Raw genomic sequence first — 120429 nt, 5'->3', positions numbered from 1 at the left:
AGACATTTTTTCCCAAAAAGCTTTTTTGTTGCAACTTCCATACTTTCTTAGCAGCAGTCCATCTATCATTAGTGAAATTATCGGAGCTAGTTCCCACTGAGCTGAAACTTTTATGGTCTATCTGGAAGAAGTAGCAAGATTTTTTTTTCACTCACATTTAAAATGAGGTTTTTCTCACTCTGTATTCATTTGAAGCAGGTGTAAATGATTATTGAAAAAACAAATCATGGAAAATCAGCTGTTACTGAAAATGTAACTTCAGTTGTGATTCCGTTTGTACTGTTATACTCTAAGAGCGGCTATGATAAGAAAATCCTGTTTTCTGATACACTTTATTATCTGTATGTTATTATATGGTATCCTTAAAAAAATTAGTTTTCCACTGATTTATAATGTAAAATTGAATTACCTATATCACCTATTTAGGACAAAAAAACCAGCAAAAGGCTTAACTCCACACAATAAAAATAACTTTTTATATGTGGATACTTTGTAACTAAGCATATTTGAGCGGGAATAAATGAAATACAAAATAAATTTCAATTATAATTTCCCCATTTAATGCGATTTTCTGTCTTACAATTCTACTCTTATTTTTTATACTTTGGTTCAACTGCTTCGGCTTGCTACTTCAGGTCGAACTGCTGGACCAAAGAACTGTACACAGTACGATGAAAGGTCCACAGAGACCACTAAACGCATAAAGGGGTAAAGGGGTGATCCAGCCCAAATGTCAGAAATTTTCAAATGAATGTAGAAGAGTTAAGATTAAATTTAGTTTAGTTCACTGAAACAACAGTGCGTTGCCAGGTTCCAGTCCACAGTGTACTAAACTGCTACATTTTATTATTTAGTAGTATATATAAAACTCAAATACCAGAAATCAACACAATGTCCTCTATATATTCCCAGGATTGCCTTTGCTAACACAAGAATACATAGGGTAAGATAATACTAATAATTGAGTTCACAGAGTAAATTCTTTTGTAGAAAAATGAGATTGATAGCATCTGATACATGTCACATGGAAGGGACACTTCTATATTAACTTATACCGATGCAAATACAAGTAAGCATATACCACAATAAGTGAATGTGCTATTAATAAAACATTACCATATGTTATATATGTATGATAGACTCTTTAAAAAGCATACTCTCTTTCAGTTCTGCTCTGCTAATAGTGAGGACTCAAAGCCATAACCAGGAATCACAAGTGCTATTACAATACAAATAATAAAGATTTCATTCTGAAAAACCATTCACAAAAGGTGTTAGTTGCATATCAACTAGTTACAATCTGAGAGAACAAAGTCTCAGCACTGTGGAAATATTCTTAATTAGTATTTGAAGCATATTAAAGCCATCAACCAACAACACCCCCTAAAACTGCCTTTTTTTAATCAATTACATTTTGTAACAAAGAATTTTTTAGCAGTGAGTATTTATATCCTAAATTAGAAATACAAGGTTTCTGGCTTCTTTGTGTTTTGTTCCTGACCCAATGTTATTTTTCCTCCATTTCTGATCCAACCAGCTATTTAAATTCACCAGGATGTTTGCACATGTTTCCTAATTCACTTTATATGCTAGCTAGCACATTCTTTTTTTTTTTTTTTTTTTTTTTTTTGGCATTCAACACTTCATATTAGAAAGCATATTCTATACTGTAAATGTTGAATCATCAGTGCTCAGCAGAAATCCTGTTGCCATTCTATAGAATGGCAAAGAATCTTCACAGAAGCTATCACATGTCCTGCCATGAGAGACTACAATATGACAAAAATGAGCGAGAGCTTCTGTATTGATAATGAAGGGTTTCAAGCACACAGTGGGCAGAAGTCCTAACATACTTGAAAAATATTTAACTGAACAATAATGGAGCAATGCCAAATACTAAAAGTTACCAAAGATAATTTTAATTGTTGTAGATATAATAGTGTTCAATGACAGCTGTTTTGGAACAAAAAGGTTATTTCCTGCAAATTATTGTAATATTTTTCTCCCAAAATAGCCACTGATTCACTGCTAAAGTTACCTGGCATCCTCTAACAGTCAGCACAGACTAGAAACCCGTTATTAACTTTATTTTTTAAGAGTCTTAATATCTTAAATGAAAATAATGGTTTATTTAAAAGGCTAACAAGAGTCAGTTCAGAAGAGCAGCTGACAAACCAGTGGAACTACATGAATGAAACATGACGACTTTAATACAACAGCTATTTCAAGCTGTATTTCCTGACCATATATTTTATTCTTGCATTTCCGCAAAACAAAATTCAACTATCAGTAAGGATTAGTTACTGCCTCTCTGCCCAGCAAAATTCCATGCATGTTGGCAGCACATTTTTATGATGAAGATTTAATCACAGAGTAAGCAGATATTGTTTATGCAGTAGAAACCATCATCTGAGGCCTTTGAGTTTAGCATCTGTGTACACTTACACAAAGCAACATTTGAAAAATATTATGCCCTGACACTACAAATATTTACGTACTTTTTCACTACGCTGCTATCAGTAGTCTCACACTACTGCCTGTGAATCCATGTGTAGAAGCCAGAAGTCAGAGTTTTGTGTGTATTTGCTTGGAGTATACCTCAGTGGTCACAACTTCTGTGGAAAAAGAAGCCACTGCAATACAATTGGTGAGATGTAAGAAAAGGATTCTTCCATTTTACTGTTATGCCACTCCTCCTGATTCTTTCAGAAATAACGTTGCTAAAATGACACAATTTTAGAAAGTTTAGCATTATAATAATATATATTAATTACAAAGACAAACAAAAACCTGCTTTATTTAGTCTTTGGTCTTGTTATTGAAAGCCGTGCAACCCATTTGCTGCAAAGACTAACACAGGTATTTCAGTTAACACGATTAAATCTACAGGATTGTCTGAATGCCAGCTAATTCTTCTTTACTTTTTACTGTCTGTATCTGTCTTACAGAATTACAAAATGTTCAAAATGTTTGTAAGTATCTAAGCATACTAACCTAATTTGCCAGACATTTGAAAGACACAACAATCTCCTTGGTTTAAAACCCTCCAGAGTTTCTTTCTGCTATAGAAATAGAAGTTGTGGTAACACAAACGTGAAATCCATGCCACTGTGTCTGAAACGCTGAGAAACTAATCCTTAAGGCTAGGCAGCATACCAGAAGATGCTCTTGATTCCATGACTTTTGCCAGGATTTAGTAGCTGCAGTGTAGAATGTTTTTCTACAGAATTGTCATTTAATTGACTGACAGTATTTCCTACATCTATGTGGAGCACCCTGGAGATTAGGGTGAAATATGTAAAATGCAGGGATTTTAAAAATAGTATTTCAAATTAATTCCATCACAACAATGTATAAAAACTATAAAACAGGACAAAGGTTATAGGAAATGGAAGTACCAAGAGATCTTCACACAATCCTCCAAAAGAAACAATGGGAGGGGGGGTGGGGGTTTGGTATTTATTCTTTCTTAACAGTTATGAGGGAGTAAATACCACAAAACTACCTTTCTCACACCCTTAAAAAGAAAACTCGATTCTCTTCATGAACAGATTTTAACCGGAACCTGGAAGCAAAGTTCTCTAGATGCTTTAAGTTAAAATCTGCACTTTTGAGTTTTTAGTCTTCTTTGCTGGAATCAGTGAGTTGTTGTGTGGCAAAGACGAAGCAAATTACATGAAAACAATTACATTAGGGATATAGGTTTTGACCTGCTGATACAGTTATACACAAAGTCCTTTTATAAGCATAAAATAATTGAATAAACATTAATGACTTCAGACTCTACAGTGCTTTAGCAATGTAAGTATTATTTCCATTTTATATAGGAGTGAAATAATACACAGCTAAGTAACTTGGTGACCCACAGGAAGCAAGTGACACAACCAGGAATAGAACCCAGACCTCTCAGCAGCTAGTCCCATGCTTTAACCACAGAAGTAGCCACCTCCTTCCCATCTTATATTAGCACAACTCTGAGTCTTGGTTGCATCAGCTACTAATTTAAGATGTCTAAGCATGGCTAATTGTAGAAATCTGAATTTCTGAAGTTGAATAAGTTGCATTCATAAATCTGTCTAAACTTAATCACCCGAGAAATTAGGATAAACTATTTTTAATTTAGATTCAAAATGAACCTAAACTTTTGGTTGCTTTGAAATGATTCCTTCAGATATAAATTTCTGATGGATTAAAAAATCTGACAGATAGCTGTATATGCTTGAGATCTTTATTTGTATATATTACTTTTCCTGCTATCTCTGTGTGATATGCAATTTGGACCCATTCGATCTGAATGGGACTAGAACATGCAGGTAATATCCGATTACAGAAGAACCAGACAGTCCTAGAAAGGAAGTTATTCTCTTCAAGAGAGAATGAAATCAGAGAAGTCAAGAGTTGGGGAGAGACCAAGGATCCTGAAAAAAACATTATAATTAGAAGTAGGCAGCCTGGTGTGATCTTGGCTTTACTGATTTAAAGAAGGCGTGATTTGGATTTTGTTCTCTCTTTATCTAAGCCTCAAAGTTCAGGAAAAGGAGGATCATTTTTAGTTTAAAGGGTTCTTGTTTTGACCCGCTCTACAGTTATCTATGAAAAATCTGCATTATGCTTAGTCCTATCACTTTTGCTGGATCCGAGGCACAGCATGCTAAATGCAGTATAACAATACTAAAGTACAATCTCCAAAGAGCTTGGAATGATACCAAGGGATAGTCCTCTGCCATCACTTAAAGAAATGCGGTTTATACCACAGGTTTTGCCATATACCCGTATAAAACATCACTGAGAACAGTTGAAACTTCTGATTTCCTTCAAGTAAAATTACGTATATATAGAACGTGAAAACTGAAGACAGGAGCGTGGTGCAATATTATGAAATACTTTTTACAAGCCTGTCTTCCCAGACAAAAAGCTGCCAATAAAGACAGAATGGGATATGCCAAGACAAAGTTCTTGTTATCAATACAGATCATGAGATATATAAATTTAAACATTATATAACACAAGTACACAGGGTAACTTTTAAAAAGGCAGCAATACAATAGTTTTTTAGCTTAAACTCCAATACTTTAAACCAACGCAATCCCCACAATCTGAACTTATTCTTCTGACTGCTAGATTTATAGTCACACTGCTAGTGTATGAGATTGCCCTCTAGATGTTAAAAAGTTTGGCTAGATAATTTTTCATTTTATCCAGAACACTGAGATGGGACACACTGCATGATTTGTGATTTTAAACTTCTGTAATGCACCTAGAGACTTGAAGCATAGACACAATGGAAACATCACAATAATTAAGTAAAAGTTGGAACTAGTGTGTTTGCAGAGAGAGGAAGAGGTATAAATCTTTCACCTCTATATCCTTACAAGATTTCTACCCTTTTCAAGCCAATTGTACAAATCACAGTATCATAGACAGAGTCTCTAATGTATTCATTATTCTAACTTCAGACCAAACCGTAAAACCCTACCTGGCTTACCTGAGAACCTGTTGCACCAAAATTCATTCATTAAGATGAAAAAGAGAAATAAAAATGTTTAAGAGAGGCTATTATCCTTATCCGTCTCGAGATTCCATGTAGTACTCTTTTTCATTTCAATGAGACTGTTTTTGCCAATTGATTCAATTTAATCTGCTTCACATTTTCTTAATAATTGAATTAATAGTAATAAGTGTATGCAGAAATATGGGTTTTTTCAGCTGCAACAAACTTCAGAAAGACTTACCATGAAAAATTCCATGATTGAAAATAATATAAAATGCAATTCCTTTACATGAAAACAACAAACTAATGTTTTTATATGCAACAAGAAAAGCAAAGTATAATTGATCTTTCTTTTAGATAACTTATCATCTAATTTTAAAGCTAGAACTGATGCTGAGAGGCCCTTTTCAGCTTCTCTTTGAACTTAGGAAAAATCTCCCATGATTCAGGAAGGCCCGAGCCTGACATTTCATTCGTATTTCATAACGTTTAAAGGTTCCAGCCAAACTTAGGAATTCTCTCAGATAAGTAGGGGACAAAGTCCACATAATCAAAAACTGTGCAGTCAAATAATGCAAACAAAAGCTGTGTGAGAAATTGATAATTTCTTTGTTATGGCCATTTCATTACTGTATAAAGAAACTAGAATTAATTCTAGAATAAATAATAAACTTGTACCCTATTTTATTTCTTTACCAATATGAAAATTATTGGCTTTCTATGTTACGCGTGTAAAAAACCCCACTCTTTGTTGATAAAGAAAAACTGATTAATTGAAATTATAAGGCATATTTTTAAGTACCAAAGAGAATTTATGGGTTCTTCATCTCTTGATTCTTCAAATCAAGATTAGCTGTCTTTCTAAAAGAAACATTTAATGAAATACAAATGCTACCTAAACATCTATGTTAAGCAGGAAATCAGACTAATTCTTTTCCTTTCCTGTCTCAATCTGTTAAAATGTATATTTACAAAACCTAATTTGTACATAGATCAACATTACTGTTTCTGCTTTATATTTTATGAGTTCTGTTCAAAGGATGAACTTGCTAAAAGAATACAATGCTTATAACAGAAATAAAATGACATGGTATTTTGTAATACTTCCCTGGAAGCTCTGTTTGGCTGGTTTCTCTGGACTGAGTTAGGTATGCCTGTTTCGCCCATGCAATTTAATTAAAATCTAAACTATGCTTTGTATTTCTGCTTTACTTATGAGCTTACTAGAAGTCTAGCCTCAAAGTATGAGTTTATAGTCACAATCAGATGTTCACTAATACCTGCCAGTTTTTGGAATGCTCCCAGTTTCACAGGGTTTTAAAAAATTTGCATGTTAAAGCCCAGATTTTTGGGAGGGATCCTCTGTTATTCAGAGACTTAAGCTAAATGGGTATATTCTCCAGCAGTTTGCACAGAGAGCAGCCTTGTTTCTGTTCACAGCAGAGCTAAATCTGAGCTCTGTGGAGTTGTCCAGCTAAGATCCTTCTTTTAACTTTCCATTGAAACTTTGCCTGAGATATTGCTGTAAAATGATCAGAAACATTAATAATTTGGGTATTTAAGTCTCGGTAATTGTTAGATTATTTCACGCATATTTGCCTGTTTATTCATGCATGGCACCTTGAGTTAATTCTGAGGTTTTGTTTTACTTGTTTTCAGTACCTGGCTCCTAATTCTGAGTATTGCTGAATAGATATTACTGCAGCATGGGGTGGGGTGGGGGGGGACACACAACCCAAACACTAAAACAAACAAAAAAACAGAAGAAGAAAACAAACAAAAAAAAATCCCCAAAAACCGCTCCACCTTATAAAGAAAAGATTTCCACATTTCTAGGGCTAAAACATTCAGATGGAGGGAAAAGTAAATTCCTTGATATGTCAAGGCATAAGTAACACTTCGAGCCTATACAAACAGACAGATAATTCTCATAAAGATTAACACAAGGCTTCAAGCCTCTACAGACAGGAAGATTGGGCTCATAAAAAAAGCTGTAGGCGATGTTGGTGTCTATAAGTAGACCAGGTATTTTGACGTATTCAACTCTAATCTATAAATTGCCTCAGTATACAAGTACAAAAGCAGATGTAAGCTTTCTGTCAAAATGCTTGATGACTAAAAACCCATCATGAGGCAAATTCGGGATCTTCTGAATTTTCTAATGATGTCCAAGAGATCCAGAGATTTTAAAGGTAAACTGTTGTGTCCTGGGGCATCTTGACTTACAAGATGACTCTCCAAAGCCTGTTGATCTTACAACTTTTTTTTTTTTTTACACCTAACTTATTCTTAAAAGAATCGGAGGGTGAAGCAGAAGGAGGTGACATGCTTGTTTGAACTTGCTCTCTCTTGAGACTTACCGAGCACAGCCTATACCGTTCCTCTCCGCATTCCTTGGGGGGTGGGGGGGGGGGTGGGGGTGGGGGAGAGAGAATCCGTAGCTAAGATCAGTGAGGGGAAAAAAGAATTTCATTTACCTCCGTTAACTGCTAAGAATCTTTTCAGAAAAGCCTTTACCCCTGTCACAGCAGGATGCAAACGGAGGTGAGGCGACCAGCTACCCGCGGCGCAGAGGGGTGAGCTGGAGAGCGGGAATGCAAAGAGAAAGCGGTTAGCAGCGGGGGAGCGGCGCTGGCCGCCGCGGGAGTGCGCAGCGCGCAGGGATCAAATTCCAGCCCCGCTCCGGGCCCGCGGCCTGCCCGCAGGTACGCGCTTGCGATCGCACCCAGCGGGCACGGGCACCACGGGCACGGGCACGGGCACGGGCCGGGGGGGAGCGGGCTGGGGTGGCCGGACGGGGTCTCCGGGGCCAAGCAGGCGGCCCGGCGCCGGCCCCTCAGCGCCCCGCTCCCGCGCCGCGGCCGGCTGTGCCCCCGCCGAGCCCCGCACCTCAGCGCCGGGGCCGCCGCGACGCCCCCACCCCGCCCCGCCCCGCCCCTCCGCCCGCCGCGGCGCGAGCCCCGCGCCCCGCGCCCGCTCGCCCCTCAGCCCCGGCGTGTGGGCCGGCGGGGAGGCGGTGCCCGGCCGGGGGAGGCGGCGCCTGGGCGGTAGGACGGGCCGAGCGGGGGAGTTTATCCCACTAGAAGGGAACAGTTTCTCCCGCTGAGACTTGACAGCGCCAGGTCAGTGCGGGCTGCGGGGGACCTTCCCCCGAGGTGAGGGGACCGGCGGAGGCGCGGGGAGAGCCGCGGGCGGGGGAGGCGCGGCCGTGCGGGCGCCGCTGCGGGGAGCGGGGCCGGCGGGGCTGACGGGGCGCGGGCGGGAGCGACGCCCCGGGCTGGGGAGAGGGCAGAGCCCCGGGCCGCGGCGGGAGGAGGCCGGGGATGCTCGGGGAGGCGGGGCTGGAGGGAGCCGAGGGGCGAAGCGGGGAGCCCGGGCAGCGCGGGGCACGGCCCTGAGGGGAGCCGGGCTGCCGGTGCCCGCGGGGGCTGTGTGGGCGGGGAGAGGGGCCGCGGCCGCTCGGCGGCGGGCGGGGAGGCGCGGCGCGGCGGGGCGGGAGGGGCGCGGCGGCGGGGGGACCCCCGGGCCGGGGCTCCAGGTGCGCGGCCGCCCCGGCAGCGGCTCAGCCCCGGCGCGCTGGCGGGGGGAGCGTGGGCGCTGTGTCCATGGTGCTGTACTCGGGCAGCGGCCGGGAGGCGGGCCGGGCAGCCGGGACTCACGCCCGGAGAGGAGGGTGCTGAGGAGAGCGGCCGCCCGCGGGGGGTGTCCCCCTGCAGCGGGGGGAGATGTGCCCAGCGGCCGCCCGGGCTCGGCGGCGGGGTGCCCCTTCCTACCGTCAGGAGCGGGCGGGGAAGTGTCGCTGCTCACCTGGCTAACGCGCTCAATGAATGAACAGACTTTTTTTTTTTTTTTTTTTTTTTTTCTCAACCGCAAGAAAGTCGGGGAGCCTTTCTGAGCCTTCAGCAACTGAGATACTATGTTGAAATATGTTATGTCTTGGTGGCATGCCTCAGGTTTGCAGGAGCCTTTTGTAATCTCCCCGGTGTCATTTCTCTCCAGGGTATTCTACAACTGGAGAGTGCAAGTTCCTGTGTGTTGTAACTTTGTGGCACTGCGTACACACGACAATACAATGCTGACTTAACAGTGATGCATTTATTAATATCGGTGATGTAAGACTGGTATTTATTCTGATGGAAAGCTCAGGAAATTACCCATTTCTTCAGGTAGTGGAAACTTTACGGTAAAATCAGTAAAATCCTGTAAATCAGAAAGACCAGTAGAGTTGTGGGCTAGCCTTGTACTTGTGACCTGCTGCCCCATATCTGAACAAGTTTTTGCTGTGAAACGTCATTGTAATGTTCCATCTAAAAACGAGCATTTGAAACAACTAAAAGAATTTTTTTCTGGTACCAATTAGACCATAATTTAATCAGTAATTTACCTTTTAAAAGGTTACTATGATTTGTTACTAGTTAACTAAAAATTCCCAGTGTACACCAAGTAGCTATGACATCTGATACTCAGTGCTCTCCTTTGAAAAGAAGTTTTGTATGTTGTGCTCCTGTTAATATCAGAATTTGGTGCATGAAGTCATGTGTTTAACATCATTATTCTTGGCTGTCACAAAAAAAATGCTGCAAAAATTACTTAGAGATTTAATTACGAGATTATAGGAAATCACTCTTAGCAGGGTGTTAAGGCGTGTGGTACAACATAAGTGTGGGCTTGTCAAAGAGAGTTGGAAAAATAGTTGGCATGGACTTTGAATGATAACCTATCAGAAATATAGTTTAATGGTATTTTTACGCAGGCAGCTTTTGAATGTGAAGGTTCTCAGGCATCAGTTTTGCAAAACATCTCATTAACTGTTAGTGGTTCAGTGATTATATATCTGTACACATCCTTAAGATAGTATGTATTTCTTTAAAATGCCTCAATGTCAAATTCCTGGATAATACCATTTATTAAACATCAGCATTCAATAAAGCTTCCATTACGATACAGAATATACAAATAATTCTTTCTCTTCTGATAAAAATTTATATTCCATAAAATAATCACCACAAAATGAAGGTGGCTAAATACCAGAATCTAGTTGAAAAATACTGAAGCTATGCCCTTTAACCTTCCTTATGATACTGATTAAAACACCCACTATCAACACTGCTTCTAAATCTGTCTCTTCTGTGAACTTTTCTAAATAACCATAAGTGCATTTCTAAGTCAATAAAATAAATTTAGGCCCAGCTTCAATTACTGCCAGTATAATTTTCCACTTATAGCAATGACTAATAAAATTAATTTTTCAAAAAGTTATATTGGGAAAAGAAGGAAAAGTTTAGAAGTAGAACAAAACGTCTGTCTTGTATGAAGCTGGACTAAATAATGGAAAGTATACTTAGTTATATTTTTCATCTTGATTGTAGAGGTTATCCTTTGGGTTTTTTTGGTTTGTGGTTTTTTTTACATATAATCTGCTCAGAATGGTGTTAAATATATTTACTAGCCATTTTTTTGTAGCCTAATCGTGAATTGCTAGTTTTGCATATTTGATATTCATAATTTGAGTTTCTTTTACTAGCTTTTTTCACAATGATTATTCCTGTATCTTCCTCTGGCATACAGTAAAACAGTTTCCACTGCAGTTGCTCAAGAGAAATTAAAATACAATTATAAATTCTACATGCTAGGTTCTTTTGAAGTCATGGATATAATACTTCCCATTAGTTATTGCTACTAGTTTCATTTTTTAGTCGCTGACAGACTTATTGAATTTAGCATGATATTAGATGATGAGTGCTAATTATTCCATGCTGTATTGCCATAATGATGTATATTTTCTTTAACAGCAGGGATTTATTCTTCGGGTTAACTTTTTGCAAACTAACACAAGAAAAAGTTAGAAATAATCCAAAGCAAGAGAACATTGATATACTCTAGTCCTACCTACCCATGCCACAAACAGAAGTTGGGGTTTCCCATTAACAGGTCAGTTCTTAAGGATTTCATTTAACGGTTACAGAGAAGTTTGGAAAAAATCTCCCCCTCACCACCCTCTTTTTTTTTTTTTTTTTTTCCCCCTGTGGAGGCATTTCCAAGGAAGAATGAAAAATGAGAAACTCATAAGAATTCAGATACAAGATGCAAATTGATTCCTACAGTAAAGGATAAACCTCTTACATTTCTTTGGTCTGTTCCCCCTGACCCCCTGCTTTTTTTTTTTGCTTTTTTTTTTTTTTTTTTTAATGAAGGATATTGTCTTTTTTCAGTCATACTTTCTTTCAGGTTCCAGTGACAAAATACATAGAAACTGCAGGTGCTAAGCAAATTGTCACCCTAGTACTAGCACCTGTGGTGAGTGAGCCTTGGGATACTTGGCAGATCTTGCGGGTGTAAGTAGATATGAAGGCAAAATTACATTGGCAACCATAGGAAAGACTAAGTTTCTACTTCAGCATCAGGTCTTCTACTGCAGCATGGACTTCCCCTTTGACTGTTGCTACAAAGTTGTCACCTCTTGTTACACCACTAGGCAGATATGCAACTAAAACAACTAAAACTTTCACAGGCTTTTATTTATCTAATTTAGACCAAAAGAAAAACCAACAAAAAAACCCAAAAAAACCCCAACCAAGGTCTACTCTACAGTCTTCATATCTGAAAACTTTCACAGAACTTAATTCAATTTGATGAGGTTCACATTTTTCTCCCACTCCACCCACACTCTCCATTATATTATTTGGCCTGTTTGTCCTCTCCTAAACCACTCCATAGAATTGAACTGAACAATTACATCATTCTCCAATTAAAATTCATGATACATGAACTACATAGATATTTTTAATTACCTGTGTTGCATTACTACCTAGCAGCCTAGTCAAGATTGGGACCTCTTGTTACTCAAATTTAATCAAGATTGTCCCTATCCTTAATACTGTATGGTCTATGATATAAGAATGCAAATAGTTACAGATTTATAATGGAGCATAAGGTAGTAGAGAGATTGATGTAAAAACCGTAATTTATGATTTCAGTGTGTTGATTTATGTTTACAACAGTAATAGATTCTTACAACAGTAATAGATTTTCATTTGTGTCATGACAAACACAAAAAAAATTAGTTATGTGTGATAACAAATCCCCAAATTTACAGGAGAAAAAAAAACCCAAACCAAAAAAACCCCTCAGCTTCTAAGCAGCACACTATTCTCTAAATACAGCTGTTTTTACTTTGCAGTTTCAGTAGATTTCACTCTAAATAGAAAAAATACTCTGCTCAGAAAGGGGAAGACAAGTACCTACCTCAAAAGCCAGGTAGTAAATTTCTGGAATCAACTAGCAGATGATGCTTTGTGGACTTGCATAAGCCACCCCCTTCCCTCATGACTAAGCAGATCACCTCCATGCCATGCAGTCTGCACATTCAGGACAAAGTCTATGGATTCAAGTCTATGAATCCCAAAGTCTACTCTACTAGTTGATAATTAGCAATTAAAAAAAACCAAAGCTTATGTAGCTTTGTGAATGTATGTTCAGGCACAAGTATGCTTGACGACTGCCAAGATGAACATGCGTGTATGGTTATGTACATACTTGTAGGGGATATGTGTGTGTAGGTAATGTATTAGCCCTGTGTGATAGAATGACATCTTACTTATCTCAGTAATGTTGAAAGGCTATCTATAACATCTGATAACACAGCATAATAAATCTTGGATTATATCCCAAGAGAGAAATATACAGAACTTTCCACAGTATCAAAAAAAGGTGATGTTGGTTTATTGGAAGATGCATAGAATCTAAAAAATATATCCCAGCTTCATGCAGGTTAGTGGCAGTTCTGCTGTTTCAGTAGGGTCAGGTCTGCAATCTACATGCAGCGTTAGAAATTTTGTCGGCTTGCTTCTGTGCAATTACTCCTGAAGCCAGTCTGTGGTTTGGGTATACTGAATATTTAGGGTCCGACTCTCAATAAATCGCTGTTTGCTCAGTAAGACTAAAATGCCTGAAATTGAATAACCATGAATATATATTATAGCAAAAGTCCTACATATTTTTCTTTCCATTATATAAGAAATGCCAGTGTAACAGGAGTAGTGTATTTTCTGCCTTTTGTTCTGGAATTTATGCGTTCAATTTCTTAATGTGTTTTATCTCTAAATGAAATACTAACATTTTGATACAGGCATTGCAGTTGGTATCCCTTTATTCTAGACCTTCAAATCAGATGTGAGTGCTAGCTTTGCTCTTATAACAGCTATTATGGGAGGAAAATATTATACTTCATACTGGTTTACGGGTTATTGGAATTTCATGAGCTCCATGGGGACTCTTGTCTTTCCTTGTTATCACAAATCTGATTGTGACATATTTTAGATTCCCTTTTGCCAGAATCCTATACCTTTTAATAGGAGACTCCAGCTACGATTCCTCTAACTTATCTGCATGTATACAATTCTAAATATGTTATTTTCATACAAACACTTTTAGCCCCCATGGAATAGGTGAGAGTGATGGAAGCTTTTTTATTGTATCTTGTGTTTTTCCACTGAGTTTAAGCAAATGACTTTAAGACAAGATGATAATTATCTGAAAACCTTTTACAAAATATGTGATTATGCTGCATTGCATAAAATAATATTTTATGTTATAATATTGCATTATATGTCCATAGTATTTGTGTGTTTGTTTTGATTTATTGAACAGGAAAGTTGTGTAACTGCTGTAACTATTCACGGTTGTGTAGCAGCAATTTGGAACTTTGAGAGATTTTGAACTTAGGTTGTTGCCTGTATATGAATAGAATTATGTACACTTTCAATATTTATGCTAGGGAAATATTTTAATATTGCTGTGAAATAAGTTCCCAACCATGGTGGTTTGAAACATGTGTCAGACTACCAAAACAGTCACTCTGTTACACCAAAAAAAGGAACTATGAAAAGAAAAATGTTAATTACAGGCTTTAACACTCGCACCAAGATCTTCTAGTAGGGGTGGTCAGAAAAACAGGTTTTACTACCTAGACTTGGTGCTTTGTGGTGCTATCTAATATGGGGGCTTGTGGAAAAATGTGGCCACTTCTATTTACTGCCTTTCATAATGTACATATTTCCTCGTGATAGGTTTAGGTACTGACTTTTTATGTCTACAGGAAATAAAACTGAAGAGCTGATCCTTTCGTCTTGAATATGCTTTACTTGGAGTTACTGTTCACTTTTTCACTTTTCCCTACAGTAGTATTTCAGCTGCAAAATTTTGTTCTGAATCTCAGATTTTAAGCTTAGTAGAGGCATGTTATTATGTGGTATGTTCCTAAACCAATTTTTAATCCTACCTTACCTATCTTAACATTAAGAATCCTTACATTCTTAATATAAAAAAAAAAAAAGAAAAAAAAGCCAAATTATTATTTTCAGTTACACCCAGAGAAATCTATAGATGAGGAAGCACAGAAGTATGTGAGGGCAAAAGGTTGCTTGATTTACACAGAATATTGTGTATTCTCTAACCATATTCAGGACCATATGTAATGGAACTGTGAGAAATTTTGAAGAGGCCACAGGCTGAGGTTCTCATTCCCTCTAGGATGAGGAAAATGATTTTATCTATTTGCTTTCTAGCTTGTAGTATGTCAGTTCTTGTGCTGACCTAGTGATGTAGCTATTCTTCCGATTCTGCTAAAGTTAACCAGTGATGGTGGATAGACTTACTTCATTGAGTCACTAAAGTTCTGTAAGGATTTTACTGTATTTCTTCTGTCATCACTCCTGGATGCCATGATTTGCATTTAAACTGCATGTCTGAGATGCCTTCTTTGTACATGAAGGCATGTTAGTGTATTTGATTTTTAAAATTATTAGAAATTTTAAGAAAAGCAGACTAGTATTTTATTTATTATTTTAAATATCCCATAGTAATTGTCAACATCAAAAGAGTTTGACAAATGACTGCATATTGCAAGACACTCATGTAAAGATGTAGATATTTTTCATTTTTGCTTAGAACATGATTTAAGTGTGTGGAAGCAAAAGTTCTGCAAATATGCTTTCACTTTCAGAACTTCCAGCTGTTGCTGGAGATGTTTTGAGATGATAAACAAGATGAAAATTTAAGCTTTATTTAGAACAAAAGGATTTCACATTAAGTCAGTTCTCTGAATGAAACAAGCACCATTAAAAAGGTTTATTTTTACCGGATTTTTCTTTTTTCTATTTTTTTTTTTTAATTTACAGTAGACCTATTGGCGGAATTGCTAAATTGGCCTGAAGTAAAGATCTCAGCTAAGTATGAGTTGTTATAGTCAACTAGAGAATACGTTTCAAAATTAGTATTGCAAAAGTTTATTATGGCAGGTCCTGAACTTAAAATAGGAAATAAGCAAAGACTGAAAAACTACTTTGAAGGTTTCAGGTTTTTAACAATTATTTTAAAGTGGTTTTCATTATCAAAACAATGCAAAATAATTTCCAAAAAACCTATGGAAACCTAATTACTAGTTCCTAGCTTGCTGCTTTTTTTTTTTTTTTTTAATTATTTGGATGTTCACACTGAAGAAATGCTATTGCAAGCAAATTCCATACTTGGTTTCCATGATCAGCTTGCCAATTGATCTTGTTCTGTTTTGAAAGCTTCTTGGAGTATTAGCTATGATGTGAGCTTGCCAATTGTCTTGAACTGGTTAATTGTTTTTGCGATACAGGGAAGAACATTATGGCATGATGAATAAGAGACCCAAGAGGTTTCCTTACACAGTTTCCTTTGGGCACTGCCCAAAGACTTGTTCTTTGGGTCTGCCTCGTGATCAGGCTGGCTAACTTTACCCAGTTAAATTGGGTGCAGCGGATATTATGTTCACATTATCTTGTTTAGTTTGGTTTTTTTTCCAGTAATCCAATACCTTGTATAAAATATACACTTGCAATTATAGCACTGGTTTAGGTTTTACTTGGGTTTGCATGTTACTTTCTGACATAGGTAATGACATTTGAGGAATTATTTTCTTAGACCAGGATCACTAATTTATTAAGTAATAGTTATTACAGCACAGTTGGCATAGGCAGGAATTCTTGACAGAAGTACTTGAAGTTCTTCTTGAAGGAGTACTGGAAAACCCTTCAGTAATCAAGAACCCAATTTTCCTCCCACAAAGACATTTTCTTGTAGACATGTCTTCATGAAAATTTTTGGCAATGAAAATCTTAATCTAAAAATAGAATATTAAAAATATTTTTTCCCACAAACTTACCTTCATGTTTTAATTTATATTAAAAAAACACTTAGCATGCTAATGTCAGAGTTCATGGTAAGTGATCCCATTATGAAATGAGTTTTTGTCTAATGGTCTATCATTGTTTTCATTGTTCCGTATGTTGGAATACGGTATCTGTCAAATTTTTAATGAGTCACTGTTTTGTTAAGAAAGGCATATTTTTATGCAACAAAAAAGTTACATACAGTACAGAGGCCCTGTGAGCCGTACCCAATATGCTGTTTCATCCTTCATGATGTAATACTGAGGATGTGGAAGTCATGCGCATTTCTTTCCATTCTTTTTTTGGGTCACCAGGGTGCCAATTTTAAGTATGTGAGAGATCAAATGAAAACCCAGAAAACTGCTTTCTGTATATTTTATCAATTCTGTTTTTAAAAGATCAAAAATTTATCAACAGTGTTCTTCTCCTTTACAAGCAAAAATGTCCATAAAACAAATTTATGTAGAATCGATGGAGTAATGTGCCATTTTAAGATAGGCTCTGGCTTAAAAATATTGTGAAATAGCTGGAGTATCTTTAATCTTAATAGAGGCTACTGGTGTCCAGTATGACTAGATTAACTGCAGTCATGGATTAAGACAGGGATCTAAGGGCAGTGTGGGACTTCAGAGGCCCAGCAGAGAAGAGAGTTGGGGAAAAGTGAAAAAGCTGTCCATGAAGAGTATCAGGAAAAGAAAATAATTAAATAATTAAAGGAAATTTTGAAGGCAGACAGTAGGAAGACTGGCTAAGACTGTTGGTTTTTCTTTATTTATTTAGCCCTTTTTATGATTGCCAAATAAGGTATTAAAAAACAGGGAAATTCTTTAAAAATACAGATGTTTGAATTTCTTTCCCGAAGAGTAAAGTTTATTGTTGGAACCTTTTTGATTTTGAATTCTTCTCTCTGGTCTCTTATGAGATTTTTCAGCTTTTCTTGGTTTAAGATATGCTGACGATGCCATAACACGGTCTTTCACTGCATTTTGGCATTCCTACTCATTGTTCTTTTTCTGCCCAAGTTTGCTCTGTTTTTTAAATCTAGCCTTATTTATTACTCCTTTGAGAACAGGAACTGTCTGATATGCTAACAACAAGTGACAGCTTTCCTGTCACTAAGGACAGGAGAACAGGCAGTGAATATTGCTGAAGTCTGAGGTAAGTTTAGAATAACAATAACTTGTACATACTCTCAGTTTGATATACTGTAGTGTGACTACATTCTCTGACGCAGGCTGTGCAACAGATTCCTGTCTCCTCCCCCATCCACTAACAGGAAGGCACAGCACAATGTTATACAGCATGTGGCAATTTTAAATTTCTGCTAAAGTATGACCCTTAGACAGGAGGGTAACTGTTTTGCTGTCACTGATGAAATAACTGTACTATGAATCTCTATATAATGTCAGAATGAATGGATTTAAATTAAAAAACAAACCCACAACAAATCAGTAGACATGAAAACAGTGAGGGATGGTAGGACCACCCCTCCCTTTCCTCCTCCCTTTACTTTTACCTTTAAAATGTAGATTTGGGGAAGAGGACTGAGGTGACTAAGGTGAGAGACCCAGTGTGAGGAAGACAAAGTGGAGATAAACTCTAATTTTCCTGAAAGGAAAGCAGAAAAAAAGCAAAGAGGAAGAAGAAATTGATGCAGGTATGGTTGCCACTTTCCTGACAATTACTCCAGGAAGGGCTAATGAATATAGTAATTATACCTGGCAGTTACTCTGTGGGAGAAGAGTTCTTTGGAGTTCAAAATGGTAAGAGTGATAGCGTGCTCATTTAGCTATGACTATGGAAATTAAATAAAAACAGTGTAGGTTAAATACTAAATAACACTTTTTTTCTGATTCCAATATGTCAAATAAACTGTTGTATGGCTCCTCAAGGAAAGCGTCTCCTGAATAATGATTTATGAAATTAAATCAGAGAAAAAAATCGGAAAAGCTACTGCAGAGATAAGCATTGCATTGGGAAGAGGTACTGACAGACTCCATAGGATTTTCCTCCCTTCATCTTCTATGAGCCATTATTCATAACAGGTTTCCTTATGACCTTTGCTGTATCCAGCTGAAGAATAGTCAAGTTTTCTTCTACAACCACAGCCACAGGGCACGTGGATTATTTTAGCTTCTAGAAGCCAGGGGTGATTTTGAGGTGCTGACTGTATCCAATATGTTGTTACCCATTCTCAGAGCAGAAGATGAGATCAATAGTAAGCAGTTTCCAGTATTGCTCTTTTTATATTGTGGACTTTTGAAGTAGCAAAATATTTCTTCTATTTTTATGTGACATGAAGATAGGTAGATAAATGCCTCTTTTAGATGTCAGTTACAGGGAATTTTATAATTTTGCTGTCTGTCTGAGTATCAAGAATATAACTTATATCTTAGTTTTCTATCTCTACAGTTTCTTTTTGCACAGACGTATTATTTCACTGAAATCAAGTGCACATTTGGGAAAAACAGTTCAGTACAATTTGTATTAGTTCTCAATAAAAAGTTGTACCAAAGGAAATGCATCTTTGGTGAGATTCATGAGAGTTCTAGAGTCTTATTCACATTCACGCTGATGGTGAACACCTTCAGAATTGCATGCTCCCCCTTCCTGAAAGCTAAGGGTACCTACTACATTTGTTGTCAGCCTGCAGGCAGAAAGTGGGATCATGTTTAGGAAAAAAAGCTAATACACAATTAAGTAATTTGGTGGATTTGAGGAAAAACAAAACAAAATCCCAAAGCAATTATATTCCCTAGTCTCAGAGAAGTCTAGTTGAACTCAAAGGCTAGTAAATTAAAAAGGGCTGTGTCTCGGGCACAGGCTTAGAACTGGATTGTTAAATTGTTACATTCACAGAATTGTCCATGGTCCATTTTTAGCTCAGCCAACTAACAGCCATTCAAGCGCTTTCCAGAAATACTTTGGGAGTTAGCATGGGCCATGGACCATTTGCCACAGGCCATGTAAGTATTGCCACCCAGTTTTGACAACAAAGAGAGTTTGATTATGTGAGTCAAACAAGTATGGCCAGAGTGAGAGTCCTGGTACTCTTTAGTCTGTTAGTATAGCTGAAACTGAATTAGCTTAAATGCCTCTCAGATTTGTTGTAATTTCCTTCTAAGTTTCTTCCAAGAGGAGCTGTGCTTAATGTTCTGTTTGTAGATTTTTAGCTCTAAAAAATTAATCACTTATAACTGGGAGATCTTTGTAAGTTTGAAAGCACACAAGAAAGAAATAGAAGCTGTATGTCTGGCAAAGTAGAGACTGTAGATTGTTGCCATTGTATCAAAAGAAAAATTTGTGTATGTCATTTTATATTGTCTGTTCATTTGGCTGTCAAATACATAAATTAAAAAACATATAACATAAAGCTCAAAATCTTTAAAAATACTCTTAAAATGTTTTTCTAACTCCTGGTGAAGGATCAAGTTGTTACCATACTTGTGTTGCATGATGGCAAAATTCTCTATTTATACATCTGTCCTGAGCAGATGTTAGTAAAATACTTGTATATGACATAGTCATCACTCTGAACAATATGAAAAATATTTTGAAACTGTTACTGTCCTACTGTCTGGTCCAAGAACTATAGACAGCTAACATTGTAACTCACCTTTACAGAATACATTACAACTTGTTTGCTCTGAAAATTCCTTTTGGCTCAAGTGAAAGTACACAGTGCAAACAAAGTTATGAAATGTGTACACAAGGTGTGAGAGTAGATGGTTATACTTGTGTAGAACTTTATGGTTCTGATCCTTCAAGGTAGTCCATGCAATCTGACCTTTACGCTCATCATCTTGATTTGAATGAGATTACAAATGAATAATAGGACCAAATCAGACTGATTTTCCACAACTAGTGTCAACAAATAAGTCATGGATTTTAAAATTTTTAATTAAATAGAAAGCATAGAATTGTAAAATCTAAACAGATAAATATGTATTGTAAGCCTTGAAGATTTGAGAGCTAAAATATTTGACAATGTGGCCATTATTTTAAACCTCATTTTTGTTGTGAAAGTTGATAAATATTTTGACTGTTAAAAATCCTTTCAGCTGTATTGCTATTGATTCAATTAAAGGAGCAGAAAATGCCGTGTTTTGTTAAGACAACAAAGATAAAGCAAGAACCTTCTACAGGTACTTAAACAGATGAAGCATTTAAGAAGAAATACAGACTAAGTTAACATATTTTTCCAGAGGATGAGGCACTAACTTGCTAATAGAAATATGAAAATCAGAGACCCAAAGCACAATGTAAGATGAAAATTTTACCTTCAAATAACTGACTGGAAATCTCAGAAACAGCATGTAGGGAAGGAAGTTCTGCTTACCTTTGCAAGAAGGACATTGTATTGAATATAGGAAACTGGAGATGGAGGAAAGCACGACCTACAAATTATTTATATAGGTAAAATACCTCTGGGATCTCCAATCCTTTTTGATATTCTTAATTAAAGAGTAATTTTTAAAGTAATTTTAAAAAACAAACAGTGTCATTTTTAACCCACCCCACACTGGATTAAGTCAGCACCTTGTTACACGTGGTGCACGCAGCAGCGTGACCACAGCCAGTCTAAACTGGATCAGGAAGAATAATCCTGAAATGCAAAGTTCTGTAAGATCATTTCCTGTTTTCTGAATCATGAAGGCTGCTTTTTTTTTTTTTTCCCCCAAATCGTTCCACCTTGGAAAATCTTAGCTAAAACAGGAGTTAAAGCATTAAAAAATGGATATTTAGTATGTCAAATCAAATCACATTTTTCAAACTTCAGTGTTTTGTAATGATACTGAAAGTAGCACAGAAGGATAAATAAATAGTGTGTATATTATCCTGGCTGTTACAAAATATTATTCTGTCCTTATACAAACTCTTCTTTGAACAGTGGAACCAATCAAGTTAGTCTCTTATGGAAATATCTTCTAGGAATTTTTCATTTGCGTTTTCTGATACCTACTACAGGGTGAGCTCAAACTTGTTCTTTCAGTGGTGACACTAACAACAATTTAGGTTTATGGTGTTACACCTCCTCTATGTTGTAGTCAGTTCTAGCTAAAACAAGCCAAAGTTTTCCAAAGCTATTGGGCGTGAAGAGAAAGACACCCACAAAAGACACACAATAGGAAACAGCAAATATTATAAGCCCTGTTTCTTTAGGCTTACATTTATCAAATAAAAAGTCTTGTAATGGTCATTACTTGAATCTTTTAAACAAATATTGATGTTTTTATAACATGGTTCAAATTGCACTTGAGTTGAATTTTTTAAAGTATTCTGCATACCTTTGGGATGTACTGGCCATCTTTAGGAGCTGTCAAAATATGGAATATGGACCTTTCAGAATGAGGCTGTATCTCAGTTAATATTACTACAAGGAACCGGAAGCACCAGAAATCCCACAGGCAAATACGTTCTCTTTCGGTGAATTAATCGCGGCTTCCAGAGCAGAAGGCACAGAAAAGCCACTGAACGTTTTCAGTTAATTCTTAATGGCTTTGTTAATCTTTCAAAATTTTCCTTCCTTTCTATTTGAACCACCAACTGTTATTCGAAATTGTTCCAAATCATAAATTCATATAGCCTGAAACTTTTTCAAGAGAATAGAAAAGCAGTTTGTGGCCTCTGGGAGAGTAAATTCCAGGGTTAATTTATAACTAAAGCAAATGTATCTATAAAAAGAAGAAAAGCTCCATAAGAAATATGTTAACAAATGACAAGAAAAAAGAGGCTTGATAAAAGATATCAGAACTTGTTTGGCACCAGTGATTTTATGACTGAGGAATTCAATTATAGGTGTGTTGGGAGTACCAAATCACAATTATTTAAATTACTAATAGGAGACAAAGCTCTTTATCATGCTCTGAATGTGTTCACATGAAATGTTCAGGTCCTGCCCTCTGTAAATAAACTTTTAGTGCTTACACTAATGAATCTGCATTGAGAGTCCATGTCACCAGAGTAGAAAAAGATACATGGTTTCTGTTGAATCACTTTTCAAACATGCCTGCTGATACACTCTTCGGGTAGAAATGATGCTAGCCAACAGATTTCTTCCTGTACATTTGTAGTATTCAGCTTGTAATTTTTTCCTTCTCTATTATTAGCACATTCCTAGATTTGTTTGCTGAAAAGTCACAAATATGTGACATCAGTGCACTCTACAACAATATGTAGTAAATCATATCAGTCTGGATTTGTTTACTCCTTTGTTAGATACATATGTTTCACAGAGGTCTTTAACTGGTGATGTAGATAATTACTTTGTACTTACCCAAGAGAGATTAGCCTCAGATCAATTGCAAATTAACTCCTACAGTCTGCTATAATCTAAATTGGTTTTAAGGCTGTCTTCTACTTGCTTGTTAGAGTAATAAGCCCATATCTCTTGTCAGTCATGGAAAGAGGAAGGGCTGTTTCTGGAAATGCAAATTTAATCAATGGGGGCACCCCCTCTTAACAGATGTTGCAGGAAAATTTAAAGGACTACATTTTGTTTGCATGGCCAAATTACATCAGGCAATATGCATCACTCCTATGAGAAGAATTGCAGACTGATGAAATTCATAAAGTTAGCTGAAGTTTTAGGTATCAGTTGAATCTTTGTATGGTTTTGTCAGATACATCATTACTATGACATTCAAATATGACTAGGATGAATTTATATTATACTGTATAACATATATACTTTATGTTATAATGTGGCATCATTATAAGAACATTATATGCACAATGCCAACCCAAAGTACTAAGTCAGCAGACTACTTGGAAAAGTTAAAAAATAATTTATTTCATTTCATTATCGGTTCATTTTCTTCTTTTGGTATCTGTAGTTGAGCAAAAATGTTGTTTGCATAGCAAAAGTTTAACACCTTTGTAAAGCTTTTACCCACAATATACAAAAATCAAAATATTGAATTCTTTTTCGTGATCTCTTTATTGACCGACTGATTTTACTTTTAGTGAGGAAAATTATTTTCTCCTGAATAAAAACTGATGAAAAGCTGTTAGTTTTTGCAATCTTGACCATCTGAAAGTTTTCAAATATAAACAATGTTGTTCAGCTTCTAATTATTTAACTGTCTCTCTCTGGGCTTCATTGACATAGAGAGATAAGGGCTGAAAAATGTTGACTATGCCTGTCTTAAACTATTAAAAAGTATTTACTTTATATAAGTATTTAAACACTGTTGGTAATCAGCCTATATTACAGAGAGAGATCTCTCCTCTGGAGAATAATTTAGAGCAAGAAACTACTTTAACTGTTCCGAATCAGGCTCTAGAGGAACCTCTTGCACTGACCACCGAGATATAACTTGAGATATTCTTATTAGCCTTTTTGAATACCTGCCACATAGGAAAGTTTTGAGAACTGACTTTTCAGCCTCCTGCTTTTAGATCAGCTTCAGGAGATCCCAGGAAAAATTATGCTAATCTAATAAGCATAGAAATGCTGAAGTGTGTGAATTTGTGAGACAAGATCTGTATCGTGAAGAAAGAGAGTGCTGTATAGGTAGTAATTGCTCACCCAAAGGAGTATGAATGTGTTCCAGCAACAAGCCATTATCTCACACCAGTGCTACCCCTGATTCTCTGAATGCAAGGAGTCCATAGGCCTTAAAATTCCCCAAAGCTTAATCTCAAATGACGCTGGGGGGGGGGGGGGTGGGTGGGGGGGGGTGTAGATTCAGGGAAATACCTTTGTTATGTTCCTGGGTTGGTGTTTTTTTTAGTTAACATACCGCATGACTTTCCTCTCAACCTCTAGGAATGCATTGGATGTCTGTCAAGCCCACAAAGTTGTCCGTATTGTAGAAATGTATGAAAGTTGTCTCTATACGGAGTTGCCATTGCTCTTTTCCTTATCTGTGAAGGAAACACAGCAACTCCCACTGGGGAAATTTCATGTTAACTTGATCTTAAAATAAAAAATCAAGGGAAAGGTCATATCCTAATAAGCTGTGCAAATCTAAATTCCCAGGGAGCTTCAAAATGACATTGTATGACTAGGGCATTAACAATTTTCCAGCAATGTATTTTTGAACTGCTTCCAATAGTGTTTTTAACATCCGAGAACAAATAGTAAAATAAAGATACAACTGGCAAGATACAAGATCCAGTTGAGCTCTGTGATCCACAGTCCATAGCCCATTGATAATCTGGGGGCTTTGCATCTGACAAACATAATGGAATTGGCAACTTTTTCTGCTTTCATTGAAATCTAAATCTTGTGAGGAAGCTATTTATTCATCAGTTTATGTATTACTGTGATCTCAGTATCAATAATTTTGACTATTTTCCCTAACCGAGGATTATAGACCAAAGATTTCCTCAGAATGTCTGAGGAAGGAGGAGGTTCAGTTTGAGAGCCAGTTTGGTATGATACGTATGTTTGTGCTGGCAGAGGTTTTGGATATGTTAGGTTCAGATATTGACCAAGAGGTGCAGAATTCCTGTTCAAAATCACATGCCTTCATCATTGTCTCACAAAAGGTAAATTAAATAAACTGATAGAAATCTTAGAGTTAATTTTAAAGGAGCCAGTGTTTGACCCCAAATTATCTTGTCTGACTCAAAAGAGCATGTTATGTAGAGTTGTACAAAATCTTGCATAGTTTCAAACAATGAGCCAAGTCCGGTACCAGTTTACATCTGAAACAGTTTAGGAATTCTTGAAATACAGGGGAGACCATTGTCTAATAGTATTTGTTTTATACAGTATGCCACACACATTTTAGAAGCCCCTCCTTTACATTGGAAAGGTATGCCTGTATAAAGCTTTGAGGTGAACACTGTATTCTTATAAACCAATGAAAACCAGTTTCTGCTCTGCAGAAGTTTGGTGTTTAACCTATTTTTTTATGATATATTGATAGTAGAAAATGAAAGTGAGAGATCAAACCCAGGTTCTAAATTCCCAAACACTCTCAGTTTAGATGGGTGTAATGGAATTATAGCCCTTCTTTTCATCCTTGTCATATCCCTCTAGTATATCACTGTTGGCAAAGAGTCACCTAAGCTGCTGTAAAATAATTTCTTATTTTTTTACAGAGTATAGTAATAAGATTTAAAAAAGATGTTCATACCTTGTTGCACAAGGAAGTATAGGGTGTGGGAAGCAGTCTGCTACTGAAGACCCCTTCTGGTCTTTGAATTAGAGGTAGTTCAGAAAGTTCCAGTGAGTGTTTTGCATGCACCGTGAATGCAAGGAGTGTCTTATCCTGATACTCAGCTCTACGTTACATATAATGCACTGGATGTAATCCAGATGTCCCTTAAGAATTTATTTTTTTGTGATAATCTCAATGGTATTTCAATGTGATTCCTTTTAAGTATAACTGAATCATTGAAGAGATTGACCATCTGTCTTGTGATCATGCTTCAAACTCAGCATATAGACATTTGCAAACAATTGATTTTTGTTTAGCAGTTAAAAAAAAAAACCTGGAACAGTAAAAAGTCACAGTAACTTATCCTCGTTATATATCAGAGCCACGTGATATTTAGTTGTTCACAAGCCTGCTTGAGGGGTTACAAAAAGTCACAGCAATAACTTTTAGTTCCTCACACTAAACTTGCTTGTCTAGAAAATGAATCTCCTTACAGGAATAATAGGGTATGACGATATAATTTATTGCAAGGTTAACTACTGGTAGTCTGTCCAAATTGAAGACGAATAGCTGATTTCAAAATAAACCAATCAAGTTATCAAGTATCCCAGAGTATACGGGCAAAATTCCAGTGTATAATTTGTGGTTTGTATGTGAAAATCACACGCATATTTACATTAAAGAAATACAGTTGCATGTAATTATTCAAAATAACACTTTCCAGAAAGTTAGTTAATGTGGTTTTTTTCAGTATTCCAAATTACTTTATAAATATTCTAGAAAAATAAGCAAGCAGTTAGCTATAAATGGAATTAAAGATGCATTTTTGTCTTGAATTGTGGTGTATAAATCTATATATCATGACGTGAAACTAACAGATTTGCTGTTAGCTGTCCTCTTAGATCACTGCAGAAGGAATTCTTAAAGTATTTTAAATATAGACAAAAAAAGATGATGACAAGAACACATGACAGAGAAGGGAACTGAAATTTTCTCAATCTCTTTCTTCCCCTCTTTTTAATGCTGTTAAATTTTAACATAGCTGCTTTGCTTGTACCAGTATTGTTAATGTTGCATAACCCTATAATTATTAATCTTACTGAAACAGCATTAGAACTTGATTATACATTTTTCTCCTCAATTGAAACTAGCAAATGCTGTCAAATATAGAAATGGAATGGCAGTTCACATTTTTAAAGAAAGCAGGCAAGTTTACATAAACTGGGATCTCTACAGGCAACTGTCAGTCTCATATACAGAGCTTCACAGAATCTGAAATCCATATGAACATATGTGATGGGGGCATACAGAGATTTTTTAACTTACAGCTGACAGTCACTTTATGCTCTCCACAATATATATGTGCAAAATATAAAGTGCAGTCGGTGTCTTTACTGATTTAGTCAAGTATTGGCAGATTCTTTACAGCTGGAAGCAAAGAAATTTACAGAAGTGACTGTTCAGCCTTAGTTATTAAAGCATTTTTTTTAGCATTAGCTGTTAAAAATAACAAAATTCTGAAAGTATACACGAATAAATTTTTCCTAAATTTAAATTGTTCTTAGCTATGGATACTATCTGTTTGGTGTCCTAAAATGATGTCATTTTAACTCTTGATAATTTCTTGTCAAAAATAGCAACACCAGTTTCCATCTTCCTTTAATAGAACAATTTGTACAGTCTGTGTCAGTCACTGTGCAGGTCAAAACTTTGCTGACTTTGAGTGACGAGAGTGATGTTTGCTTTGTATGAACACTCTAGGTTAAAGATCACCAATATTAATAACTGAAGAATAACATAAACCACAATTTTTAAAATTACAGTTTATTGCAGAAGCAAAGAACAGTAGCAAAAGCCCTGAAGCTGCTAACTAAATGGGTGCTGTTCATTGCCAGACATATATGTTTAAACGTTAATATAACTATACCCTGCTTTCTGGATGAACTACACTTACAGAAAGTGCAGGAGTGACATACAGTTCACATAAAGGAACAAATGAGTTCTGTGAAGTAATTTTCCTTACCTTGGCAGGTAGAAATATTTATTCCTTCACGGGGAAAGCAAGGCAATTTCAATGGATGAATTGGAAAAACTTTTGCTTCAAAATAGAAAGGTTGACAAAAGTAGGGCCAAGTCATAGCAGACATATTCTTAGGATATTAACAACATAGGGGAAGAATAACCTAACAGAAAATAAGGTCAAAGAAATTCCTTCCTTTTAGTTTTCATGCACATTGTAAAATCCAAACCTTGCTAGATCTCTTATTAGAAAACACAGTGAGTTTATGCATCAGTAACAAAGTCAGGAGTTTGTATAATTTTGCATTAATGTATCATCATCCAGGTTATATATAAGTTCTTTTTGAAGTCTATCAATGATTTTGAAACTAAATAGAAGATGAAATCATGTTCTTGCCCAACAAATTTTGTCTATTTCTTCTTATCAAAGGGCTGCAGGGAGAATATTCATCTTTTCATTCAGGTTCAAGCAACACTTACTTATTGTGTATTTAGTAAGTTACTTCTATGTCCTTAAGATAAAGTTATCTTGGGGTTTTTTTTCCTTGAAAAGTACATTTGGAAATAAGTAAAATATCTTCATCAAATTCTGTGTCACTCCCAAAGACTCATGTCAAATTTTCAGAAAAGCTTGTGATGCGGGGGGGGCCTTTTCTCAGAAAACTACTGAGGAATAGGCGATAGGTTTAAATAACCTTGTATAACAACTGAGCATGTACCCTTTTCTGAATTATTATGTAGTGTTGCACTGATAATCCATTTTCTGAATGCATGTATTGTGATTCTTTTTAAGGGCTAAAGGGAATTTTGTTTATTAGTATTAGATGGTAGGAACAGAAATGAAATAATTGAAAATAGTTCGATTTGTCTGATGGATAGACTGACATCCAGGACTACTTAGTTTGCTAGGGAAATTGTTAGCCCATAAACTTAGAAGTTGCAGTCATTATATTTAGTTTAAAACTCAAGATAACAGTTCTGTTTTAGGGCTTCTTAGTGTCATCTATTTCATAGTAACTCTGATCCAGGGCTCTGTTTGTTTGGGTTAGCTTTGTGGGTTTTTTTTCTCTGTTCAATACTTCCTATAGTCTTAAGTTCCAGTCTGCAAGAAGCTTTTCTGAAGTATATCAAATAGAAAATTCCTAATTAAATGCCTATAATTTCTGTTGAAAGTAAGAAATACAATGACATGAAAGGAGGTAAGTTGGTGCTAATTTAATGCTGAGGTTTTATAGTTGATACTTTAGTATTCTTTTTCTCAGATCACTATTATAGTCATACACAGACTTTAAAATTAATATTTTATATCTAGATCTTACGATAGTCAGTTTTCAGTGCTAAAATTCCTTCAGAAAGTTTTCACCTATTTTTCTTCTGGAATAAAATACCGAGTGCAATGTTATATTATGTTGTATTTTATACTGACCCCCAAAAAAGCCCAAAATGGGGAAGATTCTCTTAATACTTTTGTCCTGTAGTCCAATAGAAGATTCCGAAATGGAACTGTTCAAGGTAACTTAAATTCAGAGCACAATTCATAACTAATTTACTTGTGTTCATTAAATACTTCTCACAGCGTTGCACAATGTCGCAATTTCAGTTACAAAAGCAAGCTTGCCCTATTTACGACCTGATTCTACGCTCCTGTGTAGGCAGCCTGAAGACACCTTGATGGGGTAGTTTTAAAGCTATCTGGGAAAATTAATATTTAGAAAGATGGAGTACGTGAGATGCAAAGAACATTGATCTAAATATGTGATAAATATCCTACACTATTGAGAACAATAATTATTGAAACACATGTACAAACACGTCAACATATTTTAGTTGGGAATATTTTGGCGGGTCAAAAGTACAGTAGTCAGATGACAAAAGGTTGCTCTATTACTGAAAAGTGGCTGAGCAGGTTATATGTTTCTTAGTTTGTACAGTGGAGAAGGTTGATTTTTTTTTTTTCCTAATTTAAAAGATGAAAGAGATACATTTGTGCAACAGATGATAGGTGTACAAAAGTTCATGTGTCTTTATTATGAAATGATTTCAGTTGAGTATTCTCACTGTAGGCTGGTACAAAGCCTGCTCTTAGATGTAGCCAAAGTGGGGTACCCATTTCTCTTTTGCCTGGTGTTTCTCTTGTCAGAGGAATGGCAACAATTATGATGGAGTAAAGAGTAGGGTCCTCCAGCTCTTGTTGGGCAGCATTGTGCCTCGAAGTGGTATGCCTGTCACTGGTAGTACCCTTCCAAGTTTAGAAATGTCTGATAGAAGAGTTTCAGTAGCTAGTGAAAATACACTTCGCTAACAGTCTGTAAATAATGTATTCCACACAAAATCTGAACATATTTTTCTGCTTGTTAATTTGGGGAGCATCTAGAAGAGGAGAATGCTAAATGTTAAGCCCTCTTTGGTACTATCTATCTACTTTCTCAAGCTTTAATGTATTTGAACTAGCTTGACATCACAGAGAGTAGTGACTGTACACACATATATAGAGTATTATCTTATAATGGTATATATCAGAAATTATAATTCTTCTTTATATAATTTTATATAGCTAGGAAAGTATGGTCCCTGTTATGCTGAGGTATTTTCTGTATTTAATGCACAAATAGTGCTAAGCACGTTTACATTAATGAATGAGTTTTGCAACATGGTGCTTTTCAACTTTTTGGACTTAGTGATTGTCCAACAGGTTAAAATATTTAAAGTGATACTGAATAAAAAACAGTGCTCAATCAAATTATATGGGCCCTACATATAGTCTTACCATACTAAATTACATTTTACATTTTTAGTATTTTAGAAGGTAACAGCTTTGTGATGAAAACAGCTCATCCCGATATGAGAAGCATTTTTATGGATAATTTGCAATGTATTTGACTGCCAGGAAAAACTTTAAAAGTGGGATTTAATTCAAGGAATGAGTTTAAACTCATGTTGCATTTGTTCCTCCTCCTCCTCTTCCTGTGGGAGTATTCAGTATTCTGCCATGGCAGAGAACTGCATTTAGGATATTAATGAGTATATTTTACCCTATTACAGTCGTATGCCTTATTAGCTCATCTCTTGGAAACAATGCTTAAGTTTACTGTCTTGTGAACATTAAAAAGCACTGACATGACAGTCTGAGGAAAGAAAAAAATCCCAGGCTTCTTACCAACAGTATTATGCCTCCATAAAAAGTTCTCAATAAATTCTCCCCTACTACTAAGTGGATTGCGAAAGCTTCTTGTGGTTATTTAAGTATTAATATAATAAAAATTCTTCAGAGTTAGTATAAAATTTATTGCACCTAAGATGACTTAGAAAAAAAAATCAACTGGATATTGTGCACAAAATATACAACTTTTGCTATTAAAGTTATTAATGTTTCAAAAAGAAATACAAACTTTGTATTCAGATTTGAATCCCATAATGAAGTACATCAGTTTTAAAATGTCTTGCTAAATTGGTACCTTAGTTGATAATCATTGACTAAACACCATTTTTGAAGAATACAGTCCATGATTAGTATATTAAAATACATTAAAAGACACAATGACAATGACTTCATGAAACCAAATAAACAATGTAGCATGATTGTCTTGTAAATTGCTGCAGTGCTTACACATCTGTGGTGTATTTTGCTATATTACACGCTTAAATCTTTGATAATCTCACAAAGGCTCATGAAGCCACAGAGGAATTTGCAAATTTTCATATAATGAGTCATGTGTGAGCACAGTATAAATTTGCTAGGTGGCATTTCTACTGTATTGGGACAGTGCTGTTTCCTGTTTAAACATACAGCAGGCACCTGGCTTAACATTGCAACTAGTGTTTCATGGTAGCTGTGAGTTACTTTTATTAATTCTGGGCACAGTGTTTTCACTGTGGCTAGTGAGAAACAGTAATTTTACATAGAAAATATGGCATTTTATGAAGACCCAACTCCTTATGGATCTGTATTACAACATACACTGATTTATTCGTCTGTATACATGTGTATGATATTTGATTTAATAATATACCCTAGCTAAAGAAGTCCTTCCTTAGCCAGGAACTGAGGTTTTAAAAGTACTTAACTTTAAGCAGGTGTTTACATACCACTAGCAATAATACAATATTAAGTATATACATTAGTGTTTTTCTTACCTGTGGCCTAAACAATGAATTTCTATTGAAGCTATAAAACCTTCTATTGACTTTGAAACAAGTTTGACATCCGAAAGCACAGTCACAGGTTATGCATAAGTCTGCATGTAAACTTCTGAATACAGAATTTTCTCTTAAAATACTTCTAATGGCATGCACTGAACCTATAAATCTAACTGAAAACTCAGACAATGAAAAGTTTTCTTAACTCCTTGGCAATTTCTATTTTTGTTACTGATAATAAAAGAGGTTATATCTATTACATGATATGAGACCTTATTTTTAAATTAATTAAGAATTATATTATCTTACTGTACATCTTTGGGATGCAGGGAAAGATTTCTGGAACACTGTCTTAGTCACCTTATTTAGCACAGCAAGAATGCAGTTTCAAAGAATCTCGAAGCAGATTGTTCTCTCACATTGAGTCAGTGGCAAAAAAAAATAATAATAAAAAATTATGGTGTAGATTAAGATGCACAAATATGATGTCTTTGAATTATATGAATTTCCTGTAGTTAGTAAAACTTTCACTAAACCTAAGCAATACAAAGTCTGCCCAGTACGAATAAATTCCAGTTGTAAAAGGTACACTGAGTGTTGGAGCCAAGCGCAGTTCTGAGAACATTAACACTCTGGTCAATTGAGCTGTGTTGTGACTTTCTAGTTAATAAAGCTTTGCTATCTTCTTTACAGCACAGCATTTTTTTGTATATTTTAAAATCAATTACTTCCTTCAGTCTTACGAGGCCACTCAGCTGACAAGGGAAGGCCTACTCCTTAGTAGCTTGGCACATTCAGTTATGACGCTTTGCCAAAGGGGGCAAAGGTCTCTCTTAAGAAGCCAGCTTTTTCTGATTACAAAATTGAATGTGATTCATTGCCTATCTATCAGGATCCTTTTTTAAATCACAATGATTCATAGAGAGTTACGCCTACATTTTATATCATGAGGTAGTTTTACAATATTGCCAGTGCAAGTTAGAGACGTGTTAGTTTCTGGTTTCCTCAAATCCCTCAAAACCAAAGGGATCCAGACTTGAGCTCCACTAAGGCAAGTAGGCATACTGTAAATAGTGATACATGATCTTTGCCCATTAGAATTCTGTAGATGTTTATTCTGATTTTTATATTAGCAATGAGATGATATCTTATTTTTCAGATTTTTATACTCCTGGGGCTGTTCGGTTATTTATTTATTTTTTTTTGTTCAACAGAATGAACTACCAGTAATTTCTATTTTGAAGAGTGGGAGGTATTTTTAAGATATTTTTTGAACAAAAAGCATTGGAAGATAAGTCTTTTCATCAGGATTAATTTTAGTTTCAATACATGGTGCTTCACAAGGCATGGATTGCAGCTGCCTATAACTAGAAAACTGTGCAGTTTTGCCACTCAAGTATTTCTAAGAACATTGTATTTCCCACACACTTTGAATCTGAGAGAACAGAAATTATCTCTACAGCTCAGTGTTCTGTCAGTCTTGTGACAGCAGTAGAACACTTCCATTTCTATTGTAGTCAGCCTTTCATCACTGGGAGCCCAATGCCGGGTCACCTCTAGAATTTTGTAGTTGTGTTCTCCATGATTTTCAAGTGCTGTTCCTCTTAAATCTGAGCTATCTGTCTATAAAGTTTTTCAGATATATTAATCAGTATTTCTTACACAGCTATCTTCCATTGTCCAATATTCTCAATTTCTATTTAAGTTGTTATTTGACATAGCCTTGCAATCAATTTCTTTTATATCCTGAAATAACTTAAAGTTTCATCGATATCTATCCAGTATCAGAATGCAACAAATTCTGCACTAAAAACTTAAAATAGTATGGTAGAATTTGTACTATATCCGAGTAGCCTGTGGCATTTTTGAGCTTGTTTCTCATTTGCATTTATATTTACAGTGGTTTATGTTGCTCCAAGGGTATAAAATGCTGCTGTTTCAAATAAGAACCCAGGCCACTTACCATTTTGTGTGAATTCCACAGGCATAGAATAGAAAATATATTTTAAATTAAAGAGCTCTATTATTCCCTGAATGGGCTTTTTTTTATTATTATTTTTCTTGTGCTTCTATTAGCAGCTAGCTCCTAAACTGTGTAGTAAATTTATGGACTGAGCTTTTAGTGATCACAGCTTGTAGTTATAATTCAGTTATAGGAACAGAATACATTTCCTACTGATTCATGAGTTGCTTGCCTTTGGCCTTTTCAAGTGTTTGGATTTACACCGTTTCTCAAGTTTCTTCTGATGTTTTACCATGCAGCCTTACTGAGAGGATGAATGGGTTTACTCCCCTCTTACATTTTATTCAGTTTTTTGAAGGATCTCGGTGTCACTATTCCCTGAAGCCCGTGCACAGCGCACCATTTGGGTATCTCAGCCTGGTTCTTAAGCCATCCAATCTTCAACTCTAGCCCATGATTTACATTGTGGAGATGTGACAGAAACCTGCACCTGGTGGTTCCTGGGAGTATCTGGTTTGTTGTCACACCTTTAACATTCCACTCAGCCCCAGCTTATTGCTTTTCTTTTTGCTATCAGAATTTTTGTCCTGTGCTGGTTCTGCAGGTTAGTACAGCAGACTCTGAAAGGAGACTTTCATAACCTTATACTCATCCCACTCTGTGATTAACCCTTCAGGTGTGCTTGTTGGCTGCACCCTGCCACAGTGGTGATACATCCCTCCTCCTCTGCTTAAAGATGTAACAAAACCATTTTGTCTAGAACTACCAGGCTTGGTTTTATATGCAATGTTTATTCCCATTCTTTCCAAAGTATATTTTCTATGTGGCATCTTTTTCGTATTGTCAGGCATATTCCCTAATGGACCTGTTCATTTCTGGGCCACATTTAGATAGCTTGAGGGCTGGAGCTGAGGAACAGAGAAGAAATGTCCTCCATTGTCTTGGTTTTGTGCTTGGAGTCAGGGCTGATGTTAAAAGCAATGCACCAAATTATCTATGAACTTACTTCTTCACTAAGTCAGTTACTGTGGAGCTGGTTTTGACACTCAACATTTGCTAAAGGACGCTAGGTATTTTCTTTGTTTTTACAGGTAAACTGAGGGGGACAGGGAGCTTTAGTTTAGAGTTCTCAAATTGAAACAAACCCATAAAAGTTTTGTTCTTCTGTTATGCAGTGAGCTCCATTTTCATTCCTGTAAAATTTTTGATAAATTCATAAATGAAAAGAAAAAGAGCAGGTCCGCTAAGACTGTGGTACAAGCAGGCGTCTGCTTGACACCAGGGTGCATGCAGAAGTACTTTTGTTCTTGCTATAATGACAATTCTAGGGTAGGAATGCTGAAAGGCAATACTGAGTTTTCAAAAACAGTTTGAATTTACAATAAAAAACTTTGTCAATACTTCTTCTATCAATTGCCTAAGTAAGCCTGAGTCCTTTTCCCAAAATCACAGTTGTTTCTAATGTGTAATTTCCTTGGAAAAAGACTGCTTTGGATAAGTATTTTAAGTCCTATCAATATATTGCTGTTCAGTATATATGTCACCACATAATAATAATAATACCAATGTCTTGAATATGTGCACAGACAAAAAGAAAAAAACTCCTTTCTATCTCTGTTTCTTGGTAATGCAAACGTAACAGTACAAACTTCTGTAACACAATTTTTAAAGCAAGTCTTTATAGATTTTTGCTATTATTTTATTTTTCTTGCTGCAGTTTGAAGCTTTCTGAATTTGTCCAAATACTGAACTGGGTGTATCAGCCAACAAGGCTCTTTTTATGTACTGTTTTGCTTGTTTGTTTGTTTAAGAGCATCATTGATTGTGTCAGCAGAGTTCTTGGAAAGAGTTGGGTTTTTTTTTTAGTTACGTTGTGCTCCCTCTGCTGACTCTGCAGCAACAGAACACAAAATAGTACAGGTCCTATGTTATGGAGTGGTTGTTAAATTTAAGAACCTGCAGACGACACAGTAGTTGTTTTAATGTATTAAATGGGCTGTGTCCAAGAGCTTTGAGTCATTGTTTGAAATACAGAAAAAAATCACATACTTCGCTTTATCCAAAGCCAAACTACCTCTATTTTATGCAAATGTTGTCTATTAGATAAAGTCTGTTATAATGACATGTACTATGCATGAAAAATATATTATTTTCATGATTGAAGAAGGTATCTCCTAAAGGCTTTTAAACTAAGCTTAAAGCTTCATTCTACTCAGACATAATCAGGAATATGTAGAGTAATACCATCCCTGCTGCAGAAGGCTGCCTTATTAATGACAACACAGAGAATAGGGGGGAAAATAGATAATATTATTTCACTGGACAAGTGGAGAACTGAGGCAAAAGTCTAAACAGTAGTTTGGGGTTTTTTTATTTTCTCTGGGAAAAGTAAATGCAGTTGGATGGTGCAATTTTCTCTAAGTAACCAGAAGAACAATGAATAGGACAAAGTGATACCATTTTCCCAAGTTTTACTAGAAGTGATGACGAATTCCACCATCCAGAGACATTGGTTAATCACTTTCTGAACACAATGTATCACCAGACCCTATGCCTCACATCTAGGACCTGAAAACAGCACTGATGAAAATGTTGGCTTGAACTACTTGCCCATTGCCACACAGAATTTCTGTGTCAGAGGCAACAATAGAACGGAGTTATTGAAAGGGGAATGCGATTGTTCTATCACAAGACTGTCCTTTCTCTTCTTATTGTCCTTTTGCAGCATTTTCTTCTAAAAGATCATTGAAGGTCTTTAATTCAGTGGATTTGGTGCTGTCATTTAGGGTAGATGTGGTTTTGCAAGGCACACATAAAACATTTTATTGTTCCTCCTAAGTAGATAAATAAAATATATGGGGATATCAAGCTGACCCTTCACCATCTCTAAATTTTTCTTTAAAGCTAGGAATGGTTCTGTGATCTTAACTAACATAGATGACATTATTTTGGAGATGGTCTGAGTCTGCCTTAATTAAAATAATTGGTAAAAGTTCCCATTAAGTTCTGCAGCACTTGCATATGAGTTTACTCGACAGATTCTGACACATTTATACATGAGATGAAATTCAAACTTGTCTATGAATTATGTTTTAATAAAAAAAAAAATTACATAATGTATATATTTGTCCTTATTTATACCTGTCCATGTAGTATAATTGTATCATTGCCTAGATTTTAATGTTTCAAGGCTGAGAGGCTTTAATCGCGCTTTTTTTTTTTTTCTGATTTTCTGTAACTCATATGAGGCTAGGATGTTCTGGTTGCTTTGTTAAATACCTCTAGGGTCATATTTTGGTAGTTTTGTCTGGAAAGAGCGTGTCTAGAATGTAGTGTAACAGGCCTTTCAGGTTAACTGAGCACAGGTAGTGTTTATGGTAAAGAGTAGCCTGTGATCCAAGATGTTTTTCATACCACGGTAATCTCTTTTGTTATATTTTATGTTTTCCTAATACAAAAAATACCCTGAATAACTTTCTTAGGAATCGGAAATCAATTCAATTTGCAACTGCTACTGAATGAATTAACTTAATGGTATGATAGTTTTCACGGTCAGTGCCTGATTAGCTAACTGTATGCTGTCACTATGGTTGATAGTCAATACAGACGTGTTTCATGGGTTTGGGCGCCTTTTTTTACTTCCTTGTAGATAACAGTTAGCAGTTGGCTACATGAGATTAAATGCAAGCAAACGGAGTTAAAACAACTAGTTTCATTTCTCAGTGTTTAATGTTATCTCCGCACCATTCTCTCTTTCACTTCTCGTCTTTTTGATGATTAAATGTTAAAGCGTATTCATCTGACTTTGTGAAAAACATCTCTGCTGCTATTCAGTGTAGTCTTTTGCTGACTGAGAATGATTTTTGCACGTGAAAATCTTTTTAACCATTAGTTACATTTTTATTACCTGGATCTCACATGAGCATGTGTGAGTTTTATGAAAGAATTCTGGAATTGTCTGTTGATTGGACTTTGCTTTGGATGTTTTGGTGGTTTGTTTTTTAAAAAAAGCCAAGAGAAGAATACAACTAAACTTCTTCCACCACCACCAAAAAAGAAAGAAAAAAAAAAAAAGATATATTAGCATTTCTTTTTTACGTGGAGGGAAAAAAGACAAAATACACAGCAGAAATAAAGTTATATGCAAAATAGAAATATTTGTAAACTAACTATTAAACATAGGAACGTTTTTCATATTTTAGTTTTCAATGCCACAAGAATAAAACTAGCACATGAAAGGTTTTCTTCATTCTAGTATTTATAATATAAATTAGTCTATACAGTAAATTTCATTTTTCCAGCATAATAGCAAATTTTATTAAATTGAACAGGATATCCATAATTTGACCAAGACACAGCAGTCATATTTGAAGATTCAATCTAAAACTGTATCTAAATGCTCTGATTTTTATGTCCAAAACCTGAGCAAACCTAAAAATTCTCATAATTCAGAAAGGTTGATGAATAATTTTACTGTGGGATCACTAATGCCTAGCTATTTTGTTGGATAAAATAATGCTATAATAAGCATCTTGTTATCCAGAAATGGAAAAAGTAGCACAAAACAGCTCTTGTTTTTAGTTTGACCTTAGATATTCTTGCAGTACAGAATCTATTGCACTGACATCTTTAAGATTCTTTTACCAACTTTGAATTTACTGGCATCTTTGAAAAATACCTATTGATCTGTATATCTATATACCAGTTCACATTGCTGATTTTTTCCTTTTTTTCTTTTTTTTTTTTTTTTTAAACCAAACAAATCAGAAATATGTGCATAATGAGAGAAAGTCAAATGCTTTAGTCCTTTTGTTGTGTATAGTTAATGCAGTAAGAAAATAATCCCTTGCCGCCTCTTTGCACAGATGTCATAGTAAGTAGTAGAAATATAGTCCCTACAGCTGGGAAATCACAGAATTTGCTTTATTTTATATAGTAATGGTTCCCCATCGCCAAATATATAAATGGATATATATATATATTTATATATATATATCCATTTCTCCACACGTAGACACACGTGCATGTAAACACCCATCTTGTCCTGTCTTGTGGTGCTGCTGTTGGAGAACGTTACATCCCTCAGAAGAGATGTACGTTCCTTAACTGTGAGGCCTGAGAGGCAAAATGTTTCTCAGCTGTGGTTAGATTAAATGTTCTGTGTTCATGAGCCCTCCTAGGTTCATGCTAGACTGGCAGTGGATGTTAAATTCCTGTAAATGGTACAGAACTCAGGCCTTGTCAGTTCAGATTTACAGTATGGCCAAAATTACCTGTTTTTAAGGGAAGGAAAGCAATGAAAAATGTACATGCAAACCTTTTTTTTTTTTGTGTTGAGTAAAACCTACCTACTTAAGGCATTTTACCACGTCAGAATCTTACACTTTAAGAAATACTTCAGATACACACACCTATGTGTATGTGTATAATACCATTGATAGGTACCTTTGTAGTATTAGATGAAATTACAGGCAACATAATAATTTTTGAAAACTAAAAGGAGACTTTTTTGTAGTGGAACAATGTAGCAAAGCCTTTTTAGTTGCCTGAAGATCAGAAGAACTGTTATTACTAGTCATGGGATGTTAGGGATGTTAACCTCTGGAAGGGGTGGAGTTTATAGGCTTTTGCTCGAAAAAAATTGTAAATGGCTGCTGAGTCCAGATTTTATTACCTTAGAGCAGAACTATGAGTAGCATAAAATGGAATTACTTTGTGACCTGTCACAGCTGATAGGTGCACCCACAATTCCCTGTTTTTCTCTTCAGTTTAATTTTGGCTTTTTTATATCCTTTATTCCCAGCACACAGATCATGTGTATAATGTGAACAGATGCACAGAAAAAAAAACAACTAGTAAGGAAAAAACAACATGCATGAAACGCTATCCCTTGTATTACGTGATGACAGGTCACTATTTGTTTATTTTTATTTTGCTTCTTCTAAAGCTTAATAAAAACCTAAAACATCACAGTTCTAGGCTAGAAATATTTTCACCATGAAACTGCTCTGGAAATCATTGGTAGACTGCTGAAAAAAGTTAGCTGTGCTGTCTGTGAAAACAGAAAATTCCTGCTAAGGAATTACTATACCCTCTCAGCTGTTGTAGTTTGTGCCCAGCAAGCCAGACATCTGGTCTCGCACCCTTATCTGAGGCTCTTTCTAAGCTGTAGTATATCTGTGCCTATGAATTTCGTGCACACACTCTGCCGTAATGATTCAGGAGTTTCATAGAATTCATCATGTTATGCGTAACCAAATTCTCCAAAACACCACAGCAATTCCCTGTGTTCTAAAGTGAAATATAGCCTAGCTTTAACTGGCTGTTTAGCTCTCAGTCATTTGCAAACTGGAGCCCTTTAAACCGAAACTACAAAGCGATAATGCCTCAAGATTGTGAGAATATTTTTGTAGAGCTTTTATGGATTTTGGAGGAAAACAGCACAATTTTAACATCTGGTCTGTGTGTGTAATACAAAAACTGAGATCCGTGGTGAGGGATTAAGCATATCCCTATTCAGAGAGTGACTTAAGCTGGCACTTGCCTTTAAGCGTGGACCCCAGCCTCCTCAGCTGCCTCCCTAGTGCAAGGGCAGCTGTCACTATGAGTCCTCCTGCCTGCTGGGGACGTGGCTGCCTGCAGTTGTTTCTTGGCCACACAGTAACCTCGTGAGTGCACCTGCGCATATAGAGTCCTCTGGACCTCGCAGGATGAAGCTGGACCATAACCAGAACCATGCCTACGGGCATCCTTCTTCACCCTTGAGGCAGCCCTCCTCTGTGGATACAAGGTGGACATAACACTCCATGTCACTTGCTTAAAGGATATAATAAGCCAATGTTTAAATTTTAGAGGTCTGTTGATTCTATTTAATTTCTTTTAAAGATGTGGCTGAGCAATTACAAAAATGGACTCTTAAGAAGGAGTGTATTCTATTTTACTGCTTTCTTTGGAGATCTGTTCAAGACAAACAGTTTTCAGTGTTGATGGGCCAGGGATTTACACTTCACGTTAACAGAAAAATTTACTATTTTGAAGCTACTGTATGACACTGAGGCACTCTGACAGCCTATCATGCACTTCCACCAGATAATTCACTTGTGGCAGTTAGAAATTCTGTTGTTTGCTTGTAGGTGGATCTTACTTCCATTAAGGCTAATATGAGACTGTATGCCCCATCCAGTGGCTGAAGCCTTTGGGAAGGTAGGCAGCTAGCTGACTGTTAGGCTAAACGTGCCAACATCACCCTTCAACACCGTTTGCTTTGCAGGACTCTATCAGTCACGTAGGAATACGAGTGGCAGTATGAAGGAGCTATAGGTTCCCCTTCTGTTCTACTAGAGGCAACATGTATGTTGCGCAGCACGGGATACAGTAGCATCTCTTTTGTCCCCACTGCAGCGAGAATTTCTTATCTGAAATTTAAGAATAAGAAAGCTATCTTACAAGCTTTGTTGCCAGTGTTCAAGGTAGAAGAGCTAAAGGGTTGTGCTGCGAGTCCTAAAAGGTGGCAGAATGACGGTGACTCTCCTGAGGAAAGGTTTCCTCTAACCATTCCTAGCCATTCCTACCTGAGCCCTTCAGCACAGTTGATGGGGAGGACAGGCACTGTTTTACTTACCTGCAGGCCTGTCAAATCAAAGGATGATCTCAAAATTACAGAGCAGGTCTGTTCTATTATATTCATTTTGCAACATTTTTGGCAGTGTGACGGAGTAGTTTTGATTCAAAGTGGATCAAATCAAAGTTCATGTTATCTAGAGGTTAAAGGCTACTTACTTGATTGGGTCTAAAGTCCAAACTAAACAGCCAAAGTGACCAAGCTATTTTAGTTCCATAACATCTATTCTATTTTTAGATTAGAATGTTCTTTTTATAAATCATGGAAAATTAAAGTCAGACCCTAGCTATAAACCAGTGTTTTACACTTGCTGTTACTTACAGGGTTTTTCATAGTTGAAATACATCTAAATTAAGGCTTTTGGTTCAGCTGTCAGAAGAAGACTCAATTTGCATCTCTGTCTAAATTCACTGAGTTTTTTGAAGACTGAAGGTTTTTATTTGTTTACTACTGTAAAGATCTGTATAAATACATATGGGATTTGGAAGTCCTAAATTAAATTTCCTTGATCCTTGTGTTTAAGACTCTGTGATAAAACTTTTGACATACTTGAATGAGTAAAGACTTCCAATATTTCTGGTTATTTGGAGGAAAAACACCATTTATTTAACACCAACTACTGGTGTTTTTTTTCTTCTTAATATAAAAATCCTTAAGATTTTCAGGCACTGGCGAAGTGGATGACAATTAGGATTTGCAAAACTGAAAAATGAATTGTGGAATACTTCTAATTCTATTCATATGCATGCTGTTGAGAGATGGAATTAAAGTCAGTGTTATCTGTCTGTTAAAAAAGTGAAATGTTTTTTTCCAGTTATGCTGATTTAAGTTAACATCACTGGGAGGGGTGGGGGTGGCTGGGTATTGGTGTATTTGGGTTTTTTGAAATTACTTGCATGCTTACTAAAGTACATAGATGCTCTGTAAAATATAATATTAAAACACCATTGTGTTTCATCTGGCCATTCATAATTATTTAGGTGGTTATTTTTTCCATATATATTTTTGTCAATTTTTCGTCTAACCATTGTTCTGTGAGCCTACAAGTTGCCTCTGCTGCCTTTTGAAGTACAGACCAGATCAGTTCAGTCTAGTAGCATACCGAAGACAACCACTCTGTTCTAAGCTTAGCCTGAGCCCTGGATGCCAGCAAACCTCGTTTGCTCTTAAGATGTGAGATGTCAGAGCCTTCCTAAGAAGAACCTCAAAGCCGGGTTAACTGCCTGGCATTAGCCATGCGATGTTACTATACAGCCTAACACATTACATGGTGACAACTCAAGCCAAATGACAGAGGGAGCCTAAATGTTCCCCTAAAACCTATACCTGATTGTGAGCTTGCACCTCAGCCCTTTGGACATGAGACAATTGGATCTCAGCTTGGGCCTGAACTCATTACAGAGAAAACTAGCTTCTTTTGAAATTTCTGTTTCTTTTGTTTGTTTTGTTTTCAGGGATTACAATGGTTGACACAGAAATGCCGTTTTGGCCCATTAATTTTGGAATTAGTCCAGTGGATCTGTCTGCGATGGATGATCATGCACATTCCTTTGACATAAAGCCATTTACCACTGTTGATTTTTCAAGCATTTCTTCACCGCACTACGAAGATATTCCTCTTGCAAGAACTGATCAGACAAGCATTGATTATAAATACGATATCAAGCTCCAGGATTGCCAAAGTATGCTTTTAATTTCTTTAAATACTTCTTTCCTGTTCATATTGATTCATTCTCTGGGAAGTGTAATATCAGCCAAAGTGTTTAGAAGTATTCAGATGTCTAAATGCTGGTATCTTGTATCATCAGAGATGTCCACAAGATATTCTTGCAGGGCAGACAGAAAAGATCAAGTACATATAGCAGACCTTCAGCCTTTGAGAACAGCAGCTGGAGATCAGGCAAGGCATCATAAAGTATCTAAAATGACATTAAACACTTTTTATTTGACACATGAACCCCACCACTTGTTCCTGAAACCTCCAGCCTCCCATTCACATATCTTGTGTGTAAATTGTCCTTTGAAGCTCTATGCACACAATGCAGAATAAATATCCTGGATGTTAAAAAAGTGCCCCAGAGTACATAGCATATGAATTATTAATATGTGTAGCTTTTACATTCCAAGTGGCCTAAGAAACTGATGGAGTAGAAATATTTTCTGCATCTGAGTCACCACGTTGGTATAACTCTTATCAGTGCTCCTAATGCAGGCATAACCTTGGAGTTTCATGGGCTACTACTATTTATTCTCTATGAAAAATGTTTTTTCACTAGCTACAGTAAAAAAAATTTACACGGCACTCTCCTTTTAAGAAAGGAAGTGACAATTCTTAAACAAGTTGTTACTGCACGTCTGCTCAAAGTAGGTATGTAAGGTTGCTGTGCCTGGAACTTTTTAAAAGATTCCCTCAGCGTACTTAGATCTGACATCACATTTGCTTGTAGCAATCTGTACAGGAATTCTTACAGGGAATTCTTGCTAAGAAAATCGTGGTATTTAATTTTGGTCGTACAGCAAAGCAGGTGCTGTGTACCACTGGGTTACTTATGTCATAAATTAAAAGGCATTTTTCCAGCTACTAATTTGTTTTTATTTTCTTTAATTAGAAATGTCCATAACACTTTAATAACAAGCTAGAGAGTGCAGTAGAGTTTAGGTAGGATAAATCCTCTTCGTCTTTACTTAAATAATTTTCCACTTCTCTTTTTTTCTTCCTGTTTTTTTTCTTCCTGTTTTATACAGGAATATACATATATGTTTTGTATAGTGTAGCCAGTCTGGAAAACAAAAACAGTCTGGAAAACAAAAACATTCACCTTATCCTGATACATGATCTGATGTAATGTTATAATGTCAAATGTCACAGCTTTCTTCTATGACCAGTAATGACTGATTTAAAGATATCCTATTTCATTGTTTGAGCTGGTTCAATATTATCAATTGCTCTCTTAATAAGAAACTTTCAGAAGATAAAATGTGTCTCTAAACTGCATCCAAAGTTGAACAGTGTTATCCAGGAGAAAACTACATTTCTTTAAATATTCAATATTATATTATCCAGTATATGTATTATCTAACAATATGTTATTCAATGTATAGGCCTATTAGATACTTAAATATTTTTTTAAGACTACGTTATAAACTCTGGTCCATCTCGCTGCAGTATTTCTGAACACCTTAAAGTAATACAACCAGATTAGAAACTGAGAAAAGTAAGGCCTTTCAAGTATGAGGTCTCCATATATAAATTTTTAATATCCTTGTCTTCAAATCATTCCACACTACAGAGCTGCAAACTGAATCTGTAATACACTTTCTACATCAGAATCTGGTTTTTCAGGCTATATGCTACCACTGAAATAGTGGCTTATAGCTTACATCCCTTTACATTCTTTGTTTACTGCTTGTTTTGGATTATGAAGCAGACCTATGAATCTGGCAATGTTTACTGTGATTGCTTGTGATTATTCCTTGCATGTTCTTTTATATATTCAATTAAACTTCAACTTTATCATTTAAATCTTTTCTACACAGGTGCAATCAAAATGGAGCCTCCTTCCCCACCCTATTTTTCAGAAAAAGTTCAGTTGTACAATAAACCTCACGAGGAGTCCTCCAACTCCCTGATGGCTATTGAATGTCGTGTGTGTGGGGACAAGGCCTCCGGATTTCACTATGGTGTGCATGCATGTGAGGGCTGCAAGGTAAGTCATCACAAACATATTTTTTTCAGTAAGTAAAATTTGATACTATTTTAATCTGAATAATCACTTTGTAAAATCAGAGATCCATGCTTTAAAAAAAAGTTTTAGGTCTTTAAGTAAATCATTCCACATATACCACATATACTTTATGACTTAATAAGCAGGAATTTTTGAAAATATAATTTGCTTTTGTATTATTTATGTTACTGATCCATTCAACTTTTTTTGTGCGTTTCTTCTACTTTTGTCAATTATGCAATTATATTTCATTCCTGCTGTCTTGGAGGTCACTTGCAGCATCTGAATTCATAGAACACAGCAAAAGCAGGCTCCTGCCCAGCTCCAAAGCTCAATACTCAGCAATTTAAAATTCCAACTCCATTAGAGTTTCTTTACCTAATTTACACATTGCTAGGTGACTGTGGAAAAGTCTAATGGTGTTAAAGAATGTAGCCTTCTGCTTTAAAACTCCACCATCTCTTTTTTTTATGTCAATGATATTTAGTGTCTATAGCATATAAAGGACAAATGAATAGTGTAAAAATTGATCATCCTCAAGACTGAGAAAAGAAATGCAAGAGAAAGAAATAAATAATAATTCATTGAGTTCAAAGAAAAATATTACAGAGTTTAACATGACATTCCCATCTTCTCTGTTTTCAATATCTTGAGGAGAGTAACTAATGGGAAAGACCCAATGCAGAGCTTAAATAAAATTTGTAGCACTGAATTAAGGAACACACATAAAGCAATAAGTATGCTGTTGGTTATTTAGGTTCCAGTGAATTGCATAAATAAGAGTTGGCATTATGCTTTTGTTGTTATTTGCTGTGAGGAAAAATCAATTGTTACAAGGAACAAATGATGAAAATTTGGATAAACTTTATTAATTGATTGAGTGATCTGAGAAAGCATCTTTAAACTGTGGATAGACAGAAGTGTGAATTTCCATAATTGATTTCTCTCTTTGTAAGACTTCATAAGGCTTGTGTGCAATAATTTCCATAAGTTTGGCACCAAGTTTTGTGATTTTTCATGTGCCGATGTACTTTGAAAATTTGTAATATCCAAACAATCAAGGTAAACTAGAAAATTAAAAAAAACTAGAAAACATAATCCAGAAATAAATATTGCAAAATTAGTTCAGCACTGTGCAAAAACAAAGTAAAATATATTAAAATATAAATTCTCTTTAAGTACTGAGGCTCAAAAAGGAAAATAAATGTTTGAAATAGAATTTAAAAAATACTCGGTTAGCAAAGAAAATTTTTTAAAAAACAGCTAATATAACCTTTTTTATTTACTTGAGAACAAACTGCTGTTGGCAGAATTTCTGGTTTGTTTTTATTTATAAAAAAATTATATTGCTAATGAGCTTTACATTTTGAAAATGTCACGTTCTCTTTATAACAAATTGTCCCATGAGCAGTGGAACAAATAGAGCTTTGCTTCCTTGGACATTATGTTCTTCGTGGTCAGCATGGCTCTGCAAAGCTCTCAGCTTATGTTGTTCCTAGTGTCCTTTAAACCCGGTTGATTCCCATAGGCTTCCCACCTGTTTGAGATTTTTACCCCTCTATCAAACTAGCTTGAAAATGGCTAATAAGATCAGAACAGGAGCACACTGGTAAGCAGAGAGTATGATCACATGAGCCTTGCTTCCTTTGGAAATCTGTCTGAAACAAAGTTAGGTTCAGCGTGTGTGCAGAAGGGTGCTTTGTATGTATAAAGAAGTGAGACACTGATACTGACAGTTTCTTGCATCCTTTTATGTTTACTCCAGGGCTTTTTTCGAAGAACAATTAGATTAAAGCTAATTTATGACAGGTGTGATCTTAATTGCCGCATCCATAAGAAAAGCAGAAATAAATGTCAATACTGCAGATTTCAGAAATGCCTTGCTGTTGGAATGTCACATAATGGTAAGCGCACATAGCATATTTTAAAACAATAATCTTTCATCTGAAAAATGACATGAAACATTAATATGATTACTGAATGTGCTGCTTTAACATCTAGTCTTCTGTTCCTTTACACTAGGCAGTTTAGAAATACATGTCAGAATGATTGCCTCTGAGTATAGGACACTGTATATCATTGGAAATTGCTTTCAATATAAAGATCAGATAGGTAGAGATCTGTACTTAGCAATATAATCTGTAGCGCAACATATGAGTTGGTTTTATTCTCCATCATTCTTGCTCATTACACTGTTGGTTGTTCTTCCTGAACATATTCCTAGTGTAATTGTTATTTTTCAGTTCATTGTCTTATTTTTTGACGAGACTCTTCTGCATACTGTAGCTCAGTGTCTTTCCTGTAAGCAGAAAACTTAATTTAATTATGAAAAAGGGACTAGAGAGTTTACTGAAACTGTGAATAATAACTTGAATTTGAGGCATAGGACACCTACTGAGGACCATTAGCATCACTAAGTTAACACTTTTTTGCACTGGAACGCAACATACTTCAGATGAATGGGGCAGACCCTGTACCATTTTAAAAAAAAACTGTCCTCCTCCTTCCTAGGATACCCACATCTGGGCATAGATTCCAATGTGTGGTAAGTAGGAGCGTAGTGTTTCTTAGCATGCCCGTTCAGCTGTTGGCCTTTCATCATATGGTGTGCAGAGCTGTGACTGCTGTGTTATATGCACTGTCTGATCTCTCCACCGTCCAGAGGTGACTATTCCCTCCCATCTGTGAACTGTAAGGAGCATTTCCATTCTGAATAAATTGCAGTCTTAGATAGCAAAGGTGTTTGCAATTGTGTATGGTTCTGTGGTTCCTTTCTTTGCAGTAGGTAAGCATGAGACTGCTCTCTTGCATAGAATTGAGAAGAAAGTCCCTCTGAACTTTAAAATTCACATATCAATTCATGTGGAAATACTTATGAATGTTTGGACAGAAAGACATAATGAAGATTCTTTGCTGCCTTGCTTTGGCAAAGTTGAGTAAAAACAGGAATTAAATGTCATAACATAGAGACTTATGTAATTCTAAGGGTAAAGAATTGCAAACATGACTGGGAAAATAATTTCTCTGTGGTTTTTTTAGAACTTTCATTATTTTCAATATAAAAAAATGAGTGTACTGTCCCCAAGAGGAAAGCTTAACTGTGGTTTGAGAAGTTAATACATGCACTGAATGTAAATTGGTATGGGAAATGTTTTGCTAATAGAAAGTATGGTTTTCAAGTTCCTGGGATGCAACAGTAGCACTTAAAAATAAATCTAATTTTGAAATGCTACTGTGGGTATTTTTATAGTAATTCAGGAGGTTTCATTATTATTATTATTATTATTATTATTATTTTCAAGGTGCATGCCAAATTCCCTCATAACCTAGCAACATAGCTTCCAATTATGTCAATGGGAAACATGTGCGGCCTTATCAAGAAGGGGGAGGCTAAGACTGTTCTCTCTGGCTTAGTAACATGAAGGGCCCAAGAAGTATTTTTAAAATTAACATTTCACCTGACATTTTTTCCCGTTCAGCCAGTGCCAGGGCAGAAGCTGTGGCACCAGCAGAGGCCATGGCTATGGGAGTCGGGGGGAAGCACAGAGAGGAGGGGAAAGGCAAAGCCGTTTGTCCCAGGGCCTGAAGGAACGCTTTCCTTTGCTCTCACCAGCAGTTCACCTAACAGGGAGTTAGTAGTGTTTATACTCAAGTATTGGCTTCTACATTTGCATTTTTTGCCCACTCTGGTTACGTTACATTGCATGAAACAACACCCTCGCTCCTCCATCATTTATAAACAAACAAATCTATAAAAAAGAACTAAATCTTGCCTTTCAAGGCACAGGCCTGTATAAAGATGCATGCAGAAATGCAACGCTGGATGTTGTCAATGACACTGAGATACTTTTTTAAGTTACATCTACAGAATGAAGTTCAGCCATTTGGGCAGTGAATTCTGAATTTTAAATGCTTGGAATCAGAATGTGGATTATTTGTGCCTGAGGGTTCCAATCTATGTCTTTGCATAGACATATTATTGCAAAATCAGTAGGGCATTTGCAAAAACAGGGAATGCAAGGAGACACTTAGCAGCTACAACCACATTTTTTCACGTATAAACGCTACATACCACTTGGCTGAAGGTTAAAAAAGACAGTAGTGTTCTCATGCTTTGAATATTGTTTTCCTTTTCTTCTCTAGCCACAGTGCACTCTGTGTTTAACCCTTAGTTGCTCAGATTGTATTCTGAAGTACCACTAAGCAGAAGCTTTGTTCTTTTAGAACCAAAAAATTTTAGCAATCTAAATTTATTTTTTTCTCTTCTACTAAAAATGCTATTTATATAAAACTAACTACTGTAATGGAAAAAAGAGCACGCATGGCTATATGTCTTTATTATCAGTTCTGGGAGCAGTTAATTGCTCAGTCTGGGTATATGCCCAGTAAATTCAGACAGGTATCCGCCCTGGCTTTATTTTGTGTTTTCTAGTATAAGAAACTGTTTATAGTCTATGTGAGGACTTATTTATGCTCAAAAATAATCTAGACAGTCAGGAGAGTGCTATACAGAATGGCCTATAAGCAATTGTAGTGACTTCTCCAAGCTGTGAAATGTGGCGTAAGGATAAATAGTCTGTAGTTTTTTCCCACTGAAAGGCAAAGGATATAACATAGCACATAGTGTCTTACTGTTGGTTTTAAATCACTGACATTTGAAGAATACTGTAAATGAAAATAAAAGAAATAACTGCCAAAGGGAAGAGAGAGAGATCTTATGTTCCAGCAGGCACGTGCCCAAACCTGCACAACCTTCTATTACTGTGACAGACATCGCCATCTGAACCCCTTCCACCCCTGCAGCATCAGCAGCAAGCCATATTTCCAGATGTCTTACACCAGCCTTCTGGTTTGCCCCTGCCCTTCCTACCCCTACAAATCCTGCCTTGATCTGCTTCCCAGGCCCCCAGGAGGTAAGGAAGCTGGACCTGCTGTGAGTGTAGATGGAGGAGAGAGAAGATAGAGTAGCAAGGAGAATAAGTGGTCCAGGGAAATAGTAGATGAGGCCAGGGTCACAGGAGGGAGGTGGAGAGAGAAGCAGAAAAGGATGTCACCCATCCTTGAAATTTTCCTAAACCACCAGAAATACTGTGAACTCTTATCCATTCTGTAAACTCTCCTTTTCCCACCCTAACCTCTGTAGGTATCATCAATCCCTCTTACTTCTCCTCTCATCTAAAATCCCACTTTCCAAATTATATTATAACATAACCTTCTGTAAATCTCCTGGTGCCTGACCTCTCCCTGACTTTTGTCTCAGTCCCCTGAAAATGACAATTTCTCCAAAAGGAAACTACTAGGCTGAATTTTGAACATAACTGGATTTTGCCTGAAATGTTACGAAGCACTGAACAGAATCTGCTGCAACTAATACAATATTTATAAAATATATTCTGAAGTGTAAAAAAAAAAAGTTAAACTATCCTTTTGCCTATCACATTAGAAGATTTGAATGTTTTATTCAGAACTCTCTAACTTTATGTTGTTAACGAAGTGCTATATTGAAAATATACCTTTGGGTCATGATCACCTTTTGTTTAGGAAAGTTTATTCTCGTAATTCATGAATTACTTCAGACACATATGTTCATGAAATAGGGACAGTGTTTAAAAGTGGATCATGAAAGATCCACTGCTATTATTAGTTCATCCTAAAAAAGCCCATTTAGAAAGAAACAAAGACATGTGGAGATGATGGACTGCTAATAAACAATCCATACAAAGGTGCATAACAAACTTTGCCCCAAGCATAGTTTTCACACACTAAACACAAGAAAAAAATATTATGAGATTCCTGAGGGATTTCATTATTGCCAAATTAATCTATGTAAAAGTCTGATATTATGATAGCAGGCAACAAGATATGCCCTAAGGATTTATATAGTACAGAGGACAGTAAGATCTCGTTCCTATTCTTAGTGAAGTCAGTTCCTGTGTTTAGAAGAAGACTTGGTCCTATCTGCTAAATGCAAACTGCTAATACTAGGGGCTGTTTTGCTGAACTGAGTAGACATGTGATCTGATAGCTGGCAATCCAGCTCAAGTGGGTTGTTAAACCAACGATGGGTGTTTTAGGCCAGTGAGAGATAACACCCCCCCCACCCCCACCCCCAACCCCACCTCACCCACCCCCCACTCCACCCCACCCCCCCACCCACCCCCCCACCCCCCCACCCACCCCCCCACCCACCCCCCGCTATACTGCTTTGATTAGCTAATCAGCTTGTGCATTCTTTGATAACAGGGGGGTAGTTTGGACTGATTTGACATTGATGTAACAAAGCTTACTCATAGCACAGAAAGCTATTACATCTAACTCAATTCTGAATGCAGCATGCAAGTGTTCAGGAATAGACGTTAATGTTTATAACCTAGTTTACCATATAACAACGTATGTGCTAATTTACTTTCACAGTAATCTCAGCATTTTAACAGACTTGCTATATAATTCAGTCTTACCTTTGGCAGTGATACTTCTGCTGTTTCTGGGTTTCTTTCCCTTTTTCATTTATGCAGAAGGAATTTTAAATAGTAATTTTTAAAAGAGAAACCAGGAATCTGATCATCATAGAAGAATTAGCATCATGCCAAACCTATGCCAAATATTCCTTTAAAATGTATAGTAAATTTCTATGCAGTTTTAATCATGTATGATTTGATATAGTCTTCCTCTGTGTCTTTGGGCTTCAACTTCAAAATAGATTATACACAAGGGTGTTTGCATTCGTAAAATTTAGCACAGTGAAGACAAGGCTCTGATTTAACATTAATGTTCACAGGGGTTTTTGACTGTATATATAAAAATTATACAAATTCTAAAACACATGGAAACAAAAAGTTAGATATGATTCCAACAAGGAAAAGCACTGAAGCAGATAGCACAGTAAAAAATAGTATTTGGGGTTTATAGCACTTTTCAAGCAGAGATCTCAAATGCTTTTCAGGAACATAAGTATCACAGTCACAAGAAAAATAAAAATAAATGATAAGTGAAAGAAGGCATCTCCTCTAGAATTATTAACAGGAAATGAAATATTAACAGTATTACGTACTTCAGTACGCTCTGTAAATTAGTAGAATTTTATATTACAAGCACTAGGGTTCGTAACTAATTTGCAAAGGTAATTTGGCATGCTTTATTTGGGATGAATAAGCACACCAGAAATGTGATTCTGGAACACCCCTGGTCAATCTTATTTTCCATTAAAAAAGTAAACACAATGTAAGTTGTCATTTATTATCAATTCTACACCAGTGCTATGTAAACTTTTAACAGGGAACTATCAACAATACATTGTTTAGCAATACCAAATTGCTAGCACAAATACTGTAATTTACTTTCCCAAAGCCTCTTGGACAGGACACAAGGCTCTGCACAGGAATCAGGGTATAGGATAAGGGGTATATTTAGAAAATACAGTATATATACTATGCTGTCATTTTATACTCAAAACTAAAAGCAAGCCCATTTTATACTGGCAGTATTAGTGCAACAGTAGAATCAGTTATGTGGAAAACTGCCACAAGTTTTAAAAAGGAAACTATCCTCCTCAGTTCTGGCAAACTTACTTGAAAAAAAAAGGCACTAGTCTATTCACCCATGTATGAATTTCTAGCAAGATGTTTGTTACCGGTCTGGTTTCTATTCTTTAAAAGAATACAATTATAGAGCTCAATCAGTTATTCTCTAATGATAAAACAATCTTTTGTTCAAATCTGTTTTGAAAATCCCTGATCTTTTCAGTAAAATCTCTACATTAAACCTCTATTTCAGTAATCAGTGTCATAGCTGGTACATACGCTGTGGTGCATCATTAAGAAAGTTTCAGTAGATAACTGATTAGAAAAGGGGAGGAGGGGGGGAAAGATAAAAGAAAATAAAATTCTATTGTTTTTAATGCATTGGGGAAGTGTATGAACTATTTTAGAGCTAAGTTAATGTTAAAACATAGGAAGGGGAAGCAATATACTGTCTTTTTTTTTTTTTTTTCAATCCCTGGTTTGTAGAAGTAACCTTGATGAAAGGGAGTCACGCCAGTGAGAGTCCAGATTATAAATTTGCCTCTGCAAACCCCAGCTTTCAAGAACAGGCCCACAACAGAATCATGTCTCATACTGGTGTTCAGTCAAGCTCTGTTTCCATAACAGTTAGAGTTAGTGTGCTTACAGAACGAGCTGATAGCATTCACATCAGGCTGCTGGGGATGCATAAATTTGTTGTAAACATATTATGAAGATGCTACATATAATGTTATAAATTTATTCCATATAAAATGTCAAAATAGTTTACAAGTAGGATTTATCATAACAAAACTTTTTTCTGGCCCAAAGCACCTAGTTCCTGATATGACTGTGAAATCTATCAAAGGACATGATCCTTAGAGTTCCTGTGTTCCTTTTTTATTAACAGTCCTTTATATGAAGCTAATACTTCCCTTGGTTTCTTTCCAGATTAAAAAGTCCACTGTATTGGTCTGAGAAGTCTTGCTAGGCTTCACTTAGGTCTTCAGTTTGCATATTCTTCCTCAAAAAAAGATGGTGAGGGGGAGTTGAATTTGTCAGCAAGAACCCAATCAGAAGCACCAAAGTATCACAAGATTTTTCCCGTTGATGAAACTATTGCAAAATACACATTTGAAGAGTGGACAAATTAATCATAAAACATAATCCGATGCATGTCACAAATTTAATGTTAAAATAATACTAACACTGAAACCAGGTTTAGTGAAGAACATAATAGCTTTTAATGAAAATATAAGTTTAACAAATGTCTAGCCACACTGTTCAACATGGGCTTTTAAATAACCTTTAACACTTTTATTAGCTATATTATTATTTTAACACCTTCTTGACCCCACATTTTAGTTATACATGTTGTCCCTGCAACAACTTCTTACAATATTGTATTAATATATTTTAGCTTTATTACATTGATGATGGTTTGATATTTTTTTTATTGAATCAGTCCTTAAGTATCTGAAAAAAATAATCTGTAAATGCTATAAAATATTTTCAGTGAGTCTTCACTCTACTTACTGCATGGAATACTCATACTTCTTCATTTACATCTTCAAGGATGTCTAAAATGCAGATATCATTATCATGGGTTTAATGTTATCACATCCATACATGTTTTTTAAAAAAACTCGAAGGATTTGTGTTAACTACAGATAAGAATTTTTAATAGTGAGAGAATCCATCTTAACTGCAAAATGAAAATACCATCTTGATACACAGTGTTCATGGAAGCATATGTAGCTGAATTAACTCCTTTGTAGTTATGATGATTTTTTTCATCTTTTTATTTAGGTTACGCTAAGTACAATATGAAGTCTCCTTTTGTCTGATACTAATTTTTTATACATCACTAACGTTATCATATGTTCATCTACTCACTTCTTTACGGAACGGTGTTAGTCTCTTTGAGACATTTTAGTATGTCATATAAACTAATATGAAGTTAATAATTTCTTTTGCTCTCAGAAGAAAGGAGAGCAGTGACGTCTCCCTGAAAACTATTGTTAACAGCTGAGTAAGAATACTTAGTCTTTCCTATGAGAGAGGAAAAAATTACATATGCCATCGTATATATGATCCAAAACAAATATAAACTGGCAATTATTCAAAATTTCCCATATGAAAAAATTATAAGCAACAGACATTTTCAGGGTGGGGGAGGTGGGGTGGGGGAAGTAGAATATGTTCATTTGTACCTACTGAACTAGAATTCCTTTCACGATGATTTTTATTCTGCCGTGTTAACTCTAAGAATACCCAAGTAAATATTAAATTTACAGCATGCATCATTTGGAGACTGAGTTTACTGAAAGAGAAATGTAGCAGAGCTGTAAAAATAAACAACTTTGTCTCTACAGCCATGAAAGAAGAGAACCAATCAATAACTATAATATATGACAGATGGGGGTGTTATGTTTTCTGGCACAATTATTTTTTTCTGGGAAAAAAGTGTTATTTCTGTCCATCAGCACACTGCAAGCAAACTTGTAAAAGGAAAGTGGCTAGTCATTTCCTGAATCAATGTCCCTAGCACAATCATTCATATGTATGATCTTAACAGCATTTTTACTATAACCAGGGAGGACACTAATTGCTGAAAAAATATTTTATTATTTCCATTTCCTCCTAAGGCCAAAATGCAAACCTTTATTTCTTCCTTCTGTTTTTTGTTTTGATGCTCTTTTGTTCTGTTTTGTTTTCATAAAATAAAATAATTTCTGTTTACTGAAATATCATGATAAATCAGTCTTGATCTTGATGGCTCATTTGAAATATTTTCCAAGTCAGTCCCCATACGAATAAATAGTGTCTTGGATAGTAAGTACAAGGTGTAAAAGCAGGAGTTTTACAGCCCGCCTTACATCGCTGTTGAGCAATGGTGAGCGGGTATGACTAGGCAGAACCACCTCTTGTTCTTTCAACACTGCATGCACATAGAGTTACCATGAAGAACTCAGCCTTTTCTGGCTTTCTTATTCCCTGTGCAACCTTCTTTCTCATTCCTTAATTCTTTTGGTAACATTTTATAGCACTTGCTACATTAAGTCCTGTTGAACTATTTAGGAATTTATTCCTGCAAGGCATGTGAGTGTTTTGTTTCTAAACAAATGAAGAATCTGAGACCCATATGGTGATTTGCCCAAAACAATAGAAGGCTGAAGGGTGGTTCCTGCCCTAAGCCAACAGAATTTTAATATTTTAAAGATTCCTTACATTTTATTTAGATTGGAGGTAGAGTGGTTTTCACCAGCTCTGTCAGGTGAGCTGACAATAGGTTTTGCATTTCCAAGCAAGATATTGTAATCTTAACTGTTTGGGCACATAGATTATTTCCTCTTTGAGATTTGTTTGTTTACATTTATTTAAAGCACTTCAGCTTTTTTTTGCCTATAATACTGGAGAAAAATCATCTTTTTCTTACTTGCCTAAGTACTGTTTTAATAAAAACTTCAAGAGGTCATAACAAAAAGTGACATAAAAAGGTATTCAGATGTGCTTTTTTAGGTGTTACTATAGCTATAGTAATTGCTTGTCATCTTCTTCAGCCATCAGGTTTGGGAGAATGCCACAGGCGGAGAAGGAGAAGCTCTTGGCAGAGATTTCCAGCGACATCGACCAGTTAAACCCTGAATCTGCTGATCTACGAGCACTTGCCAAACATTTGTATGACTCATACATAAAGTCCTTCCCTCTGACCAAAGCCAAGGCGAGGGCGATCTTGACAGGAAAGACAACAGACAAATCAGTTAGTTCCCTCTGTTTTGTTTTTTGGGAGTTTTTTTTCTCTTTCTTTTGAGTAAATGATTTACCACATTGACAATCTTTAAAAAAGAAAAAAAAAAAAAAAAAAAAAAGCTTTGCTGTTGGCAGTTACATATTTCAAGCTGTGTCTGAAACACAGGAAATGTTTTTAGATAGGATAAGTAAACATTATTTGAAAAAACTCCAAGTTCACCTAATAAAATACTTGAAACCAGTACAAGAATTTGAAGGTCATCTTAACCTTTTTGTATTCTCTGATCCACTCTTCCCGTTTTCCTTCTCTTTCACCAAAGGTTATCTTCCACACTATCTGTTTAAGGTAGCTATCTAGCTGTCAGGAATTGGTTGTTGTACTATTCATGCAGCCCTATCATAGCATATTATTAGCACTAGATGTACCCAAAGGAATATTCTTTTTCATAAGTGTAGTTCTTTTTCATGTGTCAAATGATTCCCAGTACCAGCACCACTGCTAGCCTCAACTATGCTGCTTATTCTCATGATGCTCTGATGACTTCCTGCATTTAACTCTCTCATCTTGGATCAGATCAGTATCTTGTGTTGGTGCTATTGGAATTTTAGGAGAGTCTACAAGAAAATTTTTGAAAAGTAGGGAATAGAGATATGTGTATTTGTGGGTTGCTTTGGAAACTTCACTGGTGGTACATAACAATCCTCTGTATCAGTGAGAGGAGGATGAAGAAGACCTGATAATTATAGTAGGCTTTAAATTTTGTCACTATTTTAATACCTAAAGAGCAAAATAGTATTCCAAAACTTATAACTCTTAGTTTGATATATTTTCTAGAATCATCGGAAAAAAAATTGTCAGGATTAGAAAACTGACCATATTGAATGTGGAGGTTATTTCAGGCTTTTTTTCTTGAAAGATAGTTAAAATCATAATTTAAATATTGCCCTTAATATGGTTGTACCCCTCATATAAAAACTTCAGATATGGTGGACACTTACAATTTGAGTAACTTTTCATCACGGACTACATAAAACTTGAACTAGCATTTTTTTTTTTTATTCTGCAGAAAGCTGATATGCTAAGTCCACTTGAGGGTCATTGCTTTTTCCAAGTCTTTCTGCAGTTCCCTCTCTGTATCAGAAATTTAGCTTACTGGGAAAGTATTAATTAAGCAATTTAGGGTTTCTTAAGTGTGTTATTAAAAACTATGTATCTGCGTTGGGAAACAGAAAAATAGGGTGCTTAATTATCTATCTTGTTTATTCCTCTTCATCGTAAAAACGTCACCAGGAGCCCTGCTCCTTTTGTCTGCAGCTGCCCACCACACACTCTGGAACATGACAGCATTTTGAGCAGGGTTACCTATGGTGCTCTCATCTTCCATTTTTCCAGATGTGTGTTTAAAAATCTGGGAAGTTTGCTTCTGAGGTCCCAAGTGCATCCACAAATTCTGCTTTTGTTCTGTAAGGTTCTGTGAAGCTGTCATAGAAGTCAATTAGCACGTGGTTTGCTGCTGGGCTGTGCTGGGCGCTTAACAAACATCTGGGCTTATGCAACTTGGTCATGTCTGCAAGTTACACTAATGCAATACTCATTTAGTAAATATATAGTATGCCATAAATTATGTTCTTTTTTTTTTTTTTTGAAAGTTTTAAAACTTTGCCAATTACAATACAGCAACAAAGCAATAGACACAAGATTCAGCTTTTCATTTTGTTGCAAATTTTCAATCGTTTTAAAATTAACACTGAAAGAGTGATAGTATTTAACATTAATTATTTATTAATATTAATTTATTGTTTATAAATATTGATATGCATATATAACTATTAATTAACATTAATACGTAATAACATTTACATGATTTGAACTGTAATGGACTTTGTGCGCTGGAACATCAAACTGTTTACTCTGGACATAGTTTAAATTTATATTATTGTTTAATTGTTATATCATCTGCATTAACTGAAAATAATTGGATATGCTAACTGAGTGTGTCAAAATCAAAATTACTAACTCATCCTCTTATGGGATATCCAGTGCTCATTTGGCATAAAATTCTACTCACAAAGTTCATCTGAATATTTATGCTAAAAAATTCTTTACTTGTTTTGAACTCTTTCTTGATTTTCATCTTCTAATGTCAGTAGGCTGGTGGCATAGTATAGTCTTTCTAAAGCACGTGTACATGCAGTGGATAGATGGCATTTCCTTGTACTTTGTGCTCCCACTTAAAATTTTCTACAAGGAAACCAAAATGACCTACTATTACTAAAACATGTATTTTAAAAGGCTCTATAGTCTTGTTATTCCACTATTTTGCATATGCCTGCATATACCTACGTACAGATATGTATAAAATGCTGCCAAAATAACATTACATACTGAAAAATACCTTATTCTTCTGGCTTTTCTCAGTGCAGCGTGTTTATTTTTTCGGTTTCACACTGAATTCCTGGTGCAAGTGGAAAAATTGTGTCACACCTCACACTCTATTTAACTGAACCTCATGGTCTGGAGCTAGGTTTGCCTGCGGTTACTGTGACAGTGACAGCACTACTTCCATTGGTCTTGTCAGCAGCAGAATACCGATGTAATGAAACCATTTTGAAAACCGAAATCATCTTGTGCAGATATTAGTGTTTTGGTTCCCAGCTAGACCTCTTTTTGCCAAGCAGCTGTATCAGTTAAGGACAAAACTGTCAGCTGTCACACCACCACCACCCCTCCTTTCTTCCTGGTGAAAGCAGGTCGGAGCTTTGCCTTCGACTTAGCCTGAGCCAGACGACCAAGCGCTTGCACAAGCTCCGTCTGCAGAACTTGCAGGGGGCGATGGGAGCAGTAACCTCTAGCTGGCGGGTAGTGACAAGCATCCATGGGCAACATCCTCCTCAGACGGCACCAAGAGACGCCAAAGAAAGCAGCTAATTTCAGTTTTAAAACTTCCATCATAATTTAGCACTGAATAGACTTCAAAACCGATTTAATCAAATAGGAATAGCATTTTAGAAGTTTCCAGAAGCTGATTCTGTGGGAGAGGACCACAGACTATGTATAGGGAGGTTTGGGGGTTTTTTGAATCTGTTCTGCAGCATATAGTGAATATGAAAACATGACAGTGAGCACCCATGTGACTAAGGCATTAGAATCTGTAATCCTAAAGGATCTTAAATTTAAAAAATGAATTTCTGTAGTTCAATTGTTGGTGTATATTAATTAATATTAATATCAGTAGATATATTTTCAGTGCATCAATGAACTATTTAGTCATTTATTCTCTAACGAAAAGATCCTTCAGATAAAGTCAAGAAATCCTCGCTTAACCACTTCTTTAAAACCAGGAGCTTCTTCTGCATATTCTGAAACAGATTGTTTCCAGATCATAACGAAAGTTTTCCTGGCACTATTTTTTCTAATCTGCTTTCAAAATTGATTTATTCCAGTTGAGATTATTTCACAGTCAGATTCATTCTTGTGTTCTGAATTGGCTGCTGTAGTTTGTAACGTGTTATTTGTGTTTTCTATCTCATTGACAACTTGTTTGAGTTTAAATGCATCCTAACTTTGTTATTTTTAAAGGAATTAACAGCAAAAGGTTAAGTTTGTCAGATAATCAATACCATAAAGTTGATACTACTTGCAGTATTTTATAGAAGGATAAAACTTGGAAAGAACATTACAGTGTATGAAGTAATCAAAATGTGAATATACTCTGTCTTCCTATAAAAAAGAAGCTATATCATCAGAAGTGAAAGCATGTCAGTGTACACTTACTAGTTTCTGTTTTATAGAAGCCATTAAAATGCAGGTAAAAGGAGTAACATATTAATCTTTTGTTTATAAGCATTCCAAATTTTGAATTCTGATATTACAGAACTTCTATGAAACAAAACCAATCAAACAAACAAAACAAAACAAACACACAAACAAAAAAAACCAACCAAACAAACACAAAAAGGCAAAAATCATGGCTATTTTAAAATAGTGTTCCTTACCCCTCTCGCCCAATTATTAAAAAAAGTATCAGCCAAAGTCCTATTTTTAGAATGTGAATTCATGGAACATGTGAGAAGTCCTTAAGAACTACTTGTGCTTTCTGTAAATCATTTTAACATCGTGTGGATATTTGCTTTAATAGGTTTATGAAGGTTTAACTCTTTTGGGAATAAATCAAGGGAGTATAACCCTTGATATATTTTTCATAGATATCTAAGTGTTTTCTGATACCTCTGTACGGTACTTCCCTTTCTCAGGAGTAAAATGTCCATAGAAAGGACATTTGAAAGTAAATTCTCTTTTCCTTTCATTTTTAGCCATTTGTTATTTATGACATGAACTCTTTAATGATGGGAGAAGATCAGATCAAGTGCAAGCATGTGTCACCGCTGCAGGAGGAGAACAAAGAAGTAGCAATTCGCATTTTCCAGCGATGCCAGTTCCGCTCAGTGGAGGCAGTGCAGGAGATCACAGAATTTGCCAAGAACATTCCAGGTTTTGTGAATCTTGACCTGAATGATCAAGTAACTCTCCTGAAATATGGCGTCCATGAGATCATATATACTCTCCTGGCTTCTCTGATGAATAAAGATGGAGTTCTTATATCTGATGGACAAGGATTCATGACACGGGAGTTCCTGAAGAGCCTGAGAAAACCTTTTTGTGACTTTATGGAACCCAAGTTTGAGTTTGCTGTGAAGTTCAATGCACTGGAATTAGATGACAGTGACCTGGCAATATTTATAGCTGTCATTATACTAAGTGGAGGTAAGTGCTGTCTTATTTAATATGATATTTTATATAATAAAATTGACACTTTTGATTCCTGTCCAAACAGGAAAGTGCTCAGCACTACAGGATGGGTATGAGTTTATTTACACATAGTATTTTATTAATTTTCAGCTTTCTTGATGCTGTTTGCACTTTTTTCAGTGTCAGGCAGAAAGTAAAAATGTAAATGACCTGATACTAATGATGGAGCTGGAAATGCCTGCTGAATCAGCAGTCCATTTAGTTAGAAAACAAAATCAGGACTGTCTTTCTGAAAACAGGAAGGGTGGAAATTCACTGGCAAGAACTTCTAAAAGTTAAAATTCTGCATGAGGGTTTTTTAAACATGCAATTAGATTGTGTGGCTTGCTAATTGTACACAAATAGCTTTGACTCCGTAAAAATTTCAAAATGTATGTGGCCTTTGGCTTACAGGATTGTTATGATGTTTTCTGATGTTGTTGTTTGTTTCACTCCTGCAAGGTTTTATTTGCCTTTAAAAGGGGGGGTGGGGGGTTAGAATGCATTTCTCAAGAAACAATGCTCTTCTAATGCCTGAGAAAAACAGGGGCTGTGTGTCTGCTCTGTTCAGATTTCCTAAGCTGCTCTGCTTATATTAATCTTTATACATTATGCTTTGAGCAAAGCATGAATCTGAAAGCCCAGGTCATCAGACCACATGCATTTTAACACTTCATTTGAAAAGGCACTCAATTTTCAGGTTTTGAAGACAGTCAATATGCTCTATCTCATTCTGCGGTGATGTAGCTATTATGTTTTGTAAAGTAGTGAATGCTAGCCAGACTTAGTTCACTTACAAACCGTTCCACCGAGAATCTCAGATATCAGGTATGCATTTCAGGTCATGTTGAAGATCTTTGACTTTGGCCAATACTATCAAGTTAGTGATGTTGCACAAAGAAAATTTTACCCTACTGATTTTTGTGTGTTTTGGCTTAGAATGGTAGTGCAGCTATCAATGGGAGGAATGTGCTGAATGTCATGAATTCAGAGCCTTCACAGAGCAACGCAGAGTATTTTGTTATTAAATTATGTTTAAGCAATCAAACACAACAACCACATGCTATTGTTTTAAAAACAAACATTCTGTTGCGAGTGCATTGTTATGTATAGCTTCATTTAAAATCACATACAATTACGTCTGGCATTGTGTTTCATTCAGTAAAAATGTGGTATCACTATATGGTTTATTAGACTAACTAAATCCACTTCAAACAAGTACAATTCCCAGAAGACATTTTCTTGTGCAAACCTTCGAACACAATGATCCCTGAGGACTTGGAATTAATTCAGGAAGGGAAAATATGTTACTGGTATATTTTGTTTGGCTTTGATGGAAGAGGAGAAATTATACAAGCCTATTAGGGCACTACACAAAACATGCCAATATTTTGCATTTTCTAATATAATGAAATTTGACAGATAAGAAACAGGCCTCTGAAAATCCACTCCTAATTGAAAAAAGGCAACTTGCAATCTGTAACGCTAGGTCTTCAGTGATGTTTGGTTTATATTAGAGGAAATAGGTATGATGTAACTAATCTTACATTTTAGATCTCAGGAGGACAATGATCCACAGAAAGAAATCAACAGTGTTGAACCAGATCTATCAACAAGTCTTTTAAGAATAATTTGTAAACAGAGATCTGTAAAGAGCTACTGAATTTTAAGAGTTAGCTCTTAAATAATTCTGAAGCAAATCCATATAAATATATAAATCCGTATAAACATAAATTAGTCCTTTCTAAGGAAATCCTTTCATTTCTTGATAGTAAAGATCTTTTCCTGTCTTTATCAAGAACTTTTTTTTTCACAAAAATCATTATAGTTATTTTATAGTTTATAATATAGTTTATATAGTAAAACCCGAGTTTATATTTTGAAAAAAAATTGAGCTTTGCTGCCAATTAGAAAATGGTTTTTATCATGGAATTTAGAGTCAGATATAATATATATTGAACTGTATGCGTCCTGTGGGACTGTAATATCTTATGTGGCATAGAACTGAAATCCTGTTTCTCAGATGTCTCACACGCTCCGGTTTTTGTAAGAGTTATATTCTTACGGAACTTAATTTCTGTAAGAAGTACATGAATATCAAACCAGGATTATTTCATTGAAAATAGGATTTCAAAACCAGTTCATATTACCTCAAGGATTTTACTAGCTGCAGGAGTACTGTAATTTTTAAGTCAATTCAAGAAATCCCGTGTACAAATATCTTAAAAAGTAATTCAGTTTGTGAAACAGAAAAGATCCAAGCCAAACACTCTAATTCTGAGTGAATCTGTTATTGCCTAGCGAAATTGTGTTAGTTCTGCTGGCTCCGCTGGTGCTCTCTCTTATGCAGCTCTAAAAAGAAGAGAGAAGGGAAAGAGAAAGATAATTCCAGCTGGAACATTACATGTAGAAAGCTTTTCATTGTGAAGTGAGTGCTTGGAATTTGCCACAAATCCTATAAAACAGTTCAGCCTTTTGATATTGAAACAGTTGCCTTTGTGTTATATGTAAAAAGGCAAAATGCCCATGTAACAAAATATAAAAAGCTGACCAATTAACTGGAATAGCAACAAAATGAAAGTACTCCCACTTCCACAGTCAATCATTTTATTGTTTCCAAGCTGCTCAGTGCAGCCTCACTCTGTCTCAATGATTCCAAATTTACTCTGAACTCATTAGTACAAAGCTGAAGAGTTGTTCTTAATGTTGGTGTATTGTGCTTTAAAGCAATACTGTAAAGGGCAAACAAATTCTAGTACTCTGAATGTAATGCTGATGAGACAGACTCTGTGTGTGAGCAGTAGGATATTACCTTGTTTTTACAAAAGAAGTGCTTTATGCCTTTAACAGCAATGCCAAACTCTCATCACAACACTCTTTTACTTATGGGAACTTGGATAAATAAGCTTTGGTAAAAGGAGATCCGGAAAACTTCAAGAGATATTCTTCCTCCCTGTCGTGTTCCTCTGTGCTGCTGAGACACGTTCTCAGCCAGTAGTGAGTGCCATGGTATACATGTTAAAGAACTTGAAGCACCTTTAAAAATAGTATACATACTGGTGCTGAAAATGAAGTCTATTGTAAGAAGGTTTAAGGAGAACAAGTTGGATGTCTGTGTTGGGCAGGAAAGATAATATAGTCCAAGACTTGTTGGGATGATCAACATTTATAAACAAAGTAAACTCACTCGGGCATGTTGTTCTCAAATAAATAAAAAGCTCAAAAGTTAATTTTGTTGTATGTTTACATCTCATGGGTGGACTTGGACTTCTGTAACTTATCTTCTGCAACGTTCAGGATATTGTGGTGTGGGGAATTGTAGTAGGGTATACCTGTAAAGACGCAGACTCTGTTAGTCAACACGCAGCCCAACTAGTATTTGAGTTCAGAAATGCTGCTACATTCACTTTTTTTGCTTTCTGAGTGTGTTCTTTACGGTACATTTTGAGCCGTGAATCACTGCTGCCTGTTTAAACACTATATTCAATAATTTTGCTACAATCCGAGATCAGCAAAATTTGAAGTTTTCTCACTGAATAGTACCAAGAAATAGTTCATATTTGACTGCTACACAAATCCTGCTCTAGCAGACCCATTAGAACAAAGACATGCTTTATAATCGGACAAAGAACTGCAGATAATCACTGTGGGCTTTGAACCAAAATCCCGGTGACTACAATACATGTGACAGTCTCAGAAGGAAAAGCTCAAACTGCTGAGTCATATCTGCCTCAGCACAAGAAGCAGCAGTTTTTCAGTCAGCTGTGTCTTTGTCTCTTTATCATATTAAGATTTTAGAATGTGTATTTAAATGCAAAATGCACTTAAAGATATTAAAATATAAAGGTATGGGTAAAGGCATGCAGATGGAAATATGTGAGAAGCAGAAAAAAAATTGTAATTGTTAGGAACATGAAAGAAGCATCCAAATCTGTAAGTAGGTAAACAAAGAAAATGCTTTTCCCTGAGATAGTACAGAACACCGATTTACACAGTCATACAGCTGACACTCAAAACCAAGGGGCTATTAGCCTTTCCCAGTCGCTGTGGAGATTTTGTTACTTAGAGCAGCTTCCTGCAGAATTTTCAAACCAAATGAAACAGCCGTATGACAATGAATGAAGACCTAAAGGAAAAATGAATAAAGAAAAATAGTATAAGAGAAATGTGGTACTCCTTTGGCGTAGTGTGAATGATGAAAGGCAGGTCACAAACAGCACGTAAAAAAAGCTAAACTTCAATTGACAGTCTTCTGTGTCAGAGAGGTTTAAAAGTGGTGTCCAATTCACTTTTAGTTCTCACCTTCATCATTTCAACTCTCTTTCCGTAAGTTTTTCGTAACCTTATTTCATTGTATCATAAGAAACTCCTACAACTCATTTGTTTTTGTCTTTCGCTTCCCTTGTCAGTTCCCTGTATAATTTTCTCTGTGAGCTTTCAAACAGCAATTCTGTCTCAGCCTCTTCAAAGGCCTCCACTGTAGCATCGCACCTACTTTACTCCCATTCCTGTTTCTTCCTATTCTCTATATACATTTTTTCTCAAGGCTCACTGTTAATCATTTGTATTTTTTTCTACAAGCCACATCTATCTGGAGTTCCTTATGGCACAAAATACACCTTCTGATACAGTAACCCGATGAGTCCGGAGCATATACATTTAAGAGCATTTTAGCAACTTGAAATAGACCATAATACCTATATGTTAAAGCTTTTGGCTCTTATTTCCTTTTTTTTTCTGATTTAGATAAGTTTCCTGGAACAGAAACAGCATTTTCCTCTGTAAGAAATTTTTAGTGAGAAAGTATAGCAAACTGTCAACACCCAAAAAATAATGTCCATATCCTGAAGTTCTCATTCATGAAAAATCTCTCTTGCCTTCAATGGGAATTTTCCTTCCTCTTGAATTGACTTATTTAAAAATAACATCTGACGATCTCCTAGGCTTTTGTCATAGTCATCTTTTCTGACTCTAGTTCCACTGGGTCATTATAAAACCATTAGATGGGGGTTTTCAAAGAAGATAAAGGATTTTAGATGCTTAAGTCTCACTAAACTTCAATTGACCTGGGGCACCAAATCTGGGGGGCTCCTTGATAAGTTCCACACTCAGTACTGATCTTCTGGGTTTGCCTCCTGGACTCGAAAGTTGCGCTGGGGAGCACAACGTTCGAATTGAGTTTCACTTCTGAAAAACTCACACCCTAAAAATTCCCACCATAAAAGAAGCAGAGGGCAAATGGAGATTAATCTCAGAGGAAATCAAGGCCACAGTCTTTGTGCTTTTTGATTTTTTATATCACTGTACACTGAGTCATACCCAGCTGGTTCAGAGTTCATCTGCAATGCAGAAGTAAAATTTAAAGCTATCGCAGTCCAAAGCCAAAATTATTAACAGCTTTGAAGTGCTGAAATTTGGGAAGTTTCTGAAAGATATAAAGAAGGCAACTAGATTTTGCGGCACATGCAGTGCACTTGAGTAATCTACAAATAAATATCTAAAATTTCTCAAACGTTCTCTAAGAATTTTTTAAAAATTGCTTGATAGTATTGCCAAAGGAAATTAATAAAAAGGGGCCATTTGTTTGGAAACAACTTTCTGCCTGCAGGTATTTACTTACAGACTTTCTGAACCATATTTCATGGTATTATCCGTTGTACGGTATAAAATAAGTGATCTCTGCAAGACAAGCACAGCTCATTAGCATGAAATACCAAACAGAAAGAGTGGCCAAATTGGTCAGAGCCCAGTCACCTACAACTGCAAGCAGCCACTTCATAAAGCCACCGTCAAACAAACATCAGGCTCCATATTCAAACTTGCTGATACTCCTATTTCTGAAAAACTCTCCCCAACCCTCACCTCTTAGAGAGTTAACGATCCTGACCAGTGACCTACATGTATTCATGGCTTGTGTATACTCATTTGTTTTCACGCCAACTTTGCCTTTTAGTTTACACTGCAATTTTTTCTCCGTGAAGTAAAACCCCACTGTATTTATAAAAAACTTTTTTTTTTCTCTCAGCCTTTTTTCTAGTATACAACACTAAGCCAGGCTGAGCTAGAACTGGATGCACAGTTCAGAAAATAACAGTAACAGAAAGGTTACTAAGATGACAGGAAAAAAACACCTTATTTTTAAAATGTTTAATATAGATTAACCTCTTGTCCTTCCTGAAATGGAAATACTGCCTTGGAGAAGTGCTTTAAGGCTAGCTATAGGCACTGCTTTTTATTGATCAAGCTGTGAAATTGATTTCATAGATACACAGCAAATGTAATTTAAATTATTGACTGTTTTTTCATGGAATATTCTGATAATCAGGATGTGTTACCCAGTATCAAGTAGTTTAGCAGTAACAAATTATCGGTGGTCATTATCATATGTGACAATCTAATAATGTTAAGTAACACTATTATTTCAGGAGTGTAGGATCAAATAATTTATTACCTCAAGTTACAAATTATGTTGGATAATAATTGCAACCACTTAAGGTATTTGGGGACAGACAGAAATAACAAAACAGCTATTATTATGAAAGGTAATAACAGTTTAAAAAGAAATATTTGGTTCTTGCCAAAGAGTAAGATATGCCAAAGATAATCCTGGACTCTCGCAGCTGTGGTAGTGCAGATAGCTGACTGGGGTTGTAAACATCCATCCCAGACTCCTCCATACGGAGGAAAACTCTCTGTTGGCATGAGCCCAGAAGAAGCATTTTCTGTACACGCCACATCTATCAGTTCTCCACTGCCATCGGCATTTGTGGCTAAGTTGATGAGCTGATGCTAAAAGCTATCATGAGACTTAATAGCAACTGGAGCTTGGGTGTGGAGAAGACCTGATCTGTGATTTTTCAATCTCTCAGGTTAGTATGACTGCAGAAGTTGAATTTATGCTCTTTTTTTAGATAGGTTAGCATCCCGCTTAGCAGGAAACATTTTTAATGGTAGCAACTACATGGAAATCCATCTAAGTATGTATTGATTTTCCAAAAGTGAGTTACCTGATACAGGTTGTTTATCCCCCAACTATATCTCACTCTTTCTTCCCATAAACACTCCCACTGTACTGTGGAAAAAGCATTATAGTATTGTATAAACTTGCCTCTGTATCTGCACCACACAAATGCTTGAACTGTTTCTAAGACTAGTTATAAAACTTCTTTGAGCAAATTCTAATAAAATCTTATAAATCAATACATTAAGAAATTGTCAAAGTTTTCAGGAAGTGCCATGTGTAAAAGTTTAGAAATCTCTAAGAAATTAGTACATGAGATTGATATTTCCATATTCTTCCTAAACTTACAACTCCTGATTCTTTTTTTCCCCTAGATCGCCCAGGTTTGTTAAATGTGAAGCCCATTGAAGATATACAAGACAATCTGTTGCAAGCTTTGGAGCTCCAGCTAAAGCTGAATCATCCAGAATCATCACAGCTGTTTGCAAAGTTGCTTCAGAAAATGACGGACCTCAGACAGATTGTAACGGAACATGTGCAGCTTTTGCAAATAATAAAGAAAACGGAGACAGATATGAGTCTTCATCCACTCCTACAAGAAATCTATAAAGACTTATATTAATGACCATAGTAGTTCTAATCCGCTGACATAATGTATGTTCTTCAGATTGCACTATTTCTTTGAGGGAAAATTTTGCATACCTAAGAAATTACTGTGAAACAGCATTTAAAAAGAGAGAGCTTAGTATAGTAGATCTATTTTATGCATATTGTTTATAAAGACACATTTACAAATTACTTTTAATATTAAAAATATCTATATCATGAAATTGTTGGCAGTATTTTCAGAATTAATTTTTTTAACTATCTTATTTCTTAAAATTGCTTGTCCAGTATGATTGATGCTTCACTGAAGTTGGTTAAGCATGCAGTTAAATTTTCAACTTAAAAATAAAAATCTTTTTTCTTAAACATTTCTAGGGAAACGTTTTAAGTATTATGTTTGATTTTGTGCTCCCAAGGCAGCAGCAAAATAACAATAAAATTGAATCACAGATTACTGTCACTTCCTACGACAGGCAAAAGTTGGAAAAGTCAGGTCTGACAATATCTGTGCCTACCGTAATATAACTGTACACGGACAGAGCTCGGTAAAGAGGTCTTCGTGTAAGAATTAGGCCCATCATTTGTGGGCAAACCCCAAAAGTAGATGCCATTTCAGTAATTAATTCAGGAGGGAACATGCACTGCTTATCACTCTTCAATCACTCTGCTCAGGCAGTGCCGAGGCAGGTGGAGCAGCAGCCTGGAGGAGGCACGGCACAGCTGCCCCCCACGGCCGCCAAGGCACGTGCCACAGCAGCTGGTGCTGACGCAGCTTCGGGCACTCTGGAGTCTGTAGTTGGAATAGGTTTGTACAAACCACTTGGCCTGCAGCCGTCCCAAATTATTTGATGAACTATGGTTGAACAATATGTTCAGTCAGAAATGTCATGGAGAATTGGAATAGCGTGACTCTTCCTGAACAAAAGCAAGGTTCAAATTCATTCTTGGAAATGTAAACCTGTAGTGGAAACCCTACGATGTTGGTTTGACTTGAGCTATCCTTGTTTATCACCGGGAACAAGAACGCTTTGATATGTACGCTGCCGATAAGGTTGTTAATTTTCTGATATATATGTTGCCCTATAATGTCACCTAAGATTTCCCCTGGGAGCAAAGCATAGGACAGTGAATAAATTTAACAGAAGGTAAATCTACTTACACTATCTTCGCTTGGTATTCTCAGTGCTGACATGAGGTTCCCTTGGATTCCCATTGAGCTGTTTGTGAACAGGTGTGATCCACACTGGTGGGCCAGAAGAGGGGACGTCAGGAAAAAAAGCCAGTAATTGTAACGTATATTGAAGTCAGGAGTGGTCCTCAGCTGGATATCCTTGGTTTCCTCACCATGTCCCCTTTGTGCTTATGTAGCAAAAAGTGTGACTTAAACTTAGTGAGACAAGTTCAGTGGTGATGCAGAAGTGGACCAAGAGGTAGTGTAAGTGCAATGTGAGTAGGCTGGATTTTCAGGGAGTATGAATTGGCCTTACTTCCAATGGAGACCTTGAAAATCTAAGTTGGTGCAAATTATGCAATAAAGAGGCTGACAGAGGCAAATATTCAAATAAATCCTTAAGCTCATGCCTTCTACAGCTGAAAATATTTCCTACTACTAATTTCAGATAACCTCTGGGCCTATGGTCAGTAGTAAGCGTTTTGCTCACCAGGGAGTTTGGAGAATTGGATCATTCAGCCTCGAGATTTAAAACCCACAGGTGAAATTGTGCTGAGATGAAGTCAGTACGAGGCTGAAGCGAGCAGCTTTGATCTTCGCCAAGTTTGCAATGAGATCATTTTGGGTAACTGAGAAATGCTTGCCCTCAAGCAAAGGGAACGTGGCGTGTTAATGCTCAAGGCTGCAGGTTTCCTGCGCCTTTCAAGCCAGACACATCGTGCTAGCTGAGTGTCGGGTTCTGACAGGAACTACAAGCACACTGATTTGTGGTTGTTGCAATTCAAAAGAAAATATTCCCTCTCTCCTTATTTTAAGTTGTTTTCCACCGGACGTTTGCAATGTTGCCATCCATCACTTTGTCGGAGAACCTCTCTTTAATCGCAGAGTTCATCCCCTCCTGTAGGAGGACATATTAAAGATGAACTGGCGCTGAGATGGACACAGCTCCAACACTGAATTCCTATAATAGCAGCACACAGCAAAAACTATTAATCTGAGCCTGCATTTCTTACACAATCCAATTTCACATTGGCTTCACTGGAAATGAGAGTTCAGAATTAGTTTTAAGTAAAGAAGACTTCTAGGGCCTGTTCTTATGTAAGTAATATTAAAAATTATTTGAGAAGGCCAGTGGAAGAGATGCACTGGCAATGAAATTAAGTTCATTACTTTGTTACAGGAAAAAATTCAATGTAACCAAGAAGCACATTAACCCAAAGAGCTTAATTCTACTTTATTGCAAGCAGTAATAGTTTTGCAAGCAGCAGTTTAGCAGTGACACTGTTTAAGCCATCCAGTCCAATGTGGACATATACAATCCATACATTCTGAGAGCGGTAGCGTAATCATAGACATAATGGTCTAAGGATAAAAGAGAAGACAGTTTTGCAGGAAAAAGTGTTATCCTTTATTGGGACGAAGGGACTGCGTGCCCAAAAGCCAATACTCTTCTTTCAACTGTATAAGCCGCTCCAATAAAATATATTGTTCTCCCTACATCCTGTCTTCTCTTACATTCTGATAGCTGTTTTCCTCAAGCCATGGAAAATGTTAATTTTTATGTGAATTACTAATCACAGAAATGTTCTGATTCTAAACAGTTACATCATGGTTAGGAAGTTTTGCCTAAAATACTTTTCTACAAGAATAGGTCTTAAGGGAAAAATGTTCATTTAATGGACAATTGCTATGTACTAATTTAGAACAAATGACTGTTATGAGGATATGAAAACATTTTCTCAAAAAATAGCATTTTCTCTTGTGAATTATATTCAGAATTTTGATCTAATTGTAAATACTTTCTGTTTCTATGGGACTTTATTTATTAAAAACAAAAAAAAAACCTTGCTAATGGGAGTTGATAAGTAGGTTGTAATATTTTCAGACTCTCTAGAGTTTTGGTTAGAATGGGCTATGCCATAAACGAACAATCTGGGGTTTGATCTTCAGTGCTACTAAAAACATTTAACAATTCAAAAATAGAAACAGTCAGCTGGTATATGCCTGCCTTTGAAGAACTTCATTTTGCTGGTGTGTTTTATTGTCCTTAGTCATCTGCTCACTACATCGTAACAGCTTCAGAGGTGATGCGCTGAGTGGGGTACTGGTACATTCCCACAGGTTTTAGACCTTCTGAGCTGTTCTTCCATCTCATAGTAGTCGTCTTGTCTTGTAGACAAGTCTACCATCTACAAGTCTACGTTTTGTAGATCAGTATTGTACACTGATCTGCTTTTTCAGTAGAAAAATGCCAGAGGTAAATCATGTCCAGAGAAAGTCACTGGGTGTACCTGCACATATCCAGCAGCTACCTGCCTTCCTCCCTCACCGTGCCAAGCATCAGCCAGCCATCAAAGCGGTTCTTGGAAATGCTCACAGGTCTCTATGTAGCAGGAAAGATGACCTTCTTCAGAGAAAGGTCATTGGGGACCATTTCGATAGTAAAGGTTGCTGTGAGTAGCCTACACTTAGATGAGAGAAAACCACTTCCAGCATCACCATTATTATAGCAAAGGCAGTCGAGACCATTTTAACCAGGTTCCAAAACAGCAAGGAAACTGTCCTACCGACACAGGTAGCTGTTTGCCCTGCCGCCGGCCCGCCAGCACTACATGAAAGGAAGCAGCTGAGCTGCGTGTTCCTAACACCACCTTTTTCTAACACAGCCAGCCCTTCAGCACGCTCAAGTAGTGCAGCCCAGAGAATGGGCTTCCTGGTCACTGCTGTCACAGCCTGTGTCCCGATGCTCGAGCAGTGCCCCAGGCCTGCCCTGCCCTGCCCCGCCGCTGTGACACACACGCTCGGGGTTTCACTTCACAAAGCCCTGGGGGATCAGGATTTAATATTTGATTGGCGATTGTAAACTCTGTCTTGAAGTTGAGTACATTTTAATGGGACTTCTCCCTTTCAAATAAGAGGTAACAGCTCTCCCTTAAACAGATGTAACATCAGCTTCGTAAGCATATGCAATACAAAGCTGCAGCTAGACATTTATAGGAGGAAGACAAAAGGAGGGGGGAGGGGGGACCCAACATACTAGCCTCCTGGATCAGCTGCTCAATCATACACCTGGCAAATGCTTCAGGTTTTCATTCAAGCACTGGAAAAAATGATGTGCCTCACCTCACACCCCCTCCCAACTGCCTTGCTTACAGCAGTTAAAAATCAGCTGCATAGCTGTGTCTCCAACGGCAGGAATACAGCGGTACTTTCACACTTACCAGCACTAACCAGCCCTGAAAATACTGATAATTGTAGGAAAAACAGTTTCTGAATTTCTGATTTTTCATTTTGATACGCAGGGTATAGATACGAAAAGAGTGGCGAAGCAGCATATCTGAAATGTTGCTCACTGGCTTTAAGAAAACAATCAGTAGCCAACAAGTGGCCCAACAACAAAAGGAAGTGAGGAAAAGATTCCAAAGCTTCAGATGCAATATAATGTGTATGTGTGCGCATGAGCAAGGGCATACCTAATATTCGTTTATAGTACAGCTCCTAACCAGAGACCATTACCAGTAACCTGTGGCTGGAAGAACTCCAGACAGTAAAAAATAACTGCCACATGTCACCTTTTGGCTCATGCATTCTGAGAGTTGCCTCAAAATACATACCACTCGTTTTCCAGTATAGAAAGAGTATTTAGATCTAAGTATTTTGACTTCTGATCAACCTGCATTGCCATCCAGCCCTCTATTTCGTCAGTCCTCTGTTGCCACAGTCCTACTTTCACGACATAAATCCGGATAGATTCCCCCTCCCTGTGCGGCTGGTGTTTGATACACATTTCCCCAAGTTTCAGTGTAGAGCTGGAGATGGGTATGAGCAACTGCAACTCCGGGTATGGAGGCAGCGCGGTTTCACTGTGCCTGCTCCTCCATCAGACCTGGCAAATACGCGCTGTTTCAAGGACCGTACGGAGTAGCCCTGTTTATGGTACCCTCCTCTCCCGGCCTTTGCGTTCTGTGCATCAGCTGCACACTTGCAAAGATATCAACTCCTCTTCCCAACACACACAGCGTGCAATCTTGGAACCGTATTCTAATCGTGCTTATTTGTATGCAAGGCACCTACAGTTCCTAAACGAGATTAGAGAGTCCTGTTATACTTGGCCTTAGCGACACCAGCACTGTTCCAAGTAACTTACACACCAAGACAGGGCAGACAAACGGAGAGAGCAGTAAGTAAATCTTACATTGCCCTGCTCAGGATCCACGGACAAGAAACGACACAGCTTAGCGCCCAGCTGGGCTGCTCAGGCTGCCACTGACAGGTTTTGGCATTTTTACCTTGCAGCCAGCCAGCTGCCTTATAAGACTTGGTGTTTGCAAGAAGTTTTAGTGTAGCAAAGCCAGCAAACAGCATCTATACATCAATACGCCTTCAGAATATGAATAGCTAGTTCAATTCACAGTCACTTTAACGACATGGGTCTTTGTTGTTTGATGTATCAAATCCAGTGCTAGATTATTGCAAGAACAGCCTCTGCACTAAAGCCTGTCTGGATCATCCAGCAGGAATTCTCTGCGCAAGCCTTACTCTGGGCAAGCCTTACTCAAGGTTGTAACTCTTAGGTCTTCAGGGTTAAATTCTTTGGGACTTTTTTTAAATGTGAAATGTACTTCAACAGACTTTTGCAAATGGCTAAAATCAGTTCTCAGCTCTCAAATGAGACAAGTTTCTAATTATGGTTTTGCTAACTGAATGGAACTTTCAGCTCTGCTTTAGAAAAGGGTATGCATGGTAAAGCAGAAAAAGTTTTAGCTGCAAATGAAAATAGCCCTTCTATTGAGACACATATTGTTTAAGGACTTTCTTTTTTAATTATTAAGCTTCCTTATTGTGCTGGAAATGTGTAGCATTTTCATAACAGCATTGGCCAAGAGGAATATCCATTGCTCATAATATTATATGCTGTTACCCAACGAGGTTTTTTTAGTTCAGTGGAAACGACGAGGGAAAACTGTACTCTCCAGAGGCAGGGGAGGGAAGGAGAAATACGCAGCACCATTGGTTCTCACACTGGGAAGAGCTGGCAGTGCAGGAGAAGATCTTGTCCTGCTTGCTGCAACGATGATTAAAGCATTCTGTTGTGTCAGCATATCCTCAGTTTGTTAGTGCTAACTCTCAGCTGGCCATATCCTGCCAGATTTGCAAGCAAAGCCTGCCAAGCCATCTCAACAAAAATGTAGCTTTAAATATTATAAATGATGCTGCATTTTGCTGTGGAAATGTTTCCTGAAAAGGCTGTTCCAAAACATCCTTTATTGGGGGGAGGGGAGCAAAAGGGGCCTGGGAGAGGGAGGAGGGAGGAAAAAGAGCTACTTTTAATAGACTTTTTTTTTTCTTTTGAGGCCAGAGATTCATTTCACATCATTCTGTAAGACCAAATGGATATTTTTTTCCCAGTGACTATAAAACATTACAGTAATAATTTTGTATGTAAGTTTTGGCAACTAAGCTTAGGGTGGGAGGAAGGACAGAGGGCATCTTATTTTATGAAGGATTGCAGTGAGGGATTTTGCAATTGATCAGTTAGTAAAACCTTTTTAGTGGACATCTGTTTGCTGGCAAAAGAGGTCTCGCTTCTTCCTGTTATATTGAATAAAAAATCACAGCAGAGCAAAGGAGGTGGCTTTCATAGTAAGGGCAAGGTTTGGGTTCTAGACCCAAAAAAAGAAGTTGGGTCTCTGATAACAGGATAGTATCACAAACTGTTCAACCAAATCTCTCCAAATCAGCTGTTCTTGTGAAACCTCGCTTGCTGTGCTTTCTCCTTTTAACATATAGGACCCAGAGCCGACACCACGGAGGCCATCCCACATGCAGAGCTCCAAACATACGTGCAGGCACACACAGAAAGACAAAGCCGTGCAATTCCGAAATTCCAATTGTGAATCCCCCACTGGTATGGGGAGGTCCTTTTACCAAAAACATTGTCTCACAAAATTTAGCCTCAAAAGAGAAGAAATCAAAGGAAAAGGAATGTTTAGCATCACACAATTGGAAGCAGATCCTGACGTGCCCAGTCCAACTGTCCGCCCTCATGTGCAAAGAACAGTTTCATTGCAGTGATGAATCCAGGTTATACTTGCTATCTCTTAGCTGAACTCTAATCAAAAGACCTAGTAGCTCTTTAGCTGAACATTTCTACACGTTTTATACTTCTTTTGCTTTTTGTTTTCACATTTTTCTGCATTTTACAAGAGTGGGTTTATGCCACATTAATTCTGGCCTGCTGGGCTCTTACAGGCAGGACAAAACGTTCTGCATACTCTTCTGCATATACACTTTGAGGTACAAACATGATGTATTTGTAGTCTATGCATTTTTACAATAAAAGGTAAACAAGGGCAACAAAGGCAGCTTCAAGGAAAATTGGACTTTCAAGGTGCTTTGCCTTAGCAAGATCAATTTATGGAATAAAATTCCCTGAGTCTTATTATTAAGCTTGCACTTGCGGTCCAGTGGAAAAAGATGCTGCAAATGACTATCAGAAAAAGAGGAGGGGTGTTAATTATTAAAAATAAAATGTATTAAATGCTTAGTATATTAATATCTTTTTTTAGTTTGCAGTTGTTATTAAGAAAAATTAAGATGTGCAAAGATAATGGAAAATTAAGTCACTGGGAGTTGTTTACCTTAATTTCTGGATGAACTCTATAACTGATCATTGCATTTACCATTGTAATGCAAAAGTCCAGAATCTGCTTGCAAGTATAATTCAGATCTTGTACAAGGTTGTTCAAAGCAATGGCATTATGCCAAATGAAATCACAGTGGATGAAATCATATGAAAAAAATGGATTTTCAAAACAAGACGGAGTTGCAAGGGCGGTATTTGGATATCTGGATATATATTTGGATATAAAAGGGCACTTTTGGCATCCAGCAATAAAACCGCTGTACTCATACAGTGAGTGTTTTCTGATGTAAGTTGTTTGTGGACCCCTGTAAGCACAACCTTTAATTTGCTCTTTGTAGAAGACTGTGAGGTGCTTTACCTGCAAGGTACGATACAAGCGCAGTGTGTTTCTACTTCGTGCTACCATAATAAATTGTCATTCCTGGACAACTGCCATATACAACTTAATCCATATATTATAAGGGAGGAAACCATGGGCTGTAAAGCACCACTTACGGCGTTTATAGGCAACCTTTCATCGGTGCTCGCTCTGCACTGCACTTCTGTCTGCACACAGCAAAGCGGTACCTGTTAATGAATACTGAGCCTGGAATGTAATTAACCAAGTTATAGAGAGTTTGACTGAAAACCTTCTGAATCCAAGGGAATATCTCCAAATCTGGGATCAAGCCTAAATAGTAGCTGTTGTGTTTAGAGAAAAATCCCGTTTGTATTATATACGACATGACCGAAGTGCTCACGGTTTGGATTCTGGCAGCTCCCGACCAGACGAGATTTCCAGTTCTGTGGAATGGGCAGGGGCTGTTCTGTGCTGGTTGGCTTCGATGCCCAAGAGCTGGGCACGTTCAGTTCACTAGTATAACCGCATCACCGGTCTCATGTGGATGCTTCCTTATGCCACATGTCACTTTGCATTTCAATCCCCGTCAAGAGACAGTACAGAAGAACCCCAGGTACAGCACTTATTAAAATATTTCTGTTTTCACTCAGTCCTAACTTTCAGTTCACAAAAGTGCTTCTGCCAGTGCACAGCACCACTGAAGCCACCTTTGAACCAGGACTGCTTGTAGGATTGTTCTCCGAAGGATGAAACACAATAACGAGCATCAGACCCTGAGCACTGCCGCTCGCTCTTCGCTCATGAATAACCGCACGTGTCCTGTGCGCAGGGCAGGGTGGGCTTGGGCAGGAACTCTGCGGTTGTGTCGGAAGCACTCCGTAACAGCCACGCTGCTTTGTGGTGTGGTGTGCAATGCCTCCCAGCCTGCCCCACAGCCCGCTGTCGGGCGGCTCACCAACGGTGCTCCCCTCTGTGCTGTCAGTGAGGAGCCAGGGCACTGCACCCAAAGCCAGCAGGATTCCTCCTAAATGGAAGACTGGGGATACCTGTCCCACATAGGCAGAAAAGAGGTTTGCAAAGAACAGTACATGCAAAGTATTGTGAGATAGAAATTAGACGTTAAAAATAGTGACAATAGATTGTTGGTGCCATTGCTGCCCCCTGAGGAGCAACACGTGCACACTCAGTAAGGAGCACAGTGTGACCCTTGCCAGCACCCTGCCATCTCGAAGCCCGGCTGGTTGGCAGCAGCTGAGAAATTCCCTTCTGTACCAGCAAGGACCACCTAACGTCCACCTGCAGGAACATCCGCATTCAGTTGTGGGCATTATTCAAACAAGAGGGAGAGAGGAGATGGTTGTACCAAGGAGCACGTCCGACTGGTTTTCCTGGTGCATGGCCCTGGTAAGGGAGCAGCAGCGCAGGGAGCTGGCTGGGTGCAGAGCAGAGGACACAGCCCGTGGCTGCTACACCCCAGGTTCTTCCCATTGTCCCCAGTTCCTGTTCCCTGCATCCGGCCTGTGCCTTCGCTGGGTGTGAGTGTCTGTCTTGCTCAGAGTTATGATACTTTGGTGAGCAGCCAAGGGGCTGAGGATACAAATTATAATAGCATTTCCTTCCCCAGAAATCATTGTGCCAGGGGATGGGAGCTGTGCAGACCCAGATGTTCCTGCCTTCGGCAGCTATCCTGAGGTCAACGGCAACCTTAAGGCATCCCGGGAAGGAGCATTTTGCCGATCCCATAAGGCAGCAAACCTTCTCCCCGGGAGCTGTGATCGAGGGGACTGAGTGGGAACTTAGGGGTGGTTTTCCTGCTGAGCGTGAATGCGTGATCGAGGTTTATCAAAATTATTATATAAAATTATTGCAGTGGGGCTGAAAACAGGAGCGCACTTCTGCAAAACCAAACACAAATGTCATCCGCAAAATCAGTTTCTAGCGTGCAATGGGACAAAAATGAGACAGTTCAAACCCTCCATGACTATATCAAGAAGCCCTGATGAAAACCCAGGTTCAGACCCTTCTTCCTGAGCCACTTTATTGGAATCTAGTTTTCCTCAGCTCTGGTAGGTATTTTAGCCATTGCAGCCAGTTTCTTTTATAGTTTGGGGGGTTTTGGTTGTTTGGTTTCGTTTTTTGTTGGGGTTTTTTTTTTGTGCTGGACCTCTTCTACTTTGCATGAATAAAGGGGCACAGAATGCTGCAGTACCCATCTGGAGGGCAATGCAGGCACTTGAAAGCTGTCCCTCACGTTACAGGTGAGTGCTGCAACTCGTTGGCCTTTCCCTGTCCCTTGTTTGATCTTACTCTGATCCACATTTAGCCAAATGAATCCAAGGTCTGGCATTCCGAAGAGCTGAGCGCCAAGCAACTGGACTCTGAATACTGAAATATGGATTTAGGAGCCTAACTTTAGGCACTGGTTTTGAAATTCTTGTGCAATTCACATTGTGAGATAGCGTAGGGACAGTAGTGTGTCTAGGAGACACTTGCAACAAACATTCTCCTTTACATTATAAACAAGCCTTAAATAACTAGTAGATGGAGCTATTACCCAATCTGTTGTGGTGTTTGCTTTTTTGGGAAAAAGAAGAAAAAAAAGGGGGGAGAGAGGGGGAGGGGAAGACATTCCAAAGTACCCTACAGAATTTTGGAAAAATGTTTTCTGCACATTTTTTTTCTTTTCAGTAAAATGACAACAACAACAAAATGAATGAGTCCCATGTTACAGATCAGACAATGTTTCTTAACAGGGTTTTAAAGCTTGTTGTTACACAAATGTGATTCCCACTGCCAAGAGCAAGCTAATATATTTTTGGCCTGCCTGGTAAGTCTTAAATCACAGACAGTGGGTACATTTTGCTTGACATCCAGAGGAACAAAATTTCATTTTGATAGCTGCATGGCAAAGCACTCCTTCAAAGCCTGTTCCACTGCGCTTAGACACACCAGACCTCCTCGAGCTCAGCAGGCGTTCTGCATGTGTCAGGGCTGCAGGGCACAAGAATGTTGTCATATGATTATATCTTCTGATTTTCTTAGAAATTACCCCAGCTGCGTTTTAATGCTGCTGCTATAATTTGAAATGAGTAATTGCTCAATGGATTAAGAATCCAACATATTTTACTGGGCATTTTAATACATCTTTCAAACATGGTTTCAAAGATAAAATCTCAGCCTCCAAATTGCACCTTTACTGAAGAAATCACATCGGTCTACTCAGACCATGCTCAGCTCCCTGGTTTTACAGCCCTATGCATGACCAACCCAATGGAGAAGGTTAATTCAGGAGTGGTCTTTCAGCAAACGGCTCAAAATGTTTTATAACAGTCAGTATCAGCCAGATTCATTTTACTGGTGGGTGAAGCTGGAGCACGGGGGTTGCAGGTAAGTGATTAGCCTGAGATCATCCAGAAAGCCAGCTGCATACTAATCCCCCTGTTACAGGGTCTTCTGCAGTATTCCTGGAAATGTTTCTTTCACCAAGTGGAAAAATCCACTGGCCATCTCAAAAAAACCCACTAAAAAGATTTTAATTTACAAACAAGAAAGCTAAGCTAGGACCGTTGCTTTAAAATTTCATTTCCCAAATTGTGTGTTTGCTTGCAAGTGAGCAACTTCTTTTTTTTTAATTCGTCTTTTTTTTTTTTTTCCCATCCCAGTGGTTTTGTGTGCTGCTCTCTCCCATCTCATTGAAAAGCAGGGGTGCCTGGATAACGTGAAGATGCACTACTCTAGAGAGATCACCTCAGGCCAGTGTACATGTTTAATAAACAGTAAACTGAAATTAAATTGTCTAATGGTATGCTCTCTAACTGATGTAATGCATCCAGTTGCTGGGCTGGAGCCCGGCACTGGAGCTGGCTTTGCTAGGACAGCTTTATCCCTGCTAATCGCTGCCTCTAAAATCAAGGGTCCTTTTTCTGTTGGCACCGAGTTGTTCAAGCCACCCATGCTGGGAAATATCCTTTGGCGTTATAGTACTGAAGTAGAAAGCTACAGTTTGCAAGAGGTATTGAAGGAGGTGAGGAAAGGTTCTGTAAATTGAAATAAAAATAACAGAAACACAGAAACTGCAGTGCTACCAAGGGAAGATGAGGAAATAACAGACTAAAGATTCATCGTTCATATCTTCTTTTCTTAAGTCTTCACAGTAAAAGGTTAATTCTTACCAGATGCTTAGAATAATTAGAATTAGCAACAAACTGGAGTATAGCAAGTCGGAAAAGAATAGGTTAAGTATGTTCAGCTGGGTTAGATATATTCAAATTAGCAAGCTGCAAGGAAATTTACCCTGGAGTATTTAAGGAAATAGCTGAAACAATCTGAACCATTAAACAATTATCTTTAAGAACTCATGGATCATGGAAAAGTGAGGTCTCAAAGGACTTAAGAAGGACAAATTTCTTTCTTCTCCCCCCCCCCCCCCCCCCATGCTCCCACCCTCCCTTCTTAAAGGAAAAAGAAGGGACTAGGAGAATTACAGGTCAGTCCAGTTTCAAATGCTCAGTCGGTTACTGATCTGTTCGAGTAACTATCCCTCTTACAATATCCAGCCAACAACAAGATAATAAGCAGTCCACATATTTTTGTCGAGAGTAAAATCATGCCATGTTAATTTAATTTCCTTTTCTGACAGAATAATTGGCCTTGTGAGTAAGGAGGAAGCAGGAGATGTGCTATGACACGACTGTACAGTTGAATGTAACAGTCGTACAAACGAGGTAGTGAAGCATGGAAAGGTGAAGCTATTACAGGTGCAAAAAATAGATTAAAAAGTGATTTTTCGGGAGTTTGCTGTCAAACTGAGAAATCATACCAGCTGGGAGGCACAAGGTTTTGCCTGGGCCCTATCTGCTTTGAAGTTTTTCTTAATGACTAGGGCGGCAGAGTATCCAGCACGTTTAGAACACTTCTAAGCCACGTCACAGAGACTTACACATTTTGGAGCAAAAGATTTTAATTCAACCTGATCTTGAGATAATGGAGGAAGCGTCTGGAAGCGAGACAGCAAGGTTCAGCAAACAAAAGCATGAAGCTTTACCTACACAAGAAAAAAATGATATGCCATTACAAACTGCGGAGTAGTTGGCAATTTGTGGCATTGCTGCAGGGAGTGAGTATCTGGGCAGAGCAAACCATGACCCCAGTGCACACCAGTACGGTGCTGCTGTTGCTACAAAAGGCACTGCTCGGTAGCCAAAACATCTGGTAGGCTGACAACTGACACTGCCCACCACTATCCCTGATTGTTATGTCCTTGCCTTGACGGCACAGTCCTAAGATGCCTGAAAAGGGCACAGGGAGGAGAACTGGGAAACAAAAAAAACCAATAAAAAAAAAGGCACCTTATTTAATTTCTTATGTAGGATGTGAGTTTCTTTCTATAGGAAGACCCTGTTTCTTGGTGAGGAAAGCCATCCTCCTGTGCCAGTAGTAAACCAGTCCATAATACGTTCACTCTACTCTTTGCTTGATGGCATCTCAAACGCATTTGTGTCGGGCATGCTCCCGCGCCAACAGCGCTCTTTCGAAAGACATTTTGAAACCAGACAATTGTATTAATCTGTCTCTCCCTCTCTAGTAGACTTGCACTAATCAGTCTCTCGTGCATAGTCTACTGTTCCCACGAATTGCTGGAGAGGGAGGACTTGATGTTCCCCAGTTCAAGAAAAAGCCTCAGGAAATTGCAAAAAGTCCTAAAAAGCCACAGTTTGTTTTCATAGCATTCTTTTCCTTTTAGAGAAGAAATAGATGTTTTTTAACATTCTCTCTGATATTCCAAGAGTTAATGGACATTAGTGATCTAAAAACTGCAGAAAAAAAAAACAAACAAAAAAACCTGTGGCACAAGACACTGGAAAGATAGCTTGGCTAATTAGCAGGGCTTCGTTTATGTAGGAAAAAAGGATGTTTAAGTTACACCAAAGAGTCTCAGATTTTATTTTTTTTTTGTCAGCATCTGTTTCTGAAACGATTGCTGGGTTCCCTCTAGGTCCTGTCCTCTAGCTATTTTACTATTTACAAAGCAAAAAATGTGCATGTATATTATGGCTTGATTTCATACTGCTTAATTTAAGACTGCCTAAGAGCCACGCTTCCAAGTGGCCTCATTCTACAGAGCGGAGAGTTCAGCGTGGCACTAATCTCCTGCAAAGATCCATGTTTCAGGCTGTGGCAGGGCTTGCACGCTGAAGACGCTGCTCCTTCTACAGGCTGCAGATGTAAATTTGAGATGACTAAATAAAAATGAGCCAAACATAGTCTATAATACGCTCCACAGTGAAGTGACACCCTGTATTTTCTTAACAGTTTGGAAAGAATTCTTTCTCTCAACTAATGGATGAAATTCTGAAGGTGTCTGCTACTATACCTAAATAATATCATATATACATGGAACCTAGCAAAGCTGATCTCGGTTCATTCTTCTCTTTCTCTTCCTCTAGTTTCCCCTTTTCCTTCTCATTTTCACATTTGTGAGACTTGTACCAGTACAAAATTATTTTGTGTCAGACAAAGGAAATCTGAGGCAGAAGAAATTTTGGGTCTCTCTGAAAAAAATCTAAAATTTTACGCTATTACACAGTCTTTCCACTTGATGTGATTGTATGTACTTCTCCCCACACTGGGATGTGATGGTCAAGGTCACTTCTAAGCCTTCAGGGTGCCCAAGTGCTGCAATGTTTCCACAGTGCTGACGACAGTTATCACTGGCTTTTCCTAGGGACCTTGACACAGCCTTGCTGGAAGAGCTGAGATTTACTTTACGGGACATACACTCAGTCCTGTGCCGCACTGAGCTTCTTTGAGGGGCATCTGTGTCGCTCATTTGCATTACGTGCACAAAAAGATGTTAAAGGGTATTCAGTGTTTTCAGAAAATAATTAATTGCAGGATCAAGTTCTCAAAGACCAACCTAAGTTTGAATTTAGAGATCCCGGTATGAATCCATCCCCCTGGAAATCATTGTAAGAGGATCAGACTGAGTTTGTAACAGAGGTGTGATCTGATGGTAGTATTTCTCTTCATATTCAAGAAAAAGGGTTCAGATTTGCCTTTCCAAAAATATGACCCAGTCTTGCCTGGGAGCCCGTTTCAGAAGGTACCACACATGTTACTGGAGCCTCTCCCAAAATGTTGGGTGCTCAGAACTGGCTGTTCCGGGTGACAGTTCTCCTCTCTGTTTTTAGCTGTTGCATTTATTATTAGAGGACAAGCAACAATACATTAAATGCTTTCTTAATGTTTGTTTCTATTAGGCAATTGTATTTGCCATGGGGATAATATGCAATCAGGGCTGGAAGAAGCAGCAATGTTTGCAAACTGTGGATGGGTGAGGTGGAAATTTTTAGAGGGTACATCCAAGAACAGAAGAAGGGTCTACAAGGCAGATTTTTCATTAAAGTCTGGTCCAAGTATGCAAATGTGGGAAATTGCTCCTTTAGCATACAATACAAAATGCCTCTAACAGGTTGAATTGAGCAACAGATAGCACATGACTAGCTGCTGCTGCTAAGGTAACTGGTGCTACTATGCTGATCCCCATAAAGGAGCTGGTGATTTATTATTTCTAAAGGCAGAAATGATTATTGCATACATATGTCCATACTGTTCTCATTAGCAAGGGTTTATCCACTGAAGGAAACCTCTTTCTATGGACACGTCCTCACCAATGTCCTGTGAAAGCAGGACCTGCAAGTTAATTGCGTTTCATCAAAGTGTTTCCTTTATTTAGCTTAAATGTGTTGGGTTTTTTTCATTTCATTGGTAACAGCATTTTCAGACCTGGAGCTGCCAACAAAGCCTGCAAAACCCCACCCTTGACACAACAAATAGATTAACTGTAGGTTTAACTACCTGTGTGAACGTGCAGTTCACACACTTGCTCATAAAAAGCGAGGGATGTTGCAGGAGCACAGGCTACACCTGCTAATGTACACAGCATCTTGTCACACCAAGTTTTGCACATTTGACATCAAATAAACCGAACTCAGAAAAAGGGAAACTGTACAGAAATGCTCCTGTGCAGTCACTTCCAGATACCGCCACCACCAGCTTCTGGGTTTTCCCTTCACTCTTTTGGGAATAGCTTCAGACTCCCAGCTCCTGCCTTGGACCAGGAGAACGGATTAGAAGATCTCTCGGCCCCCTCGAGCACTGTTCTGCTATTTCTGTGTTTCCAACATGACACCGAGGTCCTTCCGCACCCCTCCACCCTGCTTTCCTGACGTGGCAACTTTGAACCTTGGTATGCCAAGTGCTCTTTACTGCCTCTGCATTCCTGTTCTTCAGTGCTGAGAACAACTGGATTATTCATTTTATAGGAATATATATAAAGAAAATACATAAAATGGTGAACACCGTGTAAAATACAGTCTTGCCTCAAATACTCTATTGTACTGAATTTTGTACAAATTATTGTACTGAAGTCTTCCATGTAATTTCTGTTTAAAAGTAACAGAAAATATGACAAAACCACACACTGGACTAGTTTAGCAGAGGCTGAATGTTTCAGCCTACTAATCACCATAGATTTTCTTTGATTAAGCTAGATTTCAACACTCAAGAAAATACAGCCATAAGAAAGAAATCATTCTTCTAACTTGGAGATCTGTTTCTGAAGCAAATAAAAAAAATGAGTGTTTACCTATTTTTCAGCACAGCTATTTTCCTTGTTATCAGCTGCCTGAAAAATGTGTGCAATAACCTATAGCTGAAGTGAGCCTCCAATCTTGCCATCAGCTTTTGCAGTTGCTCCCAGAAAATATAATGATGTTTCATTATTGCTCCCACATTGCCCTGAGGTCTGTTACAAAATGTACTAAGACTACATACCGTTGGCCAAGGTATAATAGAAATAAGCAGGTGGAAAAATAAAATACGATTTTAATTTCCTGCCATATACTAACCTTTTACTATACCCAAAGCAAAGAAGGATTATAAATAAGATCTTACATTTTGTTTGTCACTTGATTGATGAGCTGTCTAAGTAATTCTCACTAAATGTATTTAAAACACATTTTTCCCTGCCACAACATGCTCTTGGATTTCTTCTCTGGGAACTTGTGTTTACAGAGCTTTGCAAAGCTGAAGTGCTCTAGCTGAGTTAGCGAAATTCCTTGGCTTGCTTGTGTGAGATTGGGCATATAGACAAAATACTGGAGTGACAATCTGCAAGCAGAATACCGCTGCTTCGATTTGTGCCACATTGATAGCAGTGCTGCACTGCCACATGATAAAGCAATGACGAAATTATCAGCAAGAGAACTTTGTGACTTACAGACCGTACTGATGGCTGATTATTACTCCAGCTGGTGAATACAGGACTGGGTCAATGTGTAACTACAGCCGAATCAAAGCAAAGCACTCGGCGCTAGCCTGGAGAAGCTGGCCATCTAGAAGGAGCCAGTGACTGATTAACTGAAGAGCAAATGCCGTGCTAAAGCAGATAGCATAGAGTGAACCGAATGGCCACCTCCTGTCTCTCTGCCTGCACTGTGCAGCTCTGGTTGCTAAGGTCAGTCATGGCCCCGTGCCTATTCCAAAATCAGCAAGGCAGAAACAGGCGTTACAAAAAAACCCAACAACCAACCAACCAACCAAAAAAAAGCCCTCGCCAAACCCAACAAAAAACCCCAACCCCCCAGCTTGCTGGTTGTTTCCAGCAGGTGACCCGCTGCGTGCACACTCCTGTTGCCCACACGGTGACATCCCCTCCTGCATCGGTCGTTCCGCAGGGAACAGGGCGGATGCTCAGCACCAAACACTGCTTGGACCTTGTATCTGCACACGGGCATTTCATCTCTGGTTAACTCACTGACAATTAACTCCAAGTAGATAATCCCCTTGTAAACCGCAGCTTGGACACTCTGTAAATATTTGTTCCGGACAACAAACGTGTAAACCAGGGGTCTTCAAACTTTTTAACCAGGGGGCCGGCGCGCGGATGCAGTGGCAGGCAGCCATCTGCGGCTGCTTGGCCTCCCCCCCAACCCCCAGCGGGGGGGGGGGGGGGGGGGGGATCTGTAAATACCGGGGGCCGGATTGAGGACCCTGAGAGGCCGTATCCAGCCCGCGGGCCGTAGTTTGAGGACCCCTGGTGTAAACTTTCCTCCTTGTTCTGACCCCGTTTGGCAGCAGGATATATACCCCAGGCACATCTACTGCAAAGAGCCTCAGTCCCGTTGCTGCTCTTACTTGGTTCAGAAGTGCAAGGTGCAGGCAGCTTCTCACAGGCACATTCTCTCTTCCCCACCTGAGGAAGAACAGATATTGTGGCATTTCACAGATTTCTTCCCTAAACCAAACTCATGAGGGGGAATCACCTTCCATCAAAGCACAGGTGTTCTTAGGGCCAGAAAAAATGAGTGAACCAGAAGCACTTTTAATAACAATAAATGCTTTTCCATTCCCCATTAGAAAACTTTCTGCTCCTTGCAGGATGGAATATTCAGTGACAAATATTCTTTTATTTTTAATCCAAATCCCCGGCTGTAGTTGGCCTCAGGTCACATGCTCCCTGTTCTGCCTGGACCTCCTCAGACGACAGCAGAAGTCGTCGTGAGTCACGGTCTCAGAAGAGAGGTGGCATCTGCTTTGTCTGCAGGCCAGCAGGCCGGGGAGAAACGCTCTCAGGTGCGGCGGCACAAGAGGATTCCTTTTCTGTTTTCTGTGCACGGAGAGGGCATTTGTGCACCTCCTTTCCCCACACACGTTAGCCAGCAGAGAGCAGGGGGCAGCGGCCCGGCAGGGGGGAGAGGGCTGTCCCATGCCAGGGGAAGGGGCGTCGAGCTTGTGCTGAAGCGCTTTGGGTCGGGTCTGCGCGCACAGCCACTTACCGCCATCCTTCTGAAATGCCAGCTGCAATCGCATGAACTGGCTTTGAGGATGCTGGTCCGTAGAGGAATTGTAGAGGAATGAAGGCAGGTTAATTAACATTGATAATAGACAGCTGTGGGCTGGCTTCAGGGGCTGATGTGGGGTAAGGTGCAGCTGTGGCTGGTTCCAGTAGTTAAATACCTCTAAGGTGGACGGAAGAGGAGCACTGGATGAAGAGAGGCCCAAAAGAAGCAGAGGGAGGAGGGAGAGCCCCCTGGATGTAGGAGAAGCCCCAGGAGAAGCAGGGGGCCTGGGAGAGCAGCTGGAGAAGGAAGAACCTGGACGCAGCAGAGGCAAGGAGCAGGGTGGGCTGGCCTGAAGGGGATGGAGAAACAGCCCAGGCAGTAGATGACCTGATGAAACCTTGTGGGGGGTTGGTGGCCGTGCTGGGGCAAGGTGTGGGGACTCCTTACTGAAGTTAACCTGGGATGGTAGAAGCCTTGTTGCAGCCGGCTGGTTTGGATAGTGCTGCAACACTGGTTGAATATGTGTTTGGACTCACAGTTCTGACCAGCTCTGCAGCTACCTGGCTGGGCTTCTGGCTGCTCGTATTCACTCTCGGTTCTTTCGGCAAGCAGCTAGGTGACATCTGAGCATCTGAAATGGCCCCAACTGCTCTGTTCTCTGGAATTCTGTACCTGCCTCCCCCCCACCCACCCCGGTCTCGGGGAGTTTGGTGGCTGACCATTAAGTCTTGCTTTGGTTTAGGGCTGCCTCTGAATGGGAAAAGCCTTTGAAGGTAATGAAAAGTGAGCACCACTGAATTTAGGGCTGTACAACACCGTTCTGTTCATGAAGGTGAGAACAGGAACACTCACTTCATGAAATATTGGCTACTTCTCCAAAATGGGCAAATTTATGACTCGTTTTAAGCTTCCTGTGCTGCCAGCTCTGTTCCCATGAGCAGTGCTCCAGGGTAGGAGAGTGCAGGGTCCTGCATGCTCAACAATTTGCCTTTTGGCCCTCAGCCTGAGCCAGCACTGATAAGCTTTCTGAAATGATAGGAGGGGCACAGGGTATATTTTCAGCCTAGTCCTTCAAATGGCTGCACGTGCACCCCCGCAGCACGTATGCCAAGTTCTCACTTTCTTTGCATGACTGGCAGCCACGTCTTTGACAGAAAGATTCTAGATATCTCCCAGATGTAATACCCTGACTCTCCCTCACAACCACCAGGTAGCTTGGGGTATTAGATAGAAAGACTGCTTATTTTATTTTTATTAGTAGTTCTACGAAATCCAATGGGTAGGATCAGCAGCCTGTGTCATCTGCTGCTTCTGTCACATTCCTCCACGGTTTTAAAAAGAATGGATGGGTTTATGGAATCCTACTAGGGTTTTGCTTTATCCTATTGACTTCCTCCTCTGTTTATACATATAAATCAAATCCCTGAGAATTAAGTCCATTTACCTGCAGAATGGTACGATTCTGGCAGCAAGGCTGTAAGTACCTGGTCGTGAATTCCCTCATGTCTACCGACACTAGCCTGAAAAGCCACTGCTAGGGATGCACGTGAATTCAGCATTTCTAACCATTCATTCCTTATCTTTGCTGAAATAATCGACAATGGGGCTTATTAATTGACTGGGTCCTTTTCTGTATGAACAGAACTAAGACCATTTAGTTTTCTGTGAAGTTCTAGGAAAAGATGTATAGCTTCTGTCCACATTTTGTTACCTTTGCACTAATCAATATTTTGCTGATGTATACAGAAGTTCTTTTGATTTGCATTCAATGCAAAATATTTTTTTGAGGAACATGATATTTGTATAACGCCAAAACAATGCCTGCTTCATGATGCAAGGCTCAACAGTGCTAGCATTAGTATATTTTCTAACATTAGGATTAAGTTCTGGAATTATTGTAACTTAACGCAGTACTATTCCCGAAATCTTTCTGCAAATGAACACAGCCAGTATTGCATTTACCAGCTCACCAGACTCCTGTGGGAACTATCGACATTTGCACTAGCACCGAATATGGATCCTGAAATTTTGTATACTAGAAACTGTTGATAATACCGTAGCTGAGCTGCTGATGATTATAGATAATTATATATTGGCCAGATAATTTCTACAGCAATTTTTAAGCTTTCACAGGAGAAGAAATGGAATAATTTCTTGTCTGAGCAAATGATATCTATTTGCATGCAACTGTGTTAAGGGTAGCTTTGCATCCAAATTAGTAACTTGAATTCAGCCTGAACTATGAGGTAACATGTGGGGATGGCGGAATGCTAACGGAGGGAACAGAATGACAAATGTCTTTCCTTTACATCTTACCCAGCAGTTTAAATACAGAGAATGTAAGTTGTCTTACTCTTCTGAGCAATTCATGCGAAGAAATTGCTGTGTTCTGACTAACCGTAGAAGGGGATTACCTTTTGCAACTGGTCCATGCCAAGTAGTGTACCTAGGAATTACCCTTGTATAGGTGCTTACATAAGTCAAAGCTGTTTACTAGCAATACGCTGTGCCTTGTCACCATGGGGGTGACTCAGCATGGCATCAGAACATAGCATCAGTATGGAAAAAAGGGAAGCAATGTGGGCAAAAAAGATAGAGATGTCAGATGACATACTTCTGTAGGAACATTTGCTTTTGGTCATACAAAGTGTGTGGGTCAGCATATGTTTAAACGTTTATGACAAGAGAATGCTGCTGGTATGCTGGGTTTCTTCAGTGCTGCGATTTACCCTGAGCTGTGATACAGAGTCTGTATTGGTGCAGAATCATCCTGGAGGAAGCTGAAGAGTTCATGCAGGAAAATTTTAAAAATACCCAATACTGTTTTAAAAGATGACCAGGTTTCAAAAGAGACTGTGCATGAAGTAATAGCCAGGTTATGTCTAATCTGCTTATGCTAAAATGGAAAAAAGTTGCGGCAGAATGGTTCGTTCCTTGCTTTCTGGGCTCCTTTGGGAGATTGGGGCAAATACAGCCAGCAGGGTGGTCTGGGAAGGAGCTGGGGTGATCAGAGCAGAAGGATCATGTGCTGCTGATACTTCGATTGTCAGAAGATCTAGAAGCCCCAGTTTGTGTCACTTAGCAAGCTCTGACTTCTGCTGCAGCCTTTAATTCAAATTCTTGGTGAATCCTGATCTCAGTAGCCAAAAAACTCCAGGGACGCTTTTGGAATAATCCTCAGGTTGTAGAAAACAGACTAATTCTTGGCAGCATGCTACTGCATTTTAAGAGTGCCTTTCCAATATGCATGGTTTATTAAAGACGGTGGAATTGCTATATATTCTTCTTCCTTCAAATAATATACCTCCACATTTCTTCATAACAACTCCTTTATTCCCGCAATGATGAGGCTGTCACATAAATCACACCCCTACAACAAGTAGGATTAATTATAGCTCCAGAAATATGCTTGCCCACATTCCCACCCTCCACAGCCCACAAACCGCTGTGGCAATTAAAATATGTGGATTATGGGTTGCTTCCCTAGGGTCACTGGAAAGCTAAGGACAGATGCTTGGAATCATCTTGCTGGTGGTAATGCTGTTTCTTTCTTAGACATTAGTACCAAATAAATAGATTGATAAATAAATAATCTAGGGCCAAGTTAGTTTTACTATATTTTGAAACCTCACATTGATGCAACAGGACCTTGCAGTGCTGCAACGAGCCCTTGCCTGAAAAAGGCAGCAAGAGTTTCATCTCATCCCAGTACCAGACAAAACCACATGAGGTTCATGAACAGCAGATGTTTGGTGCAACTCCAAAATGGGAAGACCTGCTTGCTGCACACTTGCCCTAGGTGCCCTTCACATGCCTCCAAAGTCATGGGAATGAAGAACAATGACCAAATGATCTGTGTTAGGATGTTAGAGAGCATTCATGCGGGGAGGGATACAAGGTAGTATGTTTGCTAATGAAACTGGAAATGATGGAACACAATTAAGGAAAAGAACTCTGGCTGAAAACTTAAGGAATACTGGAAGACCATAATTGAAGAATATTTCTTCCATGGTAAGTTCCATTTCTTGGGAATCTTGAAAGGAATTTACCCCAGTGTTTAGGGTCAAACTTAGTCACCTTAATGTTCCTGAGATGCCTCTTTCTCACTTACCATAGAATCACTCATAGACTGGTTGGATTGGGGCCTCAAAGATCAGCCAGTTCCACCCCTCTGCCATGGGCAGGGCCACCTCCCACCAGCCCAGGTTGCCCCAAGCCCCATCCAGCCTGGCGCTGAGCACTGCCAGGGTTGGGGGACCCACAGCTGCTCTAGGGAAGACCCTGGAGGAGGAGTAAGGAGTATATCCTGTACCGATGTGGTAAATTGCAGGGAATTCCTGACTTCTGCTTCACTACTTTCCCCTTTCTCAACTCGTTTCTCTTCCAATTGAAAATTCTCTCCTCTCTGGCAGCCACAGGAAACGTGAATCGACGCTGCTGGGCCAGGAAGGGTGAAGGAGCCCAAAGGCTGCAGGCTTCGGGTGCAGCATGGCTGCAACGGTCTGCGGGTCACCTTCCTACAGGAGAGAGGGGAACATGTTCTGAAAAACTTGAGAAACACTGAATTGTTGATTGTCTCGTTATGATGGGGAGCTCTTTTAGGGTTTATTTTACACGTTATCGTTCCCTCTTTATGGGAAGTTCAGATCAAAGGAGGAGGCAGTTGCAGACATTCCAGCCTTGCGAGAAGTTTAAAAGCCTTGCACGAAGAGTGGGAGATGGTTCAGGCAGGGTTTGCGTTCAAACCCAATGTTCTCTACAATTTTCTCAGTTTTTACAGAATGGAGGAATTGACTTTAGGATCATAAAGTTTAGGTTGAGGACATACTGAATATAAATGATCAGTACAAACCTAAAGATAGATTAAATAAAATGCTAGTAATTTTACAGTAGAAAACAATTCTGTGTGGGCTAACAATCCCGTTTACCCCTTTCGCCTCTTCTTATGGCTGTAAACACTGTAGCACTAGTTTCATGAAATGAAGTTTCTGGCCACTTGCGTGGAAAACAAAACCAAAAACAACAACTCCTAGAATCAATTATACTAACATTGTTCCTAGCCAGTTTTAAAATATTCATTCTACTTGTCTGTCTTTATTTTCCATTGCAGTTGATGAAGTGACGCTTCCCTTTTTCCTGGAAGACTGCTTTATTGCCAATATGAACCGACTGCTACTGGAAATTCTTCTCCCCAAAGTGGCTGCAAACAGGTAGTAGATAATGAACCCTCCCTTGGCTTCCCTAGAGTTACGTGCCCTGATAATGTCGCCCAAATCCTGTACACCACAGTCAGATCCCAATGACATTGGATCTCTCCGTTCAATGGCACTTGAGATAGCAGCAAGCTATCTCTGAAGAGAGCTGGTACTTCGGCATCTCCTCTTTGTTTTGGCTGTACTACGATAAGATACAGCAGACTGCTGCTTTTCTTACGAAAGAAGCTGACATCCACTGCCTCTTCACTGATAATTAGAATCTGCTGATTCTGAATGCTTAGTGCCTCACAGAAAGGTAATACAGCTCACACCTCTTACCTGTTGTTTTCAACTAGCAGGTAGCAACCTGAATGTATGTTGCAGTATGCTGCAGTGCAGATAGAAGTTATTATATCATAGGTAGTACATATATTTATTTACGTACGTTGACATTATTTGGCTTTGCAGCAATGTGACAGAGACTAAACAGTTGAGTTTGCCTTGGAATTCTGATATGGGGAAGAACCACTGGTGGGATTATCTACATGGATATTCTGTGCAAAAGTCTAAATTACAATGATAAGTTTCAGATCTTTCCTCATCCTAAACCCCTCCTTTAGAAAAGGAGAGGTAGAAATAACCTGAATAGCATTTAGCCTTTTGGCAGCTGCCACACGTGCGGTTATTCTGCACACCTCTGAAAAGATGGCAGAGAAGCCAGGCTGGCACCCTGTCCCAGATCACAGTTCCAAAACCCATCCCGGTTTGTGCAGCACGGTCTGGACGGGAGCTGTTGTACCGCCGCACTCATGGCTTCAGAGCGGGGACCAGGGGCAGGGGGATTTCTCTCCTCGGGAACCTAGGGTAGCCTGGCCATTTCGCTTGTGTGCTGAGAAAGGGATTGCCTCGAGAAGGCGTCGAAGCCCATGAAGCTTAGGTCTTTACTCGGCTTTCCGCACGGATTTTTTTCCACAATGGGGGTTAGCATTCCTGCAAAGACAGTAGCTTTTGCAGCAGTGCAACATTCAATGTTCTTTTTTCACACCTTCTGTTGAAGCCGGAGGAAAAATCCCACTGGAATAGACGTTACCAGGTTAGAAAGACCTGGGGTCTGATACAGGTTAGCAATGCCTAATTGTTTTTCCAGTACGTTAAGGGATACTTACACTTAAATCTGCCATCCATAAAAATATGTATGGACTTACATGGGAAGATTTTGAGTGACAGAGCATGGTTTATTTCATCTCTCTGTTCTGATTCAATGTCACTTGACTAGGTTAAACCAGGCACAACAGAAGGCAGAGGCAAGGAATTAATTTTGTGTGAATAATTGTCATGTTTTAATTGATATGATATTTTCTCAGTGATGTAAACAAATGATGGTGCTCAGACCCTCTAGAATTGATGTTACATGAAAAAAATACAAGACTCATTTTATCAGATGTCATGGGGTAGCCTCTTCTATGGTTCAGAATCTGAACTGCCATTTCTGCTGGTTCAGCATTGTAGAGGGGAATGAACAGTTAAATTCTGTCCTTTAAAAGCAGTTTTACTTTAATCCACACTTTCTAGGTCTTTCCAATTTGCTGCAGTCTGCATACAGGCCATCAGTGTGCATTAGAAAGTCTTTTCAAATTCTTGCTGCTTACCTATGAGACCAGAATATTCCTGATGGAGCAAGAAGGTTTATGGAGATTTTAAATATGCATTATAGATACTTAATAGGATGAAGGAGTAAATTTGCATTTAGATAGATGCTACTAGTCCTATGAATACTTAATCATTTTTAAATGAATTTTTGTAAAAGAATTACTTTAAAAGTATTTTTAAAAAATAATTATAAGAAATAAAAAGTCTTAAATAACAGTACCATTCCCTATTAATATCAAAGTGGTATGTAAGTGGCTTCATTCCATTTAGCAAATAGGGATGCTGAGCAACTGAGGTGTTATTCGCCAAGTGCGTGTCAGAACGGGGAGCAGGACCCAGTTTTCACATCTGTAGTCTAGCATCCTGCCTGCCTAGACTGTGGTGCCTCTAAATAGCCCGCTGGAAAGGTGTCAGAAATGTGGCATTTTTGTGAAAGTCTATGGGGCAAGTATATAGAGCTTGCATAATAGTCAATTGCTGTTTTGTTTATTCCAAGTATTCAAATCCAACCACAAGTCATTTTTTAATCAGACAGTGTTCACTCAAGGGATTCATACACCCATTGCAAGAATTGATGCAATCGTGCTACGGTCTTGCAAAGAGTTGTGTTAATAGTTTGTAGTCCCAAGACTTTCCATTAATATACCTTACTGACACCAGGCTGTCATGGGATAACTGTGCCATTAATACATATAGTATACAGCACTCTCAAATCCTGAGATTTTTTGCAAGAATCCATGGATACTTACTTTGTATGGTTTTTGTAGCAGGCGACAAGGACTGATAAAGGCATATGACTTTATCGTCTGTTTGAGGACAATAGTCACGCAGATTTATGTGTATAAGAAGTTATACTGATTACAGACATCGCAGAAACATTTTTTTGGACAACCACAAGCCTGGCCAATTTAGCTTGGGTACTGGAACACAAGATAAGAGTCTTTCAGGTTCCTTGCATGTGTCCAAAAGTATAAAGATCTAGAGGTCGGGTTAGGACCTCAGATTTAATCCACGCTATGCCCCGTATCGGCCAGCTATGCCCTGGGTGGCCCACCTGTCACTTACAGTGGCTTTGTATAGATGTAATTGATGGAAACTCAGTAAACAACTGTGTTTGGAGTTTCAGGAGATGAACTGTAATCAGCAGTTGTGTTAACTCTACAGTATGAAGAGGAGCGAAAAAAAGAGTAACTGGTCAGCTGGTAAGAACAAAGTACAACTCTATTGAAGCAGCAGCACTGCGTGCAGTCCAGTTTTCAGAGTAGAGTTGCACTTATTTTAAACAAATCAGCATATTTACCAGAGATTATGTATGGATCTCGGGGAGCTTCTCCAGCATTAACAGATTTAGTCTCTCAACACTTCTGAAAGCTAGATGACATGATATAGAATGTTCTGTTCTATTAATAATGTAATGAACACTTTATGCTGGCTATGTCAGAATTACTTTCCTTATTGATGTTTTGATTCAACAAGATGGGAGAAGGAGTAGCTCAGCATACACTAGTTTGGTAAACAGCACTGGTGGACACAAATACCTTCAAAAGCAAAGGAAAATAGCTCATTTAAAAGCTGGATCTCTTGGATCTCTCAATTTAGAATAAGGTGAGAAACTGCTCAGAAATGGCACAAACAGCCCAGCAGGCACCTAAAAAACCTCACTCTGTCTTTTACCAGCTGGATGCCAGGTTGTCATCTGGTGACAGTAAACATTTGGTGAGAGTTTTGGTTTGAAGTATTTTATCTATCACACATAGAGAGTGGTATTTTTGTTTTAAAAGGGCAGCGTGGTTATAGTGCCCACCACTCACCAGACTTCCAAAGGGAATACTACTAGCTGCCAAGCAGTTCTCCTGTTAGATTGACAGGCAAGTTTACAGACAAGAAGATGAAATTCCAGCACCACTCTGAGTGTCAACTGCAATATTCAATCCCAGTAAAGTCCAAGGCGTGAAGTTTAAAAACTGCGAGATGCTTTCAGAAAGATAAGAGGAGGGACTCGATGTAAGGCAGCGTTACAGCCTCAGCAGATGGCTACTGCAAAGTTCTTTCTAAAAGTTAAGCTGAGCCACAGTGAGATGAATGAGCTGACACCAAGAGTTGGAGCGTGTGGTCGTTTATGTAGCATGCAGACGTCTTGATCTTCAGCCTGCTGTCTTAATCTATAATGTTCTTGTGACTAAAAATAAACCTCCACCCACAGTAAAGAAAGTCATTTACTGGCAGTTGGGCCTGATTTAAGAATTAAAAAAGAAGGAAACATTAGTTGCATTTCTGTAGAAAGCACTTAATCAGCAAACCAAAGTTCCTTTAAAACCTCAGTATGTTTAATTCTCCTTCCTTTTACTAAGCAGTCATCCCCTTCAAGCCTCAATAATTTGTTTCCTAACAAAAGACAGAAATAGTTTTAGAACAGCTTTTACTAATGTTTACTGTGGCATATCGTGCTTATAAAATCTTTTTAATAGGTAACCATTTAACTTCTCTTGGCAAGATAAATTCATGGTGATACAGATATTTTGTAAATACCATACTAACTTAGCATCTGAGTCAGAATAGATTATAAAAGAAAATGGCATTTGGAATAGACTTGGCTTTGCAGTGAAGTAAGGTTTATTAAGCAAAAATTTGAGGATGAACAAGAGTTGAGAGTTCAGTATGTTCTTTATAGTACAGATGGCAGCTACATGCCCTGAACTTCTGTGAGGGTATTTCTGAGGTCATCAGCTATCCCGTGGGGGAAGTGAGTCAGCAAAAGCGTAAGTGATTTCAACACCTTTGTTATAATTTCCATAGATTAGTAATACGAACTTTACAAAAGTTTTGCTAATTTTGGATTTGTGAGACTTTCCACTGAGTAAGTTTAGCTTTAAAAAATTATACACACAGCCACAATATTTGCATTAAAGCAGTATTGAGGATTCAAGCAGGAATGAGATTTTACTTTGCTGCCTGCATTTGAAAACAGTCCCTGCCCTAGAGAAGATTAAGGCAAGACACAAGTATCTATTATAAGCTGTGAATGAAGAACATTAAGAATGAGAATACTTAGCTCTATATTTCTGTCTCATTAATGTATTTATACCACAATTCTAAAGTTATGAAAAAACATTTCTTACAAAGGTAGATATATCCAAAATGCCTGTATCACTTTCTTTTCACCTTGAGATATAAGTTTTCCAATTGCTTACAGAAAGAAGCCATTTTCAGGGAAAGAGTATCACAGACCTCTAGAATCTGGTAAAAGAGAAAGGAAAGCATACGTGGTTTAAACTGTAACATTCTTTAGATGTAAGCACAGAAATTTGCATCTGAAGACTAAAGAGAAGTATGCTTTCAGCCACCAGCAGTACAAGCAGTGAAGTTCAGATGTCATTATGTGACTGTGGTCTGTTAAACATAATGAATGTCTCTTTAAATGACTTCAGAATTAGGCTGCAGAGTTGCAGCTGCCCCCTGACAGCAACTCGTGTGTAATATGAACGTACGCAAAATGCAGATATGAAATACATGTGCCTTGGAGACTGCGTGTTCACAATATTTTTCTATTATCATTGCCCAAATGATTAAGTTCTGTGTATCAGCACACAGTGATTCCTGTTGTCCCCGGGTGGACAACGCTGTCACAAACCAGGAAGTTTTATCCTGTTGTTCTAGGCAGTCTGTATATGAAACTCATGCAACTATACCTGGAACAAGTTGAGTAGGTGTAAGTTGTTCAGACCTTAAACACTTTAAAAAGCATACGTGTGAGCCTTCTCAGAAGGTGTATTCATCAGGGCACTCTCTGGTTACAAGTGATCTTCCTAATCCAAGATCCAAATACCTAATCCAGGGTCCCAAAGGCATTTCACAGAACTGTGATTCTCCTACGGGACTTTGAGGGTATAATACAATGAATGGAACAAATTCATCTGCAGATGGATTTATCCATCTGTGACATGTTGTAGGTGTTAAACCATTCAAATATCCCTCATCTTTCTCTAATGTTTCAGGACACAACAGAATGGAAATCACTTATACAAAATTTGACAAATGTTGAAAGATCAGTGTTTGAGATCAGTAAATTATGTGTGTGATTTCTATCTGCTGCTGTCAGGGAAAGGATATGAGAAATGGAGTGTTAATGTATAGTTTTGCTGGGACATTCCATTATAAGTGTATGACTTACTTGTTTGTATCTATTGTTTCATAAATCTGCATGCCAATACCTAGTAGTCATTTGACTGTTAATCAGCTTCTTCCCTTGTGATATGAAATCCAATCGTGTCATAAATTGCACAGTAGGTTTCATAACATGCTGCAATGCGATGACAGAATTGTTCATATTCAAATACAGCCACCCATATTGCTTGGCCACATGCTTCTGTTCAGGATTTATATAAGAAGCAAAAGAATAGTAGCCTGTTGTAAATTTTATCATGTGTGAAAATAACCTTGCAGAAATATACAGTAAGGGCTTGACTTGGCTGCTGAAAAAGCTATTACTTTGTGGCAACCAAAGCACAGAAGCAATCCTGAGATAAAAGCACAGTGAAGACCAAACACTTCAGTTTAGCCTTGAGTTAAACACACCAGATCAGCTTCAAGTGTGGGCTTGGATAATAGCACAGTTACATCATGGTAAAAATAAAGCGCTTAGTCTTCTCTTTTTGCTGCAGAATAGTTCCAACACTTACTTATTCCAAGGTGTAAAAGCCTGCATTTTGAGCAATGAGAGCAAAGCCTTCTGTAATATGGCAGCTTCTGTGTTAGTTCATCCATTTCCAAGTGGAGTGCAACTTAAAATGCCACCCTTTCAGCAGGTTAGCAGGGCTAATTTTCAACCTGCAACGCATCCTCCAAGATCTGCAGCACTCTTGACTGGTTGTACTGCTCAGAAAAGTCCTGACCAACCCGTTCTGTCCTGCGCCAACCTCTTTAATTTGCTCATGTTGTTAATGTGATCTTATTAATATCTTCATACTAACACAGTCACGACTTGCAGCGGCCATGCTCACGATCAGGGTTAATACAATTACATTTTTCAATTCTTAGCATAATGTAGGAAATCTTTCTGGACCATCTCCTCCTTTTTTGCCCCCAGTTTTCTTTATCATGTCATGCTTACAGAGCCCTCGCTACTAAACAGTATTTAAATTCCATTTGACAGGCTTAGTATCTTCCTGTAGAGACGACTTCAGCTGAAGCAACGTGCAGTTTTAAAAGGCCATGCTTGACCTACCTGTTCTAGTGATACCTGGTCAGTCATCTGAGTTATGAAAGGTGCTTCCTAGATAAACTAACTATGGGCAAACCATCTCAGATCAGCAGCATTGCATGTTTATTCCGTGGCTGTGAGACTGGTCATTTTTAAAGGCATGGTAATGATCCTGGTTTTCTGCTGAATCTCATTTTAATGACAATAATCAGGAGATAGACATGACCAACGAAGCCTGGGTCTTGGAGCCTGGTGTTTACCTCTGAAACTTTGGTGTCTGTGCCAGAGACCTGTTGTGTAGCTAAGTTAGTGATGATGCGGAACAACTGGGTGAAGATTACACATCCTCCCCCAACTACTTCAAGTATATGAGATGTCCTCAAAGCCCAAGCCCCAGCAGCCCCCATAAAGCTAACCATTCTTTCCAGTATGACTGTCCTTTACACAGTTTGACAGATGGAAACAAGATGTTTGCGCTTCATTTTATGACTTATTTACTTTTTTTTTAATCTGAAGCCTGGATTTCAAATGCTACTGTGCCCACAGTTACAATCCCAGCAAATCCAGTTGCTAGCTGTTTGTACCTTACTCATTGTTTAAACAAGCCAACGTCGTGTCATAGCCATGTGAAGAGAGCTAGCCGATTTGATATAGTTTGGTCTATCCTACAGTGCCAGAAGTATCCTATTTTTTAACACAATTAGGCCAAAATTTTCTGTAGTTACTGCATTGCCACAATAAAAGAGGCAAGGCCAAAATAAGTTAAAGTACTTCTGTAAGAAGTCTAACAAAATCTGAAAGCTATTTGTCATACTTGCTTTCAGAGTCTGGCCTAAGGGCTATGTACATAAAAAGCAGCCCTTCAGTTTTAGGGTTCACTTCTTCATACTAGTCACAATTCTTTTCCTATGGATCCAGTAACAGATGTTGGATAAACCTTTAGCCCAACGTGCATAATGGCTGAGACACCAAAAGAAGCAGAGCCCAGCAGGTAATGGGGAAATGAAAAGAAGGATTTGATCTACATTTGAGTTCAAAAGGTAGGGAGAGGTAACAAACAGAACACAGGAAGGGCAGGGACAAATGAGCCAAGGAACTATATAAAGAAGTACAAATGAGCCACCAAGCCATTATAAGTTGTTCCCTTGGTTTATGGTAGGTAATTGTTTGCCTTTGTGTGCTCATAAATGCATTTAAAATAAACAGAACATTTCCTAGTACAGGCCACGGCACTGGTTTTTTTCCTGGTAAAAGTTTTAAGAATGCCATAGGAATATTAAGATGCTGACATGTAAAACTCAACAAAAGAGCTACAAACCTTTTCCTGTTATTAAACAAACGGAAAATAAATACTGAAGATTGGGATATATTCCATAAGAGGATGTTCTTGGGGGGGGAGGGGGGGGAGGTGCTGTGTTTAAAAATGTATATACTTTTGGCAAGAAACTGATTTATTTGTTTTATTTCAGTTCTTACAATGTGATGATTTGGGGATTTATCTTGATTTGCTTGTTATTTTGTCCTTTTGTCAGTTGTGACACATGAACCTAGACAGCATTTAGGATGAGCTTTGAGACACATTTCAGATAATATCTGAATCCAGTAGGATTGTTTATGTGCTTAAAGGCAGACAGCCATGTTAAAGCACATTCCTGGATCAGGCATGGTCTAGATTAAACGGAGTGACACCAAACTTTCATTTTGTTATATAACAAAAATAAACTACTCTGTTTCCTTAATATTATAAATGAGGTAAAAGCGTTGGAGACAAATTCAGCTTTAGATGTTATACTCAGATCTATGGGAATTATAAATCACTAGTGACTAGTTTGCCTCTGGTCCTGGAAGCTGCCTTAAAATGGCCTGGTACACAGCATTCTCTAAAATCTATTCTATCCTTACAGTTAGCAAAACTGGAAATGCCTGGGAAACCAGAAGAAAAACAGTGAAAAAATCTCTCTTCTGGGTTGTTCCTAGAATGGAATTTGGTAATCTTATATAAGGCCTTCATGTCAGCTCCTTGGAATTCCCTAGTATTTGAAGCACCCCGCTGGTCTCTCGTTACCGAATGGGTGTGCAAATCACAAAAACATCATGGAGACATAACCTGGCATCTCTGCACTATTGCAGGTACTCAAGGAAGTGAGAAAGAACGTCACCAATTTGGCAAGGTAAAGATAACCCTCCAGATTTGCTGAGGCAAACGAGCAGATGATGACAGAGATCCTCTCCTGCCCACGTATGCAGAGATGTCTGGAGATGGAGCCTGGCACTTCCCATGCCCCAGCACTCACCGCTTCGGCAGAAGATGAGCACACGCTTAAAATGGAGCGCAAGCCTCGCTCTTTGCAGTTGCCATAAGGTTCCCTTGCCCAGACAAAGCAGTGAAAAGCATCTCCAGTAAATGAATACCAAGGCCAAAAGGCTGTCTGCACACGGTTTGTTTAAAATTGTGAGCATAGAAAAGAACGTGTGCTCAGCTACCATACTGACGTGCTCACGAACATAACTGTGCCTTCCAACACCCATTAGATACCCAGAGAAAGTAGGTAAATATTAGACATCAATATTTGAAGAAAAATATAATGAGCAAAGCAAGTATTTAACAATCACGCAGGCATATCTAAAAATTGGAGCCACTGATTTAGGATTCTGCACATATCTGAATGCAAAAAAGAACTGTGCATAGGAAAACTAGAAGCCAACCAGAAAAAAAAAAACAAAAACACACACCAAAAACACAAACCAACCAAAACCCCATGACTAAAAATCTTGAAAGCTTTCTTTTTCCACCTATTTATTCCTACAAGTTAATACAAAGCACATGAGTTGGGAAAGAATATGAAAAACAAGGTTGTAAACAACCAGAGAGGCAATACTCGGTATCTGAAGAGTCTGCCAGCCGTAAAGGACCTTTTACTGAGAGCAGATGATGTACAAAGCAAAAGGTGGATTTTGAGCGTTCTGCGCTAAATTCAGTGCCTTTTTAGACAAAAAGCCAGGTGCGCAACTTCACTAATATGAAAATCTATCTTGTATTTACATCTTTCAATGGAGCATAGCATTTTTCATGCATTTCGCACAGGGCTGCTAGGTTCACTGACGTTGTAACTGAAAATTGCTGAAACATGGACATCTAGTGGAGACACCGAATTATTACAGTTTTCTTTCCAATTGAAATTAAAAATAATAAAAATGAAACGGACTTTTACTGATTACCTTGCTGAAGCCTGGAGTTTTGTCTTTGCTTTTCACTGCCTGGCCCATTGCTTAGTTGCGTGAGGTGAAGGTGACAGAGTCTGAATTTGGCAAAACAGAAGCTGTGCGTCATTTAACAACTTACCTAGGTGACTGATGAAGCAGAAAAAGTAATGACCCATGAAGGAACAAATGTTCCTTCAACAAAAGGTAAATAAATCTGATAATGGAGCTCAAGGGATGGGCAGAACTCAGAGGTTGTAAGTGCCCTTAATTTCCCCCAAAATTACAAGCTCAGATCTTTTGTGAGGAGCAGGAAAGCAATAACTTTGGGGGTGTTGAAAGACTTGACGCAGAAAAAATGAATGTTCACATAGTTTTCAAATGCATACAGTTTGTAACACAAATTGAGAGCCAGCTATGAGGACAGAAAGGCGACACTGCGCACCGCGATGTCGGCAGAGAGCCCTCGCGTCATCCACTGATGTGACGGGATGTCAGCCAGATCAAACGGATCTGTAACAATACCTGCTCAAAGTGTGTTTCATCTCCAAGAAAACAAAATCATTTTCCATGTCTGAAGTAAGTATGCTAGCTACATACTCATGTTCAATCTTCTCTTTTCTCATGCTATTCACTTTATTGCCATCCACCTCGGGATTTCTGCTGTTATGGGATTTCTTACTGGGTTGATGCTTGGCCAATATTTGTCTGACTTATCTTTTTTTGTCTCCTGTGAAAAGCATCTGAAACTAAGCAGAAACTAACCTTGATTTATTTCTTTAATAAACAAAATTAAGATACTGCATATTAATAAAAATGAAAAGTATTCCCTAGTTGTTGTTTTTAAAGTTTCCAAAAACAGTCCTGTATCTCTGTCAAAGTTAATGTAACCAGAATTTCCATGGGAATTTCTGTCAGTCTGGGGAAACTGGAACTGGCTAATGTAAATAACTGCAGCCCATCCTCCAACTACTGTTCAAATCACCTTGTGAGAAAGGAACAGTCTTTATTTAAAACAAAGTGTCATAATGTTTCTTTTGTGGACCCCAACTAGTATGGGGTAAGAAAACTTTACAGGAACATTCTGTGGAAACCAGAGACAGAAATTAATCCGATGATGAATCATGACTTGAATTTCATGGAATTCTATGCAAAACTTTTTTTTTTTTTTCTTTTTGGTACACGATCCAAAATTACCTAAAGAGGCTAGAATAATAGGTCATTCTTTTATGATTTTATTACTAACTTGCTACATAGACAAATAGTTTTACAGGCTGACATTTCTGTTTCTTTTAATAAGCCTAAGAATGTAAAATATGTATTTAAAGAGTACCTGGCCTGTATGTTTTGGCTGAGATAGGACTGGGAATTAACTTCCTGACTGCCTATAAAAGTCCCCAAACATCCAGAAAGCAACCACCTCGGATAGCAAAACTCCCTAGCACTTTTCTGCATGTGGCAATGTAACTTTACTGGCAGTAGAATCTTCATAACACGCAAATTAGTTAATATTAGCTCTTAAATATTAGCTAATATAATATTAAATTAGCTTTTATTTTATAAATGGAATGTTTAATAGGAATTATTCCAGATGAACAGTCATTGTGGAAGGCACAGCTGCAGAAAGGCTGAGAGTACATGACTGCAAATGCTTATGCAGATTTTAAAGGATATTACCACGTCTGTGGTCACAGAAAGGGTTTAATACGCCTGATGGTAGGAGCATCTCTTTCCACCTCGTTTTTCAGTTCTTCTCCTCTACCACCTACTGAGAAATCCTGTAACAGCACAGAGCAGAAGCTAGCAACTTCCCCCTGGCAAAACACATTGCTAGTTGAGAGGAACTACTACGCATGCACCAGTGTCCCCGAATCAGACCACGCTATAGGAAATTCTGGGGATGGCAATATAAAAAACAGGGCACTGAAAGTCAGGCAGCAGACAACTGAAAATTATGAGCAAAGGCGACTGTGTCAAAGTTTAAGGCAATGGATTTCTAGAACTGAAGGGTTACAACCAAGTTCTTCTCATCACGATTTAGAAAAGAGGGTCATGTTAGTCTTTTCAGAAAGCTGACGTTGGTTTGGACCTTAATTTAATAAAGAGCAATGGAATAATTCATCTGAGTGTCAAGAAACAGCAAGCATTCAATTACTCTGTGTTAGAAACAATGAATCAGTGAGAAACAAAAATAGTCTGTTCTTATAATGACATTGCTGAAGCGCAAGACTGTAAAACAGAAATGTGCAGCTGAAAGGTGATTTAGCAAAAGCTGTGGGCTTTCAGCCTCTGTAGGGCAGTGCAGAGTATTGCATTTTCTGCCGCACTGCAGAGAGATCAGAAAAGCTCCTGGCAGGATAAATCCTGAAAACTCCCAGGAAAGGGATCTTCAGTGCTTTTAGTGCAGTCCCTTGTCTCAAGGCAGGATTAATTTTATTTGAACTGTTCCTGAAAGATGTTTGTCTAACCTGCTCTCAAAATTTCCAGTGATGGGCATTGTACAATCCTCCCAGGTAATGACAGTGTTGTCCTCACCTCACAGGTACAATATTATTTTGCCATATAATCTCCTTGTTCCTGCTGTTATTTTCGCAGAACAACATATATCTCCCTCTTTGCAGTGCTCTATTTTGCCCTTTTTACCTTTTCTAGACTGAGTTATCTTAGTCTTTTCTCAGAGGTCACTCTTCTCACTCTTCTTCACTCTTGACTGCAGTATGACATTTCTGACTCACTTCCAGTTTGTGAATCACTATAATCTTGAGGGTTTGCCTTTCAGAGCTACGGCCTAATCATTTAGCTGCCACCTTGTCATCTGCTGTCTCATCACAAAAAGGGAGATCCAGATATTTGCGGAAGTGTCTGTACAGTTATTGATATGCTAAAAAAAAATTTGACATGACTCATCTTAAAGCAAGCTTGTCCTTCAGACAGCAAAATTTCTGGCTGAAGCACAAATCTGGGCTTATAATCAGAAATGGGAGCAGATATTTGGTCAAAGGAATGTGTGCGTGATTCAGTTAATTGACTGGATGGCGTATGCTGTGGTTTCCCTCTCAAGGCTGTAGGAAGATAAGGAGATGTGAAGGAAAGCAACTGACCTAAAGTTTTTTCATGTTTTGTCTGCTCCTCACTGAAAGGTACCTCTCAACCTAATGTGTTTGCACAATGAGAAAATATACATACATCTAGCACAGATAAACACTGCTTCCACTTAAATGAGACTTGGTTTGATGAATTTAGAAGGAATTTTGAAACAGTGACATCTTTGCTTTCATGTTGTTACCTAGCATACTTTAATGTACGGGTATTTGAATGGTAGAGCTCTACAAATGAACCTGAAGTTATCAGAGTGTTGCTGTGTACTTGGTGGCACAAATACAGGAGAATTCTCTGTGGTTTAGCTTCAACACTTTGTATATGAATCAACATTCCAAATAAATTAACATTCATAGCCAGTATATAAAGTGGACCTTGTAGGAAAAAATGTAACAACACCAGCTTAGTATTTTCGTGTTTTGCACTACATTTCCCTTAGTGTGGCCTTATAGCCATCACTGCCCGCCCCACGGCTCACAAGTCTCTCTGTAAAATGGGAATAAAACATTAAATGCCTCGTAAGAATGATGTATTTTTACAACTTTTCATTAGTGAATTCACTGACGTCAATCAGAGCACTCTACTGAGGGTCAGCCTCCCTGGAGCCAAAATGCTCTGGATCCATTCCTTTGATAGCGGTACCTCACAACTAAATAAAAATCCTCAGAATAAAAGAGTCGCCGCATCGCGAGTGTGTGTGCGATGATGAATTTGATGAGCGAGGCTCACACGGGTAACAAGTTCAGCGTCTCATCAAAACAAAAGGAGACGTTTGCTCCCCACCAGCTAGAGAAAATGCTTTCGGTTTTATTCAGGGACTTCCCCTTGTCGAGTCGCACCAGCGCACTCAGCTGCGGCGACCAGCTGCGCCCTCCCCGGCCCGCTGCTGCCCGTCGTGCAAGGGCACCGCGTTACCCGGGCGCTAACGGGTCGCGCCGTGTCAGGGGCCTGTTACACCGCCAGGAACAGCCGCCCGGAGCCGAGCACTGCCCCCCGCCTCCCCGCCCACAGCCACCGGGCCTCCCCCGCCCGTGTGCCGCAGCCGCCCCCGTTCCCCTCAGGGCGGGCGTTCCGCACAAAACCGCCCGTTCCCCTCACTGTGATTTCCGCCAGCAGCGGCCGCTCTGCAGCAGCGGCGAGGCCGGCAGCGCGGCGGTGCGGAAGCCTCCGCGCTCCTTCGCCCGGTCGCCACCCCCGCCACCCCTCACGCCGCGCAGCCCAGGGCCGGCCCGGCCCGCCGCCCCACTCGCACCCGCACCCCGGGGCTGGGGCTCCGCCGGCGGGCGCGGCCCCTGGGCGGGCTGGGGGAGGGGCACCGGGCGGGGCGGGGCCGGGGCGCTGCGTGCGCACGCGCGGCTCCGGCGGGGCGGGCTGGGGTGGCGCTGCCCGCCGGCGCGCGGCCTGCTCGTGCGGCGCGGACGGGTGCGTGGGGGCGCGCGGCTGCTGTGGCGACGGGCGGGCGGCGGCGGCCGGGCTGTGGCCGCGGGGCCTGGCCGGGACCCCCCGCTCCCCGCCCGGCTCCCCAGCGCCGCGACCCTGGCGGGGCTGCCGGCGGCGGGGCGGGGTGGGCGCTGTGTGGGGGCTGGGCCGAGGCGCCGCGCTGCTGGCCCGGGCCTAGGCCCTAGCGGGCGGGGCGGTGGGCGCTGGTTCTCCCGCCGGGGCCGGACCCGGCCCTGCGCGAAGGCCGCTCCCGGGCACCCCCCGGGGCCCACCCCCCCGGGCCGCGGCAGGGCCCTGGCGGCCCGGCCTGCGCCGTGCTGGAGCCCCGGACTCCCTGCGCCGCCCTGCGGGAGGGCTGCCCGGGTTAACGAAGAGAAACCCGCCAAGCGGTGCCTCGCTCGTCAAAATTTCTTCCCGTAATTATTGAAAACAGTTTATATTTAGGCACCGGTGTGCTGCAGTCTGTGCTTTTCTGCTCGGTCGTCTGCTTGAGTCTGGAAACGTTTCCAGCAGCCGAGGTTTCTGAGCTGAGGAGGAGAAAGAGAAGTTTCTGGGGCAGGCTATTTAAAATATCTCTCCCATTTCCTTATTGAAGAATTGTAGTGTGGGCTGAAGCAGCTCTTGAACTCCTATAATAGATAAATGTTTTACCTTTTTTATTTTTGAAAGTCTCTATTAACATTGCTAATTGCCACATTTAGCAAAACAGTGTTGGACCACATATGTAGTTTGTTCACCTTAAGTTGTATATGAACTAACTGCAAAGAGTGTGCAAGTTAGTTACTCTGTTTCCTTTAACCTTATAACTCTAAAACTTCTACTTTTATCTAAAAACATTGCCAGCTGCACCCGCACATCATCACTGCGGTGTCTGGCACAGCAGCTGCGGAATTACACCTGGACAGAGCTGTAGGATTCATTGCTGATTTGCTATTGGGAAGGGAATACCGCTGAAACATATAAAAATAGGTGCACTTTAACTCCTGAATGTTAAATGCTTTGTTTCCACTTTGTAGGAGGAAACATTTAAGAAATGGCTGAAGCGGTTTTTCATCCCCCAAGAAGGAAAAGAAGAGTTTTTGAGTCATACGACTCTCCCTTTCCTGTGGATGTAGGTGGGAAGGATTTCAGAATGTGCCGGGCTGAAATCATTAACAGTAATGTTATTGTGCGGAACCCTGATGATATTGAACAGCTTTATAACAAGGTGCTGTACCCTGTTTGCACAGTATTTTTAGTGTTTAAAATGTAGGCAAGGCATACTACTTATGTTAAAATCTGTCTGCCTTTATGCTTTCCTTCCTTTTCGGCCTCCAGTAATTCTCTTGTGTCTCCCTCCTCTCCTGGAATCATTACAAGACATACATTCTGTGTCATATCTGAAAAGTATTTTATCCCAGCAAATAAATTTTGGAATGAAGTGACATTGTGAGCTAAAATACAGCTATGAAGACTTCACATTTGTTATGTTTATTTCACCTTTCAACGTTTTGTGCAACCTTGTAAAAGCATTTTCTTGTTTTTAAAGCTCAGGAGGTTGGAGAATTAATGTTTTATAAGTGTTCGTATACTTTTCACTTCAGAGTGATTTCTGCCTGAGTAATATAAGCTACGCTTAAGCCTTTTATGTCCAAGTACCATTTCACCACCATTCTTATGCAGTAGCTTTATCCATCTCTTTGTTTTCTATTATGCATTGTCACAGCTTTGATATACAGGTGTTTTCTTCTGTATCTGCTTTTGAAATTTACTTGGGGTGTCACCTGACAAGTATTTAGAACTGAGAAAAAAGACTCAACACTCTCCGCTGGTTAAATCTTTGAGTTAAATCTCTTTGTAATTTGGAAAGAAGTTAATTTTTGTGTCATAATGAGGACTTTTCCTTTTCTCTGAAGGGCTATTTTGGAAAAGGTATCCTTTCAAAAAGTCGGCCGATGTACAGCATTTCAGACCCCTCACTGGTTGCTAAGTGGCAAGGTAAATTGTGCCCATTTGTACCTTCATCACTATTCTAATAGTACCTTTCACTTTTCTTTGCTCATTGAAGATATATGTTTATAAATTGCATACAGAAAAATAATCTCTACTGGGTCAGCTCAAGGATCTCTCTCTCCCCATACCTGATGATGGCCAGTACAAGATGCCTAGGAAAAATACAACAGGAAACATATGTCGATAGCTCCTTAGTGCATTCTTCTAGCCTTCACTGATTTGTTGCTTAGGAAGTCTGTAAGTAAAGGTATCATCCTTGGACTTTTCTTCATATAACTGTCCAGTTTTTCTTGGGTTTAATCAGTAGATTTATAGTGTCTGTGAAATCATGAGGCAAGAATATGTGACATTTGTAATGTGTTTATAGCCAATTACATCTAGTCTACTCTTGGTTGTTTATAGAAAGACTGTCATTCTTTATTTTTCTGTGACAGTTAACTCTCCGTAGACATCACTGGATTTTATCATATCCCTCTGTAGTTGGCTTTTTACAGGCCAGAGAAAACCACTGTATTTGGTTGTTCCTCATGTTCAAACTGTAACCTCTGTACCTTTTCTAGTTCTGCTGTGTCCTTCCTGAATACAAGTGGGACCAAAATGGCATACATTGTTGAAAATGGGGGTAATTACAGGGCTGCAGGTTACTTCAGTGATTGAAATCACAAGAAAGCATTTTTATATTGATGAAACAATGTATGATTTTTTTTTTTTCTCTATACAGGTGCTAACCTAAACTTGCCTATAATTACATCTAAAAAGTAAGTTAATTTACATTAATTCTTAGATTTTTTTAGGAAACAGATTCTGTTTGCTTACTGGTTTTCAGATTGTTGGCAGTATAAATAATAATGATGACTTCTATTTATTTTCTTTTTATTTCATTTATAAATCACATTAGAAAAACCAGAAATAGAGTAGGTGATATTGAGCATGGTTTTTCATCTAAGCTCATAGGTAATTCATTTGTAATAATATCAAGCATAATAAACTTGTTTCTTAGCTGAGGAGGAGAAGGAAGTTTCTGGGGCAGGCTATTTAAAATATCTCTCCCATTTCCTTATTGAAGAATTACAGTGTGGGCTGAAGCAGCTCTTGAACTCCTATAACAGATAAATGGTTTACCTTTCTTTTTAAAGTCTCTATTAACATTGCTAATTTGCACATTTAGCAAAACGGTGTTGGACCCCATAGGTAGTTTGTTCACCTTAAATAGTTTATGAACTAGCTGCAAAAAGTGTGCAAGTTACTCTGCTTTAATCTTATAACTCTCGAACTTTTACTTTATCTAAATTTAAAAATTATGCTCTTTCAGTCCTCAACTTTGGGTAAGACAAACAGTAGCAATATAGCTGCTGCTGCTGCTACAGTTGCTGCTGCTTGCAGAAACACTTGTCATTCTTACTTGTCTACTTAGTGATTACTTTATGTGCCAGCAAATACAGCTGAGCATCGATGCGAGTGTAATTACATTGGTGCAGAAAGTGCATCATGGTCTGTATCAGTAGAGCTCTGTAAGCGCAAATTATATGGTGATTAATCATAGGACAAAGAGGAGTCTATTTTTTCCAACAAAAAGTTCGGCACTGAATTGTATAGCTTTATTATGAGACTTCAGAGGGACTTGTATTTTATGTTGACACATGACATTTGCATTTAATTGCCTTTGTAGTTCTGCGTTACCTGGTTTGCGATTGCTGTGTTAGGATTTTATTGGGGGAAATAAAGAATACTGTAGCAGAGTTGCCCAGGTTTGAATAAGGACAGCTACACTGAGCTGCCTGTAACTGTCACGGAATGATGATTAATGTCTTCCACTGAATATTAATGTTCTCGTCCAAGGAGAAATAATTGAAGGGGTACTAAAAACTCCATGAGAATTGAAAAATATTAGAAATATTTACAGCTTTCAGCTACTATCTCACTGATGGGATTATTGTTATTTCTCAGAGATGTGAGGGTTTTGGTTAAAACTGAAGGTGGTTTCTACTTACGATTTTTACACTGGTGTTTTTGGTATGCTGTTGCTGTTTCAAAGATTGTTAAAACAGTGTTGAAGGTAGTGTTCTCAGTAGTTAGCTGTATATAATAGATGAAGAGTGTGAGAGCTCTATATACAAAGTCTTGTTGCGTATTTTAATCATGCAAGCTCTGATACCAAGATGGTTTTGCAGGGAATTCAGGCTTAAAGCTTCTATGGGAGAAGGGAATTTTTGTCTGATGAAGTTCTTGCTGCTTGAAACTATATAGCAGTAGTCCTCAATGCATGGTTCTTGTGCAGCGTTCACTAGTGGCGTTCGTTACCGCAAAAATTTGAAAGGCAAACCAAAGATCTGCAGCTTCTTGAAGACTGGAGTCCTGTTACATTGTGCATGCTTGTCTTTTGGGTAGCAGGTAGTGGGGGGTGTTCAAATTTTGTTTGTGAACTATACCAAATCTTTTTAAGGTGCTGGTTTTTATTTGTTAATTAAAGGATGTAATGCCCTAGAACTTCTCATTTATTCTACTTGTTTACTAGGTACCAGTGTCATGTTCAGTGGGCTAAAAGTATTTTGCGACAGCAAGGATTTGATGACTGCTCGGTTACCAAGATTCTCGAAAATTACACTAAACCTCTTGAGCTACCACTTTTGGAAAAGGATGGAGCTGAGCAAACCAGTAATAGTTGCAACACAATGGGCCCAAATACAGAAAATACAGAACTTTCCAGACAGTGTTCTACAGGTGCTGGAAATGTAGTAGCCCTAAGTCCTGAGAATCAGAACGAAGACCACAAGAAAGCGGGTTTGGAAGGAGATCCAGCGGCCATATGTGCCTCTAAAGAACAGGAACAAAGTGACTTGAAAGAGATAGCGGAAGCATCTTGCCAGAAGCATGGTTTTCTTGTGCATTGCAGCTGCAAGGCTAAAGAGAGCACTGAGCAAAGATCTTGTGAGGTGATCAGATCAAAAGAATGTGCTCCAGAATATGTATTGGTGCAAGAGGAAGAAGAAGGTAGCTTATGTCCTGAAGGTGACTCAGCTCATGCGCAAGGAAATGTAAGGATAGAGTATCCTAATCTTAGAAAAATGATAGCGTCAGTGCTATTTTCAGAATTCAGTATATTTTCCAGTTTAACATTTTAGTAATATAGTAAATTTTTCTTGTAGCTTATCAAGAAGGAAAAACTAGTATGCAGAAAAAATCCATTCAGGATTTTTGAATATTTACAACTCAGCTTGGAAGAGGTATGTTTCAAGTACAGTACAAGTTGTTTTGCTTTTAATCTGAAAAGTAAACATTAATCTGTGTTACAATATAATTTAATACCTGTTTCTAAGGTACAGAGTTCTCCAGTGTCTCCTAATTACTTGGATTGTCTTAGTCATTAAATTTATTTTTAATAATCTGCAATAGTTACATGATATGGTTAAAAAATATATAGGCTCCAATCCCATTTGCTTTAGATGAATATTCCCACTGAAAAAGAGACCAGTGATAGCACTTAAGTATAGAAGTGCCAGGAATATAACATTTATTTAAGTCCTGCTTTGGTTGTGCTGCTTCTAAATATATTCACATATGTTAGTTTTAACACCGTGCCTTCGGTAGTCTACAGACTAGATTATTTTTCATAATTTTTTTTTTGTAGTGCTGTGTCTGTTGAAATGTAAAGGTCATGAAGACAAATCTCAAAGAAAATCTTCAGGCAACTTGTTTGTTGTGATGACAGGATGGTTGTATAAGATTATTTTGGGCCTTTGTTCTTACATGGATTATGAACTACAAGAGTAATTATCAGTTAAACTTACTCTGTTTATTTTTTCAGGCTTTTTTCTTGGTGTATGCTCTGGGATGTTTAAGTATTTATTATGGTGAGGTAAGAGATTTGGATTAGTTTTTGGATTACTGGGGATAACATCAGTTTGGATATGTTTTGATCTGAAATTTTTACTACTGTGGCAGTATTTTATGCTGTTAATTCTGAAGCAGGAAATACCAAACAAAGTAATTAGGAAGTTTTTCTTATAAGTAATGGTATTTTGATATGTTTATGAAATATGGCTTTGAAAGTGTTAAGTTTACCAAGGCAAATATTGTTAAGCACAGCCTTTCTGTAGGGAAAGGTTTTTGTTGTAACTCAGGCAGGAAGTATGAGGAAAGCAAGTATGGGAGGAATAACATGGTCAACAGTCTCTTTCCTGAAACAGGAAAATTCCTTGGAGTTTTAAGCATTAATCTGTAAGTATATCAAGCTATTGTTAATCTAATGACAAAATAATTGAAACCTGTGCTTCTAGTTTAAGATATATCAAATTTTCCTTTAATCAAGGGCATTATGGGACTGATGGTGAAATGCTAAAAAAACCACTAAATAGAGCAGCAGGTTTCTGTCTTATATTTAGGGATTCCATCATTTATTGCCTGAAGTTCTTGCTCTTCGCAGATATTTGATATTTGGCTGTTATGCGCTACTACACACAGTATTCTATATCTGCTTAATATTAATATAGTCACGTTAATGCCTTTGTGATTTTTAGGAGCCCCTAACCATTTTGAAGCTATGGGAAGTTTTCAGCGAAGTGAAGCCTGATTTTAAAACTACCTACATGGCGTACCACTACTTCCGCAGTAAGGGTTGGGTCCCCAAAGTCGGACTGAAGTATGGGACTGATCTCTGTGAGTGGCTTTAAAAAAAAAAATTGAATCATGTGCAACTGACTTCTCTTCAGGCAGTGCAAAACTCCGGTGCCAAAGATGAATTCGGTGATGAGGAGCCACATGCCTGGAACAGGTTTTGCTGCTTGTAGTTGGCAAGAGACATTTTTGGCCAGACTATAACTTAGCAATAAAATTAGGATATGAGTGGAAAATAGCATCACATATCTCGTAGCTGAAGAGACAGCTCAAATGGCCTGTTGTTTTGCTTCGTGAGGTTAATAATTAATACAGGATTGCACTGCAATTCCCTTCCCAAGTTTCTCTGTCCCCATCTAAACCCATTTTCTGCTGTGTTACGGCCTAGAGAGGTTGTGGAGTCTCTTCTCTGGAGGAGTTCAAAACCTGCCTGGATGCAACTCAGCAGCCTGCTGTAGGTGAACAGGCTTTAGCAGGGGGTTGGACTAGATGCTTTCCAGCGGTCATTTCCAACCCCAGCCAGGCTGGGATTCTGCAGTGTTAACATGATAGTCTCGGGAATAGCAAGTTTGCATCTAGATCCCAATTCTCCACGCATCTCATTGTTAGTCTCGTTTAATGGAAGTTGGGCTTCTGCTGGCTGAACTTACTGCTAAAACTTTCTCTGTACGAGTTACTATTTTTTGGGGGGGTGAGGGGAGGAGGGGGAAGGGACGTGCTTGTTTGTTAATGGTAGGGGTTTTAATCTCACAGAAAAAAATTAGTAGGGTCCATAATCCCTTGCTAAGTAATTCAAGAACTACATTCAGCTCACATCAACATGAACAGTACAGTAGTGCCTGTCATTACAGGAAAATGTGCATAACGGGAGATGTTTTTTAACGTATGCATGCAGACCAGCAGGTATTTTAATATAGTTATATAATTTGGGGGGGTGGTGTGTATTTGAGTATGTCGAGGTTGTGCTGAGCTAGTCCCTTAGCTCGGGGTGTAGGTTTGGCTGAATTAATCATTACTGCTCCTGGTACCCTGGGCTGTAGGTGGGGTTTTGCTACTGGTCGCCTGATGTGCACATGAAATTTATACTAGTTTGTTCACTGTTCACATTTGGGTCTGAATTTGTTGTTCAGCATATCGCTGCCTTTGGATTTGTGCCAGGCAAAGGAATTGGATTAGTTTAAGGCTGGCAAGAGTTCTGCCTTACTCCTGAGCTCCTTCTTGTTCTTTGGCAGTACCTTCTTACAGCTGATATTACTACAATTGCTTATAATGAATAGTGTGCAAATCGTGGTTGTCGCTGGAATGAAGTGCTACTCGACCTTTTCCTGACAGGGGCTATGCTAGCCAGCTGTGTAAGAAAAGCTGTGCTAGTTAAAGGCCCCTCTTCAAGCTCGTGGCAAAGGGAAGACGGGAAATGCAACCATTTAGCTCTCAAGGCAGCAGTCCAGCTTCAAAGAGTCTTGTGTACCCTTATATAAAGAAGGAACTTTTGGTGGCTCTGGTGGGCAGTATGTAAGAACTTGACCCGTGCCTCTCCTAAAACTTGTGGAAAATGCTTGATTGGAACAGAAATTTGATGGCTTATTGTGATCTTTTACTTCTACTCCAGTGGCTCAACTTCTTTACAAATACAGGGTTAAAAGCATGAGTCTGTTGAAGAATTCTTTATCCCACTGCAATTGCTAACTGTCCTTTGGCTCTTCTATTTTATCTTTTACCTGCCACCCCCTGCCTTCAGTCACCCTGCTGTTCCCACGGCTTTTTTTCTCTTCCTTCTCTCTCCACTTGCTGGGGCAACTTAATTCTGAGCAGAATTCAAAAGCGTTGAAGTTTTCTCTTGTGTAATTAAAACTGACAAAACATTTGGAAATATTTGTGGGCCTGGTATTAAACTCGGATGGAAACTCCGTGATTATCTAACTGAGGTGTTTCTCTCTCATTTCAGTGCTGTATCGAAAAGGCCCCCCTTTCTATCATGCAAGGTTTGAAGCTCATGTTTCTGTCTAATTTCCTAGTTCAAATCAGTAAATTTTTCTCACACAAATTTAGTATCTTCATTGGTTAAGCACATATTCTTCATGCAAAATACTTTGCCAGAGGCATTCATCCTGGGAATGCAAAAGTCCTTTTAGCAGAGGTACTAAATAACACAATTTCATTGAATTCATATAATAGTAGTAAGACATTAAAAACTAAAAAGTTTCAATGAGCATATTTAGCACTCACATGATGAATGCACTCAGGAAAGTGATTTGATTTAGTAATACTGACTTTTAAAAATATATAGTATGAATAATTTGTGTAATTTGGGAGAAAAAACTTCTAAGGGATGATAATTGTCTTTATTTGTTAGCGAGGCAGGTTGAACTCCTAGATAATAAATTGGTTATAAATGTCAGATGGGCATCTGTAAGAGAATGCTACAAACGTTAGCAGAAGGGTGGGGAGGGAAAGTGCCAGTGAGCATATTCACAACTTCACCTTTTCTCCTCTTTTCCTAGTAGAAAGAGACTTGTTTCACAACTTGCTTACTGCATGCTGGCATACTGTTTAACGCCAGTTTTTAGGTTCTGATTCTTAAGTTTCATGATCTTCCTGAAAGAGTAGTTTTCTTTCTGTGACTCGGCCTATCTGCTTTGTTTTCCAGTTACTCTGTTATTGCTGAATTAGTTGATGATAATTTTGAAGGTTCTCTTCGTAGACCACTCAGCTGGAAGTCTTTGTCTGGGTTGAACCGAACAACTGCTAATGCTTGTAAGGTAAGTGTAAGATGCTAGTTCTAAAATAGCTTTAAAACGATAAATGTACAGTTTAGTTCCAAAGAACAGGGAGTGGGAGTGAGGCTGGAAAGAGAATCCTCCTGTTTCTGGTCTGCTGAAGAACGTGTTGAGTTGCCAGTAGGCAAGCAAGTTTCCTTTGTCAATATCCAGATGAATTCTGGAAGAAGCTTATTAAAGTCTTGTCACCTGTTAAAAGTTGTGTGAGGAACAGAAGGAAGACCCGAGGGACACTTCTTTCCCACTTGCCACTTCTGTTTTTAAAGTCTTCTCCATCTACCAGGATTTTCTTTTGAAGGGTGAAACTGAAAGTTTCCAAAAATTTTTCACTGTGATAGAGCCTCAAACATAGTGCTTCCACACTCCCAGCTGGGGTGCTCAGGTGTTGTGTTACCATTCTAGTTTATCTTATGGCAGTTGTATGCTTTGATAAGTAAAACGAGATATGTGTATCAGCTCTCCCCAACCTGGCTGGCAGAACACACCTCGTAGGAGACTTGGTAGCTGCATTTCTAACGAATCTAAAACTTGTCTAGAAAGAAATGGGTTGAAATGAATGTACTCATGTTTTCTGTTAACAGGAACTTATGTTATGCTATTTGATTAGACCTTCTGACATGACTGAAGAAGAGATGTCGACACCAGAATGTATGAAAAGAATTAAGGTTCAGGTGAGTAATTATTTCTCTCCTTTGGCAGTGTGGCTTTGCCTTGGGGCAGCTGGACAGCTGACTGTAAGGGCCCCCTTGGAACTGTTGCTTGCTCTTTAGCATGCTTTGGTTTTTGCACGCGTAACTGTGATAAAATAACTAGATTCCTTTGTGCCCCGTCCGTGCACAAAGGAGTGCATTGCAGGCTTTTTAAAGACTTAAGATCTAATCGAAATTTTAATGTTGTTGCTACTGTGAATTGTGAGCATTTGCATGGGGAAGCAGGGATACCCACAGAGACTGTAAGGTTAATGCTTGTTTAAAAATTAAGGGAGAAAAAATGTGAGACACCAGCTCACTTCAGGAACAAATGTAGTCCTCTACTAAAATTTCTCAGTGGTCGCATGATATATGTCAATTTGCTAAAGGTTTAATCTCCATCCCTCACTGGCTCTCTGTAGCTTCCCCACCCCCAATAATCGCTGTTTTTTATTTCAGGAACTGATTGTATCTCGTTGGGTTTCTTCTCGTGAGCGCAGTGAGCAAGATGAATTTTAACTGACTGTATAGGAAAAACTTAGTATTTTTGAAACCACTTCTTGTTGGTTTTTTACCTGATCTTCTCACGATGAACCATTGCCTCAGAATGGTTTCTATCGACATACTCAGCTGGTATGTATAAATTCTATTTAAAACGAGGTAAATCCTGTTTACTGGAGAGAATGTTGTACTGAAAAACACAAGTGAACTATAATAATGCATTTGAAGGGGAAAAAATTAAACCTGTGTTCTGACTCAAAATACTTGTTTGTTCCCTTAAAACTGATAAATGTGTATGTTTGCGTGGTGGCTACTCTGCAGTGATTAGTAATGGTACTTCTACTATTATGACAGATCCAGGCATTAGTGCTGAATAGGCACTGTGGCCTGCAGAGCCACTGAAGTGCAAAACCCGTCTGCCTGAAAGCCTAAGCAATGGGGGATTGAACATTTTCTGGGAATACCTCACAGGTTCTTCAGTGTTGAACTTGGGAGCTGTAAGGCTATCTTAATTTCCTGGCTCAGCCCAAGGTCCTACATTTCTTCAGAAATGAGAATTTAAACTTGATAGTCCTTTAACTGGTTTTTAACTGGGTTTTAACTTGTTAAAAAACAGCAGCAATTCCAGCCAGTCAAGTAGCCTTTTGGGATGCCTGTGGTACCATTCTTCTTCAAACAAAACCTGACTTCATAGCCTTGCTGAAGTTGCACAAGCTTAGATTTGGGGAGAGATCTGGTTTTTGCATTGTTGAGCATTGTAACACGCTGCTGTTAGGTGCCTAGACCCTGGAATTTAGTGGCTTATTTTCACAACCACTGATGAGAATTGAGGAACTTCCCTCAGAACGTGCAAGGATTTAAATTAATTCTGGAGTCAAAGCACCTAACGGCAAAGTTAGGTGTTAGGCATCTTTCTCCATTTGGGTAAAATGTCTTTCTTCCTTTGGGATTTGCAGCACAAGATTCCTCCCTGAGAGTAAAATACCCTGACCACAAGTTGATGCCCTTTACTTTTGTTGAGAATGGGTTACTGTGCAGAAAATAACGATGATTTGCTGAGCTAGTGAGGGGAAGTCAGCTTCTCTGGCTTGGTCAGTGTAAGTCTCAGTTTCATCACTGCTTTTCTTTTATCCAGCAACTACAACAGTCTGTATGTTTGGTGGTTGGTTTTTTTCATAGTGCTTTCGTAGCTCTCTGTGCCCTGGCCTGTCGTTATGTGGTAGAACAGACTGGGAGGCACCACGGCGTTTGTATAGTGAGTACAGGGCAGTGCTGAGCCGTTCTGCCCTGCCACACTAGGTGCCTGCTATTTTCTAACTTCTCCGTAAGGTTTAATCACCTAGGCTGCAGGCTCCCAAACATGATGTTTACTATTGCTAAGACACATTCGGAAAACCAACCAACCAACCCAGCAGGTATTCAGCTGTCTTTCAAGTAGAGCCAGGAGGTTTAAGTATCAACTACCCTGCATTTTAAGTGTTGCTGCTTTAGATTCAGGCATTTGAATTCCATCTTGGTGTTTGAACAATAGGCTTCCTTGTTTCACTACGCTGTTAAGATGTTTATTCCCCCCCTCCCTTTGCTACAACAGTAAGGAGACGTTATAGCTGGTGACAACGACAGAGTTTTGGATTTTCTTTCTGCTGTTTTCATTCACTACAAAAGGGGGTTTGCCTCCTGGTCACAGATTTTCCAGAGCTGGTAAAAATTCTGTCAACTTGGACTGTTCCCACCAAACGCAAAACCACACTCTTGTTTACTTAGGCAGTTTAGATTGTAAAGCCATGTCCTGAATGCAGGAAACTGTAGGCAAAGTGGAAGATCTTCTTGTCTTTGCTTTCATTTAATAGAACTTGTGCTGGAAAGATGTAAAATGAAAAAGTTAATTGCGTAACAGCTTCTTTAAGCTGGACAGGTATGTATGCATTGACTGTACGTGGCAAGGTGTTTTTATTTCTACCTGCAGATCAGCACTGTTGTAGCAAATAACTTGCATTAGATAGTTGTACCATGGCACTGATACTTGCCATTGTGTTTATATTTTACCATTTTAAATACAATATTTAAATGAGGTATGGGCTCTGATTTGCTCAGAAGTAGCATAGCACAGTTACTTTGTAAGCTAAATCCTAGTCAAAGAATTCTGACTTGCACTAGGAGCAGGTGGATGGGAGGTCTCTTAGCAGCAGAATTGC

General features: G+C 38.6%; 2 protein-coding genes across 5 annotated transcripts; both read left to right on the top strand.

Annotated features, from left to right (window-relative positions):
• The first annotated feature begins 8080 nt into the window (after positions 1-8080).
• PPARG (peroxisome proliferator activated receptor gamma) lies at positions 8081-70029 on the top strand. 3 transcript variants are annotated; one of them, XM_056337239.1, is made up of 7 exons: positions 8081-8196; positions 42997-43224; positions 45080-45249; positions 47033-47171; positions 56330-56529; positions 60834-61284; positions 68644-70029. In XM_056337239.1, the coding sequence occupies exons 2-7, from the start codon at positions 43005-43007 to the stop codon at positions 68889-68891; spliced, it is 1428 nt and encodes a 475-aa protein (XP_056193214.1). In that variant the 5' UTR covers positions 8081-8196; positions 42997-43004; the 3' UTR covers positions 68892-70029. The 3 variants fall into 3 exon arrangements, with proteins under 3 accessions (XP_056193214.1, XP_056193213.1, XP_056193212.1); XM_056337238.1 differs by lacking the exon at positions 8081-8196 and adding an exon at positions 8503-8613; XM_056337237.1 differs by lacking the exon at positions 8081-8196 and adding an exon at positions 8504-8646.
• Positions 70030-107590: 37561 nt separating this feature from the next.
• On the top strand, positions 107591-118495 carry TSEN2 (tRNA splicing endonuclease subunit 2). Of its 2 annotated transcripts, XM_056337013.1 has the most exons (12): positions 107591-107643; positions 108678-108868; positions 109557-109638; positions 110375-110411; positions 112169-112688; positions 112800-112877; positions 113459-113509; positions 114171-114309; positions 116213-116249; positions 116915-117026; positions 117626-117715; positions 118193-118495. In XM_056337013.1, the coding sequence occupies exons 2-12, from the start codon at positions 108695-108697 to the stop codon at positions 118250-118252; spliced, it is 1380 nt and encodes a 459-aa protein (XP_056192988.1). In that variant the 5' UTR covers positions 107591-107643; positions 108678-108694; the 3' UTR covers positions 118253-118495. The 2 variants fall into 2 exon arrangements, with proteins under 2 accessions (XP_056192988.1, XP_056192989.1); XM_056337014.1 differs by lacking the exon at positions 107591-107643 and having other exon boundaries at positions 108688-108776.
• The last annotated feature ends 1934 nt before the right edge of the window (positions 118496-120429 follow it).

This window comes from Falco biarmicus, chromosome 4 (assembly GCF_023638135.1).
Source record: "Falco biarmicus isolate bFalBia1 chromosome 4, bFalBia1.pri, whole genome shotgun sequence".
Classification (NCBI taxonomy): Eukaryota; Metazoa; Chordata; class Aves; order Falconiformes; family Falconidae; genus Falco; species Falco biarmicus.
The sequence above is the reverse complement of the archived record's forward strand: the minus strand, read 5'-3'. Positions and strand labels throughout refer to the sequence as shown.

Excerpts from the sequence above, each read along its gene's own strand:
- TSEN2 (XM_056337013.1), top strand. The coding sequence starts at position 108,695 with ATGGCTGAAGCGGTTTTTCATCCCCCAAGAAGGAAAAGAAGAGTTTTT. Across the intron at positions 110,412-112,168 it reads CCTATAATTACATCTAAAAA|GTACCAGTGTCATGTTCAGT; the intron begins GTAAGTTAATTT and ends CTTGTTTACTAG. Across the intron at positions 114,310-116,212 it reads GAAGTATGGGACTGATCTCT|TGCTGTATCGAAAAGGCCCC; the intron begins GTGAGTGGCTTT and ends CTCTCATTTCAG.
- PPARG (XM_056337239.1), top strand. The coding sequence starts at position 43,005 with ATGGTTGACACAGAAATGCCGTTTTGGCCCATTAATTTTGGAATTAGT. Across the intron at positions 45,250-47,032 it reads ATGCATGTGAGGGCTGCAAG|GGCTTTTTTCGAAGAACAAT; the intron begins GTAAGTCATCAC and ends TGTTTACTCCAG. Across the intron at positions 56,530-60,833 it reads GAAAGACAACAGACAAATCA|CCATTTGTTATTTATGACAT; the intron begins GTTAGTTCCCTC and ends TTTCATTTTTAG.